The sequence below is a fragment of the Myodes glareolus genome, chromosome 21 (assembly GCF_982192425.1).
Source record: "Myodes glareolus chromosome 21, mMyoGla1.1, whole genome shotgun sequence".
In the NCBI taxonomy this organism is placed as follows: Eukaryota; Metazoa; Chordata; class Mammalia; order Rodentia; family Cricetidae; genus Myodes; species Myodes glareolus.
This window is the reverse complement of record NC_142046.1, coordinates 59,535,361-59,679,539: the sequence shown is the minus strand read 5'-3', so window position 1 is coordinate 59,679,539 and position 144,179 is coordinate 59,535,361. Positions and strand designations below refer to the sequence as shown.

Genomic DNA, 144,179 nt, shown 5'->3' with positions numbered 1-144,179 from the left:
AACGAACCAAAACTACAACATGGGCTCAGTCTGAAATGACTTTATTTTTGATCTTCAAATATTATTTCTTTTAAATGTTTGGTAATGAGAAATATTTCCTTCACCAAGGAAACTAGGGCTTTCATGTCTTATGCCTGCAACATTCAGCATTGCTCCCCACTCTTGTTGGCTGCCAGGAGTGCTTTGGAGCTGGCCAGCTGATGCAGGTTTTTCTGCAAAGCAGCTTCCTGCTGCTGTTGGCAGACCTCTTAGCGGAGATTCTGGTATCTACATTTAATTCATTGTAAGGTATTTTTCTATTTGTGTTATGTTAATATGTAACTAGACTATGCCTAGAAAGAGAGAAAAATAATACAATCATGACTTAAGGACGAATGAAACAAAGAAAATATCAAACGAATGACAATTTCAATAGGTGGAGACCACTACAGAAAATCACAACCAAGCAACAGGCAGTTTGGAGCCCACTCACAATGGATACATTTACAGACACTCCTGCATCTAAGGCTCAGGGAACACTGTGGGAGACAGAGAATCAGGGAGTTGGCTGTGAGATTGTTTCTCCTTGGAAAGTCAGAAGCTACAGCCATGAACACTCACAAACACGGCTGCCTAAGCATGAGCTGGACAAGGATGACACCAATTGTTATGTCTAACGACATGGAGAAAAGCCCAGGAAGCCTCAGCCCTATACAAAGAACCCCAGACAACGGAAGGAAGCTGGGAACAGGGGAGGAGGTCTTCCCCAAGGAGGAACACACCAACTGGTTACTTACTGGCAAATGATCAGTCCTGAAAACACACATACAAATAACCTTATTTAGACTGCAAAGGTTATGTGTAAGAGGACCGTGAATTTATTTTTTATTTTTTTTTAGAGTAAATTTTATTAAATTATAAAAGTTTCCATTTCCGCCCCTCTTCCCAACACCCTCCCACTCCCCCCACTCCCTCTCCTCCTCCCTCTTCGTCCCTTAGGGCAGTCAGGGTTTCCTGCCCTGTGGGAAGTTCAAGTTTCTTCCCCCCTCCCTCCAGGTCCAGGCAGGTGAGTATCCAAACAGACTGGATCCCCAAAATCCAATATATGCAGAGGAAACAAGTCCCAGTATCATAGTCAATGGCTTTTCAGAAAGACTTCGGGCCAGCCACATTCAGAGAATTCGGCCAAATTCCAAGAATCTGGTTAGATCATGTCCTCGTTCAGTCCCAGTCCAACTGGCCTTGGTAAACTCTCATTAGATCCGTTCCCTTGTATCAGTGGGTGATAGCATCCCTCGCAGTCCTGATTTTCTTTTTCATGTTCTTCCTCCTTCTGCTCCTCATTTGGACCTTGGGGGGCTCAGTCCGGTGCTCCAATGTGGGTATCCGTCTGTATCGCCGTCCTTCGCCAGATGAAGGATCTATGGTGATAAGCAAAATATACATCAGTATGGTTATGGGCCACGAGGACCGTGAATTTAAAGGAGATCAAGGAGCGGTATGTGGGAAGGTTTGGAGCAAGAAAAGAGAAGGGAGAAATGTTCCTATATCAATAATCTCAAATTTTAAATATCTCCACAAGGTAAGAATTAAACAGAAATCATTCCAAATAACCAGTGGAAGTGATTATTCAATTTTAATTGTTGATTTTATCAATTGTTTGGCTCAACAAACCATACTGACTTCCTAAAGCTCTCGAGGCCATTTGCCTGAGGACTGTACAGCAATGAGCCCTCTCTTGGACAACGGTGGAAGCCATGGAGGTGAGAGCCCTGATGAACTGTCTTCTCCTCCTCTGGGTGTGGCCTGAGATCAATCAACCCCAAAGGGGGCACGCCGATGCTATCTTACTCTCACTTTGAGTCAGCTCTCAAGCTTTGTCTCTTTGGAGTGGGAGTCATGTCTGTTTCATCTTTATATGTGTTCAGGACATACGTTTATCATATGCTGTATACTAGATGAAAATATATTAACTCAAATGAGATAACTTGAGACTCTAAATACACATTTCACACACACACACACACACACACACTCTTGCATGCACAGGTGTTTGTGCCACAGGTCATGTATGGAAACCAGAGAACAATGTGTGGGAGCCAGATTTCTTCTTCAACCATGTGTCCTGGAGAATGAACTCGGGTCATTAATCTATTGATAAATGCTTTCATCCCCTCCTCCAAGCCATTACCCTGGTAATAATAAATAAAACAAAAAGTTTAAAAGAATGTACAAAGCAATACAGATGTATTTTAGGGATGGTCATGCTAATGGATATTATAAGTGTATGGTGTGGAATAACTGTCTTAATATAGGGAAGAAATCTTACACTTAAAATGTATTCATGGCATCATTTTAACCTTCTCTGACAAAAAAGTGCTTTTTGAGAATTACTTTACCCTTGACTTAAATATGCACATTTGTTCCCAAATACACACAGTGGGCAAACAACCTAATGTTTTCTTGATGGTTCTATGGGTATCATAGCTATCTAACTTTCAAAGTCTGACAATGTCATGTCTTGGGAAATTCATAAGTTCAAGGCCCAATTCAGATGAGGCTTACTGATACGTGTATATTATGCACATTGAGGCTTAGCCATAATCTACAAAGATGAGGTCTTTCTATGCTCAACATTCAAAGCTAAAGATAAATACCAAACAGTTTTATAGCAAGGCACAGGATATAGTTTTCCTTGAGAATATTGAGTATAGCAGTAACTTCATCATATGGACACCCATAAAAGTTGCACCAGAATTTCATTTTCAACAATTAAGAAATCAATAAATGAGTGGAAATAAAATCAGGCTGAAATGGTAACAAAACCAGAGTGGAGCAGAAAATTCTGCGACAGCGTTAGATGGTGGAACAGACAAGTCTTATTGGGTAGACCACGAGGTGAAGGAAAGGAGAAAATAAAGATGATAGCTCCCATGCTTTACTTCATAGGTGGTTACCGATGCTGTCTATCTACTGAGATCAAGAGAACAAGAGGAAGGCACCAGGAGCTAAGAAGGAAGAAGACAGGAAAGACAGTGTCATTTGTGATGGCGCTGGGGTGTGTGTGGGCGTCTAAGTAAGGACAGACATTAAACAGGCTATCATTAATCTGGAGTGGAAATGGATGGAAAGTAATCTATCTGGAATATTAGCATATAGGAAGCCCTCGGTAGAGATCGTTCTAAAAGACAAAGTGGAGTAAGAAGAGGAAAATGCCCGAGAAAACAGTTTCCTACATCACTCAGCATGTCATTAAGAGGTATTATCTCGTTGAGACATTGTAAGCCTTCACATGTGTGCCTTGATAGCGTTGGGTGGGGGTGTTTTGACAACAGCATGCAGCTAGCATGGTTCTAATTCATTTTGCTTTCTAAACCCTTCGAACATCCTTTTGTTTCACACTGTGGTTTCCTTACACACTGTGGTTACCACACACTACCTTCTTGAGCAGATAGGGCTGGCTGGTTTCACTTTATGCCACACAAACATGCACGTGGCATGAGGTTCAGTCTTCTTAACCACACAGACCATTGCATATTCAAGTTTAGCAAAAATGTAGACTTTTAGTCAAGTAATTCAATTAGAATTATGAAACTCCATGTGTCAAGATCATGGTGGGTTCATCCACTGAGGCAGTTTACCTGAGCTAATGGGAGCTCACCAACTCCAGCTGGACTGGGAAGGAACAAGCATAGGACCAACCTAGTCTCTCTGAATGTGGTTCATGGTTGCATGGCTGGGGCAGACTGAAGGGCCACTGGCAGTGACACCAGGATTTATCCCTACTGCATGTACTGGCTTTTTGGGATCCTATTCTCTTTGGATGTATGCCTTGTTCAGCCTGGGTATAGTGGGGAGGGCCTTGGACCTTCCATAGAGCACTGTGCCTTACCCTTTCTTAGGATGGGAGGGTGGGGGGGGGGGAGTGGGAGTGGGAATTTGGATTGGTATTTAAGAATTTAATAATTTTTTTAAAAAAGGAAAAAATTAAGAAAAAAGAATTATGGAACTCATCTAATTTGTCATAGATAAAATTGTTCAGTGAATGATTAATATCTATTTTGATATTATTCATTGATCCACTTTCTGTATGGTTTTTCTGGAACAATCAGCAAAGAATAATTAATTTGAGCTTTGGCCTTTATTTTTTAATCTGTGAGGTGATGTGTGTGTGTGTGTGTTTGTGTGTGTGTGTGTGTGTGTGCAGTGTATGAGTGCACAGGAGAGCATTTTTATTATTCTCATTTTATTCTCTGTCGGCAAGATCGCTCACTGAAACTGGACCCAGGCTGGCAGTCAGCGATCCCCAGCAGCACTCCTGCATCCAGCCTTTTGTTGCTGATGTTATGGGCCCAGATGGTCACACCCAGTTTTTGCTTGGTTGTTGGGGATCTAAACTCTGGTTCTTATGCCTGAGAAGCATGCATTCGTACCCACTAAACCATTTTCCCAGCCTCCTGTATTTGATTCTAATCTTCGGTTACCAAGAACTCTGAGCACAGGAGCTCACTGACTTCCCTGTTCTCTATCTTGTCCATATCAGTTACAAAATGTGTTCGGCTGACTTTCAACTCTACCTTGAACTTTACAAAAGTAGGAACATTTCAGGCCTGTGTCGTGATGATCTTTTAAACTAAACCACTGACTCATAAACAAAACCATCCTAGCCATGCATAGTGTTATTACATATAATTTTAAACTGCTCTCTAAAGCCAAAAGTAGTATAGTTGTGGCTAAATATTGTTAAAAGTTTGGGCTGTTTTCTTTTGGTAAAATACAAAGAAAGTTTAAGAAAATAAGTTCTCTCAGATCTAATTTTTCAACCTATTCCTATTCCCAGTGACCAGAAGTAGGGGCTCTAATTTTAAGCCCTCAGTATCCTCTCAAGGCCTTCTGAGAATTTCCAGTCCAGTGCAAACCTCACATATAGAGAACTAATCTGTGTCCTCATATGTCAGGGTATTCTCTGACATTTTCGGTTATGAAATCACCGAGTTCTCCTCCTCATCTACCACACCTTAAATACCGCCACTTAACACGTGTCTGCTATGAAGTCACAATTGTTTGCTAGAGAAGAAACTGTTTAATGAGCTAATATAGATAGGATTCATGCCTATAATATATAATGCTCTATCGATGCCTGTGGGCCCAAAAGAAACTGAAATGACATGCACTCCCAGCTGTTCAAGTCAAGAGCTGAGTCTCAAAGTTTTAAACTCCTGTTACGTTTAGAAATCAAAATTGGAATTTTACTTGTAGTATCTTGTTGAACATGTTTCTAATATAAATGTGAAGATAGATAAAATGTCAGAAATTGTCTTAAATACGGAGCTATCCAGACTTGGAAACATTCTGGGAAAACAAATGCCTACTTGGGTGCAAACAAAAGGATCTAATTGCTCTTTATGCTCAAGAGAAGTACCTTTTCCATAGAAGCAAGAGAAAGCCCCTCTCTGCCCATATTCCAAGTGGTTTGGCTGATTTTATTGAGCATGGATCTTCTGTCAGGGAAGTGAACGGGGCGTGGTGAGGAACTTAGGCAGCTGTTACCGGGTCTGAGGCTCCAGGATTTTCAGCCAGGTCCGGAGGTCTGGAATTTGCCTAAATTCTCTTCAGTTCAAACAAAAGGAAATGCCCTCTCTTCCTTATGCGTAGGATGATTTTAAATTTAAAATTGTGCATACCCTTTCTACAGCTGTGCTAATCTATCATGAAGATTCAGTCCTGTGGTTGTCACGGGACCAAGGGCACTACAGTTGCGGTGGTGTGAGTTTTAAAACTCTTCTATGTTCCTGTGTGTTAGGAGCTCTGTAAGAACAAGGAAATGTGGAGAGATTAAGTCTCATGCAGCTTCCCAAACATGTAGAAAGCTACCAAGGTAACACTAGGCAAGAATAATTATTTGCAGATAAATGTGCTAAAGAAAATAGACTAAATGGCTTAAGTCAGTATAAAGTCAGAAAGTGAATTCAGAAAGAGTCTGCAAATAGGTTAGAGACTGTATGAGCAACAGTAGCAATCAGAGTTACTGCTAAATACATTATTTACAGGTCTGTGATTTGGGCATTACTTAGTTTTTAGCAACTCCATCCAGTTTCCTTTTATGTGAGAGGCAAATTATATGTGTCTCCCTTTAAGATGACATGAAGACAAAGGGAAGATGTATATAAAGTCCTTAATACAGAGTGTGCACAGTAAAGCTTCAATAAATGGAAAGAAAACACCCTTAACCTGAAATGTGATTTTTGTAGATAGTATCATTATTTCCTATTCCTTGTTATTAAAATGGGAGAATAAGCATTTTGTTTCTATGCAACACCCTGAATTATACTACCTCTTCCCCTTGATCATACTTTAGCAATGAAAGCATGCTAAAAGACATGACTCTGGGGGAATTGTTAGAACACGGTACAGCTCTCCCCGAGGACCGGAGTGTGGTTTTCAACATTCACGGCTGCCTCACGATGGCCTGTAACTCCAGTTCCTGGGAATCCAGCACTCTCTTCTGACCTCACTAGCACTGTGTGTGTGTGTGTGTGTGTGTGTGTGTGTGTGTGCGCGTGCGCGCGCACGCGTGCGTGCGTGTATGCTTTTGTAGAGGACCAGAGTTTGGTTTCTAGCACCCATGTTGAGCAGCACACAGCTCCCTGTACCTCCAGCTCCAGGGGGGCATCTCTTTCTTCCAGCCTCCATGCACGCCAGACTCACAAGCAGTGCACATCCACACAGGCTGGAGCAGAAGACTCATCCATAAAAGATAAGAATGTGTAAAATATACTAAAAGAGCCCCAGTGACAGTGTTAGAAAGAAAAGTGGCTATCGTCACCACATGAGCGTCTTCTACCACTCTGTAAATGGAAAGCGGGTTAGCGCGGCGCAGGAACAGTAAAAGCATGCTGTTTCCGAAGCTGTGAGTGAGCCGCTATAGGAAAAGAAGGCATTTTATGCCTCGAATCTCAAAAACTCCAAATTTGGCATTTGGACCAGGGAGTGAGAGACTGCACAATAATGACAAGAAATTGGAAAGGTACGAGCATGCAAAAACAGTCAGGTGGCAGTTCATACCAGAAACATGACTGTCGTTTATTACAAATAATAAAATGGGCGTGACTGGAGAACAGATGATAATAATAAAAACCAAAACAGCAAAAACTTTTCCAAAACCAAACCACTGCCTTCTTTCCTATATTTAGTTAAGCTATAACTGCCTACAATTTTAACTGCAGCAGTTTTTCGAGAACTCTATTTTTAGAAGAATCTCAGTTTACTCATTATACCATCTCCTACTATTGTTTGCTTTTTCAACTCTTTCAAATAATCATGCTGTTGCCATACAGTGTCAAGAATAACACTTTCAAATATCAGACATCCTATAGTAATCGATTTCTTAGAGGATATCTTTATTGATTTCTATTTAATAACATCCTCTTTTCTCTTGAAGTGAGCATCCTTTTCCTTTGTGCTTTGAGGCAGCACATACTAAAACACATACAATTAAGGAATACATTATTTGGAAGATTTTAGATGAACGAAGCATTACATTTTGCATCGGCCCACATTCCCTGAATCTTACCCTAGCAATATTCAGTAATCAGTGGTTTCCCTCTATAAACTGCTAATTGCTTAAAGCTCCCATTTCACTGCTAAACATAAGCAAATGATCTCGGAAATGATCCAGAAGCATCATTAAAGTTCTGCAGAAATCAATTTCTAGATTAATAGTCATCATTTTTTTGTTTTCGTGGAGCATAATTCATCACTAGTAATATGTTAGCAATTATAACCATTAGATATTTACTTTCTTTATTAATATAGTGATCTAAGGTGGAAGTAAAGTTTTAAGTCAGCTGTTATTTCTCTTCATAATTCTACAGATACATATTCACAGCCCCCATATAACAACAAATTGAAATTCCAGAACTAAACCATGGCCCTAGGATGATTTCTAAAGAATCAATGTCTTGTAACAAAGATCAAGAACAATAAGAGGCAGGAAGCGGAAAAGAAGGAGAAAGAGGAAGAGAAGGAGAAAGTGGGGGCAAGAGATGGAGGAGGGAAGGGGAGGGCAAGGGCAGTGAGAAGGATGAGCAGGAGAAGTAGCTTTAACATAGTTTTTTCTTATCTTTCCCCAGCTTAGAATAAATAAAATTTAATGTTATATAAATACAGATTGTAATAGAAAGTGTATAGAATTTTCCATCAATACACTTATGGTATTGATTTCTGCTATAGCCTAGCTTTTCTTACTCTTAAAGATCATTTTTTTTGCACAGTCTGTGGAGACAGAAGTGAAGGGAAAAGAAGAGGGAGTTGCTGTCTACTTTAAAGCACGTAAGGGGGATGACTGGTGCTCAGCATTAATCAGCGTCCATGGGAAGAAGGAAAAAATGGTATGAATAAAATTCTCCTTTTTTGGCCCCAAACTTATGATCTAATAAAGTAGAAAATAACAACAACAACAAAAATTCTATCATGGCATCTTAAACAAGTGTATATGGTTAGATGAGCCCAAATTGTTAATTAAATGACAGGGTGAGCTTGAAGGAATGAAAAAAATCTAGTTCTATTGTCTGGATCTCTAAGACCCTTTCCTGCTCACACATATTCATGCTCACGACAGGCCGTCCACACTAGCCATGTTCACACCCATAACTTTTATGGAACTCTAGTCTGCCCTCTGATCTGATCTCACACCAGAACAGAATTCCCCTTGCCCTTGGCCATGATGACTTGTTTAAGGGTAGAAATGGAACCAAAATCCATTCTTCTCAAGAGATTTTGACAAAAGTATCATCAAAGAAATTCTATTGTGATGTTTATCTAATTAATCTTTATAAGTAAAAACACAGGAGTCAGATATCAGGGTAAGAACCTGAGAGATGGTTTCAGAACTACTAAGAAACCACATAAAACTGTAAAGCTTTATAGAGCAACTCATTATAAAAGCAAACTTAAACACATACAGAGTATACCATATTTCTTCTGTGGCTAAAACATGCCAGATTGCTACTATTCTCATTTGCTTGACATTAATCTGTGCATACATTCATTTTGAGTATCCCTCATTCAAATCTGAAATGTTCAGTCTATTTGAAAAATTAAACACATAAGAACAGTTTAGATGAAACAGATGGATTGAATTTAAGTGACAAAATAAAGCTATGAAAGTAATAGACAAGTTACACGAATAAGTATCAGCTAGATCTTGAAATGAGAAGCGCTCTAGTTTGGCTCCAAAGTTTTATAAAGTATGAGCAATAAAAAGGAAATTTGACTATATTATCTACATGAAATAATGCATCAATACAAAATTTTAAAAATATTCATAGGACTCTCTCTCCCCCTACCTTTCCCAATAAACTTCCTTCCCATGTAGGAAAAGGATTCATGGAAGAAAAATATTTGCAACCTACTTTGAAGAACAGAGTTCAGAACCTACAAAGAAGCAGCACCTATGTGAAGCATGCAAACAAACCCACTGGAAGAAATGGTTATGTGGCATGGGGAGACAGTCAAAAGAAGAACAACAAATAATCATGCCAAAAATGGTCAACAAAGACGAAAGTAAATACAAGTGTGTGATGTCACTTAGGCAGACAGCAGGATGGGGGTGATTTGAAGGGGAGAAGTAGAAAAAAAGGAGTTGGGAAAAGAGAGCAATACAGAAGAAGAGGGAGGAAAAGGGAAAAAGAGCACAAAGAACATTTGATATAGACTCAAAGACTCATATTGTTTTATATTTGCCTTAAAGTATATACATAGTACATGTAAGTGTACACAAACACGCTTAATGCAATTGTTGCTTGGGTTGGCAATGCTCTCCACAGGGGTCTTATATTATCTAACAAGACTCCCAGTACAAGTCTTGAGAAACCTCTATTGAGTTTTTCATAGGGGAGTCCTGCTGACCCCCAAAATAATATAAGCTATTGCTGTTGCCCTTGGTTACTTCACCAAGGTTGCAGGTAAGTCCTGTTGCCAAAGACCTGCACACATAGGATACAGGACTTAGACTCTTTGAGGGGGATCTAACCTGAAAGCCTCTCTCCTGCAGGTTAGCTTTACTAGTACAGGAAAGTCCAATGCGAGCTGCCAAGGGAGGGAAACAATCAGTAGTTCTACCCAGCTGAGAAAGTCAAGGGGCCTGCAGTCCCCAACAGAGACAGAAGTATTGTTAAAAGCCAGAAGATTAGGCTGGCTCCTAGAAATTATAAAAGCAAGCTCTTCCATAATACCTAACATGACTGCCCGAACAAGACCTGAACAATGAGAACACCAACAGACATGCTAATGTGGAAAGGGTGATTTCTCATGGTTATTCCCCCAGATAAAACCACAGGCAACTGGGGACTGTTGAGAGAGGGAGAATTCTCTGTTCATTATAGTCCCCATAATGACTATCCAATACATAGTCAGCCCTAAAATTATATACACATAAGACACAGTAAATGGACTCAGCAAGATATATTGATACAGTTATGCATATATGCATAACAACAAAGAAAAAGAGAACATCAATTTCAGAGCAAGTTGGGGTTGGGACTAGGAGAGATTTTAGGGAAGGATCATGAAGAAAACAGTATAATACTCTATTTATTTAAAATGTAACTTAAAACCATTAGTGATGCCAGTTATTGATAAATATATAAGGGCAGAGATTTACTGTTTCTACTTTTTAGAGACAGGATCTCATTGTCTGGACCAGTTTGGCCTAGAACTCAATGAGCATCCAACACTAGGTTCAAAATCTTGACTTCCCTGTAGAGTACTTGGATTCTGTGAGAACTCAAGACTACAGCTAAGGTCACGGAATGGTTTTTCTTCTATGTTGTTGGTAGTATTGTGAGTTAATGTTGTTGGAGGACAAGACTTTCTTGAGTGAAAATTTTAAAGTATTGAAAAGCCCATAAAGAAGGAAGTAGTGAAACAAATAAAACTCTAGCAAAATGAAGACTAAATACTCATCAAAGGAGAACTTTATGGTTTTATATGAAAGATTACTTCTTTTGGAGGGATAAATTATAGAAAAAAAATATGATACTAAATATGTAGTCGAGTCATATGACAGTTATAACTTGGTGCTTATCATGTGCAAGCTTCCAATGAATGCACACACATGAGCAGGCCCACCCTCTCATACACATGCTTCCAGAGGCACAAAGCTTGCACTTTTGGGGACCAGGACCACTGGAGGAGAGAGTGGGTGGAGCAAGGGGTGGAGCAAAAAACAATCCAAGAAAGAAATGAGGGCGCTTATCACTAGACACAAACATAGCTTGAGAAAGAGGCAGCAGAACTATCATTTTTCAGGAAAACATAATAAAGATACCTTCATTTTAAAAAAAATAGAAATATGCTATGCTTTCACAACCCCGGAATACATTATTTATCATTTCACGTGGGCTACTTTATCAAATAAGAACGGGTTCCTCTTCATCTTCATATCCCATATAGTTTTTCCTCCTGACCAATGGCTATTGAATGATGGCTAAACAGAGTGACTAAGTACTTTATCCAAAACTGTTGAAGGCTGGGATACAAGATGGCTTATACTTCAGCTGTTACAGTGCAGACAACAGAATTCAAATTGTTTCCATGTTTAAAAACATACATGTCTAAAGAGCCACGAGAAATTCCTAAAAAAGGACAAAGTCACATCTTAAATTCAATTTAAGATTTGCCAAGAATAACTGCCAGAGAAGAATTTATCAGCCCAGGACTGATCTTTTTCCTTCCCATATTGTTATTGACACAAATAGAAAGCTTGTCCCATTCTATCATACAGGGCCAAATAACACAAGATGCTTTTTCTCACATCCATGGGGTTAGAACTGTTCAAATGTTAGGGCCCCAAGCTTCAAGAACCCTCCCTTCAATGTCTTTTGAAAAAAAACAGCAGCCAGGCAGTAGTGGCGCACACACCTTTAATCCCAGCACTCGGGAGGCAGAGGCAGGCAGATCTCTGTAAGTTCGAGGCCAGTCTGGTCTATAAGAGCTAGTTCCAGGACACCTAGGGCTGTTATATAGGGAAGCCCTGTCTCAAAAAAACCAAAAAGAATAAAGAAACAAGCAAACAAAAATCAGCGTATGTAAATCAGCGTGACACTAAAGTCACAGAAATATGAGAATTTGAAAAATCGCAAATATAGAAAATTAAAAGATTCAATATTTGACACCAATCCAGCCTCCAGAAAAAGTATCCTTGCTGTGGAAGTGTGTGTTAAATAACAAATAGGAATAGTTCCTCAAAGCTCCGGCAGTAAAGGGCAGTAAATTTAAAGACACAGGAGTTCGACTCAAGACAGGGCTACTTTTACAAGAGAACACTTTATTTATATGCTACAAACTGTTCATTAATTTCTGAAAGGCTGTTATTTGAATCAGAATTCATGTATTTTGTAAACAAAACAAGAAAATTGAGTCAACTGAGGCCCTTCATACTAAACCCTGCTGATTGCAAAATGAGAGAATATGAAAGACTGAATAGTTAATTACCCAGACCTCCTCCTTCCTAATGCTAGATAAGAGCAGTCAAAGGGCTGGCAATGTGCCTCAGGGGCAGGCTATTTGTCCAGCGTGCACAAGATTCTGGGCTTGATAATCATGATTGTAAACAAAGCAAAAAGCCCAAAACAAAGCAAAACTAAAAGCATACTGCTTTCGAAATGACTCCACAGACATGTAGTTTTGGTTTAATAGCTCACCTAAATGAAATGTCTGGAAGCAAAATTTCAAATATCACATCAAACATTGCCACAGCTTATAAAAGGATTATAATGTGCAAAAGGTTCAAAATGAATTAGAAACTACGTGAACTCTTTAGGCCCTGGTACTAATTTTAAAGAGACAGTCTGGGGATGGGTGAGATGGGTCAGCAGGCAAAAGTGTTTCCTGCACCATCCAGACAAGCTGAGTTCAGTCCCTGGATCCCCCAGGAGAAGAAAGGAACCAGCGGTCCCAAACTGACCTTTGACCTACACGTCCCTACAGTTGCAAACACATACACACACACACACACACACACACACACACATATCATAAACACAAACACACATATACATAAACACACATCATATACACAAACACACATATACACCAACACACACACATATACATGCACACACATCATATACACAAACACACTTACTTGTTTGGTTAATTACTCTCACATTTTATGATCTACATGCATCTGTTTATGGGAAAACTATAATTGGGCCTTAACATCAAAGTTGAGTTCAAATGCCCACCTATCAAAATCGGGCACAGGGTTGGGCAACATGACCTCAAGCCCTCAGGAGTTGTTAGTCAAACCCAGTGCCAGTGACCAAGCACTCCCAGAGACTTCAGACTTGCACTGCTCTAGTCCACCATGTAGGAATCCAGGCCAGCAGAGCTGTGTAGGCAGGGAAAAGCAGGGCAAACGCTGGCAGTGGTGAACATGTGTGGGCTGTTCTGTGGTTTTGAAAGGGGGGAGAAAAGAGCCACTTTCAAAAGGCAAAATCTCTCTTAATGTGTCTGAGAATCACCTGAGGTCTTTAAGATGCTTGTGATTATAAGTACCCAGCATTTTGTTAAGAATGGGTTCCTGGTTAAGTGTGTCCTACTCTGTTTCAGATCCAGTGGACCAAACAGAGCTACAATTTGCACACCACACAGAGTTCTAGGATGACTATGAGAACCTCATGATCGGGGAGTTCCTCAGCTTTCCAATCTTCCACCTTTACATTTTGCCGACACAGTTGGATATAGAAGCATTCAGTACTGACTGGAGGAAACAGAAGTAAGTTAGTCTTACGTTAATTACCTAAACTGAAACAATGATCTCACTCTACCACATGAATAGCTTTCCTCGTCACTCCAAAACTGCATGGCACTAGATCCAAAACCAAACAGATGGGGAGAATTAGGAGTTATACCTTGAGTATTGAGGAAGTAGCTTACCAGATAAAAGTCCCTGCTCTGAGCGCATGAGGACCTGCATTGGGAGACTCGGCATGCATATAAAAGACCAGGCACTGAGTCACACTCCAAAATCCCAGTGCTAGGGATTGGAATCCTGCAAATTCTGCCACCTCACTGCCCAGAAAGACTTATTGAGAATTCCGTCTCAAAAATGCAAGGTGGGAGGATACTAGAAAAAGACTCCCGAAGTCAACTTCAGGTCTCTACATGTGAAAATGCGAGTAAACATATCCTCATATGCATGAAAACATGCACTGCATGTGTGCACAAGCACACACACACATGCAAGCACTAATAATAATAGTAGTAGTAATGTGGAAAAGAGACAGTATCCATTGTGAGCCTGTTCAATGATGGCCGTCAGATCCTGACACCCAAGTCTGACTGCTGTGAACACGAAGGTCACTCTATGATGAGAGTCTTACCCAGAAGTCAGGCTCTTTGCAATGCTTCCCCCTTGAAAACGGATCTGACTGCGAGTAGGAGAAGACAGCCCCTCCACTTCCTGCCAAGGGTTAGCGTAAACTTGACCTCGCGTTCTCGGAACACTACCCAGCAGACAGGCACTTCTCTACAATTTTATTGAGTTCATCTTTCTACACGCTAAGAGACCACAAGGAAAAGTGACAGAAAATGCATGGGCAGATCCTCAAGGAACGAGTTGGAGTCAAGCATTCGTCAATTCTATTGTCTCCCATTTGCTCTCTGGAGTTAGGAACGGCACTCTCAGGTGCCCTCGTCCATCAAGTCATGGCACTGCAAGACCTCCAAACTGTGGGGAGAGTTTTTTAGATGGCCTGTTTCCCATTTCCTCAGAGAAGTAAAGGCAGTTCTTCAAATGTAAATCATAAAGGCTGTCAATTTGGACCACTTTTCTCAGGCTAGTTATTAGCAGGAACGAAACAACAGAAGCCGGCTTTTAACCTCGCTGTCTTTCCAGGTCCACGGCGCCTCTCTACACACGTAGCTCGGTGGGCACAGCTCCCAAGCCTCTCCAGCAGTTAGCAGTTGCTGCTGTAAAGCAAAGCTGTAAAGGTCTGAACAGGACCAGTCCAAACCACTGGCATTTTCTCAATGGGTGTCAAAGCAGCTGCAGTCTCAGTCCCCAAACTTTCAATCAAACTTTTAAGTCTTTCGAAGACAAGTTCTTCTTGATATCATACATTACCAACAACCATTTCTCATCTAATTAATCACCACTGTCTCCTAAGTGACACCAGGCCTGTCTTTGATCGAGACTCCACACAACTGCTTGAGTGCTAATTTTAAAAGACAAACCTGATCTCACTTCTCTTCCTAGAATCCTTTAGTGATACTCAAAAGATGCTCACCTTTATAGACCTGGATGGAGTGGGGGAGGACCTTGGACTTCCCATGGGGCAGGGAACCCTGACTGCTCTTAGGACAAGAAAGGGAGGGGGAGGGACAAGGGAGGCAAGGAAGAGGTGGAAATTTTTAATAAATAAATAAATTTTTAAAAAATGGAAGAAAAAAAGATGAAAAAGAAGAAACCCCAGCTGCTTAGATTTTTAGCAGAAGGTTTTATTTCATTGTATGCTTTGGGGATTATAGTTACGTCTCTTCTTTCCCTTTCCTCTCTTGGAATCCTCCATATTCCTTCATGTTCTCCTTCTATTACCCAGTTTATCTCTTTTACTAATTGCTACGAGGGCCTTTCCATATGTCTTGTATCACTATAACCCCAGCCTCTGCTCTGAGCATTCTCCTTCGCTCCTCCATGCCAGGAACTGGTAAATACACTCCGTGGGCAGTCAGCATTTGCTGTAGCGATGAAGGGGTTACTGAAGACTGAAACACAGAAAGGTTCAGAGATGTGTCAAGTAACTGACACTAGCAGGGGCGGGAGCTCTAGTTTCTAAGTCTATAACACCATGAAAGAGGCCTAAAGCTGCATTACTTTTTACAGACTACACCAGAAGTTCACAAGTCAAGAACGGTGTTTTTTTGTTTTTGTTTTTTTTAAGGAAAAATCACTTTCTCTTTTCTGTCAGAGCGACTGCAAATCCTGGTGGGAATGTGGCCAAGGTCTGGATTGGTTTACAAAGCTGATCCTATATTTGTATTCTTTGTTGATACTGCCTCCCGACTGGGCTTCCATTGCTGTGCACATATATTCAATCCGTGTGCTCTGACTCCGCTTGCGTATGCCTTCCCTCTAGACTTTCTCGTGAAAATTGTCAGCTTCCTAGTAAAGCTTGGGAGTTAAGTTGTGGGCTCCAAGCAACAGCGTTTTGCTCTACCGCGATCCCTTATGTCTTTGACAATTTGCAATTCTATAAATCACAACCTAAACATAATTCTAAAATAATTTTATTCCTAGGTTTGAACTCTCCTAGGGAGTCGTGCTGTTTAATGCATTTAATAAATCATTAAATAAACAAAACGAAGTAGACTGTGATATAAATAGACATGAAAGGCTTTCCCTGGATGGAATCTGAGTGTATAAATGAGCCGAGAGACGACTGGTGGGAAAGCAGCCTCCGCGTCTCAAGGGGAAAAGTTGTGACCTGCCAAGGGCTGCAGATGGATCAAGGTTACCGTGGCTCCTCCCTCCCTCGTCTCTACACAGCCAGTTACTCTTGCTTTCATGCACTCTTTCTAGTAGGACTTTTTCATTTCATTCCAACAGGGTCCTTATAGAGCAAGAATATTTCAGATTCCTGCAGGTTCAAAACACAGAACTATGACTCCTTTCTCAAAACTGTGGAGGTTTTATTGCTTTTCTGCTCCTGCCGGCATCTCTAATGCTTCATATCCTCATATTACAGTAAATACCGTATCTGTCCTTACTTCATGGCTGATATGTGATGGAAATCAAGCTTCTGCTGTCCTTTTAACTTCCCTCTACCCTCCAGTTCTCTGGGACTTCGAGGGTAGGAAGATATTATCAATTATATCAATCATGACAAGAGTGTTCTAAACTTCACTCTTAATCAGTATTTTTTAAAAGTATGCTTCAACAACTTTTGGTAAAATAAAGTTGAAAAGTAATTGTGAAAAAAGATAGAAATATTTTTTCTAACCATATAGATAAGTAATTATGTTCTTACATCTTTAATGGATGAAAGAAGGGGGAGGGGAAGGCAGAGGGAGGGAGAGGAGAAGAAAGACTTTCTAAGTCAATGTTTCCCCACTGCTCTTGAACACCAACTGAAATGTCCAGTGCAGGCTCAAATATAAATTTGTCCTCAGAAAGCTGCCTAATAACAACCAACGTCTTATTTGAGAACCTGGACACCGGAAAGATTGTTAGACTCTTCTATCTCTAAACGTCCCTCACCTGCAGCCTTCTTGGATTCTCATATGCTTTCTGTACAGCAAGGAGTTCTTTGACCCCCCCAGGGTGATTTCCACGCCAACCAAAGGAAATTAGGTTTTTCTATGTATGAACATCAAGAAGCACACAATCTTCTGCTCGTTCAGAAGCAAAAGCCCAGCCCTGGAGTGGCCAGACACATCACTGTCTCCTGTAAATTATCCGCACACTCATGACAACCACACCTTGAGAAGGCAGATTTGAAGCTTTCCTTTCTGCTAAGGAAGAAGACTCATTATCTAAAGAAAAAGAATTAGCTGGGTTTTTTAAGTAATGAAAATTGACTAAATTAAAATGATCAACTCTAATATTTTATAGAACTTAAAACTAAAAGGCTCAGTACTTTTAAAAATGTAATTGTTAGCCTTGTGTAGTATCTCACATCTATAATCTAAGCACTCAGTAGGCTGAAGCCTGAGGATTGCTGTCAGTATGAAGCCAGCCGGGGCTACACAGTGAGCCTCAGAGCCATGGCTACAGTGTGGGTGTCCACCATGAAAAAACAAGAACAAATACATGCTGTAAGTAACCTCCATTCCTCGACTAGGAACAAGCTCCTTCCACCTATGGATGTGATGGAACCAACGTGTCCAGAGCCTCAGAGTCCCTGCCTAAGGACAGAGTGAGCCAGATGCTCTTCATTCTGCAATGAAATCAAACTGGCTCAAATCGGTCAAGGTGCAAGAATAAGAGATAGTGGAATTCTCGGCCCTTCGAGGAACATCACACTATATTTACATCTCAAGACTCAAGGGCCATTGAGAACGGAGGCAGAGAGAGTAGAGGAATGGGTGGGAGGGTCACCGAATGAAAGGAAACAATGTCTTCTGGGAACAGTAGGGCAGCTGCATAAGAAGTCAAACAGTAGTAGCAGCATGGCCAAAGGCCCGTGCAATCCCGAGCCACATCAAATATCAAAAAAGGAGAGGGACATGGACACAAGGTTCCTCTCCTAACCCAGGAGCTGCGGGGAGCAGGTGAGTCATTTGCTCTCAGTGTATAGTGCTTGGGAAATTAACCCTTCTCTAAGGGAAGCGCACACATCCAAGAATATTTAGAAAGTACAAGCAGGACTTGATGGATTTACATTTTTTAAAAGTATTACATAAATCCAGGTGTGTGTGTGTATGTGTGTGTATATGTATGTGTATTTTGTGTCTGTATGTATGCGTGTATGTATATGTGTGTGTATATGTATGTGTGTGTGTGTTTGCACGTGTGTGTGTCATACAATCATGTGTCACAGCACATGTGTAGAAGTCAGGTGAAAGCTTGCAGGAGTTGGTTCTCCACTTCTACCACGTGGGTTTCAAATATGAAACTTAGGGCGTCAGGCTCGGTAGCAAGCACTCAGACATTTTGCCTGTCCATCAGGGGATGTGATGGGGGATGGAAGGGGGGAAAAGAGAGGCCATTAATTAGGGATGTGGGAGACAGATACATACAGGAGTAGAGTGAAGGAGGCAAAACAACAGTAAGGGTCCCTGTAAAAGTCATATCCTTGTCTCTTAAAAAAAACTATCATACATATGAGTGTCTGTATAAATATGCACATAGTTTAGACAGACTTTTACCATCTGGAGCTCCCTCCAAGAGCCAAAGATCATCTAACAAAACTCTCAGCAACCAGGCCCAACCTCTTTCGAGCTTTGGTCAGAGTTGTCCAAAGAGACTAAAATATTACGGGTTATTGCTTTTTGTCCTTGGTTGCCCCAGAGATAGAAGTATGTCCCTATCACTAAAGACACCACACACTTCAGATGCAGGGCCCAGAGGCACCTGAACTGGAACCGACCTAAATATCTTCTCCCTGAGGACTAACTTCATGGCATCAGAAGGCACCATGCAAATACCTGAAGGAAGACAGCAACCAATAGTCCTACCCAGACATGACAGCAAGATCATTTTCATTCCTTGTAGCAATCTTCTTTTAAGACTTAATTAACTTTTTACATTTCTATGTATTTATTATATGTGTTTGAGCGTTTGGCCTGCATGTATGAATCTGTGTGCCTGGTGCCAAGGAGGTCAGAAGAGGGCATTGACTTCTCTGGATCTGGACTTATGGATGGTTGTAAGTTACCATGTTGGTGCAGGGAATTAACTCTGGGTCCCCTGGAATGGCCTCTGAGCCATCTCTTTAGCCTGATGGACTTCGTCAACTCTTAATTTGGTTTGTTATTCTCTCCCTGAGTCATCTTTGACTGGATCAACATGTTGTGTACAAATCCCCATCAACATTTACAGGAGTGAATACACGTCCTCTAGGTTCTATCCAGCCATTTTTTCTGCAAATTAAATCTTTGCACCAACTACATTTACCATGTCAAAAGTCAACATCGTCTACATTTGCTGTCAAATGTCAACATCTTCATCCTCCCCAGTCACCTTAGTGACATGGGAGGCCAGCGACAGTCTTGACCTGGGCTTCCTCTTTCTTTTTTTTCTATTGAAAGTAAGCTCTTCATCTGCTAGTAATTGTTAAAAAAGAACTCATTTTAAAAAAACAATACAAAGTACAACTGATTCATAGGCTTGTGTTATTTCTGATTGTCCTTGAAACCCAGAAGTGAAAAATTATCTTAGAATACTCTCTCTCTCTCTCTCTCTCTCTCTCTCTCTCTCTCTCATGTTTTAGTAAGTCAGATGGAGAAAGGCACTTCTCTTTATCACAGGACGCAGCATGCACCTTTCTGGGGAGTCAGAATCTTGGCAGAGGCTGGAGGAGCTAGAAGCCAACTGCTGCCCCAGGACACAGGGTGGGCCAGCAGATGTTCTCCCATGGATGAGAGCAGCAACAGGGCTGTGCCCTGAGTTAACTGTTAAAGCCAAAAGTCCTTTAGTTTATAGCTTAGTAACAATCATGTGCTGTGTGTCTCTAACACCCTGCATTAATCTCAAAGCAGAAAAGTGGGGAATTTGCGGTACTGTTCTTATCAGTTTAGCTAACACAACGCACTGGAAATGCATCACACTGGCCTTTTGACATCCTCTTATGGATGAAAAACCAACCACACCTGAGTCTTCATTTCCTTCATTTAACAAGTGATCCTCGGAATTATAACAAGGAAAAAAATCATAACACAATGAAGATTCAAAATTAGTTTCTTTCTTTTCTTAACAGAACATAGTGCTTTGCGTAGCCTCTGTGTATTTCACAGCCCATAACCGGTGTGTAGCCAGATCCCTCACCATTATCCATGCTGCCGTCTCTTGGTCATCAGGTTGAGTCGTACATCGCCAGCTTTTTCATGAGTATTTACCAGCAATGCATGACACAATTCTGTGAATGTTTGTTTCCCATAGCTCTTTAAATTGTTCAAGTTGTAACGCAAGCGTTTGGTGACAAGTGACTGGAACATCTAAACAGTTGCCCAGAAGGAAACCGTCCTGCTGCAGTTGCTGTGTTGCCCTTGTTTGAAGGCATCAACGCAACACCTGCTCTGCACACGCCTCCACTAACTGCAAAGCTTTTCTCTGTTTTTAATATATGTTTTATGTAAGGAGACTTGTCTCCTTCAATGAAACCCTGCTTTCTTCAACATAGTATAATGTTTGAGAAGTCGGCTCTCATGAGAATGTTTTGAAAGCACTTAAAATATAAACATACGTTGTACACAGTTTTCGAGGAGCCGGACCCTCTGCAACCCAGCCACAGAGTCTGTGGCTGCCCAATAGACTCCCAGGGAAGACATCCTAGTCTTCTTCCTTTTGAATCTTTATTCTTCTTCACAAAACGGTTCTCAACTTCTCTGACCCTGTTTTCTCACTTGGGGTGCAGACCCTCCTTGTTCTCGTCCCCACAGGCTGGTGATGCGCTGTGAAGGCTTAGGTGTGGGTAGAGGAGCCCTAGAGCAAGGAAGGAATTTCCTTTGTAGCAACCGAGCAGGCTTGCGTTTGTACAGCTAGGTTTCCTCCACTTAAAAAGCATCCCATCTCCCAAGGACATGTTTTCCGGCTGGCCCGCATCGTAGCGGCGATTGGCTATCTACGCTGTGACGCTCGCTGTCTAGCCACGCTGTGACGCTCGCTGTCTAGCCACGCTGTGACGCTCGCTGTCTAGCCACGCTGTGACGCTCGCTGTCTAGCCACGCTGTGACGCTCGCTGTCTAGCCACGCTGTGACGCTCGCTGTCTAGCCACGCTGTGACGCTCGCTGTCTAGCCACGCTGTGACGCTCGCTGTCTAGCCACGCTGTGACGCTCGCTGTCTAGCCACGCTGTGACGCTCGCTGTCTAGCCACGCTGTGACGCTCGCTGTCTAGCCACGCTGTGACGCTCGCTGTCTAGCCACGCTGTGACGCTCGCTGTCTAGCCACGCTGTGACGCTCGCTGTCTAGCCACGCTGTGACGCTCGCTGTCTAGCCACGCTGTGACGCTCGCTGTCTAGCCACGCTGTGACGCTCGCTGTCTAGCCACGCTGTGACGCTCGCTGTCTAGCCACGCTGTGATGCTGTCCTGATCTGTGCATCTTTTTCTGGTATGAAACTGAAGGCAGCATCTGCTTTGCACGTGTTTTACATATTTGCCCTTCTCCTCATTAGGATGGTTTTTCTACTCAGATATTTCCAACTAAAAATGTTTTGAAATCATGGTCCTTAGTCTTAAAGATAGGGGAAATCTTTTAAATCAGTTTTTTTTTCCTTTCTAGTTTTTTTTTTAATTTTTTATTGAAAATGTTTTTATTCATTGTACATACCAACCACAGTTCTCCCAGTAAAATATTTAATCAGAATAAAAAAATATTTACTGGCATAGGAAAGAATAATTCTATGTACATATGTATACAAGCACATACGCGCACATACACACATGCACCTTAAAGGACGTTGTCTTGGTGAGGGGGTAGGAGACCATGGCACATTGCCACATCCAGCCCAGAAGGTCTGCCCATGTACCACAGAGGCCAGCTGGAGCACACTGCCCATCCCCCTCAAGTCCATAAGACTAGAGTCTAGCATCCCCAGGAAGAGGGTGTTGGGGGACTCTAAGGTTAGGCACTGTGGGTGGGGCCATGGGGACAGCATATTCTGATGCTATCCTTTCTCCCTGGCCTTCTCCACTTCCTTCTGCTCTCAGTCTCCAGCTGCTGAGAAGGCTGTAAAACCCCTCCTTTCAGAGGTGTTTGAACCTCTCCTCTCTCCTTCAGAAGATTCTGCTGGCTGCTTTAAGGGAGACAAGAGAGGATGTTGTGTCCTGGTGAGGCAGGGCAGATTCCCAGGGATTGACTGAGTCTCAGGAGTGCACGAGTGTGTTATGGGTGCAGGGCTATGTGAGGGTTCCTGGGGCTGCTCCCAGATTCTGAAGGACGTTTAGAGACCATTACACAACAGTCACTACCCACTAGGGTTCAAAAAACAGAATGGAACTATGCCAGAAAATTAAAGGACTCGCTCTTCTTCTGCTAGGTTACAGTGTTGAAATGTATGGCTGGTTTTTTTCTTCTTTCTTTCTTTCTTTCTTTCTTTTTTTCTTTCTTTCTCTCTTTCTTTCTTATTTAGAAAAAGCCCACGAAACAAAGATAAAAAACTCTTTTATTTTTTTTCTCTTAAAGAGGGTGATTAGAAGAGGGCCAGTTGGAAACACATAATTTAGGTGCCTCAAGCTGTCTTTCTCATAATTACTGCATGAATATGTCTCTACACCATTACATGGTAACTTAAAATATACCCACACATGCAGAACCATTCTTGTAGGATAATCTTCGATGTAAAGTAATGCTAGACGTCAGAACAAAAAGTAAACGTGTTAAATACAAGGTGAAAATTAATAAGAGACTCTCAGTGTAACCTTTTAACAAGCTCAATACAGTGCACATTTGTCGAAGTTTAATTTCACACTCGCTGCACATATAAACAGAACGATCTAATTTGGAGTTGTCTAAACAGTTTTCAAATTGTTCAATTCTTGACAAATCCAAGGAGTTTAAAATATTAATTGAATGTCATTTTAAAAAAAAAGTTGTAACTTATTAAACAACAAAACACCAACCTGTTCTTGGGTAGACAATCCTTTGTCAAGCCTCTTCCAAATTTGTCTTTTAGAATGGGCTAACGGGTTTGATAATATTTCCTTTGCAAAACAGACCGTAACTCCTGAAAACACAAAGCTTTCTAAATCTTCCTAATTATGTCTTCAATTCTATGCCCATTTATGAGAGAACTTAAAATAATTGCTGATGCTGGGGTAGTAGAGTATACAAACATATTTTTCTTTAAAAAGCATGCAGCTGTCTTTTTGAGAGTCTTCAGGAGGTAAAATTACATGACTCATCCACGTGGGACAGCCACAGAATTTAGAGCTTGCATGTGGAAATTTTCCAGGGCTTGCTCTGTACATTAGGAATGAATGGCTAAATTTGGGAATGCTGCCTTCTTACTACACATTCAAGACTCCTGTTGCATCATCAAGGTTTTTGAGACCCAGAGTACAAAGCTACATGTTTTATATATAAAAAAAGCCAATGACCCGCCTTCCAGTGATTGCACCTTCTAATACTGCAGTAAGCTCAGACATGAATAACTCTTCATCAATATCTAAGAGTTTTAGATATTGATTATGTCTTGGAGCAATAGCAAAGGATTTGAAAACATAGTGAGATGCCATCTCTACCACAAAAGAAAATATTGGCATTCAACCCAATTCCTTTGCGCAGGAAATAACGGCATTCTCACCTGACAATATAGGATGATAGGTAAGGAGATACGACAAAGATTAGGCAGCACCCGGGGATTGTAGAGGATTGGATCAGCCCTTGTTTTCCTTGGAACATTTAACTCACTCAGAGGATCCATCTCCCGCAAGCTCCATCCACAGTGACTAGCTAGGTCTCATCTATAACCTTTCAAAACAACACTTCAGCTGGGGCTCTGGGATTCAAAAACACATGAGTCTAGGGAGAACATTCCAGACACAAACAGCTTCCCAGTTCTATACCAAGAATACTTCTTCAGCAAGCCACCCACTGACTAGTCAAGCCCCGTTAAGCCTACCTGAAGAACAGGAGTTTCCAGAGATTTGCACCTTTAACTCTGCCTGGCCTGGTAAGCGTTAATGCCCCAGCTTCTCCAGGCACTGCCCAGGAAAATCTCTGCAATGTGTTCACACACCTAGAGATGGCTTTGACTCCCTAGGGCGTGGCTCAGCCTTGCACTGGCTTGACCTCCTTTCTTTCCCATTATCAATGTCTCAATTAGTGGTTCTCAACCTGTGGTCACGATCCTTGGAGAGGGTCAAGTAACCCTTTCACATGGGTTGCCTAAGACCATCAGAAAATAGATATTTACAATTCATAGCAGTAGCAAAATTAGAGTAATGAAGTTTCAACAGAAATAATATTGTGGTTGGGCATCACCACAACACAAAAAGCTGTATTAAAGGGTCATAGCATTTGGAAGGTTGAGAAACGCTGAGCTAGATCTTCCTAATTATTGTTCTTGGAGAAATTTCTCAGTAAAGTGACTTCCCATAAACTTTCACCTAAGCACCTGATTTTCGGGGCTGTAATATAAGACAATGATGGAGAAAAGGTGAGAGAAGAAAGACATAAATGATATCATATATATCATATATCAACCAAAATGGGCCTCCAATGTTCAGATGTTTGCTTAAACATGATCTCTGGATGCAATCTTAAAGATGCTTCTGGAATACTAATGTTTGAATTGGTGGACCTAGGGAAGCAGAGTGTCTCCCCACTAGGAGCATCATCTCTTGAAGGCCTGAGTATAACAGAAAGCTGGGCAACGACAAACTCTTTCTCTATGCCCAGCAATCTTTGAGATGAGTTATAGTTTAGGCTTTTTTCTGCCATTAGCTTCTGATTTGAATGGGTGTCACTAGCTCTCTTAATTTCCAGGTATATATGGACTACAGATCATTAAAATTCTCAGCTTCAACAATGTCACAAGTTAATTTCAATAAGTTGGTTTCTATCTATCTATCATCTATCTATCTATACATTTCTGTTTATCCATCCACTGTCTATTGATATATCCATCTATATTATATCCATCCACCTATCCTCACTTTAGTCTCTTTGCTACTGAGACAAAGGGCCTGATATAAACAACCTAGGTATTTGTTGTGGTTTATGTCCCAGGGTACAAATCACCATGGTCGTGCCTGCATGACAATGAACACAGCCTTACATGTGGAGACAGGTGGCCACACAATCCGGAAAGAGGGAGAAATGAATGCTGATGCTCAGCTCGCCTTGTCTTTATTTAGTCTAGCACCCCTGCTGTAGGCTTGTAATGGGTCCATCCACACTAAGGCTGAGTCCTCCTTCTGTGATTAAACTTTTCCAGATGAAAAGAATTAGGCAGGGTCTTGTGATTCAGCCAAGGATAGCTTGGCCCTCCTGATTATCCTGGCTGTCTCTCCTAAATGTTGATGGTTACAGGCATACACCACCAATCCCAGCTGTGAATATTATTATAAATGAGAAAAATATAAGAAATTATGAAGTTCAAGTCTTGACAAATATAGAGGTTCGGACTATTTTATGAGTGTCTCCACACAGCTCCCTTTCCTCACATGCTTGTTAGCATAAGCTTTCGTTAATTCTTCATAAGAGTGAAGCATCCATGTTAAAGAGCAAATAGAAAGATGGCTTAGTTTAGGCTTCTGAGGAACAAGAGCTCTAGTGTTTAATTGAGAGCAGAAAAAAAAACAGTTGTATTGATTTTTGACGTCAGAGATTTGAAATTCCAAAGTGATATGTGAAGTTGTTTTCAACATTCTGTGAGTCTTTTTTTTTTCCCCTTCTCTCTCCCTCCCTTCCTTCCTTTTTTATCTTTTTTGGCAGTCACCATGAAAGTTTTGTTTGCATGACTATATGACTGACAATTATGAAGAATACACAAAACATATCTGTTTAAGTTTTACATGTTAACAAACCAAGTAAGTTTTATTACATGTGTATATGCATTATACAAGCATGTGTGCCACAGGGCATACATGGAGGACAATGTGCAGAATTTATTTTCTCTTTCCACCATGTGGGTTTCAGAGATGAAAACTACCAACCCCAAAATACTAGAAGAAAGATTTCACATGGTTTTCTATAAAGACAGGATGAGGAAGTGGGGAGGTGGCCCAATTGGTGGAGAGAACTTGCTGTGAAATTCTGAGACCCCAAGTTTAGATTCCTAGTAGCGATGTAAAAAGTGGATCCCTAGAGCTACAGCCCGCAGGCCAGTCAGCTTAGCCAAATTAGTAAACTCCAGGCTCAGTGAGAAACCACAAATCTGAGGTAAAGGGTGACCATGAGAGACACTGCATTGTTGACCCTGAACCTCCACATGCAGACACACACATGGAGAAATGATGAGGGTTTGAGTTGATGGTTATTTTTAGCACAAATTAAGCATCACACAATGGGTATCCACAGTGAAATGTTATATGTTGTCTTTTAAATATATGTAACATTTTTTAAGTTAAAATAACATTCACCTCATAATATGAGATGATAAAGGGTAAAACTGAGTGATCAAATATTTCTGCAATATACATCAACTTACTGATTGATATAACTGGGTAAATTACTTCTGCAAAGGGGATGGATTTTACAGGGCTATTATCTAAACTTTTCGTTATGGAAACCTCCAAACACAGGACAGTAAGCACCCAGGATCTTCTGCCTTTACTCGACAAGATGGAGCACTTCTCTCATATTTCCTTCATGTCTGTGTTTGTCGTCCAAGGGCATCATTGACAAGGTTGCACAAGGTTCTCTCTGACTGTGCCAACCAAACTTCCTTAGAAAAGATGACTAGGATCGTCTAAAATATGGTATCATACACTTAGATGTGTAAAATATGCAACTTCTCTCAAAGACATTCATTGTGGAGCACCAAGAGTTTGTCTCAGAATAATGGTAATTCTATTTTCTGAAGTTCCATATGTACTGAAATACGATGTGTACTATGTGCGGAATTTACTGCTTATGCCCCATTAGCTAGTGTCTTTCCGACAGGGGCCAGCTGTTGTAACCTAAGGATACAGAGCAGCTGATAGTAAACAGGACGAACCTGCTGATTTTCCCTTGAACAGAAGCCCCTGGATGCTCACAGAAGTACAATGCTCTCCCGCTGGATGGTGGCTGAGGCATAGACGGGAGAAATAAAGAGTAGAGAGGAATAATGGTCTGGCCTTGTGTAAATGTGCTCCCTAAAAGTACATGTGCCCCAAGTTCATGCTCAGGGTATCTAGAGGATGACTCTCTGGAGAAAAGGAGGGTCAGAAGGGAATCAAGGGCGGGGCCTCCATGATGGCATCAGTGCCTTTGTCTGAAGAAGCACAGCTATGAGCTGCCATGCTCACTCTGTCTCATCATGCCATGCCCTCTGCTGCGGTATGATTTAACAAGGCGGCCCTCCCAGATGTGAGTCCAGATGGCATGGATGTGGAAATACATTATACCATGTTTTCAACTTTTCTATGAACAGGGAAAGTTTTATAACAAAAAGTCTAAAATTAAGGTATCATGTGACACTCGTATACTCAACAGAGAGGAAGCTGATGCCCAGGACAGCCCAGGACCTGACCAAGCACAGACCACTCCTCATAGCTACTTCTCAGGTCAAGGGAGGCTAACTCTCACCTCAGAGATTTGGCTTTGTTACAACAGGGAAATAAAAGGTAGACTTGCCCTTGCTTCTCACCCTACATGTAGCATCTTCTTTTCAAAACAACAGAAACATACCGAGGTTGGAGTAACAAACTAATATTTGTTTTCCAATCTTCTCTTTATGACGGCGGCTCCCTTTCATGTTTTAGGTTCTGACTCTTTATGCGACCTTGCTGATGAGTCTCTGTCCATGGGATGAACTTTCCAGACATCAGACCACAACACTACTCTAAGATCAGAGGGATTTGGAAGATATGGGCAAACAGGTGACCTATCACCTTGGTGAGCCATAAACCTGCCATTGTCTGTGATGCTTACTTAAACTTCCTTTGTTGGTGTCCGTGGGTTTAAAGACTTTCTTGCTGGGTCCTCTTCACCCCTTAATGTTTAGATACACTTACAATGGTTAAAAAATAAGGAATAACTACAAATATATTAATGCATGTTTCCTTAAACATAAAGTTTAACTCTTAATACAACTTTAAGGGGAGAAACACTCTGAAGTGAAAAATAGTATAGAAGATATGTAATTGTGTCTTTAGCTCTGATATATTCATGTTTAAAATTACTGTCATCTTCAAGTAATGCAAAGACAAAATTACCACAGGTTTTTAAATATATATTATATTATATTTCAGACCCTATAAAATGAATTTAGTGAGGAAATAAATTTTGTGTATGGGTTTATGTGTGTAGAATACGCATGCAGATGCAGGTATGTCTTCTATGGATGCCAGAGGTCTTCATAAGTCATGTTTTTTGATCAGTCTCCTCAAATGTCATGGAACTGGAGCTCACCAACTGGCAATGCCAGCTGGTTAGCAAGTTGAGGAGTCCTCCTGTTTCTGTCTCTCATCTCTGGGATCACAAGCACACACTGTCATGCCTGACATTTTAATGAGTTAAAAAGGTGATTCCAAGTCAGGCCGTGGTGGCTCACACCTTTAATCTCAGCACTCAGGAGGCAGAGGCAGGCAGATCTCTGTGAATTTGAGGCCCGCCTAGTCTACAAGAGCTAGTTCCAGGACAGGCTCTAAGCTACAGAGAAACCCTGTCTTAGAAAACCAAAGAGGGAAAAGAAAAGGTGATCCCAAATCAGCTCCTCATGTTTGACTATCAAGTAATTTATCTACTGAGCCCCAGAAAAATGTATTTCAGGAAGCTGTTTCTTATCGCTATCAGTTAGTTCTGAGCAAATCATCTGTTCACATTTCAGAAACATAGGAGGGCTCAGCTGGGAGACTACGTTCTTTGTGAGGAATCTGAGATTCAGAAAATAAGTCAGGTCTTTTCCAGGCTGCGCTGGGACTGGTCTGTACGGTGTTGTTCTTGATCCCATCATATGTTAAAGGGAAGCTTACCCAATGTCTGGAGCCCTTGGTATCCTGCAGAAGGAGGAGGACGTCCTCACATTGCTTGCTGCGGGAACCCACTTAGGTGGCACCAACCTTGACTTTCAGATGGAGCAGCCCATCTCCAGATGGAAAAGTGGTGGTGTCTGCATCATAAATCTGAAGAGGGCCTGGAAGAATCTGTTGCTGCTCACAGCTTGGGCGGTCTCTGTCACTGGGAACCCCGCTGATGTCAGCATCATCTCCAGGAACACTGGGCAGTATGGGGTGATGAGCCCTAGATTTGACAAGCACCTCTGAGACCTAGAAAAATGCAAGAACAATCTGCTCCTATCCCGTCAGTTTGGCTTCATGGTACTGACAACCTCAGCTGGCATCGTGGACCATGAAGAAGCAAAATGAAAACACACAGGAGGAAAACCCTGGGATCCTAATTCTGGAGTTGTAAAACACAAATCAAAAGTTTCCATTGGCTGTGAGAAAGAAAAGAAGTCAGTTAATAAAGATCCTGGGGGAATAACATTCAAATCATCACTCTTCAAATCTACTTTGCCTCCTATTCCTCTTCCTGGAATTTGTGACGGACGGTCTCTCTAGGTATACAGACTGGCAGCAAACGCCAAGTCCTCTTGCCTTAGCCTCCCTACGGATGAGATCGTAGGCCTCATCCATAACATTCACCATTTATATTTCTGTTTTTTAAGCATAAAATGTGAGTCTGTATTTAGAAACTCAAAAAACAAGCAAACAAAACTTCTGCCATTCATAAAGGTAAAGAATTGTCGTTAAGGAAACAGATTTTGTTTCTATAATCCAGACTGATGCCCTTTCCTAAGCATCTCACACCCTCTTTTGAATTTTACTTTAGCGGTGCAAGTATGTATCTCTAAGGTGGAACATGTGTCCAGTCTTCAGCTTTACAAGATCATTAGTGTGGAGACCTTCAAGTCGAGTGCACTAATGCCCTTTTAGAAAGGGACCTTGGAGAATTGCTAACAGGAGGGAGCAACTGAATTTATGTTTAAATGATTCATGTAATTAAAGTTTAACATAATTGGACATGAATTGTTATTGGAGTTTCATTTCTGTATCCTGAAGTACACATGGAGGGAAAGTTTTAGTCATAAAGCATTTCTCTCTCAAGGATGTAAATGGCTTTGACATTGCTGGATAGTTCTGTCACTGAGGGAATGGGCACCATCTGTCCCTGCTTAACTGTGCTCAGAGCATTGACCTGACAGCGCACAGAGAGACTGGAGAAGCCTGAAGGAGTATCACCATTCCTTTTTAACCCAGTAATGAGTTATCTGAAGTGTTAGAAAACCACGAGTTTCTCTGAAATGAAGACAGTGGAATTATTGTCAGTCTGGAAGAGATTAATTATGCGAGTTCAGAGAGAAGGAGACAGAAGCTATCTGGGTTCAGAGCCAATAACCTTTTCCAGCTGTCATACAGCAGTGGAAAGGGAGAGAGATGCTCTCTATTTGCGGGGGATTTCACAGAGACCGCCGAGATCGACAGGGGTAAGCAAACGTATTAGTCTGAACAGAGGCTAGGCAATGAGGGAGTTCAATAATCCGACGAGGGCAATGTTGTACTTCATCTAAACAAACTTAATAATTGCCGTTCGCCTTCCATCTAAACCTTCCATAGTGAGCACAAAAGAGAGATGAACCCGGATGCCAGGTCACCGGCAGAGGCTTAATTTCCTGTGACCCACACATCTAATTTCAAAAGCAGTCATTAGCCCTACCTGTATTACATATGTGTAGCTAATGAACTCATCATATTCTCCCAGAAACGCCGGCTTCCTCTTTCTCTGGTGCTCCCACTTTCTGCTCCTTGAAACAGCATCACCTGTCCAAAGCCTCAGCCTCACCGGAAGCGCTGCCCCTCCCCCTTCCAGTTATTTGCCAGCGGGTTCTACTTCCGGAATACATTCCCACCTTGTTCTGTTCCCTTTGTGTTCAATAGCACAGTCACAGTTCAAATCCTTCCTTATGGCTATGGGCATGCCTTCTACATATTACCCAGTGGGTTTCCTTATCCTCAGTCCTCTCTGGAGTCTGCTTTACCACTTGTTTCTCTGAAGAACAATTCAAATCACGATAGTCCTATGTTCTCAAGCTTTAGCTGTTCTGAAAGGATTCAGAGACTAAAGCCTAAGCACAGGCAGATACCATGATTCCACATCCAGAGACTCCATGCTTCTCATCTACCTCTGCTTTCTACCCTGAATTTTGTTGCCTAGGTGCCTAATTTATGAGGGCTCCAAGGCCTTCGTGGTCATCACTTTTTTTTTGTCCTTTAAGACTTAAGTCAAAGCTCCATAGGATTTGATACTTGATTTCTTGATTCCTAAAGCTATGACTACCACTGGTAGTTAGTAATTCCCAGGATAGGGTCAGAAAAATCCCTCTAGGAATACTAAGGGTTAAACATTCAAACTGTATACCTCTGGATAGCATACGCATTTCTTTTCAGCCCAGAGTATCTTGCTAAGAATGATTGTTAGATAGCCAGTATCAGTCTGTTGCCTAGGGAACATTCCAAAAGGACACTGAAAACGAAGACGGATAAGGCCTCTTATGATGCTTTGAAGTCTGGACCAATCCCTAATGGAAAGCACTGATGCACGTCTGGAGCGCACACACGTGCATACATGCCCACCGTGTAGTCCGAAGGAAACGTGACTGGATACTGTGGTACGATTCTCTGATAGAGTAGATAAGCATGAAAGTGAAATAAACCCAAGAGGTGAGGTTTTATATGTTGCTGATGAAGAGATGAAGGCACACCTGTCCTCCTCCCTCCATCCCCCGTCACACACGGTGCCCTTCTCAGAATCCCACACCTGCTCATTCTCTTCTTTGGACCAGATTAGAATCGTTTCTTTTTTGAAACCTCCTGAAGAGAAAAATAAATTTGCTTTCTTCTTCAATTTCTGGGCACATCCTAACTGCAGTTATGACGATCTTCATCCTGGCGTCTGGGTTATTTGGCTTGTTTGTTGTTTACACTGTGCCTATACTCACGGATAAGATCCCAGGCTGTGAAAACTGAATAATTAGCCAACTCGTGAATCACTAGGATCTAGTAGAATGCCAAGTGAGTAGGTATTTGCTTAGTAGATCTACGTGAAAGGTTGTGTGTGTATACAGCAGGCATGCAAGCTCTAAGTTTCAGAAGAAAATGAGAAAATTCAACGAACATACTAGTTAGGAACTTACGCAATCAGCCCAAGACTTCTTCCTCTCAGGACAAAGTGAACTAACTCCTCCAGCTACACCAATGCGCATAAAGTTGCTCCCTGAATTCTTGGGTATTGGAAGAAGGGCTATTCTTTAGAATTTATTTTTAAAAGCAACAATTAACTCCACACGGAAACTCAACTTTAACAGGCTTCAGGCACAATTACATTTGTTTACGTGGCACATCTCTGACAGATTGTTCAAGTCAAGCGCACCGAGATGGAAGTCGTGTTTGGGAGAGGCATATGGATCTGAAAGTCTGCTCCTTACAGGACTGTAAATCATTAAACTCCATAGACTGGGGCCTGAACCAGGGTTTGACTGAAGTGTGTTTCAGCATGAAAAAACAATGAGGAACATCTCCCCAGTGTTTCTGGTTCCATGGGACAAGGAATGCAGCCCGCTCACCATATCAACCACTATTTCAATCAGGGGAGGAGCCATGTGACTGGTTTTCAAGACAAATCGATTCTTTCAGGTTCCTTGAGGCTCTTGCAAGCAGAGGAATAGCAGTCAAATCTCGAGTCCGTACTGTAAGTGGATCAGTTAGGGATCCTGTTTCATAATTGAGTCCAGCTGTGTCTGTTTGGGACCTGGCGGTTGAACAGTTCCAAGAAACATTTCCTCTATCAGCACTATCTTTAGAAATGGCAAGGCTACTAGCAAAGATTTTTTTTTAATGGTTATGCTTATACCAGCATTGAGATAAGACCTTCTAGTTTTAACAAAGGCACAGGACATTGTTAAAAGAACCATGTGGTTCTATTTGCAGAATGTGCTCTTTTATTGTTGGAGTTGATATTCCCACGCCCGACCGCGTTGGTCATGGGGAATGGGAGGTCAGACTGTGTGGGTCATCGGTATGACGCGTTCTCATTGCTTCTTGTGCATCCCTTTTCCACACCAGTTCTAAAGACCATTTGCCATTTGCTGCGAGTGTGTGCAGAGCTGCTGAGGTGCTGTGTTATTTTGGTCAAAACTAGATTGTACGAATTCGGAACTCTAACCTGAGATCATTCAATTCCCCCAGATTGACAGATTTACATATGAAAAACTCTCGTGCTATTTTGCTTTTTACTAGCTGCAACTGAAACCAGAGTTTATGACTCCGAATCTTGAAAAATTTCTACTGGCCAAGTGCTTAAAGTCTGGTCACACTGTTGTGGAGACTCAAATCTAAAGGGGCTGGAGCTCTGTATTTCACCTTGCTCTTCCCCAAGGGATGGTTCTCACTACATTATTTAGTATGTACTCAAACACTCACAGCAAACCCAATGACATACAATAAATACAGGAGAGTACTTGTAGCCTATTGATTAAAAATGTAATCTTTGATCACTTTATAGCATTTTTATTATAACATGCACATAAAGACAAGTAAATCACAATATTCACCTCTGAATTCACCTTGCCAGCTTCCATAGTATCTATGTACTGGAAAAGAAAAGGAAAATTTTGCTTCTATGTGCATGTACCATGAGCTATTGTTTTGCATGTCATGCTTCTGAGACAGCAGGGCCTTCTGAGGGGGAAGGATGCTCAAAGGTTTGACCCATTCAAATCATGCCTCTTCCCTTGGCTATTAAGGGGGAAAGCAAGCAATGTTAGGTGATGTAATTCTCAGTTTAGTTTGGAGAGGTTTTTTTCCCATGTACATGCTTAAAGGCCAATTAAAGAGTTATTCCTGCAGCTAGTAGCTGGTTCCTTTAATTTAAAAAAAAATGCTCTTGCTTTTAGTTAGCAATAAAGCACATGGGAAAATGTTTCCCACTGCAGATCTGTTTTTAAAGGAAGGCCTCTACAACGCAAGGCTTGCTTGGGTGTTGTTTAATCAAACCCTGGAATAGAGAGTCCAGGCAGACTATATAGCTGAGCTGAGGGATACGGTCAGAGATGGAAGGAACCAAAGAAGTTCTATTTCTCAAAAAATAAACAAAAGTTTTCTTGGTAGGCCATCTAATTTTGCACATTATTTTTAAACAGCTGCTCTGTGCAGGACAGAAAGAAAGCTGCTGCCAGAAGTGTCCAGGAGTAACTCAGTCCCCGCATCTGCACCTTCTCACGGGGCTGGCACTCACAAACGGTACCAGGGAGGACGTGACTGCGATAGAAGAGGTGTAGATAAGTGCTGAGTGGCTCATGAGTTCATCCCCTGACCCAGGAAAACAGTGAAAGCTTTGTAGGCTAGATTCCCGTAAGCCAGACCTAAGAAAGGAAAGTTTTGTCAAGTTGAAGGAGGGGTATACTCTAGGCAATAAAAATTAAGACCAAGTCACAAAGATTGGGGACAATATGGGGGCAGTAATTGGCTTGATTGACTTGGGGACCTAGCAAAGAAAAGACAAGAGAGACATACCACTAAAGTCCATGCAGGGTTATATCAGAGAGAGGCTAACCGAGCTTCATGGCCATTTAAATGTTTCACTGTTTCTGTGGGCCCAGAATTCTCCAGTAGGAAATCCCAGTGAAGCCAGGTCAAACTGGCTTGACCTGGATCGACCACTCTTACCTTTTATTTTACATACGGACACCAGTTTTTTATCCTTCATTATTGGTAGCTGTTCAGACACAATGGTCTAAAGGTGAGTCTTGGAAGGGCCACTAAACCAGAGTCTCTAGAAGACAGCATTTCTGCTGTCAGAATGTACTACCAGTGGTCCATGTCCCTGTCGTTGAGACTACCAGAGTTGACCTCATGCCGTAAGGACAGGATGGGCTCTGTGGAAATGTGGGAGGGTCAAATCCTAACCCTACCACCTACCAGGGAGTTTCTGTAGCCAAAACCCCTTTGGCACCTTGACAGAGTTATAAAACACGCTTACAAAGGGTCCCTCCTTTAGGAATTGGTTCCAGAAGTTGAACAAGGCAACAATGGTGAAGCGTGTACTTAAACTTTCCTGGGGATTTAGCAAGTGCTTGCATTCAACATTAGCTGTTACTATTTCCAACCCAATGTAAACACTAAAGTCAGCCTGTTATGTTACAGCAGAAGCAAGGAGCAGAAGATGCGGCTGCATTTCCTTAGGGTACTTGCAGAGTTCCTATTTGTATCTGCCTGTCTCTGTCTTTGAGCTCTGTTCTTCATTTCTATAGAAGTAAACAGAAGTGCTAACAGTTAGTGACTTTCTAAGATTCTCCCAGAAATCCCCAGGCAGAACATCTATAATCTGAGGCTGAACCTTCCCATCCAGGGGGCCATAAATCACTCTCAAAGGACAAGATGGAGTCCAGCCAGTTACTTGCTAGCCCTTATCTTTTAGAATCTTCCCCTCACGTCGCAGAAGCTTTCGCTGCTCTGTGTAACATGGCTGAGCCATGTTCCTTATGCAGATGTCCTAGTTCGTGATGTCTAGAGATGCGGCACCCAGGGATCTTGATAAGATGCAGGAATAGAGGAGGATTAAGGCATTCAGCAGCTGGAACCTCATATTCCGCTATTTTTAGATGACCGTTAAACTCACTGCTTTGAATAGCCTTTGAAAGGTCCATTTTTCTGCCCCCCCCCAGACTGCAGTTACAGAGAGGAGGAAAATATTCAACATTTTATGTTTATCTTCGAAATTTCCCAGGAGACAGCTATTGAGACCTTAAAATACTGTACTCCATATTAGGTAACACAGAACAGGCTGACTGTAAAGGCCGCTTCCTTTTAATGAGCAAATGAGCTTCAACCCTCCCTTCCCTCAGCTGCGGGGAAAAGGGAAGAACATTTCTCAGGCCTCCTAGTCTTCTTGATGAGAGATAGGATTGACCCTTGGGAACTAATCATGAAAGATTGGAGGAGAGGCTGAGGAATCGGGTCAAGGTGTTTTTCCATTTAGCTCCTGCCTCCCAGGAAATCTTTAGCACCGCCAGTTCTCCCAGTTTACAGATGGTGGTCTCTCTATGACTTCAGCTGCTCGGCTCTGACCACGCTGCATCTCCCCTGGTCCTCCGGTATGTGAGGTTTCCTGATAAAGTTAACCTCTGGTTCCTTCGCCACCTGTTTGTTCCTTGGCCCACAAACTGTGTAAACTGCCCAGTGTGGAAGTTCCGTTGTAAGGCTCATGTTGAACATTTCCCCGCCTTGGTTTTGAACCACTGTTTAATTCACATGTGTTGGCTGGGTTTTCCTAAAGATCTTATTCCGGGAGTGAATCAGATGCCGTTTCCAAGTCTTCCCTATCCTCATCTTACTCTGTATCTATTTCAATGTTCCCTAGCGCCCCAGTGACTTGGCAGTGTCTTCGGATTTTGCAGTTACTAATGACTTACTCTCTTCTTTCTAGTCTATAACTTCTCTAAGTGCCCAGTGTCGGGGATTAGAAAGCTAACTCTTTGTCTTACTTTTAAATAAGAAGATTATCTGCTTAAAGTATCTCCTTAGTTGTATTATATACATGTATGTGTGTGTGTGTTCATGAAATGTTGGTATATATGCATACGGAGACTATTGGACAACCTTGAGTGTTGTTCAAGTTTTTTTCATCCTGTGTGTTTGGTTTTGCTGTTTGTTTATCTGAGACAGGCTCTCACTGAACTGGGGTTCATCGAGTATGCTAACTAGTCTCCCCCATTTCTGGGATTGCAAGCATTCAACTCTGCCTGTTTTTCCTAATTGGCTTCTTGGGATCAACTCAAGGATATCATGATAGCAAGGCAAGAACTTTCTGACTACATCCTAGTTATTACTATGATAATATAACACCTAAGGCTAGAGAGTTTACATTGAGCAAAAACTGATCTCTTGTAGTTAGCTCTGGAGTCTTGAAAGACCAAGATCAGGGGTCAACACCACCAATAAGTTGCACCTGATATCTGTGAAAGTGCTTGTGGCTATGACATTGTTTGGCAGAAAATAGAAAGGAAGAGGATAAGAGACCTGAACTCACCTTTTCATAACACTGTCAATCCCACATGTAAGACTATATAGTACTTAAGATGCTATAATCGTTTCTTCGGGTTTCATCTGAATACTGTTATAATAGCGGCTGAATTACAACATGAGTTTAGAGGGTACCAACTCAAATCATGGCATCCTTCATACCTGTCAATCCTTCCAGTTTCGCCAGTCTTCTTAGCAGCATTTATGCTGTCTGAATTATCTTTGCTCAAAACGTCACACAGCTGAAATCTACCCTCACCACTGTGCTGAGCAAAAAGTTGCCACCAATAGCCAATGTTCATCCTGGCTCTCATAACCACTTCCTCCCATCAACATCTCTGCCTGCCACACTCAGACCCACCTCAGCCATACCTGGATGGCAGTGCAAAGCTCACTTGACCCTGCTTGTCTGCCCCTAAGTACCCGCAGGTCTCGTCAGCCTTGTGAAAATTTACCAACCCTAGCATCTTTTTCATAGTTCTCGATCACAGCTGCCTTTTGCTGATATTGCTAATAGGACTGTTCAATTTTAATATGGCTTTCGTGGTCTCCATAGCTAAAATGTGTTCCCACTGATAATCAAACGTGTCAAACCTCTCTTCTGGTCATTCTGATGAATACGATTTAGACTCTGTGATTTACCAAAATTGACTCCCAAGGTAGATATGATAATCAACAAACAATGCAGTTGATCTTTTTTTTAAAAAAACTCACCTACGCAATCCAGTATTAGCAAGTTCTACAAATAGTCGTATGGTTCTGTATCTCTCTGAATATTTGGTGTCTTTTCCTACCTGATATTAATCTACTGGGTTCCTGCAAGACTGCACCAGGCCTCCTAAAGAAGAAGGCCTACATGTGTGAAAATTGTATTTGCATTAACTTAAATAATCTATTGGGAATATAGCAATGCTTTCTAATCTTCATGTATACATCCTTTGATTTCCATGTATAAAACAAAACCCTGGAGGCTTTGGGGACAAGATAGACAGCCCAACAACATATCACCTCCTTTGCAGAAACCCATTTTGGTCCACCCAGACCATAAAGGGCTTCATAAAGGGACTTAGATGAGATGAGGTTGCAGGGGAAACTGGGGTCTGACTGAACAGGCTCAGACACTTTTTGATCAGACTCCTAGTTCTGTTCTTAGAACCCTTCCAATGGCAGGCCCCAGGCTTACTGGCACATGCACGGACTTCCTGGGGGAGAGGCTGGCTTGGCCATGATATATACAAGACCTCTATAAAATGATCAAGATAGGAAATATGAACTTGCATAGTTTATTATTGCCAATAAATACACTACTAATTTATCTGAGCTAGTGAATGCTTCCAAACATTCCTATATCTTTTGCTGAACATCTGTACTAAATGTGGGTGGCCATGATAGCAGCAAATAAATGCAGCTTTTGTTATTTATTGGTATTAGTTAAAATGTATAATGCCATTTATTTACTAAAGACACGGTGCTGTTTGATTTGAAGAAATATATTTATTTTCTTCCTTATGGAGTTTTTCTAGTAAAAATTCAACATTCTAAAATTAGTTTACAAGATGATTTAGATGAAAAAAATCCTCCAAACCCATATAAAAAGTGAAGACGTAACTATTTGTAAGTAATGGTTGGAACAGTTAATTTTGATTTTCTTTAAGTGAAGTTAAGTGTTGGCATTCATCTTTCTTCCTTACAGGTCGGGTTAGTCTTCAGGTCTCTAACTACTAAGCCAGAGCAATGGAGGACTGAGTGTGTCAAGCAGCTCAAAAGCTCAAAGCTGGAAGATTATAAATCCCGACAGTTCTGATAAATGATCTTACCATATGCCTCCCAGTCATTAATCTCTGACCTATCTCCCTGAATTCTGGGCATCTGCAGAACTCGACAGGGAATGACAAAGGCAGTCGTTGTACCAACCCGGGATGTACAAAGACCCTACACAAGCCTGCAAAATCCAGACTCACCCCCCCCCCGAAGCCTACCACCCCCAATCACCAAAAACATGCAGTCTTCATTGTCAAGGGACATGCAGAAGACAGTTCTTCAGTGAAAAGATTATGCTGCCAGGATATGTAACATATAATATAATATAATATAATATAATATAATATAATATAATATAATATAATATATGCTCGTACATGGTCACAGAGAAAATAAATCCATGTGGTAACATGGAATTGCTTTTTTGAACTTAGGCCTGGACATGTAATAAACTGTGACACTGAAAAATCCCTGTCACTTAGGGGTTAAGTGAAGTCTGTCGTAATCAAGACATGAGAAATAGGAGTGGAGGGTGAACAAAGGGGAAGCAGGAAGCCAATCTCTGGGGTTTTAGTAGTTGTCAGAATGGCTGAAAAAGACTCAGAGCATCATCATTGTAAGAACAGAACATTCACAACTCTGAAACTGGCAAACTAGAGCCCTTGGTGTGTTACTGTAAGACTAAAAATTTATACTACAGATTTAAATAGTAGAAAGAAGAAAGGAGGCTTTGGTTCCCAACTACTTACGTGCTATGTCTTTCCCTGCCCACCCCCCCCCACACACACACAGATAAACTGTATCTCTTGATTCTGATCTGTAATTGTGAAATTGCAATTTGGCCTAAACAGAATGATAGGCAAGGGGCAGAGAGAGAGAGACAATTATTTCCATGCCCTAATTCACGAATGTTAACAAGACGACAATAATTAATTGCTTTTCTTCCAAGTCTCTTGACTTAATTTAACAAAGAAAATACTAATGGATTTTTAGAGAAACTAGAAATTATCTGTATATAGCTAATGAGGAGACTCAAAATATACTGAAAACCCCATAAAAGCACGAAGGGAAGCATCTTGAAGAGAAACAAAAACTTTGGGAAGCTAAATGTATTGTTGAACCAGGAAAAGAATTCACAGTAATGTGAGTTTAGCAGGAGTGAAGTACAGAAATAAAGACACTGACTAAATTTAATACCAAATGTCTTCAAATCCGTAAGAAAGAGATGATGGAACAAAATAGTCAGAAAAAGAGCTGGCAATAAATCTATTTCTATGTGCATGTTCACACGTGCATCTATAATTAGATTGCCATAAATGTTTCCAAGGTAAAGTCCTTAAAACCCATGAAATATGTGGGGAAAACAGAGGCAAATATAATTGTTCCTTTATGATAGGGTGGACATTTTTAGCTTTAAAAATAAGAAACCATAGAAACTGTTGAGTCACAGACTTGACATCATAATAATGTCTCCACCCCGCATCAATTTTTATTTTTGCAAAGGGGAAGTCGGTATTTACAACATACATGAAAGGTCCCAACTCTGTCTCACTTCAGAGCTCAATCTGAATGTGCTTATGTTTGTTATTTACAAAACAACATTTGGGGAACCTCAGCGAATGTAGTTTTGCCCTGCATAATCTCAGGTTTGAAGCTGCCATGAAACGCTTGTTTTTTAACTGCCAGGAAGAATGCATTCACCTAGGAGAGCAACTCACACTGGAGACTACCCAGCAGGACCAAGTTACAGCAGAATGGTGGAATCGAACCCTAGGAAAGAACAATGATGATGGTTGCCAGAGGGGGCCTAGGAAGATGTAGTAAAGTCAAGAAAAAGAGAAATCAGGAGTTAGCAGTATCCTAGCCTTTTGTTCTTGAGTAAAACCCCAGATACTAGTGGAATTCTAAGAAGGCAGAGAGGTGGAGGGTGCAGTAGAATTGTAGAACACTAGCCTGGCATCTGCAAGGCTCAGGGGGAGAGGAGGTGGTTAAAGGGTTGAGAGAAAAGCCACAGGGAGAAAGACTGTGCCCCTTTCCCAACCTGGGAACCTGGAGTGAACTGAGTACCAATGAGCATCTCAAGGGCTTAGTAAAAGATGAGACCCTGAGGGAAAGAGAGTCCTTGATTTCTTGAAGACTGAATATGATCAAGGCTTGAGGAGAGCCAGTTCAGCCACAGTAAAATGAACCACAATAGCATTCTGGCTACGATGTAACCAGAGAAGGCAAATAATTTTCCAGACTCTCAGTGTCCAGAACAACAGTGGGCATATCCTGTCAGGCAGGATCTTATTGTAGCATGTAGGGTCAAGTGCTGGGTGAGGCACTTCACTCCCAGAAGCTGGAACAGCATTTCTGGTCCTATGTAAGCAGACCAAGAGGAAGAGAGGGATTGATTTTTCTCTGCCCTACATCCAAAGTGAATGCTGTCCTCAGCAATGGAGTCGTACCATTTACTTTTGGTAGGCAATTAAAAGCAACGGCAATAGCCTGTACTATTTTGGGTATCTCTAGGGCCTCCATTGCCAATTATTTGTAGGGAGGTATTTCATGACTGGCATTAAGGTTGTCATTCAATAACCCATGTTATTTCTGGGTATTATTGTCAACCTGTGGATGGTACTCTTGGTATTATGTTAAAAGTATTTTTAAACATATATTCTAGTTTTTAACTAGCTTACAAACAAGGGGATTTTGGTAAGACAGTTCCATATATTCTTTTATAAAGTGGGCTAAAACAATACAAAAGACAAATTTAAAACTTAACGTAATAAAATAATTTGGTTCACCAAAAGTTAGTAAAGGAAAACATATGAATGAAAGCAACACACCTTTTCTTTTCAACGTGTGTATGTGTGCATGCTGGTGGTGTGTATGTGTGCCTGCTGGTGGTGTGTATGTGTGCATGCTGGTGGTGTGTATGTGTGCCTGCTGGTGGTGTGAATGTGTGCATGCTGGTGGTGTGTATGTGTGCATGCTGGTGGTGTGTATGTGTGCATGCTGGTGGTGTGTATGTGTGCATGCTGGTGGTGTGTATGTGTGCATGCTGGTGGTGTGTATGTGTGCATGCTGGTGGTGTGTATGTGTGCATGCTGGTGGTGTGTATGTGTGCATGCTGGTGGTGTGTATGTGTGCATGCTGGTGGTGTGTATGTGTGCATGCTGGTGGTGTGTATGTGTGCATGCTGGTGGTGTGTATGTGTGCATGCTGGTGGTGTGTATGTGTGCATGCTGGTGGTGTGTATGTGTGCATGCTGGTGGTATGTATGTGTGCATGCTGGTGGTGGTGAGGCACATGCTGCAGTGATACTATGGAGGTGAGAGAACAAACTCGCTCTTACAAGGTTCTCTTTTTCATTTCTGCATGAGTTCTAGGGACTGAGCTCAGGTTTTCAGGTTTTCATAGCAAGCACCTTTCCTGATGAGCCATCTCAGCAGCCCAACACACCTTTCTGTGCCTACCAAACAATTACGCATTCACTGTTATACACATGGCGCTGGAGATACTGCACAGCAGTTAAGAGCATCGGCTGCTCTTCCAGAGGACCTGGGTTCAAGTCCCAGCACACGGAGTCTCACAAACGTCTGTAACTCCTGTACCAGGAGATCTAGCACCCTCTTCTGGCTTCTGTAGGCATGGCACTCAAACGGCACACACATTCCTTCAGGCAAAACACCCATACAAATTTTTTTTAAATGAAAACATTTTTTAATGCCATGTTAGTGAGAATACATATTCTCACTATGTAACATACTTAAAGTTAGTAACATATTTAAATTTTTTTCAATTACTGCGTTAATGTTCCTTTCAAGAGAACAATCTAAGAGTTTTATGACATCATATCAAAGACACCTTCTATGAGGCAATTGGTCAAATACAAATACAGCTCCCTACAGGAAAGATGATCAATATGAAAGCGTCTGGGGCAAATAAATAGAGACAAGGAGAGAAGTTTCATGATACACTTGCAGAAAACCAGTTCTATATTAACGTGTAATTTAGAAAACATAAAAAATTATAGATGAACAGATTCAGGAAAAATCAAAGACTAGCAGTAGATTAAGGCATTTTTATATAACAGAAAAATGATATTCAAAATTTGATAGTATTTTAAAAAAATACTCATTGGTGACATTTCTCCATTATATTAGAAGGAACAACTTCTAGAATATTTTCTTAATAATCAGAATCACAGGAGTAATGGCTCAGAATAGCTGGGGAGGATCAATGCTAAATATGAATCTATGCATTCATCTCTTAGTTCCATAAGCAAACACTGATTACTGCCAGCCCTACATTATTGATAAGGAAGTTCGGTTACAGAACAGCTAAGTCAATTTCATGAGATCACCAACCTGAAACCAACAGGTTTGTGTGTGAGGGTTATGAAGCCAGGGCTGTTTACTTCACTTTGCAAATAAAAAAGATTACTGCAAGGCCAGTACCTACACGGAGAGCGGAGGATGGAGTCTGTGCGTACCATTGAGTGTGGAAAGGCCTGGCTCTGAGGTGTGCTTGATAAGCAAGGCCAGGCTCCAGCCCTTCCTGGACAAGTTCACAGAGGACTTAATGTGCTTTCTAAAAGAATAAATGATGAGACCCAATTCCCTTTAGTATCTAGACATTAAAACAGTAGATATAAAATAATATAGATGGGATGTGCTTGGAGAAGCCTGGCAGAGGCCTCCCTCCAGAAAAGTCATTGGCATCTGGAAGGCATGGATATAGCCCCATCCTGTAAGTAGCGAGCCAAGGTCCTCTCTCAAACTAAAACTGGGCTCTCAGAAAGAAGAGATTTTAAGAACATACTCATGGTCGATCCAGCCACAGACATGAACTGGAGGTAGACCTTGGAAAAAGCAAATTAATCCAGATGTGGTGATGCAGGTGTGTAAGCTCAGAACACACTCAAGACCAAAAGGCAGGGGGAGCAGAAGTTCACTGTTATCCAACTACACAGCAAGTTCAAGGTCAGCCTGGGTGGTGCGAGACCTCCCCCGCCCCCACAATGTTAAAAAAAGACAAGGAAAGCAAAGGATAAACAGAAGAAGGCATGAAAGATGGTCTATTCATTTGCCAAACTCTGCCGAGAACTCTAACGCTGGGCTCAGCAGTTCAGGAGAGGTGTGTTCATGGTTGAATCAAGTGGTGCAGACTTATCAGCTCCTGCTCTCCAGACAACCACTGCTGAGTGAGAACAGCAGGAGAAACCGGAGCATTAAAGCTTGTGTGAACTGAGCACCATAATGAAATGGACCCGAAGAGTTTCCCTTTTGCCCCACTCCAGTGAGAAGTCTTGAACTCACTCATTAATGTTGAGAGGTAAGGAAGTTCTAGGCTCTGCAGCCATAGGCATGTGGGGTCTTGGACATGCCTTGCTTTTAACACGAGAGAAAACATATTCTCACCGTGGCTTCATAGACAAGCCTATCTGAAAGTCAAGGCTATACGCTCGCCTGTGTTTTTGAGTGTCACTACTGGGGATCGCTGGGGTAAAATATAACACCCTACACAAACACCCATGCAGTAAGCACTTGGGTAGAATTCCTCATATTTTGACTGTATTTTCTGCCACCAAGTACTGAAACTTCAACAACAAAGAACTTCATCTCAGAAGAAGTAATATTGGCTAGTTCCATCTAGCACTGACCAGTTAATTTTTGCCAGGTTTTCCAACAAAAGGAGTCATTCTGTAGCCCTGATCTTAAACAGAGTGGACACATTTTCCTTTGTGCTCTGGTTAGAGGCAAAATTGCAGTAATCTTTTCTTTCTCAGCTCAGATGATGAACATCTTCATTCGGTGAACACCGTGGAGAGATGTCACAGGATCGCCTCTAAGTGGAAGATGTCTGGAGATGAGATGTAAAACACGGCGCTCACATCATCAAGGTTTCTTTCATTTGGAGCTTGGATTCCAGATTCAAACTGATGGCAAATAAATAAATAAGTCAGATTTGTGAGATGGTGTTATTAAATGCTGGGCTGCAAAATGACCCGTTGTCTTTTCAAGACACTAAGCTGTTGGCAAACAACCAAGTTCCTCTATAGGCAAAACCATGAATGTGAGTAAGAGGCTTTCCATTAGGATGCCCTTTAGAGATGAGGCCCTTCTTCCCCATTCTCAAGGTACAGTGTGAGTGGGGTCATCATAACATACCTGCAGAAAGAACTTCTGTCCTCTCTGGCTTCTCCATGGTGCCTAGAGAAAGAGAAAGCACTCCTATACCAAGGCACCTCCCTCTTTTAACTCCTTAATGCCCATCTCACACACATCAGGAAATGCTGTGTCCTGCGCAGGCAGCTGGCTGGCAGAGCCCGTCAGGAGTATGGCACACTAAGAAATGTTGGGAAGGTACCGAAGGCAAATTATGGCATTAAGAAATCGTATAACCAAAGTATGTTAAGTACCCCTGAAGGTTCATATTTGCCATGTTTCAGAACGAGAAACCATTACGTCAGCAGGCATTGGTAGCTAACGGCAGTCAGTGTCGGGACTGTAGTGTGTTCCCTCCTAAGCCAGCCAGTCACCCTCAGCCCACCCAGTATTCTGGCTGCAGGTAAACACGTTTCAACTTCTTGTGGGTGGAGGAGTTTGAAGAGTTCATTCCCCTGGACTTCACTGATAAATTTCCAAGCGTATGTTGTGCATGTTGTATAGTGTAGATGAGTAGGGGGGGACATGACATGTGTGCCCAAGTGCATAGAGAACAGAGGCTGATGTCTGCTGTCCCTGTTAACCACGCTTCACATTATTTTAGGTGACAGGATCACTCCCTGGGCTGACTGGACTGGCAGACCTAGAGCAAGCTGCAGTAATTCCCCTCTCAGATTCCCCATGGGGGTTCTAAGCGTGTGCTGTCACGCTTGGCTTTGCCTGGGTTCTGGGGTTTATATGGCAACTATTTTACTGCCATTACATACTTTTAATAATTGATTCATGTGATCATTTTTGTTTCTTCTCACAAAGGATGAACAATTTTAAGTGTGTGTTTAGACAAAGGACGACAATATACTCCAGGAAACGGCGATAGCAGCATGCGCACGAGGCTGTGTGTCTGGGGGAAGGGTTATTACAAAAGGAATTGACACACACCAGTTTGTCAGATCAAGTCCTTGGTAAAGGTGAGCAGGCTGGAGACTACGGAAGAGCTACATCCCTTGCAGGCAGCCTCCCAACAGCAACCCTTCTCGTTTAGGGAGATCAGTATGAAGAACTTCAACTGAGGGAGTAAGGCCTATCTACAAAGACGCAGGACAAACAACTCTAAATCCTGCCCTTTAAATGTGGACCTTCCCAAAGATACTTTCACAGATGCATGCAGATTAAAGTTCGGTCACATGTCTGCTCCAGCCAAGGTGTCAGAAGATTAGAGAGCATGAGCAAGGACATCAAATAGATCACGATCTCACCTCAGCCAGATTTCATCCTAACCACAGGTCTCCACCTGCGTAGCGACTGACAGCGGCTGACTGGCTGAGCTGGTCTGATTGTCCTTGCGAGCCCACTGACGTCTCAAAGGATTACACGTTCTCTTTATAAAAAGGGTTGTACAAAGTTGTAAACGTTAATGTACCGTGCTGCAAATTCCACATAAAGCAGAGACCCCTGGGAATTGCTGCCTGAAGCAACAGCACTCAAGGCTTCTCTACCCGAAGCAGCAGGAACGGGACAGAACAGTCAGGCCTCGGGTAAAACGCCTGTCCTGTCACATCACTGGGTGCTTCTTGACTCCTCAGACCTCCTGAAACTGAGCAAACCTTCAGATGGAAATGGATTGTTGAGGATGCCTGGTGCTTGGCTGCTTAGTGACCTGAAAGATGTTTGGAAATGTAAAAACAAAAAGTTAGCACTATTCAAAGTCCTGGATTAAAAAATAATAATAAAGGGATGAAGACGAGGTCAAGGAAAAGCCTTCCTTTGGAGCCTGAGTTTGCTTGCCTCCCTGGGGAGACACAGACATTCGAAAGCCCTATGCAAGGCTCCTATGAACCTCACTTAAATGGTGGACGGCACTGGATAATGTGTTCAAAGGGGTATTTATTTCTCTCCTCCAATAACATGAAGCCCGGGATTCTGACCTCGAGACCCAAGCCCTCCTGCACCAGGTCAAGTTACATTTCTCCAGAGATGAATGTACGAAACAAGCAAACCTTACTCCTATAAATGACTTCCAGCCAGTGCCAAGGAGGACCGGACTTCACTCTCTTTAACACATACGCAACAAATTATACCAGTCACTAAAATATGAACGACGCTAAACGCAAATAACCTACTAAATGATAATGTATCTCAAGACGCTGCCAGACTCTTGGAACTACTAATTAAACACAGATCAGTATCTGGTGTCACGGCCTCTCCCTGGATGTGTGGGGCATGTCAGGCCGTGGTGATGACTGAAAACTCTCTCCCAGCACAAGAGCCTTTCATCACCCCAGTCAGTGCTGTGGTGAGTCTATCAGGACCACGGCAGCATAAATGTCCTGTGATTATTTGGAGTATTAGCAGTATAATAAAATAGAGTATAATACAATATATATTCTTCCAGAATGATGTGACAAAACCACTGACTTCCTTGATGCCCCCCATGCGTTCATGAAAGGACACTTTAGGATAACTAGATGTCTTCTAAAGACCAAAGTGAAACTAAAACCAAGACTTGGAGGAAAAAGAAAGCACAAAAGAGTAGGAATGTTTCAAGGTCTCAGTTTATTAGAGGAAGATTCTTGGTAAAAGGTAATTTTTGAATAGATGATCTTTTTACACTTTTCAAAGCCAGAGGTTGTGGATAAAATAATATAGCTATTTTTATGACTTTGTGAACAGGCTCCCAGACTCAATTGTAACCTACTAGTAGGCACAATGACACAATTCATTTTTATTGGCATAAATAAACCTTATATTCCTTTTATTTTTCTTGGTCTGATATAAGTTCTCAAAAATAATATTTTCATCACTTTATTTCTGGAAATATAACCAGGATCCTAAATTAACATTTCTGATTTTAAATTAGAGTTTGTGGTCTAGTTAATACTGTGGTTTGAAAAGGTCCCCTAAAGCTCCGTGCTCAGAATCCAATCCCAGGGCAGCAATATTGAGGGGTGTGGCTCCTGAGGGGTGACTATACCTTAAGGGTTCTGCTCTCATGACAATGGGTAACTTGTTATGGGAAGTTGATTCCCCACAAAAGGGTGAGTTCAGCCCCCTGTGCCTCTTCTGTCTTGTCCTTCTGACTCCTAATACCACAGGATGAAACACCAAGAAAGCCCTCCCTAGATACAGTCTACCCAGATCATAGACTGTAAGGAAGACATTTGGGCTGTAAGTTACTGGGTCTCAAGAATCATAGTATAGTAGAAAAACAGTAAGGAAAACTGCTGGTTGTTACTCTTTGTATAGATCCGCTGACAGAAAAAGTTTTTGCTTTTTTTGTTTTTTTTTTGGGTTTTTTTTGCACAAAACTCTTTTCAGGGCTTTAGAAATGAAAATTCACATTTTCATGAATTGGGCTCCAAGGCTAAGCAGAGTACAATAAACTTTTTAAACTATTCCCTATTCAAAGAGCAGCGTCTGTTAGCACAGGCTAGCATAGCTATACAATGAAAGCTGTGCCAGGTCCCACTTTCACACACACACACACACACACACACACACACACACACACAAAACAACCTAGTTGCATGGTGCTTCTCTTTGACAGTTAATTAGAAAACAGAGATTTTAGTTTAGATAAAAACATTTAAAAGCATAAACTTAAAACTAATTTTCCAATTTCAACATCAGAAAGAGTGGTAATAATTTCTTTCCATTTTAGATGTGTATATATGGAGGTAGGTTAAGATTTCCCTTTAGCTAAAGTTATAAGAATGAATAAAAATTGACATGACTTTCTTCACCTGTTAATATTTCAAGTGGAAAAATAAGTATATCAAGTTGTATGAGAAAACCCAAGGAAAGCCTGCAAGTTCTGGCGTATAAGATCTGGCAATAGCATCGCTGAGGACTGTATAGGAAGAACGGAAAAGGATTCACTTTGTGCTTCACTGGAGTTGGTTTTGTTTGCTTGTTTGATTTTACTCTTTGAGGGCAGAGCTTTCAAATAAATACACGGAGACTTATTCTTGCATATGAATGCCTGACTTTAGCTTGCCTTGTTTCTAGCCAGCTATTCTAACTTAAATCATCCCATTTCTCTTTAACTACATTTTGCCTCTGGGATTTTTACCTTTCTTTACTCTGCATATCTTTCTTTCCTTCTTACTTCATGACTTACTGTGTGGCTGGGTAACCGGCTCCTGGCATCCTCTTCTTCTCTTGCTCCTCTCTCTCTTCCCCAGATTTCTCCTCCTGTTTATCCTCTGCCCGCCAACCCTTCCTATTTCTCTCTTCTGCCTAGTTATTGGATGTTCAGGTCTTTATCAAACCAATCAGGTATTTTAGGCAGGCAAATTAACACAGCTTTACAGAGCTAAACAAATGGAACATAAGAGAATGCAACACATCTTTGCATCACTAAACAAATATCCCAGCATAAATGAATGTAACACACCTTAAGCTAATATTCCACAACACTTACCCAAGCATACAACCTTCTTCAAACTCTACTCCTGACAACCAGACATAGAGCAGTCTCCATCTTAACAATGTCTGCTTGTAATGGCTGTCTCTTCACCTGTTTCCTCTCACCCAAGCATTCACTATCTATCTATATCTCTCTACTTATCTCTTACACACACACACACACACACACACACACACACACACACACGAGTAAGTCACCTTCAGTTCCTGGACACATGTGGTTGTTTCTCTCCCAAGATCTTGATTGGCTGCTAACCTTCATGTAACTTAGCAAGGTGAGTACCAGACTAGGATGACTCTTCAATTCACTGATGATGGTCAGACCCTGAAGTAAATAATATCTTGCCTACATTACTAGGGTAAGTTGAAAGTCAACACCATCACCCAATCTCCTGCTGTCTAATTTTCTACCAAAATGTAATTGTGTATATGAAAGGAAACATTGACTATTACTAACATTTACTGAAATCCTATGTGTACGAAGGGAAACAAATCCATTAGCACCCATATCCTCCATGTTTTACCTCAGTACTCAATTTAGTAGTGAAAAATATAACCACAAACACATTAGAGGAACTGAAGACTGGGTGGGGTCATAGGAGCCTCTCACAAGGTGTCAAGAATTATGATAGCCCAAACATCTTACCATCAACTTACAGTTTAAAACATAATAATATCAACATTTACTCCTAAACTCACTATCAAGTGATTTTTGACAAGACTTTCTTATTGGTGTCTGTTGGGTTGCTGTACCAATCAAAAGCATGTTTAGAGGAAGCTTTTATATACCAAAATACTGAAAGTCACCAGATGATATATGTTCCTAACTCCTATTGTTGGCTTAACTGCTTCCTAGACGTAGGTGGAGTATATCAACATGAAATAAGTAAGTTTTTGTTTTGTTTTTAATAATGGCCAGCATAAAAACTTGAGTAACACAGTATAAGAAGCCCTTGTATTTCAATAACATTCCTTATTGTTATTTGTGAATACTAAAAAAAAAAATAATCAACATGTATCATGGAGTTAGTTATTTTTAGGGTTAACTTTGGATTGTTAAATTGGGTAATTATATACACCTACTGTCCTTATGAGGCCAAAAGCATTTATAAGGATGATCTGGATTTTTATTTTACAAATATCATTATAAGTTGTGTTGAAATGAGCTACACTCTATAAACAAGGACACCATCGAGAAGCATCACCCACCTTTGAATTAGAAGAAAAATTGTAATCTAGACTCACAATTCTGCCCTGGTTCTAGAGAAGGATACCAGTTTGTCACTCTGATAAATAGACAGTAACATTTGTCTTTTTAAATATAGCTCAATTGAAATAGAATTGCATCGCTTTGTCGTCTGCCCTTCCTCCTCTTAGCCATTCTCAAGAACTTTCCCTGAAACTCTTCCCATATCCACCCCCCAATTCTCAAGTTGATAGCCTCCTTTTCTTTTAGTATTATTGTTATGTGTATGCAAATATAGCCAGAAGATTTTCTGAATCCTGCCCAACAGTCATTGCAGCCACTTATAAAATAATCATTTAGAAGCTTAATAGTAATTATAATTGCTTGGCCAATGGCTCAGGCTTACTACTGGCTAGCTCTTACATATAAATCAATCCATTTCAAATAATCTTTGTATTGTCATGTGGCTTCATAACATTACCTGTTCTCTAGTATACTTTGCTACTCCAGCAACTCTGGCTTCTCCCTGGACCCATCACTTCTTCACCTGTGTCTCTGCTAGGATTTCCCCTGCTTGGATATCTCTGCTTGGATTCTGCCCTGCAATAGGCCAAAGCAGCTTTATTCATCAACCAATAAAAACAACGCATATTCACAGCATAAAGAAGGGCATCCTATATCACTTCTATGTCTGGGAGTGCTTGTGTGCACATGCATGTTGTATGTGTATGTGTGTGTAATATATAAATACAACCTGCTGAGTTAATTTTTGTTGTTCATATGCATATGGTTCAGGGATGCTATCTACATTGGGAAACTAATAAAGGGCCTCATCCCTGCATTGTGTCCAGTTGTAGTTTTCTGGGATGATCTCCATTTGCTACAAAGAGAGACTTCTTGGATGAGGTAACTACATATATCTGATAATTTGGAATTAGGAACTGTAGATGAGAAAGAATATTCAGAGTTTGTCTTTCTGGGTCAGAATTACCTCATTTAACATAATATTTTCTAGGTTCATCCATTCACCTACAAACTTCATAATTTCATTTTTTTCTCTACAGCTGAATAGTGGTTCATTGTGTATATTTACCACATTTTTATTGTCCATTCAGCCTTTTAAGAACATTTAGATTGTTACTTTTTAGATTTTTGTTGTTGTTTTGTTTGTTTGTTTGTTTGTTTGAGACAGGGTTTGTAGCTTTGGAGCCTGTCCTGGAACTTGCTCTTGCAGATCAGACTAGCCTTAAACTCACTGCCTCCTGAGTGCTGGGATTAAAGGTGTGTGCCACCAGCGCCTGGCACTTTTTACCTTTTTTGAGGACACTCTATATCTGTTTCCAGAGTACATGCACCAATTTGCATCCCTACCAACAGTGAGTGAGGAGTCCTCTTTCTCCACAACCTCACCAGCCTGTGATGTCAGTTGTTTTTTATCTTAGCCATTTGATTGGTGGAAGATGCTATCTCAGTGTTGCTTTAGTTTGCATTTCTGTAATTGATAAGAATAATGAACATTTTTAGAGGCATTTCGTTGCTATTTTTTTTCTTCTATTGAGAATTCTGTTTAGATCTCTATTTCATTTTTTAATTGGGTCACTTGTTTCCTTGACTCTTTGTTTTTTGAATTTCTTGTAAATTCTGCCTATCAGTCCTCTGTTGGGTATATAGCTGGCAAAGATCCTCTCCCGTTCTGTGGGCTTTCCGTATACTCACTGTTTCTTTAACTCTTTAGTTTAATGAGGTTCCACTTGTCAATTTCTGGCCTCAATTCCTGGCCAAATGGAGTCCTATTCAGGAAGTCCTTTCCGACTCCTACATTTTGTAAGACTCCATCTATGTTGTCTTCTAGCAGTTTTAGTGTCTCGGGTTTCAAATTGAGATCTGTGGTTCATTTGTCTCTAATTTTTACACAGGAGGATATATACGTGTCTAATTGTGTTCTTCTACACATGGAGATCCAGTGTTCTCATCATCCTTCGTTGATGTCTTTTCTCCAGCGTAGGTGTTTTACCTCTTTATCAAATATCAGAGGGCTTCAATAACAAGTACTCACATTTAGGTCTCCTATTTTATTGCATTAGTCTGCATGACTGCTGCTGTGCTAGTACCGTATTGTCTCTATTACCATAGCTCTGCATGTCTGTTGCTGTGTTAGTACCATATTATCTCTACTACTATAGCTCTACCACATATCTTGAAGTCTGGAATAGCATTCTCTCCTGCGTTCTGTTTTGCTCATGATTGCTTTGGCTATTTGTGGTGTTTTCTGGTTCCTTATGGATTTTAGATTGTTTTATTTGTTTCATTTTCCTCTTCCTGTGAATAATGTATGGGTATTTGATTGGGATTGCTCTGAATCCATACATTTCTTTTGGCATCATGGTAATTTTCATATTAATTCTACTAACCTATGAACATGAAATGTTTTTCCATTTCATGGTGTCTTTTTCTATCTTTCTCTTCAGGGAACTGAAGTTTTCATTGCAGAGGTCATTTGCCTCTTTGGTTAGGTTTATTCTAAGATTTTATTGTCTTTGCTGCTACAGTAGCATTGATTGTTTTTATACATAGGTACAATGCCAGTCTTTTTACAAATTTTAGCTAACTCCCCCATTGTTGAATATGTCTTACATAGAGAGAAGTCAGAGTGGCTTGTGTGAGGTTTCTAGGAAGCGGGGCCATAGAGGTAGAGTTCAAAGCCAAATGTCCATCTCCAGAGACTCACTCTTACCTTGGTCTGGTTCCCCACCTCTCCACCTTTCTGTAGCACCCCAAAAATATTGTCTTAACAACTGGTTGAATCTCTCCTCAATTTCAGTTTAATAGTTTTCTTCTTAGCAAAGGAGTAATAAAAATGATGAAAACGTACAGCTTTATCACAGAGAGTCCTCTAAGGTAGCAAGGACTTTAAAACTCAAAGCTGGCAATTAAGCAAGTGGGGACTTCACAGGAAGTGTTTATTTGTCCCCAGGGAGTCATTACATCCCTCCTCATTTAAGTGATGCAGTGTATACTTTCGAGGGTTCGACAAAACCCATATGTCAGCTGCCCCAGCCGGCGTTTTCGAGATACCTTCATGAAACCCAGGCCCTGTGCATGGGTTTTAAAATGCACTAACAGTTGGGATATTAACAGTTGGATACTGCCAAAACTCAGGCTCCAAAGAGTTAGCCCAAACACATGGCTTTTATCAGCTTCCCAAAGCCCGAGAGAGGTTTCATCCGCCACTGATCAAAGGGAGCGGCAGGAGTGGATCCAAGCATGAGGCGGCACATGTGCAGGGTCTTCCACTCCAGCACAGCCTGGCACAGAAGCTCCCTGGGTATGGGCCCAGCACAGCGACACTGGGGTAGGGATTCCAACAAAGTGGCACCTATGGAAAGACAAGGCCCTCAGTCAGTCTTGGGTAGGATTCTGACCTTCCACAAAGATGCCCACCCTCCCCTCACCGGCTCTACACTGCTGGCAGAGACGTTTTCTCCACGTGAGGGCCGTGCCAACTTGTTTTGAATCACAAATGGGGTGAAGCACGAGAGGCACGGGTTTCTCGGGTGGGTTTAGCCCTGCACCCACGGAGCTGCTTTGTTCGGAAACACGGTGACGGAAGGAAGGCATTTGCAAGCCGCGAGGCTTCTTCAACAAATTTGTTTTCTAAGTCAAGTACTTGAGGAACTCACGGTCCTAATTAATGTGGCTTCCACAGGCAGCCTCAGAGCTAACATTCGCTTCCCTAATCCAAGCCATATGTTCCTTCCATCATGCTAATGATACAAATGGAAACCATGGGCTTTTTAATCGCTGAATGTTTCTATCATGAAGACAGATTGTTTTGTCCAGGTTGATGTTGTGTGCTATGATCAATACATGAGAAAAGTCCTTTCTAGGAGGGCAAAAAAAGCTCTCACATGTTCCTTCACTTCTAGCCTCTAGGCAGAGAGGAGGCCTTCCATGTACTCCATATTTATGGGGTCTGAACTTGAACAGAGGCAGAACTATTCACCCGAGGAAAGATAGGGACTGAGTGGTAGGATGGCTGAACCCAGCGCACAGTGATAGCATTAGCAGAGCATCCCTCAGTGGGCAAGGATGGTTCATACTTTCCTATGAGGTTTCAAAAACAGGTTGCTTTTACCTAGAGCTTATACAAATACCTTCTCTAAATACAAATGTTCATTTTAATTATTTTTTTTAACCGGGACAAATACCTTTATGTGTATGGCTATGATAAGAAAGGACCGACACACAACACTTGGGTGCGGGGAGACCGGCAGGTGTTTATACTCATGAGATAACCCCATGACTAGCGAGTCTAAGAATCCTGCCCCTGAGATCTAATAGTTCAGTTTCTCTGAGCTGGGCCTGGTAGAGCCAGCTACAATGCATTTCTAAGTGTCTGGATGATTCTCATAAGTGGGCAGGCTTAGGGCACACTGATCTTGTCCGTCTGTCTCCTGGGTAGTCAATGGCTATAGATGGTTGGGTGTGGCAGAAGGAGAGCCTAATCTCAGGCTTACACCCTCCACATCTATCTGCATGTTTCTCAACATTTTCTATAGACCTTTTAAATCCCTGCTTTGCAAAAAGTAAGATAAAATCACTAGAGCTGTCTTTCAAGAATAATCCCAGACCACGCGGCTACCGTCCATGTGCTCAGAGGCTGGATCCCGTCAGGTGTCTGTCATTCCCATCTCCCCCAAACGCCAGCTGGGTAAGTGTCACCATAGACGGCCACAGTCAACGTGGAAATATTAGCAAGACATTACAGAATTGACTAACTAGACTGAGGTGAACGGTATAAACCCCCCCCCCACCTCAAAGTGAATCTTATTTGTTCCCATGACAGCAAACTACAGCAGCCAGGTCAATGCACTGGGCAGGGACTGCACACCCCAGGGGAAAGGGATGGTTGTGCTGTGTCCCCGTAATTACCCGTAAGGTCAGTATCTTATTATGCCATTTCAAAGATGTGAAAACTGAGACTGGGTGTGGACACACACCTCTTAGCCCCAGCACTCTGCCACACAGCAAGTTTGAGGTCAACCTGGGCAACATGAAATACTTGAGAACCTTGTCTCAGAAAACGAAAAGAGGAAGTGGGTGGAGAAGAATTGTTACACTCAAATTTAAATAATTTCCTCAAGCAGAGTCCCCAAACTTAAGTCATTTTTACCTTGTTAGAGACTGTTAGTCAGGTGGTCTTCTATTACTAATATTTTAAGTGTAATTTTGAATTCATAACGTGAAAATGCCATTAAAGAGCTGCTTATTACATTTGCTCTGGATAAACTCCTATTTTCAAACATTTCTGTCTGTTTGCGAAGACACGGTATCAATCTGTAGCTCTCCCTCTGTCCCACTGTCCACTGTGTGGCCAGGCTGACCTTGAACTCATGGGAATCCTCCTGTCTTTGCTTCCAGAATGCTGAGATTATAGGTGTGTGCCTCCACACTGACTACAGATATTTTCAGAAAAAAAATATTATACTCATCTGACATCCATTCTCATGAATGGATTACAAGCTGTATTGACCTCACCATTTTGCTGGAGAAAGACCAACATCTGAGACTATTCAATACCCTCATAAGGTAAGACATGGCCACCTCTCTGAGATGATACCCAGTTCTGTGTTTATTTCCTGCATTGCTTTCCATCTGAAGACTGACTGACTGTGGCTCCGTCAGAAATTTTCTATGATCAGACCTGTCTGGAAACTACTATAAAACTGAGAACACACAGCCAAAAGCAAACGCTTGTCTCTTCAGATTAAGCTATTGATTATACAGGAATGCACGGGCACATGAAGACACAGAATAATTGCGGCAAATCTCCCACAAGACTTCCTTGTACATCCTTCTATCTTTATGCACACTGTCTGTGTTTACTGAGCTGCGGTAAAGGATGTGTGGACTATTTTTACTCGAATCCAGGCAGAAACACCAGCCAAGCAGAAGGACCCATCCATGACCAGAATGCAATGGCCTTCATTATCCCCAGCTCACTCCTAAATGACTTGCAGAGGGCTGCCAGATGGTGTTTTCCCTCACCCCTTGCCTTACACTTATTTAATTATTTTAACATAGCTTTTATTCTGCTGTCATGATACCTAACAGGCAGAGAGATGTAAGCGCTGGTTTCTTCTGCTAACACTGACCAATGTGTCTGGAAAGCCTTTAAGTTCTCCACCCAGCGAGGGTAGAGCGCAATGATGACAGAAGCGTCCGTCATTAATAACAACGCATACCGGCTCCGTACGATAGTCCAGATAACGAGCCAGCGAACTTACTCAGATCCTCCATTTAATCATTCAACAAGTCACAAATGAGGAGGCAGATGATTGCAGCGATTAAGAGACCTACCCAGGGCTTTGAGAGATTTGAGAGGTGGAGGCAGAGAACCTGAGGGGAGCCGCTACTGTCAGTCACGATGCAGTGTTCATGAGGCAGAAGTTGTACGTTCAATAAGCAGAGGTAATAAAATACAGAGAAACCTACAAAGGGAAGGTCTAACCATATGAAGAGGTAAATGTATAGGAATTAGCAGTGGTAAGACATCTGGTAGCTATGGGAAGCTCTGACTTCTCCCTCCACCAGCCACAGGAAGCTCAGATACTTCCTGCAGCCTCTGGCTCAGCCACCTTGATCATGCCTCACCCTTCCTGGGGCAGTCTGTATCCCATACCTGGGTCGCGTGTAGGCATAAAGGCCAGCCCCATGGTCTGATGGTCTCAGTGGTCTGATGGCCCATATTCTTGCTGGGTGGTCCAAGGCTTTTTTAATTATTTAGCTCAGTTTTACTCTTTCTCTGTCTGATACCACTTTTGTCCTCTGCCTTCACCTGACATCCCACATCCAGAGACCTGAGGGCACCTGGTCTGTAGCTACCTGGTCTGTCAAAGAGAAGAAACTCAACACTGATAGATTAGGAAACTTTTGAGTGTTGAGAATCCACACGCATAGATGCACCAAATAATACATTTTTGATACTAGTCTGGAGACAACCACCTACCAAATCGTCTTCGGATTAAACCAATTAAGTTATTCGGGAAAAAAAATCTGCTTTCAGTATACGACAGGACAGTGATCAATAGGCCCATGGATTCTCACTAATGAAGCCTTACAAGTCAGCACATCTTCAGAGTCTATAGCGCTTCTCCTTAACGGCGCTCTTTGCTCTCCAACTCGGCTTTATTTAAAAACAGCAAAACCTAAATTGTGTTAAGATTATTTTCCTTAATTAATAGGATATGTAAAGCCAAGAAAATGTTGCAGATCCTAAAGGACAAATCAATCATAGTGGAATTAAAGAATGCATGTTCATATTTGGGGACATTAAAACTTCCTGGTGCTATGGTCAGGTTTCTACAGGGAGCAAGCATTATGGGAGGAACAGAGCGGCCATGGCCATTCCTCTCTCAAGGGCCTCTTCTCTTCAGCAGAGGAAGGGCATGCACTGTGAGTTCAACAACTCTTGGGTGATCTTAAAAAAGCAATCACAACCAAAAAGGACTACAAGTGGCTTTCTTTTCTTATCAGTGGAAAACCCTTTACTCTGTATTAGAGCTTTAATCAATTTCAATAATATAAGCAGGGGATCCTGACTGGTGGAGGTGTGAAAGGTAGAGGAAGGCACGGAGAAAAGGAGAAGAGGTGGAGGAAAAGAAATGCTGTCTTAAAATCTTGATTCTGTAGAATTGCGGAGACTGACCATCTATGGGTGCTCTAAGCAGTAGGGAATTTTAGACAATGTGACCAAATGTTAGTGCTAAGATGGAGAGACGGAGCAGTAGCTCAAAGCATTTACTGTTCTCAACGAGGACCCTGGTTTGGTTTCCAGGACCCAGAAGGATGCTCACCACCACCCATAGGCCTTGCATATGGTGTAAATTCACATGTGCAAAGTACACACACACACACACACACACACATATATATACACATGCACACACAAATATAGTCAAATGTTTTTAAATGTATTAAATCATATATGCACATAGTTTTTAAAGAATCAATCACAGCTGGGACTAGAGAGATGACTCAGGAGTTAAGGTCACTCGCTGCTCATGCAGCGTCCCTGAGTTCAGCTTTCAGCACCTACACCTAGCAGCTCACAACAGCCTATTGCATGTGTATATAAATACATGTAAATGCAGATAATAGAAAAAAATCTAAAAATAGTTATAAATCATAGATATAGATACCCTTGAGCAATAAGAAGAGAATAAACACTTATTTGAAACTGGCGGGATTTGTTTCCCTTTCAGCACAAATCTTACACAAATTTTAAATTGTTCCAATTCTCTTCCAGACACAGAGCTTCATTTGTCTTAAATTTCCTTCCACATACCTCATTTGTGGCTTTTCCATGGAGAGGCCCCCTTGAAAAAAAATGCTATGATAACCACAGTCCCCCTAGTGAATTTTATCTACAAGATCAGTGACTGTGGTACCCAGAGTGAAATGCCAGGTGTGAGAGAACACTTGCCAGGAAGGGTGTTCTCTGCCACACCTCACGTCATAGATAAAAGCAGAAAATGGAGGCACTTCACTTAGAACTCAAAGTTACCCATCGATCCCAACTTCCCTATCACTATGGATTCTTATCATGACAAATTAGAATTTGGTTCTTCAAGTATTTGGGCCTGAATGTGGCTTGCTTGCAATGTACTATATTCTAGGTAGGTGTTTAGCTTTCTCTTGAGAATCTAGAGTCTAATAGATAAAATGCTGGGAACAGGGAACAGACCAGGAAGAGAATACAGAAATCAAAAATAGTAGACAACACTGACCAGCAAGGAACACCCCAGTATAGAGAGATGGATTGAGCCAAATTGTGCTTCCACCATCTCACTACGTTTTTATATCCACATAAATCCTTGGTCACTCCTTTAAGTGTCTTGTAAAGCATCCTTTAAGAAGGGAAAAAATATAGGACATTGGTTTAATGGTAATATAATGTATCATTAATATCATAATTCTAATAAATGGGCTATGCTGGCCATTGGGCAGGTGTCATATCTCATTCTTCACTTGTGGGTAGTTTAGTAGTTGAGACATATCACAAATAACAGATTAATAACAGGAAAGCATACAAATGTGCTAACCTAAATTTTACATGGCATGTGTGTCTTCTAAAGAATTTAAGACCCAGAAAACACCTTTGTGTTCTAATGCTTTGTCTTACTGAGAAGTAAGTAGACAGCCGCTGAGAAGCATCACTGGACAAACTGTATGATCTGATGGTGATGGAGAAAGTGACGACCTGGGAGGGCACTGATTAGCATGTCCTCTGTGTTCAGACTCTTCTCGGTGTCCACACATCTTCAGAGATGAGGACATCATTTCGTCCGAGGATAGGAGCAGTTGGAAGCGCCAAAGGTAGATGGATGTGCCCTTCCTGCCTCTACTCTCTTCTCAAATGCTTCAGTCTCCATATTTCAGGTGTCATGTCCTGCACCCCACCATTCCTGAAGTCAAATCTGAAAAGGTGACATTGCAAATTCCATTTCTCAGACTCCTTTTTTAGAACAGAGACAGAAATTTTAAGTGTTACCAACACACATTTTCTAAGTTTACTTGACGGTAATCACGTTTACTAAATGACGATACATATACAAAACACAAGTTCTTTTTTAAACACAAGTATGACGAGAAAGTTTGGGAAAGCCAATAGATGGATGAGTAGAAATAAATCAAGTAAAAAAATCCCTTATCTAACTAACCTGACCATGCAGAAGCCATTATCATCCTTCTGGGGAACGTCTAGTCAGGAAGATGACCACTTACTAGCATCCGCATGAAATGGTCTAACAGATCCTTCCACATATTCTACTGTAGCCTTGGACTCTGTTTGTGTTAAATATAATATATAAAGCCTCACCTCTGGTTATTCTGGGAGTTAGTACTATATTCTCAAGCAATATATTGGCTCCACCACTGAGACCTAAACTGGTTTAAAAAAATATTTTTTTCTTGACATTGTATGATACAGAATAAGAAAAAAGGAGGAAAAAAATCCCCTTTCATTCTACAGACAACTGATGATCTATCCAAAACCATATGTTTTAAGTATGTTAATAGTTTATACCCATCTGTGATGACTTTATGTAATTTGGAGTTTGCCAACTCACTGCTGAATCGGACGCTGCCGCGCATCTAGTTTTACTCCAAACAGCATTGCCTCCTAAGCTATCCTCTTAACTACTCAGGACATTAAAAATAGATAAAAACATCTACAGTCAGCATCTTCTTAAAACTGTGTCTGTGACAACATGCTCTAATGCTTGTAAGAGCTGTGCCAGGGGAGGAGGAGACCGTAGTCAAAGCAGATGACACCTGGATCGCAGTGTGGAAGGTGTCAGGGGACGAGGCACCATGTTACTTTCACACACTCATAACCGAAGAGTCCTACACCAGTCATGGTGGTCACCACACCCAGAACAGTGACATGTTCCCATGGTAACTGAGCTGTTTAAAAGAAACAGGAATGTTAAGGGGGGAGAAAATAAAATAGAAACTGGAAATGATTACTCTGAAAATAGGCTGGCGGCAGGAAAAAAAAACCCTCAGGACACATCAAGAGGGAGTTTTGCCACACAGAAGGTGAGATGTAGATCTTGTGTTTCTTTAGAGTAGTTTTTTAAAGTCTGAAACAAAACCAAGAATACAATATACAATAAATAAATAAATGTATTGTATTTATTATAAAATAAAATATACAATTTTATTTTATATTATAAATTATTTTATTTATATTATAAATAAAGTATACAATAAAATAATTGAGTGAGAACAAGGAGGGAAGAAAAAGAGGAGAGGAAAGGCAGCAAGAAAGTGAGGAAGACATCAACCATCAGGAATGCAACAGAGAGAAATAGCAGTGATCCCTTCATTGCTGGTTTTCAGATGTGATGACCAACTGTGAATGCCAAGAGCAAAATAAATGTCCTTGATGACAACTGTCCCCTGCAGGTGTTCACAGAGGTCCTCTTGATTCTAGCTGCCATCTATTTTAGGGTTAGGGTTCCCCCTGAAGGTGAATTATTACAGAAGTTTGAATTTAATTTATTCAGTCAGTTTTGAATTTTGAGAACAGAAAACATATGTCTTCCATTGATATTTTCCCCATTGATATTTTCCCATTTGTTTATGTAAAAAGTACTCTGCCCAGTAAACAAAAATCCAGGTTTTGAAGATGAGCCCACATAAGCATCCATGGACATGGTTCTAGGCATCTGTCTTTATGGAACCTCTGATCTGTGTTTTAGCCATTGAACTTTCTCATCTGAGTTGATCTTTCCCCCGGTTTACCATTGCACTTAAAATGTACTTAATCGTTTCATCAAAAATTAGTTCATTACACATGATTGTCGTCAACCAGCCATCAAGAAGAGATGTCCAACTTACATTGCAGAATGGAATAAACTCATAATTCGGGCTATGTCTGCAAAGCAGTTTGCCTCTGAACGCATTAGTGCTTTGTAGAACATCCCCTTGTGACAGACACATCTGGAATCACCATGCTGATCGAACAGTGAAGAGGATCTGCCCTGTGCTTCAGGCCCTCCCCTGGGCACACAGATTTTGGTTCAACGGTTCTAGAATAAGGCCTAGCGTTCTGCTTTTCAGAAGCCCATATTGAGGATTCTTTTGGTGGAATCACTGTATTTTAAGTAGAAAAGCTTTGGAGAATGACCATTTTTTGTTCAATGTTTTCCACTTTCTAATTTGTGAGCAATTCCTTTATACCCTTCACTTGGAGGCTAACAAAGGCCCCCAGCCCTTTATGCGACTTGATAGCTATAAAAGAGCTACATAAATGGATTTTCCTTAGATATTTGTAAGAATTGCTTCTTCACAGAAACGTCTGTCTGCGTGCTTTCCTGTCTGCTTTTGGTAGAAAGACACAGTTTTAGTTATCTGGAGTTTAATTCTTATAACAAGATTTACTGCCATTGTAAAACCACTGATATAAAAACATAAAAGTATAGTCATAGATTCAAAACACAGACCTGGACAGCAGTGATGTTTTTGGCAACACATAGAGGAACAGGAAATTGTAATGAGTTTCTTTTAGTCCCCCACAAAAAAAAAAAAAAAAACCCACAAACTAGATTTCATATTCTTATTGGAACAACAGAATCAACATTGTCCATATGGACCAGCTACAGAGACACCGTTAAAATGTTATTAGAAGCCATGAATTGCAAAACAGGGCAGGGGATACTAGCAGGACACAGCAGGAAGCCAGCAAACCTTCAGGGGATCGTCTATGATCTCACACACACACACGCACACACACACACACACACAATACACAGATAGATGTGGTAGTGGTTTCTTCTGCTTTTAGGTTCTAATTTTCCATTCACTACCGTGCAAATCAGGAAAATCCTCATCAATGATTTCTGAAGCTCTCTGCAGTTCTTCGTTGCAACCTTGATGCATCAAAGCATGCTAGTCCCTGCTGTGAGTTTGCTCCTGTGATGAAAGTCAGAAAATGCTCCTGTGTGTGGGCTTCGTTGGCTGTTTGCAAGAAACAGATAAACAGAAATGGAAATGGCGGGGCTCTTTCCTCCTCCGTCTTCGTCCATAAACTTTGAAGGCAATATAAATCCATTCTACCCACCCTGTTAATGTCTTATTTTTTCATGAGCTATAGATAATGAGCAGATAATTTTGTAGAGCAGAGAGTAGAAAATCAGTGTATTTTTTTTCCATACTAAACTAGCATTTCTTTCACTTACCGAGAGCTTGGGCGAGCATCCAGGTCTGACAGCAGTAGAAATTACAAGTAGGTTTTCATAATTAGATATTCATCCCCTTCCAGTGTAGACATGCTTGTATGAAAATCAACGAGGCCAAATTTTACCTTGCAAAACTAAAGAGAAGAAATAATGGCTACCAGGGGCTGAAGGAGTAGAGCAGAGATATCAGTCAGAAGTTAAGAAATTTCTGTCGCACAAAACAATTTTCAGAGTTTATCTGTGTAAGAACAGTGACTATGTTAATACTAATATGTAATATACATCAAAATTGTCAAGAGGGCTCTTAGATATTTTCAATGTACACACAAATTAAGTATGTAAGGTGATGTATTCGTCTATTTGATCTGATCACAAGGCATAAATAAATAAAAACATCACATTGTCAGCTGCACATATAGACAATCTAATAGTTAAGTTACAGAGATGTATTTAATCCTTCTCAAAATATCAGTTCAGATACATTGAACTCAGCAAATATTGCTACAAATTATCATAAATTGGAAGTCTAACTTGAATAATTTCAATACACTTCAAAATACTATATACGTATCAATGACTAGATCACAATGACTCAGAAACAGACTGACCCTGTCCTATTCAAGCAGTCATCAAATAGATATCAAGTTTCACAATTTCATCATGATGCTGAAAGGTAAATTAGTCTCTCTTCTTTTCTCTGGAGCCAAAGATAAAAGCCACATGTCTCTAATCTACAATGTTACACAACCTCTACTTTAAAGAACCAACTCCATGGAAAATTGGGAGGGAGATGTTTGTTTGCTTCTATTCTCAGTGTTTTATGTGCTCATGCCCTTATGGGAAAACCACACCCTCATTAGCAAGGCTTTCTGCAACATCCAGAACGGAACTGTAAATTTCATCAGCTCAGAGAATAGCCCGTGCAGTTTAATACTTTTGATTTTGTCTGACTCATTTGTGCTTACAAAATTCTGAAAATATAAATATACTGAATGCATTCTCAACATTAATTGTGATTCACATATTTTCTTATCGTGTAAATGACAAGAAAATGTTTACTGAATGCATGAAATGAGTCAATATTTCAAAACTCATGAGACTTCACTATATATAGATAGATATAGGTAATATAGATAAAGATATACATAGAGAGATTATATGTAATATGTATCAGCTATAAATATGACAGATCAGTTCCTGATCTGCAGTGACATCTTGCTCTTCTCAGGCAATATGCACAATAATAGGACACTACCTTTACAGTTGGCTCACATCTCAATGGTTCCTTGACAGGTTCCTATTTCTCTAATCCAGAAGACTGCAGCCAAATGGGTCAGACCCCACTCAAACGTGTACATGGCCTGGAGGGTATGGTTTTGTGTGAAGGGCCGCATCCACATGCTCCATTACAAGATGGCGCTGGCATCCGGTTTCACCGCCAGGTGAACGCACATGTGCTCGGTAACTTTCCACTGCTGTCCCCGCCTACTCCCGAGGCTTCACCTGGGCTAACGGGCAGCAGGCCAATCCAAGGGTGACACGTCCGAAGCAAGGACTGTTTCCTATATAAAGGAGGGGTTCCCTCATTTAGGGGTCCCCGGCCATGTTAGCTGATGCTCTCTCTCTCAGGATGCATTAAAGCTTTTCTGCAGAAGAATCCTAGTGTCCCGCGTGGTTCTTGCTGGCGAGACGATAGCGTGGGACAGTTTTGGTTTGGTTTGGTTTGGTTTTTTAGCTGTCTAGTGTTAGGAAGGCCTTTGTAGTTTGGTATTCTGACAGTATGTTTTCATTTTCTTTGGAATTCTGCAATTATTTTGTTATGTTCTAAAGTTTGCCATTCACCCTACTGTTTATTTAGCCTTTAGTTTTATCACCGCAGCCCCTGTACTCAATTCTCTTACCCATGTGGTTTTCGCTCTAAGCTCTACATGATGAACACTCTCTCTCTCTCTCTCTCTCTCTCTCTCTCTCTCTCTCTCACACACACACACACACACACACACACACACACATGAGCATGCAAACACACAAAAATCGACTATGACATTCCTGGATATAAGGAAAATCATCCTTCTCTTTCCCTTACACCTATATGTCTTTTCTACTTCACAGGGCAGTGAGCCACAATTCTCAGTCCTGGGGAATACTCAGCACAAACCAGTTTGGACAGCATCTCAGCAACGCTGGTGCCCCTGGGTATCCTGGACCACTGCCTCCTGATCTGTATGCTGTTCAGCTGTGGGTCTTAGCTGCCGGCAACATCATCTTATTCTGCTGCACAAAAAGCTCAAGTCTTCTCATACCCCTCTCCCCATTCTCTGCAACTCTCAGACAATGGAATTTTCTATTAAACAAGTGTGCACAGCTCTTGGAGGGAGAAAATCGGGTATTTGTTCTCCTTCTTCTGTCCACTATAATACAAAGCCCCGTCCCTCCTCTCGGGAGAACAGGAGGCTGGCTGGCAGGCAGTTTGACAGAAGGAGAGCAGTGCAGCGGAAAATTGAATAACAGGATAAAAATCTACGGGGCCACAGGAATCCCATCAAAACTGGCTCCTCCTGTCAAAACCAAGACAGAAACAAGGACGGATATAGAATGTTATTTCTATTTAAATATTTCTAATGATATCATAATTATTCCGCAGCCTCTGTTAGACAGCCATTTTCCTGTGAGCCACAATTCTGCAAACCAAATGTTGTATGTTGAAGAGAATCTACATAAGAATCAGACAGCTTCAATCAGACATCTGGAAAACCCTATAAACTCCTCAAATAGCTATTTCTAACGGGCAGGGCATAACGGCTTTTTTTTTTTTTTCAAAGACCTTTTCTCCTTAGAGCACAATAGTTAAGAAGTATAGGCTACTCCTGACTCTTCAGCATGAAAAGCCAACCTATCAAGCAGATAGCTAAAAATTAAATTTGTTATTTTGAAAAATACCCTATTTTCTTCTTTTTCTCAATGCTGGGCTATTCTGCAGTTCAAATTACTGACTGATTGTTTATATGTACTCAACTTTATACTCAATTCCTCAGACTGGGGTTTTAATTGCCTGAAGATAGAAATTTTCTTATTTACAAACTTGGACAAATATTTTGATATAGATATTCGAAATCAATATGTGTTCTAATTAATTCTGCTATTAAAATATGGCATTTTAGAGGGATTTTTTGGTTGTTTTTTGTTTTGTTTTGTTTTTAGTTTTTTTGAGACAGGATTTTTCAGTGCAACAGCTCTGGCTGTCCTGGAACTAGCTCTTGTAAACCAGGCTGGCCTTGAATTCACAGAGATCCACCTGCCTCTGCCTCCTAAGTCCTGGGATTAAAGACGTGTACCACCTCCGCCCGGCTCAGAGTATTTTTCTTAAGAGATGTACTGTAAGGGATTTCAGCATTTACAACATAATGAAATACAAAACTGAATGGACTTAGACTTAGGATGTATAATCGTAATCAAAGTCATTCAATATTGGAAAGAAATAATCGCTCAATGCGAAGTCTTGTCAACAACTGATATACATGTGTAAACAGATGTACGAATAGGTACTGTATGGTGTCAGAAAGAACAAGACAGACTGAATATTAGGGGATGAGGGAGGACCAGAGGCAGGTGGTGGAGATGTGTCCTGAAAGGGGGCATTATAGCTAATTGTTTCTCCAGCTCTAAATCTGGGAATTTGGGATCTGGTGGTGGATACGATATTGGTGGTGGATAACTGCATAATGATATTGGTGTTGGATAACTGCATACAATATATTCAATAGCAAACCCCAGGGCAACCACACAGCTTCCACATCAAGGACCTATGCTGTGTATGAGCTCATTGAGATGTATAGACTCTGGGTCTGGGTAACTTCGGTGTGTGACTTTTTTTTTATTTGCAGGGATTTTGAAATAAAGTTTATAATTCTTTAATTCCAAAATGAAAAAAGGATTTAATTCTAAAATATACTTTATGTTGCACTTCCATGGGGTTTTAATTCTAAAGTTCCTGAGGCCTTAGTGAATATCCTTTTTTTTTTTTTTTTTTTTTTTGATTTTTCGAGACAGGGTTTCTCTGTAGTTTTTGGTGCCTGTCCTGGAACTAGCTCTTGTAGACCAGGCTGGCCTCGAACTCACAGGGATTCGCCTGCCTCTGCCTTCCGAGTGCTGGGATTAAAGGCGTGCACCACCACCGCCCGGCTGTGAATATCCTTTCTTCAGCAAATATTTGGTTTTTTATAGAGGAGCAGCTATACACAAACATGTACAACAGAAAACAAGGTAGATCACTGTCAGTAGAGGATTGATTTAAGATCATTAATTTCCAGGAGGGACATATAGCCATTGAGTATAATATTCAAGACACTGTGACGAGTTCAGGTGAGACTAACATAGACGGGCCCTTCGCTCACAGCAATCGGGCATCAGAACTTCTGGCTGCAGTGCAGACACAGAGGGTGAAGCAAATGAGGATTCTCCACTGTCAAAACACCTTTGGCTCACACAGCTTCCAGCCACCTGAACCCATTTTATGGGACAAATTTAATCTCCACTTGCTGCCAGCTTGCTCCTGCTACCTTGTTCAGAAGCCTCTCTTTGGCTCACACGGCGCTGTTCTCACTTCTGCCTTCTCTTGCTCATGTCCGTTTTCTGCCTGAAATGCTTCGGGCCCCTCCCTCTTTTATCCAAAGTCTGATTCTTGAACGCATAACTGATTCATCACCTTCTCCTCAAAACTTGTTTTAATGTTTTATTTTCTTTAAAAAAAAGTCTGAGACGGGGTATCATGTCGCCTCCAGTCTGTACCCCCCAAGTGCTCAGATTACAGGGGAGTGCCACCACACCCAGCTCACGGAATGCTAGGGATCAAACCCAGAGACTTGTGAAATGCTAAGCAAACATGTTACTACTGCTACCACAACCTCCCCGGACGCTCCATTCTGACTCTACCGCAGTATTAGTTACCTTGTATGAGGTGATGTTTTAAATTATTCACGCATATGACCTTGCTTAATTTTGTAAAATTAGTGATATGTAAGACTCCATTATAAAGCAGAAAAGCCTAGAACATTAAAAAACAAAAGTTCTCATACACCTAAGATATGTATTTTCAAGCTAATAAAAATGTGAAGCTATAGATATGCTATTTGACTTGAATGCAGTAGTCATTCTACTATGAATGTGTACATAAAAATTACATTGTACAGCGAAATGAACCCATACAGTCAGTCACGCTGGGGACTTGCAATGTCCTATTACTATGGTTTTAATCTACTAGTGAAAACATCTTCAACAAATGTCCATCGTGTGTCTATCCAATGAATTCTGGAACTTGCAGGCTAGCAAATCCTATACTGAGAAGGAAATACAGAAGTCATAAGATGCTGGGTTCTTTTCTTTAATGTTTTAGATTTATGTGCATGCACACACTCATGCCATTGTCCCTATCACCACGTGTAACTGCAGCTCACAGGACAACGTGGATGGCAGTTCTCATGTTCCGCCTTCTGTGAGACAGGGTCTCTTCCACATGGCTACCTACGCCGGGATACTGTCCCAGGAGCTTCTGGGAACTCTCCTGTCTCTGGTTTATGTCTAGTTGTAGGAGTGGTGGAATAACAGACCCCTGTGACCTCATCTGTCTTTTTATGGGTGCTGAAGATCAGAACTCAGGTTCCCATACTATGCAGAAAGCGCATATCACCTACTGAGCCATCTCCCCAGTTTGGTTTCCTTCCTTCTTTCCTTCCTTCCTTCCTTCCTTCCTTCCTTCCTTCCTTCCTTCCTTCCTTCTTCCTTCTTTCTTCTCCTTTCTTTCCTTTTTGTCCTAAGGTGAGATCTTCTGAAAACTGACAAATGGAAATGTCTCTGGAGTGAGGTTACTGAGTTCACTGTTCTTTCTTTTGGAGAGAGTCAAAAGAATTTTTGAGTATAGTTAATTTAGATCAACTCTGAATGTCATTTTTATTTTGCTATTAATGTAAATTATAAATGCTCTCTCTTGTGTTTGTTTTCCTTACATGAATTTGGATACATTAGCCTCGGGTTAAGTAAATTAAATGAAAATAGCCCCCATAGTTCTAGCATCAAAACAAAATGTGGCTGCTTGGTTCTGCGACTCATTTAATAGATCACAATCAGACATCAACTAAAGGCTTGTAATTTAAATTATGAGCAGAGGGGTTCAGAGCTGTAGCTAATTCATTACCCACACAGCTCTAGTTGAAGTGGCAATTTACAGTCATGTGTGTCACATTAATTGTAATCTTGTTTCCAAATCACAAGATAAATATCTCAAGGAACATAATATATTATGGTCATAGGTCAGCCCAAATGAATGTCTAAAACAGATTAGTACTAAGTATATGCAATATGTCATGTTTATAAAGTTATAAAGGGATAAATTGTATTAACGTTTAGCAGATTATTCACTGTACATCATCAATGTTTAGCTTTAAGCAAATTAATACTCCATTTATTCATAACATTGTATGAAAATACCACACACAGAGAAACACAAAATCTCTGACGCAAAATCTAATACGTGAGCTTAAGTCGATAAGCATCCATTTTATCTTTCCCCACAAAGAGCTTGCTGCTTTGATTCACACATGTGTAAAATACGTATGTTTGGCTCCTAGTGACTCAACTAAAGGACCATTGTACAATTAACAAAATATAATGGTCACAGTGCAGGCCCTACCAATGCTTGGTAATAAGTCTGCTTATCTTCTCTCTCTCATCTGGAACTGTAGCCAAGCCTCATCTGCAGTCCTAGAACAGAAAACAAATTGTCCCCAAACACACGGCAAAGTAAGTGCAAGATAAAAATGCAGGGTATCCTTATAACTGAAGCTGCGAGTTACATTTCAGATCTGAGCAAAACTTAAGCTAACGTGCAATGTGCATGCCTGCTGGTTCTGAGATTATGGGGGGAAGGAGGTAACCAACTCTTGCTTCTACCAGGTCTCCATGTAATTGCGTGCCATTCTTAACTCAAGTCAGAATCCCTAATGGAAGAAGCTTCAGCAATTCTTTGCTTTTCCTGAAGGAATTTTCTGTATTAGGTATGCATTAATTTCTCTGATAAAAAGAAGTCAAAGTTTGTTCTGGCTCACAGTTTAAGTGTAATCTTTTAGGGTGTGGCATACATGGTCGCAGCAGCAGGGAACAGACGGTCACATTGCATCCACAGTCAGGAAGCAGAGAGCAATGCATGTCCCCTCTTTCTCCTTTTTAATTCAGCCCAAGAATTCATCTCATGGATGGTTTCACTCATATTTAGGAAGAGTATTTTTTTTCACCTTAATTCACCTAATCTATATCCCCCCGACAAAGATACCCAAAAGTTTATTTCCATGGTGATTGTAAATCTCATCAAATATACAATCAAGAGTAACCATCAGCAACGTGTTGCGAAGTCTCTTTGGGCACAGTGACGGACGGTGGAGGAAGATCAAGCCGTCTGATTCCAGCTGTCAGGAATGCGTGGCTGAGCTCTCACGGGTGCTGCCCTTTGTGTTGCTGTTTAAACTTTCATTGATTCTGCGTGTCTTTAAAGCAAGGATAGCTACCTCGAGTTGATCAAGAGCTTGTTCTGTTTCACACTTAGTCACACCGGGTCCAAAGTTTCACCGATAGTCCCTGTAGACAGTGAGGTACCACCAGTGTTCTTTGTAGACAGCAGAGAATGTCATAGAGTACCACTTCTCCTGTGAAGATGGAACCTATGTTTTGGTAAGTGAAGTTTGAATGAAGATGAAATGATCAAGGCAGCCAAGGGGGTTTCTTCAGATCTTTGCAAGGAGAGACTTTTTAAAGATAGCTTTTCAGAATAAGAGGAGAGAAACTTTGCAGGTAAACAATGAAGCCCTTACTGAAAAGCCTCAGTAAGTTTCTGCGGGGCTGTGTAAGATGGGAATCTCATCCTCTATGCAATATTTTACTGGGACAAATGTACTGCGAAGGCTGCTGTGCTCTGGAACTGTGGGAGTATTGGGTGTCCCTGTAAGACAGGATCATCCTGGACCACATTTGGATGGCACCAGCACAAAGAAGGAAATCATTGATGGAAGCTATTTTTTCCCTCTTAAGGTGTTCACTGGGAGATGTGTCTGACACAGCTGAAGATGCTGACTGCACTTGAATGGCGGCTAGGAACTGGGCTCAGACAATCTGATGCTCAGTGAGACTCCAGAGAGTAAGGAAATGACACTGTGAAAGGTGCTTCACACCTCGGCCTTTCAAACACTCCCACATCTCCGAAGTGAAACCTGTCAACCTTTGAGGAATTCAGAATGGCTCTTTTAGTCAATCTGATCTCATGACGATCAAACAACTTTTGGGACTTCCCTGAATGCTCATTGGGAAGCTAGGCCAACAATTTCAGGGATAAAGCAAGAGCAGCTTTAGAACGTCCCTGTCAGGATCCGGCTGGCTGCAACCTAGAAGACTCACAGAGAGATCTTGAATCCCATTTTTTTTTCTCTGAAGCTGTGTAAACTTAACATTTCTCTGCCTTTGATCTCTTCATCCACAGTCGCAGCTCTCAAAGACCAGGTGGAGGTGATTAGCATAATGAATACAGGGACAAACCAATAACCAAAGCAGCATGGCTCCTGCCTCCCTAGGGTGGTGTCTACAGTGAGCCACCCAAGGCTGCCACAGCAAGCCAGTGCCACAGACTGAGTAGCCTAACAACAGAAATTTATGTTTCCATAATCCTAGAAGCCAAAGATCAAGTTTTTGGCGCATCTGGCTTCTTTGGAAAGCTCTCTCCATGACTGGCAGAGGGCTATCTTCTTACTGTGTCCTATTATGGTTTTGTTCCCCCTCAGTCCATACATCTTAGGCTCCCCTTCCTCTCCCCCGAGCGAAATTGGTCATATTGGATTAAGACCCAGATTTAATGATATTTTAACTTTGCATGCATTTTAAAAGACCTGTCTTCAACACATGCCTTTGGTGCCACCAAAGCTGATGATACTAACTGCTTACTTCCCAGGGTGGCTCTGAGGATTAAAGGACGTGGCGCTTCTAAGGAATTTAGAGCAGTGGGGAACACGAAATGCTGCTGTGAAAGTGTTTATTAGTGGGTTTTAAGAATGAATTTTCTCAAATGTTCAAGGGCTGAGGAGCTATCTCTGTGATTCGAGTCTGATGACTCAAGTTCTACGCCCAGAATTCATGTAAAAGTGGAAGGAAAGAACTGAGTCTGCAAAGATTGTTCTCACATGACTAGATGCATGCACACACGCACAGACATGCTCATGCATCACACATACATTAGTCTGCAAAGATTGTCCTCACGTGACTACATGCATGCTGTGGTACACATGCACACACACGTGTGCGCGCGCACACACACACACAAACAAGTTCATGCACCACACATACATATATACACAATAATGAATAAAATGAAATAAATTTTTGAATGAGACAGGGACTCACCATGTAACTCAGAATGTCATTAAACCCACAGTACTCTTGCCTCTACCACTGGAGGAATCCAGTTAGTTGTTCACACTTAAAATTCTTCTTTTTGAAACCTGACTTAATTTATTCTTGATGAAATGAAAGGGCCTCCTTCTTCCTGACAGTCAGGAACCAGGACTGCGTGCTTATTATTTCTGCACTGCAGTGTACCTTAAAATTTAGTATATGCTTATCCGTGTCAACTTAAGGGGATTGAGAGATGCTCAGATGAGTGAAACACAGTACTGGAAATTTCCAGAGAGAATTAGCTCATGAGGACTCGGATCTAATCAATGGCATATAGCATTGATAGATTGAAAATCTGAATGGATAGCCTACTGGGAAGTGTAGAAACTGCAAGGTGGGGCCTGACTAAGGCAGTCGGTCCTTGGGAGTGCTTGTCTTAGGAGGGCATATCCTGGCTTGGCTCCTTCTATCTTCCCAACTCAGCTTTCTCAATGTCATAAGCCATCGGCTCTGCCTCACCACACTCGCCTCACCATGATGGATAGAAATCTATGAACCCATACGCTGAGGTGGATCTTTCCCCACTTCACTGCTGTGACCTGACAGAACAACAGAAGTCCAACAAACATCCCTAGCACTTAAAAAAAATGAAACCTTCTTGTTTAATACAGTTTCTACGAATCGATCAAGGCACAGCCTAGTTGGAATATTCTGGCCCAGTCCCTCATGAGACTGCAAGACATCACGGGAAAGATTGATTGGGCTAATCATACACTTCTAAGTTGGGCAAGTTGTCGATATTTGGAGGCAGTTTCAGTCCCTCATTATGTGACTTCCTTAAAGAGATACTTAAATATCCTTAAAGTCTGGCAGCTGACTTTCCCGAGAGGAAGTGATCTAAGAAAAATCAAGGCAGAAATAATAATAACTTTTATGTACTGGACTCAGAAGTTACCAGTCATGACTTACACTGCACTCTGTTGGTGGAGCAGCTCCCCTGGCACAGAGGAGGGATGTAGAAAGGAGATTGCCACACAGCAAGCATCCACCGGCGCCCTCAACTGAACAGCTACCATATCTGATCAATCAAATGCTCCTACAGGACTGTGAAACATGTTGGGTGACACGCTAACATGCTAACAATCAGATATCACAGCTCAGCACAGATGTTAAGTTGGGACAGCACCACTGGCCACATGTTGGACAAAGAAAGGACTTCCTATCTTCCATACTGTGTACATCACTGTTTTTCAATTTTTTAAATTCTTTTCATTCTCTTTTATTTCTTAATTCCTCAGTTCTGGGTCAATGCCCCTTATCTTTCACTAGTTTTTATTTTTAATATATTTTCTGGTTAGTTCCTTAGCTTGTATTGTTTGAAACCAAGAACCTTAAATGATACAATCCTTACCCTTTTTCCCCATCTTTCCTCTGCTACAGTTTGTCCCCCTCTTCTCCTAACTTCCTGTCCCAGATGCCTTGGTCTAGGAGATGTCACACTCCACGCTTCAGTGACACTTCCGAGTTCTCATTCTCCCCTCTGTTAACAAAGTATACACCACAATTACCTAGACAACTACCATTAAATGGTCAACTTCCCTCCAGTACAATTTTGCTTCCAACAATAACAAAAAAAAGTGCAGGTGTTCTGAGAATCTTGTTCATTTCATAAATCCCAAGACCCCATACAGTAGATCTTCCCCAAGAGTCAATAAAAGTGAAACATTTTTTTGTAGTTTTTCATATCTTTGTGAGAGAACTCACACCCCTTAAGTACCAGCATTGGTAAGAATAGAGTATGTGTCTCCATTTTCTGTGTTTTACACTTCCCAATGTATTGTTGCTGCGAATTTTAAATCAGCATTTTTCAAAGATGTTGGATGTCCTTACCGTTTGACACAACGGATTTCAGATAAATAGAGTCTCTTTTCAGTGACTTCTTTCCACTATGTGAAAGCCAAAACATAATTAGAAGTTTGCTTCATACGCATCACATTGGAAAAGGGAGTTATTGTTTGATTCGGTTGCTCAGTGCCATCTGGTGAAGGAGGCGTGTCTGAGGACTGAGTAGGGGTCCTCAAGCCAGCGTTCACTGGAAATGCGACCAACTACCTCCCCTCCACCAACTGCCTCAGTTACATTTTTGATATTCGACCACTTCCCAAATCCACATGTGATGATCCAAATACAGTTTGTTTTGAAGAACATTTCTCACTGAAGATCAAAGACACAAGAGAAAGGAAACAGAATTTTTTAGAAAGGCTATAAGGTTTGGGTTTTTAAAAATCAAGTGCTTAAAAAAAAAAAAAAAGACTTGCCTCACCAACCTGAGATATAATGAGATTCCTAAATACTTTTAATATTCCATTTAATTACTTAATCCCCAGGATGAACACAAAAGAAATCCAGAGGCAACTTTTTCAGGGGCAACCTCTGGAACCCCATTCCTCCTTAGCCAAACAAAGAAAACGAATGGAAGTCTGCAGAGGACAGGGTGTGGCCTCGATGGCTTCTTCAGCCTTCTTTATTTAATAGAATCAAAGCTGGAAGGATGAGGGCAGGATGGGAAGAAAACACTAGACCCTCCAGCAAGGAAGAGATCCCATTCAAGGGCCAGTTCTGCCGTCACTGCCATCCACGCCCGCTGCACCTAACTGGTCCTCTTCAGAGCATCCCTTTTGTCCAGCCTACCTAGTGCCAGTTCTTTCACTGCTTCCCAGCAGGTCACTGTCCTTTAACTGTGTGTTACGGCAGGGAGACTTTCCAGTTAGCCCGGGGCAAAGACTCCTTCTTCTTGATGTCCTATAACTCAGGAATCAACGCCTGCCTCTCCTCAGGGCATGGGCTCCTTTAGGTAAAAATCATTGAAAACCATTTTAATAAATGCAATAGTGAAGAGATTCTCTTCTCTCCTAGAAACCTCTGACAAAACACATTGACTTGTACAAACAGAAAATTTTACATGAGGAGAACAATCCCATCACAAAATACCTTAACATTTACTGTCCCTGAATCAGTAGGTCTGTCCCCCCATTTACATAATTAAAGATGGTCATCAAGCCCCTTCTCTCTCTCTAAATGATGAAAATCTGGTTCAGACAGGATCCACCTAACTAGACAAACAACTTGGTGCTAGTTGGGAATTTTCAGTTCCCTCTGGTACTATGCAAAGGTAAGCCAAGTCCATGGCTACTAAAAGATAATGTGTAAAAATGTGGAACTGGTCTGAAAGACACGATTCAGCAGATGACTGAACCAGTTCCCACAGATTGAACAGCAACCCCACTGGCCAAAGCAGGAATCCTCCTTAGACACAGCCTGATATATGGAAGGAACTCAGGCATTTGAAGGCATTTATCTCAGACCGTACCCTAGCCTGTTTGTGCACAGAGCAATTGGCTGTGGATGAACCCATGGCTCAATGTCAGCTGCAAGTACTAAGGTTTTGCTCTGACATTGAAGGGCAGAATGTTTCTCTCTTGTTAGATGAGCTGTGCAGCCATTAAACAGCCTGCCTTAAAGTGGAATCAACAGAGAGGAAGTGAAACTAGCAATAAATCCCGGCCTATGAGAGACAGAGTTCTCCACAAAATGCTGAACTTCCCTTTGAGCTGAGTTCTTTGGGAGGGTGATTTTTGTTACTCTCTACCAGAAGGTTTTTACAGTGCACGCCAGCGGGTTGTTTACCAGGAGGCTTAATCAGTGTGGTACCGCGTAGAAGGGAAGTACACTTGGTCTAAACCCCTGCCTACTGTCACCACCCTAATAACAGGAAGTAGCGTTTAATTGGAACTAGGAGACGTGGCTCTAAGAATAATCATCCAAGGCTAACCGCGTGAGTGGTTTTGATGTCAGATAAATTGGCTCTCTTGCTATAAAGTGCATCTCTCCTGATTAGTACTTGATTAAACAACAACAACAAAAATAACCTCTTCAGGCTGAAATATCAACAGCCTTCTGGGTTCCACTTTCCTCAGCAAGATAATGAGCAAAGCTCATTGCTTAGCAGATTTTAATTGGATGAATATTTGATACACAATGGTTTTTCTCTCACCTTCTGTGCTAAAAGTTCCATTACCACATGAAGAGTTTTCCTGTATTTTCTATACCTACATAGAAAGACAATTGCTGCACCTTGGTCATTTACATATTTAAGATTTCTTTTAATTTATTCGCGTTCATACAGCAGTAGTTGAAAGCTCTCTGCTTTTGACCGTAAGTTCTTCTTTCCAAAATAGACTTTTTAAGAATTAACATTTAAGTGGATTTTTGTCACACTGTTAAGTTCTAAGCAGTTACTGTGTGTTCTTTGTTCTGTAAAGAAAAAAAAAAGTGTATAACAAGCAGTCAGAAAATGCAGTCGTGGCCCCCCAGGATTTTGTAAGCTAGCTCAAGTTAACAAAATGAACAGGGTAAAGTAATTGATAAAATGAATCATTTTAGTGTCTGGAGCAAAGGACGAATCGGTGTAAAAAAAAAAAACGTAAGTGGAAAAAATAATTTGGTGGAGAGACTGTTAGAATTTATGATTTGACTCATCAGACAGGAATAGGTCAATCAAGAAAAGGTGTATCAACCTTACAAAGCCACATGCGATCCTCTTTAATTGCTGGTCTTGTAAGTCTTCGTGAACTTATTGCACTCTTGTGAGCCCCTATTGTCTGAGCCTTTTATATGAGTCTGGGTATAAACATGTAAATAAATAACACTTACTGATTCATAGTGAAGACGTATAGGAGAGAATAACTTTTGGTATACATAAAATTTCATAATTTATTAGACAGACGTAAACTAACATACTAATGAATTGGATATTCTTATTAATTTTTACATAGAAGAATTAAAATATGTGCTGAATATTTGACATTGTGTGGCACAGAGCATCTTCAACATGTTTCAGAGTTAATATTTTGATTTTATAATAATCAAACCAAGAACATCACTTTGCAAAACCACTTATTAAAATATGGCAGAAGTATGTTCATGGCCCTTTCAGAAATTTAGAATGTGCATCTCCATGTATCTTCTGACAATATCTTTAATTCTCCACTTTTGGCTCCTTAATACATTTGGTGCTGTAGCTACGGATAGATATAGACTGGCTAATACATGATTCTAACCAAAGCTGATGAGATGCAGGTGATCACTGAAGAGTTCAGAGCTCTGGAAAACTTTTCTTCTTGATGGACCACGACAGCAACTTGACAGTGGACATTAAAGGAAACCTTAGCTCCTGACTCAACTTTAAAGCCATAGGTCAGTTTGCATTAGCTCTCTCAATACCTTATGTCAACCCTGAAGCTCAGAGAATTCCAGTCACGCCAAGAACACGAAATCAGGAAAGGAAAGGACTGATCAATCTGAGACCAGGTCTCCAGGCTGGGTGGCGAGCAAGCTCATGGCCTGCAGACCAGTTGGCTGATCATAACACAGAACCCTCAAGTCACGTAGAAGCCACCCCTGCCGGTGACATCAGGATTGTCTGCACTTCAGGTCCACAGAGAAGCATGACCTACAGAAGTAGAATGGGAACACTCATTTAAGGCCGATGGACAGGAGACGTTCTTGTGGAGCATTTGGCCGAAATCTAGTGAAAGTCATTATGTTTACTTCTTAAATTTCTAAATGTGGAAACTGAAAAAAACAAAAAGTGACAAAATTAAAAAAAAATATATGTAGAGTATCTGATGGATCCTTGCAAGCAATGAGAGAACATGGGGGCATAGGGTATTGTGAAAGCAAGAGAAAACAATATCAAAATTACAAGGGTTTTAAAAGACTTTGAAAGGTAAAAGGTTTACAAGAATTTCTAATTTTTTTCAGAGATTGTAAGATCTTTTCCCTCAAATGAAAGCAAGAAATTCGGCAGGTCTTTCTCTTTAAACACTTCCTGAATACGCATAAGAGATGTCAGAAATCTCTAATACGATGGTTTTTGCTTACAAACATAAATTCTAACGCATTTTCTTCCTCAGTTTTGCAGTGTACTTGGCATAGAGGTTGTTAAGATGTACCTTTTGACAGTAGACAAATGCAAGCAAAAAAATATAGACAGTCCCCTCGTTGACAAAGTGCCAGTCTGTACAGACACACCCAGAAATCATCTCTTAAGCTCTATTGCCACACCAAGTCAAACTTTTCTACTGACATCATGGTAAGTAGATTAAGGAAAGGTACAATTCCAATACTGCATAAACTGGAGGCTTCTTCTTTTTAAAAAAGCATCAAAAAAAAGTACTGTGTGGACCACTACTTTAGTCCTATGAGTGTAAAGAACACGCCAGAGGCTTACGGAGTTAGTCACCAACCACATCACCTTTTGTGTGTGTTGCCTACTCAGCCTTCCCAGATGTCACAATCAACACACACATTTGTTAAACTGGAGAAACTCTTGGACCACAGCAAACAGATGCTACAACAGAAGGAAATTTTCTTCAGGGGCTGAAAGAAGGAAATTTCCAATTAAGAAATGCCTGGACACTTTGATCTCCCATCTAGTTGACTGAACTCTGAGATTTCCTTATGCCACACTTCAGAATAAAAAAAAAAACTTTCTATTTCTCTCCAACTATTATTTGTGTACACACGGATTAGTTTAAAATAAGCTCACTTTTGTGTCCTTTTAAAATTGCTTTGGCACCTTAGAAAAATGGAAAAAATGTGTTCTTTCATGTAGTAGTGGTTGCAGTTGCTCCTTTTATTTTTATCCATCTGGTGCCAACCTCGCCTCTTGACTTTCTCTCCATTCAGTTGTCAAGTTATACAGTAACTATCACGTGCCTAACTCTTCCATGTACCTACCAGCCGTCTATTCAGACAGAGTCGCTACAAAATGCAAAGTGAGCAGATCCCGTGTGTAAGTGCAGGACAGACATCACGACCTCAGTGCCAACCGTCCACCCGTGATCAAGTGTCACCGTGCCACCTAGGTTCTGTGGCATCTTTCCAGGTCAAGATGAGACCATCCACCCGGCAGCTGCTTCTCTGGCAGCTCTCCTCACTCTGCCCTGCGTGTTTCCAGGATCCCTGACCGCTCTACCCCATGTTCCCGGCTATCTGTTCTCCCCAAATTACCACAAGTCAGACACAGGCAGCAGACTTCGTCAGAGGCGCAAGTCCCTGGAGAGGTCCATGTGAACTCAAAAGCTAGCAGGTGTCTATCTGAAGTCATCACTTTGTTCTGCAAAGTCCTCAGCCATGGACCATTTTCTCAGATCAGTTTTAGAGACTTCCCATAGTCCCGCATCTCCATAGGCACGTGACTTCCTTCACAACCACCTTCCTGCAGCGAAGTGGCGACTGACCCAACCAATGACGTCCACATGACTCACAGTTTACATGCGAGTTGTCTTCATTCTATAAGTTTTGAATGTCCGTGTCATGGTTCCACTGCTGTAGGATCGTGCAGTGTAGTCCCCCTGCCCCCCAATTCCTTTGTGTCCATCATTCATCGCTTTTTCTTCTTCCTCCTTGTAACCATTAACCACTGGCGTTCTTCTTGTCCTTGATTATGCTCTTTGTGGATTGTTCTTCAGCGTCTGTGACACTTCACAAAAAGCAAAATCGGAGATGCTGCTTAGCACATCCACCGGAATCTTCCAGTGAACCGTGGTTTACTTATCCATGCACTTGCTAAGTATCTTAATTGCTTCCAGTTTGGGTCAATCATGGATGGTGCAGGTGTCAGTTTTCACCTGCAGATTTTTGTGTGGACACAAATTATAACTCATTTGAATAAATATCAAGGAACATTATTATGGGTTCTATAATGAGAGTACAGTTAGGTTTTTTTGTTTTGTTTTCTTTTTTTAAAGGCTGTCAAACTCCTTTCCAAAATACTAGTCCACTCCTGTTGCTCCCATATCCCCAGCATTTACAGTTAGTGTTTGGGATGCTGACTATCCTATCGGGTGTGCCAGTACCACATCACTGTTTTAATTGCCAGCCCCTTAACGGTAGTCAACACCTTTTGTAGGAGACAAGGCAGGCATGAACGGCGGTCAGCTTACCTGGCATACTTCATTCTAAATAAAAACCATGGCACGTGCTCCTGAAGGTATAATGCTTAATTCTGAAGGAGCATGAGTGGTTGGCTCATGGACAGGTCTGCACTCTCCACACCTCTAACGTGCCTCTCCCACATAGAGCCCCTGGTGGTACGTGCTAACCAATCACAGCCCATGCGCTTCCATTATGTAAATGGTTGTTCACGTTCAATAAAGCAGATGGTATTCCCTAAATCCATGGCCAGAGTGGCTTCTCTCTAAGCCCTTTACAAACCCATGGGCACGGCGGTCTTGCCAGGGAACATACACCCTGGCAACAGTGGTAATCTTTTTATAAGCTCTCAAGCTATCTCTGTACGCTATTCAGTAGGGTGTGTCTGTTCAAGTTTCTTCCACGTTCTTAACCAGCTGTTTCTTTTTCTTATGAGATTTTCCTAGTTCCTATATATTGTAGATAATGGTCCTCTCTCTGGTGCTGTCTGGAAGCTTTCTCTCTGTCTTTATCCCCTCACTCATCCTTATATCACAAGTCGCAGAGATGTTCCTCATTTCCCTCCAGTCCACTTTATCAATTCCTTCTTTCATTGGTGTCTTTGGTCCTGCATCCAAAAGATAATTGCAACAGTCAAGATCTTTTAGATGATCTCCTACCCTATTTCCTAGGACCCTCCTCATGTCATGGCTTACATTCATACCAGTGATCCATTTTGAACCAATTTTTGTACATGGTATAAGTTTAGTATTGAGATCGTTTCATTTTCTGTTTCAGTACTCAAGGCTATTTTCCTCCCAGTAACTGAGACTCTAACATCCCTGGACTCTCATAATTCCTGCTTATATTTTTAATTGTAAAATAGCTTTCCTATCTTCATCTTAAGAAGTCATTCCTTATTTTTCCAGAGGGCATCACTATCATAACCAAATTCACAGATCAAATTATACATACATATTTTTAAAAGTGCTTAGTCATGCGTCCTCTACTAGAGCATAATTGTGAACATCTCTGCAGAGGAGTGGTCATTGAATTTTCCTTTATTACAACTTCAAATAAAACACCCTGAATCCCACCATGTATGAAAAATTAATAAATCATTGCACTTGACAGCTTGCAGGGTCTCATGTCATGCCTTACAGCTTTAAGTCTGTCTTACAGCTTTCTCCTTCTCTTCCCCAATGTTTATGAAATGTAATCACACCAAAAAAAAAAGGGGGGGGGGAAAGGGCTTACTGACTAAACAATACCTGAAGGGAAAGGATTTGCTGTGTTATTTATGGTCTGTAGGCTTTACATTTAAAGATCTATTTGTCAATGTGTACACTATATCAGAATTCAAGTGTTTATCCTTTTGTCTTTCTGAACACTTCCCTAAGATTTGAAATAAGTCAATATACTACTGAAGTAGACAAACAGATCAGAAAAAAACCTCATCTTGATACCCGTTTTCTAACTTAGAGAAGGCATTGTAAAAAAATATTTAAATTTCCAATATTACTAAGATTTATTGTATCGATTGTTGATATTTGTAAAATGAAGCAGTACAGTGTCTTGTTTTAAAGGCTTAGTGTGTGTGTGTGTGTGTGTGTATCTGAGAACATGTCTTTCGGGTATATGAGGAAGCCAGATTAGGGCATCATATCCTCTGGGGATGGAATTGCAGGTCTTTCTGAGCTGCCTGGAATGGATTCTGTTATCTGAACTTCATTTCTCATGACTGCACAAGTACTCTTAACTGGTGAGACACTTGACTAACCCTAGAAAAACTTTGTAGGAAATTATGCATAACCCCTATTTTTGATGAAGACATAAAAATTATGAGGAAAGATAAACTATTAAGGGAAAGCAAAAAGCGGCTGTTGGGATATAATTGGATCCTGAGAAGTGTAAAGATGACATTAAAACAAAATGTCCATATAATTAAAGAACTCAGTATTACACCATGAACTTCATTTCTTGAAATCCCAGCAACATCAGGGCCCATTAATTTTGAGTCAATGAAGTCCCATTAGTGTTCCACTGAGTCCGGAGCTGTATGCTTCAAGAGAAATATACCTTAATTGATTTTGAAGATTTAGGGATAGTTTGCAGACACTAACTTAAGTGTAACAGGGGTGATCATCACCATCCGTTTGTGTCAGCATCGGCCGCGCAGGCTTCCCCCGCGGTTTTTATGAGCATGTATAAGGCACTTTGCTCTTGATGATAAACAGTTTCAAGTACCCAAAATCATGGGTCCTCAAATGGATTTTTGCTGAGAGCCGAAGATACGATAACCGTCAGTTCGACCTCTCTTTCCTGGAAACTCTCTTCATTGTCCAATCTTCTATCCCCATAACTGCTTTCCAATGAAGAAAAGAAGAAGAACCTACAAATGCCAGCACATTTCTTCCACTGACAATTCAAGCCGTAAGATTGACTTGATACCAATATAAATGAGTAAAACATATACCTCAGCCTCATTACAGAGTGGGGTTGGGTTATACTTTTTCTCTTAGATTCTATTTAATTCCAAGGATACCATAAATATTTTGCTATTTCCCAGTAATTCCTTTCTTTGTTTTTTCCAGGTAAAAGACACGATGACCCCATGGCTGTGGCAAAGAGAATGCTTTGCAGCAACGCTGCCATTGCTCGCGGTTAAAACCAACAAGTCTGCAGGCTGACCGGTGCCATTGCAAGCCAACAAAATAAGACCATGCTGACACTTCTGCCCAGGCCTCCATCTGGGTCTGCTTTTCAAGGCTGAGATGACACTTCCATGCCACTGAAGCAATAGATTTCCCCCTCCAAATGACTTGCATCCCTGCAGCCGTGTGGATGCTGCAGTTCGTGTGCAGAAACAACGGTCACTGAGCTGGGGAGGGGACATCAGATTCAGAGCTCTGGCTGCTTTAATGTGGAATGAGGTCTTTTTCACATTTTTTTTTTCAAGGCACACAAAGAGCCATGAGTTTTTAATAGTGATGACAAGAAACAATTATCCTGGCAAGGTGCTTTCCAAGTTGTCAGCAGAGCCAAGAAATGGGCTACTGAGAGCTGGACCGGAGACAGTGTACAGTAGTCAAAGAATGCCCATAAGAAATGTACGAAGTGACAACCCCCCTCCCCACCCTAACCCTCAGCCCCACCCCATTCCCCTTGCCGCTTTCACCAGACCCAGAGGAAACTACTGCAGGATGCTGTTCACACAGCTGGGGGGGGGGGGGGTATTGAGAAGGAACACGAAATGAACACAGGGCTCCCCTTTAGGGTCATTCACCATTTTCACAATGTTTATTGTAACCCACTGGTAGTAAGACCACGCAGTGCGGACCAATAGATCAGCATTGTTTGAGGCTGACGTAAACTACAGCGAGTTTGCTCTCTCATGTGCGTATTGAGGAAATACTTTAACAGTGATCTTCGGAAACTAATAAATGTGGAGTTTTTTTTAACCTGGCTTGTAAAACTGTAGGGATCTTATCCATAGCCTTATTGAGTAGATTTTTGTTTGAATTATACCCCCCCCAAAAAAATGTAAGGAGTCTCTAAGTAGTTTTTGATAGCCTCATGTGAATTAACAAGTAAAATTATAATTTACAAGGAATATTTTATTTTTGAATGATAGTTTGAGTAAGTTAGACTCCATTTCTCTCACATACCTCACATATGTAGGTGAATTTTCCCAAAATTATTTTAATATTATAGATGTATATTTAAAATATATTATTTATTAGTAAAACTCAATCATTATGTAAAACACAACAGTTTAAAGATAAATCCAACCGTACACCATCATTTTAGAATAGAGAAGCCTATTTATTCCCTGCTTGAATTTCAAGTATGCCAATATTTAGAAAATAAGTGTTAATAGAGTAGCCTAGAAATAGCCAATGACTATGGTCCCTCCAACCAGCCAGCGCTTCGTCAACACCTGTCGGGTATAAGAGCCCAGTCCTCCGGTGATTCATTCCTGTGGCTGCATTTAAGAATTCCTCTTTTGAGGGCCGTGATTATACGGGCTTTGGAAAGGGGAGGCATGAGGATTGTAAATTCCACACCCACCTAGACAACATAGTAAGACCCTGGTTAAAAAGCCCAGCAGGTGCCAGGCACTTCTGTGTTCTGGAACCACAAGATCCAGTGACCGCTTGAGAGAACGCGGACAGAGCCTTCTCATGTTTCCATACATTTAAAAAGAAAACTGAACACTCTTCAAAAACTGACTCTGGCCTCTAATTTGAAAATGTTCTCTCTATACAATGCAGAGCTAGGCAGCCACACGCCTGAGGGTTGGCCTGGAGACTGGACAGCAGCCCCTCTGGTGTCCAAGGGCCCTGACAGCTTGTGTGTGGATTCACAGGACTGGCAAGAGCTTTACAACAGCTCAGAGACCGAGTTATGATAACATACCAGTGAGTACTACTAGTTTGATACATTTTCAATTTTTTTTATTTTTTGCATGCATGAGTGTTTTGCATGTGTGTCTATGTGCTCCTTACATGTCTGGTGCTCACGGGGGCCATAAGAGGGCACTGGAGTCCCTGGACATGGGCTTACAGACTGTTGTCACCATGCATGGGGCTGGGAATTGAATGTGAGTCCTCTGGAAGAGCAGCGAGTGCTCATAACTGCTCAGCCAGCAATCCAGCCCTGGGTTTGGAGATTTTAAATTTACCATTATCTACCTTCTTATAAATATGTGGAAAATAAATATGAAGATTTAGTGTCTAGAGAAGTTACACAATCATTGCGTGTAGCATGTAATATTTGGGTCTGGGGTGAAGACATCTGTTGGTTCTTTAAAATTGGGACTTTTGTAATAAAAAATGTAGAACAGAATGATAATGAAATACTAACCATCAATTTTTCTTTCAAGAAACATTAATAGGGCTGGAGAAAAGAGCCAGCTTAGGAGTGCATACTACTATTCTTAGCGAGGATCCATGCTTCTGTCAGGTCTATGCCAGGTGGTCACCACGACTTCGTACCGCAGGAGTTGACACCTCTGGTCTCGGTTGGTACATTCACTCACTGCACAAACCCCAACACAGACACAGGCATATACACATAATTTGAAGTCATAAAGTAAACATTTTTAATACTTATATAGCTGGGTGGTGGTGACGTGTACATCTTAAATCCTAGAACTCTGTGAGTAGTTCAAGGCCAGCTTGGCCTACAAAATCTAGTTCCAGGACAGGCTTCAAAATTTCAGAGAAACCCAGTGTCGATAAAACAAACAAACAAACAAAAACTTATCTAGCAATTAAAAAATAGTTAATATTTTGGTATCTCCAATTTGATAATAATGTATTCTTAATTCAAGATTGAGAATTATAAATAAAATTAATATTTGAAAACCACATATATATTTCCAAGAATAGAGATAAACTAATCTTTTCATATATTTGTCTATAAGGAACTTTAATTCTCACATAACTACTCTGATGGAGCTGGGGAGATGGATTGGTTTGTAAAGTACTTTTTCCACAAGCATGATCCATGTTGAAATCTCCAGAACTCATGTAAAATGTCGAGGTGGGGTGTACCTACAATTCTAGAGCAGGGGAGGCAGAGACAAGGGACTCCTTGAAGCTCATTGGCTAGTTTTGTCAAACAGGTAAATTCTAGGTTCTGTGAGAGACCATGTCTCAACACAGAAGGTGGTGAATGATAGCAACCTAATGTCTCTCTCTGACCTCCAAAAACATGAGCGTGTGTGTCTGTGTGTGTGGACACACACATACACCCCACAAAGATAAAGATGCTAATTGACCACATTAAAATTAATCCACAACATAAGGAAATTAGAAAATGCCCCTCCAGCCTCAGAATCCCTTTGTCAATAATTTGCCAGAGTGACAAGCACATAGGGAAAGGGGGAGGGGCCTGACATATGTTCTCTCGGCCTTTTAGGGATGTTGTTCCTTTGGTCACAAGCATGTAAATGTACACAGAGTGTGATCTTGTAGACATCGAGGAAATGGGTACTGTTCAAAACAGGAAAGGCTCATGACTGTTACCACGGCAAAACTGACAGAGTTCACAACATCACCCAGCATGCCATGGGCAACATTGTAAATAAACAACTTAAGGGTAAGAGTATTAACCAGGGACTTAATGTGTGCACTGAGCCTATTAGACACTCTTCAGAGCAGAAACAAAAACAATCAGAAAAATACAGTCAAAAAGAGAAGTATGTGGAGCTTTAGCTCCAGCTAGCTGTGCCCAGGGACGTTAGTGAGGACTAAAGGGAGGGGCTGGGAGCTGCTCAGTCCTTTCCTAGTGAGTTCATGGCTTAATGTACAAAAAGAAACTTAAAACAAGTGGAAGCGTTTTCCTTCAAAAAGAGAGAAAATAGCAAAGCCAAACCACAAAAGCAATAAAAACTTGTAACATAGTTCCTCCAAGTGTCAGCATGAAATAGATACATGTGTAAATTGTAAAGAGGAATCATTTTACTGGAAAGAAATGTATTTGGCCAGTAACTAAATGGAATTGATCTACCTCTTAAAAGTGGTGTTGTAGTCTGATTGGAATAACATCTCTAAATTTCTGGAAATTAAAAAAAAAAAAACTTGAAATACAAATGGACTCCTTTTGCACGTGTATGAAATTGAATCCAGTTTTGAAGATAACGTCTTAAGTGTTGAGCCTGAAGGAGCCGCTTGCTTTCTTACGCTGGGGCTGAGCAACCCCCTTCTAGATACACACAAGGTGAGCTTTTGCACAGACCAGGAACAGGCATGAGTCCCGTCAGCACAATTCCAAGTAGCTTGTTGAACATTTCAAAGGCCCACTAACAGAAAGTCACCAAGTAAATGACAGTATGTGTTCAATAAGTACTTATGAGAGTGGATAGAACAAAACCCACTATCAAATTTTAAAATATAAGTGTATATTTATGCTTGAAACAACCAGAGAGAACATAAATGACAAATTTTTTTCTTGGGTTTGAAGGCGGGAAAGCTCCTAAGATCCATAAATATTCTAGTTACTACTGTGGTGTGCTAGTGAAGAGACACGGGCGTCTCATGGTTTGTACACGGGTGGTCTGGAAACTGCACAGAGAACGTGGAATTTAAAGTTATAGCAAATGTCAACGCAGCATCAAAGACAGAGCAAGACAAGCAAGACAGAAACAAATTCAAATCCAAACCATTTCTGAACAGGAAGAGCGACAGACTCCTTAAGGAAAAAAGCAGAAATGTCTTGAGGAGTCTTATGCAGACCCGGTGTTTACTCAAATTGGTGACGTCATCAGTGTTGACTCAAACTGGTGACGTCAGGTCCAGCTGAGGTGCACACGTGTATTTGTTCCTTCACGTGACCACTCCTAGTGTCACACTTCATGACTCATCTGACTTTAGCTCTTTCCAGCTCAAGAGGAATGAGGAAGTGCAGTAATCAGGAAAAGGAAAAGCTATACATGCCAATTTTGTACTCGTTTAATAAATATTTATATCTCTTGTACAACATGTATGGTGCTTGGTGCTGGAGGGTGACACTATGCACATTTGACAAGACTCCTGCCTTAAGGCAACTCAGTCTTAAGTGGACTGCACATCCATGGCCAGAGAACTGGATTCCTGGGTAGTGCATGGTGACAGGAATGGGTACTGCACATCCATGGCCAGAGGGATTCCTGGGTAGCGTATAGTGACAAGAGAGTCACAGAGTGCTGGAACGCTTTCAGCATCTTCACATTAAGAACACACAAACAAGGCTATAGCTGAGTTGATAAAGCCAAGAATGAGGATCTGAGCTTGATCAAAACCTACATCATAATGATGACACGGTGCCGTGAGCTTGTAATATCAGCCCCGGGGAAGCAGAAGCAGGAATCCCTGGGTTCACATGCCAGCCATTCTAGCAAAATTGGTGAGGTCCAGACCAATGACAGACCTTGTTTCAAAGGAGATAAATATTCCCGAAGGCAACATTTTAGGTTGTCCGAAATTTGCAAGCACAGACACGCAAGCACAGACATGCAAACATAGACACGTATGTACATGGGGACCCACACATGTATATTCACCCTAACATAAGAAGATTCACAGGCATGTGTTCGTACACACACACACACACAGAAAGGGGGGGGGGAGATTAGATAGATAGATAGATAGATAGATAGATAGATAGATAGATAGATAGACAGACAGACATCCACAAATATAACCCCACATCAGTGTACTTGTGCAAGGGGATTCCAAAGCTAGTGGAAGCTCTATAACTTAGTTTCTTAGGAAATGAAAACCCTAAGATTGGATTTTAAGTGAGGGCATAGCAGGCTGGTTAGAATTTGCCTGAGAAACAGTAGCTACAACAAGAAGAAATTTAAAAGGCCCTTTAAGGCTGTAAGATTTTATCTCAAGGGTTATGAGAACATTGACATGGTCAACAGCGGAAATGAAGGTCAGTCTACAGGATGCAGACGGACAGACTTGTTGATCTGCACTTGCGTCGTGAGGGACAATCAAACTGGACCGGGCTGATGGAGAGAGGAAGCAAGGTGGAAAGTTTCTTACCATGCCGCCTGGGTAGCGGTAAAGTAGGCGCTGGCTTGGACACAGAACATTTAAACATCATTCTACTTAGCTTGGACTTATAGGGGCTATGGAAATTATACTTAGATCTTTTTTCCGGCTATAAATGTGGTTGTATTTTTATACATTTGTGTATGTGTATATGAATATCTAATTATATATAATTCACCAATTCATGTCTATTCAGCATAATTCATAACAAGAGAGAATTTTACAGGGGGCTACTAGTTATAATATGATAGGAAAAGTATTAAATAGACAAAAAGATTTGGCTTTTTGTCTGTTTTTAGAGTGCAATAATTCCGTGATACAAAGTTATAATTTCAGAATTGTATTGGTACACTTTTACTTCAAAACCAGTTATAAAGTATAGGTGGTCTTCTTTTAGATGTCATAGGAATGAGTCATTCCTTGACAGATCCTTGGAACATTCTAGAACAGTGATTCTGAAGCTGGTCTGCACATTACGATCACCTGGAGAAGCGACAAATCCCAGGCCTCACTGCAGAACAATTGAAAGGATGACCTCTGTGGAAGAGATGCAAGGCAGGGACGGGTCTCTGTGTGCTTCAGGTGGCTACCACATGCAGACAAGTCTGGGAACCTGTGGTCTAGAACAGGAACACAAAAGTGAACGGAAACTTCTCTCTCTGTGTACCAGAGCTGCTCTAACTTAGGGGCCCACAGAATCGGGTGTGCAAGAAATTATTCCTTCTTCTTCAGCCCGCAGCAGTTAGTCATTTCCAACCATTTCACACACAGCACAGGAGGAATTTACTCTGGGTTCACACTGAACTTCTCTCTCTTCTCCCCTGGACTGCTTCCTAGCTGCAGCTGGATGTGCAGTCCCTTCAGTGAGGGTCCTAAAGTGTCCGTGGAGAAGAGAGAGCTTAATTGGGGCCAGCACCCACATAATGTCCAGCTGGGACCGATCCACTGCGTGCTTTCTCCTTCAACGCTTGTCTTCTATATCAGTTTCTGGGCTCACTCACGTCTCTGTCTCCTTCCATCCACATCTGATGATGCTCCTGGGCTTTCCTCTCACGTCCTCGCTGCTCGCAGCCTGCCTCCATGCCACCATGTTGCACGCTGATGACAATAGACTAAGCCTCTGAATACAGAAGCCACCTAGATTGAATGAGTTGGCTTTATAAGAGTGGCCATGGTCATTGTGTCCCTTCACAACCAAAGAAACGCTACTAAGACACACCCTGACTTGATTAGCTTTCTACCCTTTTACTTTATTGTATTCAATATTTTTAAAAAATGTTTTGTTATAGTTCCTTGATTGCCCTGCTATTGCCTTTGTAGTTCAGGCTAGTATCTGACTTACAGCTGAATGCATCATCGTTTGGTCTCCCCAATACTAAGTAGGACCAGCTCTCTATATGGCAATGGCCATCTGGTACCCTGATGCTGTTCTTGCTGGCAGTAAACTGGTGGTATGTGACCTTCTGTAACATGAGAGAATTTTTGCCGACCCAGTATAAACAGCACTGGGTTCTGAGAAGGAAGACAGGGCTGGTCTAGAGTCACCTACTTTGATAAGAAGCCAAGGGGGGGGGGGAATTTCTAAATTTAGACAAAAAAAATGTACAAATGCAGATCCCTTTGCCTTCTCATGTGCAAGAATAGAACTGTTGGGCCTCAGATACATTTAGGAGTGACTTACAAAGGCGATAGTTTCCAAAGATGATTTTACCTTAGAAATACTTTTCAAATAAGATCATATAAAGAATCAGTGTGTGAGGCAGAGCTAAGGAATAAACGGGCTATAAAAGAGATGACTCAATGTCTGTAAGATATGATATCTTGCTGAGAGATTTATGAGATACATGGTTTGAAGTAGATTGGGATAATAGTACAGTTTCAATAGGTTGGATGTGATAAGATATTTGAGGGTAATTAGGACAAGGGCCAAGGTAAAACGTCATGATGGGAAAGTACTGCATCATGTGTGAAGCAGAAAGACATTGCCGCAGACAGAGGGAATGACAGTCAGACTCTGCATGCAGTTAAGTCAACTGATGACTTATTTGGTCTGCCCAATGTTTAGTTTTTTTTCCAATTGTGGAAACAGTTTGCTTTGAATTATCAGCCAGTGTTTAAATATGGGGAGACTGTCCACACTATTTCTAAAAAGTTGACTTCCCTCGAAGAACCCAAAGTTCTGCTCATGTCAGACCTGTAGTTCCATGTCAGTAATCAGTAGTGATCATTAGAAGCAGACCACAAGGGCAGGCCACAAACTCAGCCAACTGTGGGAGCCCACGTGACTCAGTTTCCATCTGAAATCATTTGACTTAAAGAAGTCATTTGAGTTCAAGCTTGCCCACTCTGCTTTTTCCTATAACCTTGAGGGCTATGAGAGACTTCTGATTTAGCCCGTGAGAAAAGAACACTCTATCTAGTAGAAAGAATACTGCTGATGACAAACCTCAGGAACATCAAGATAGAAAGCGAGTCTGCTTCCGAGCAGCAGGCACATGTTGGAGAGGAGGCTGCTCACTCAAGGACAGGGATGGTCTTGTGGTTAGATACTGACTGACAGTCTGGGCTGTGCTTTGTTCTGTTCTTGGATATAAGCAAGTTCTGAAATAAACTCAGGGCTGTTTGGCTGTTTCAGCATGACCGGATAGACCTCCCGATTCTATTCTGTCTTCTGTTTCTCTCACCTGACTTTCCTCGAGAATCCCCTGTCCAGGAACCCTAGCTGACTTTGTAGGAGCAGGCTCTTACAGTCAACAAATGTGCTACCCAGCTCCTCTTGTTGCCTCTGCAAATGCCAGCTGCCATTTATTATGGAGACACTGACTGTATTACTGTTGTTGCTTTGTAGTGCAGAATAATGTTTTCTTTACGCCATGTTTCACGTACTTCTCAGCTCTATGGTCTCTGCATGTACTGAAGTTTTTGATCTCCACCATAAGGAAATGTCAGCGGACATTCAACCTCAGCTGGACGCATTTGTTCTTCATTTGGTGGGTGGACAATCACAAAGCTTAGAAGCAATCAGAGTACTTCGGGTGGCTGGGATGTGCTTGTAGAAAATTAACATGATAAAGGGAAGTAAAATGAATTAAAGGAGGAGGTGAGGTAGAATGCATAACTAAAATTCCTTCATCATTCAAGTAAGAGTAGAGGGTGGCAGTTAGGCTGGCATGGGTAGCAAGAGGGATAAAATGAATCAGACCCAAGATGCTAGGTGAATAGAAGCAGGGGGCTTCTAGAACTAAAAGGAGAGATGGAAAAAGAGCACCAGAGAGCATGCTCATTCTTTCCACCAGAAGAAGTGAAAGCAATAAAAATCTGGGAGAAGTGCCAGGTTTTCTTAAGGAAGAGTATCCCTTGCTTTGGGACATCTTGCTTTGAGATGCTTCCTGAACATGTGGATGGACAAATTCATCAACAGTCAAATGTATTCTCGTAGGTCAGCCTAGGCTAAAAGCTAAAAGCATAGGTTGTGGAAGTAGGCAGAACTCAAGAGTTCTGGTGTATGTAATGAAGGGATCAGTAGGTCCTACATCCTTTGAGAAAACACGCAATGCATGGTGAGTGTTCAATATAAAAAAAATGGCTCACTAGATTCACATGAAAATTTCTGGAACGCACAAATGTGGAAGAAATGACAGCCAAAAGGACTGCAAACAAAACAACAAAATAAAAATGTGGGTGCCACTCAAAAATAACTAGAAGCTTGGTGACAACTAACCTTTTGGTGATTCCTAGGTTCAAAAGAGACTAGTAGGCATTGGATTCAGAACTGAAGACTAATAGGCCCAGAGCCACAATATGCCTGCTCTAAATTCCTAGTCGGTCTCCCCTTGTGGTAGCTTGCTTTTTCTACTCCATTGTAGGTACTGCCCTGCTTACCTTCGGTGACAATGATTGACCTCAAGACACATTACTCCAGTAGATTAGATTATAAATCAGAGCAGTCTCTATGGATGAATGTGTAGATGAATAGAGAAAATATATTATCTAATCCTCTCTGAAGTTAAAATGGACTCTGTTTTAAAATCTTGTGTTGGGTTAACTAATTCAGAAGCAGAGCAATACTTCCAACATTATTACATTTGACATTTGTATTTTCTGTGTCTCAAAAAATTCAGTGATACTCAGACAAAAGAGAAAATTGGCTGGTCAACCATGCTAAGTGTCAAGATTTATATCTAAATATGTCTCTCTTGTTTTAAAGACAAACTCATCTCGGTCCCTAACCTCCCTCCCCAACATATGTAACCTCCAAACTAGAACTAGAAGGCAAGAAGCTACAGAGAGCAGTAGCTGCTGCTAAGGTCGCCATGTTTCATTTAGGAGTAACTTAGTGCTCCGGGCACAAGCGAAGCACTTCCTATAGAAGCAAGGAAAAGCAGGTGATGGACCACTCTGCTCCAGCCACAGTGAAAGTCACTCACTTAGCAATGCAGAACACTTTGTTAAACGTTGAAAAGATCATTAACATGTAGTGACTTGCACAAATCCTCTGCTTGGTGATTTAAGAATTCACAAGCTCTCATGTGTCAAGAGCCTGGGTTGTTTACAGTGCTATATTTTTACTCCATTTATTCATATCTGTGTAGATATTTCATATAGGTATGTAACAGTCTGTGTACATGTAGGCATACCAATGCCAAGGTGTATGTTTGCAGATCAAAGGACAACTTGCAGGTGTAGGTTCTTTCTGTCTACTATGTGAGTCCCAGGAATGAAACTCAGGTTTGACTACAGAAACCATTTACCCATAATCCATCTCACCAGCCCAGGGCTGCATTTTCATTGAGGTGTTGAGAAGAAAATTACTGGTCATTCAATAGGAGAAATGGACGTTTAAATCTGATGACTTTACCCATCACTCCTGTCCTTTGTCGTTTAAGTGTCTATGCGCTGAACCATCTGAGTCCCCGATTTTCTTAACACGTAAGAAATCAGGTTACAAAACTGAACCCAGTGAAATCTAGGCTGTAAGACGTTCCAGCTCTGACCACTTTTACCCTCTCTCTATTTAGACTCCACAATATGTACTGTATTACCACCCCATTCTTCTTTAACGTTGCTCTACACTGTATGCTTGAGCTTACTAAAAGCATGCCTGATGCTTTCACGGGTGATCTTGACTTTTGTTAATTTTCCCCAGTGCTGGATTTCAGAATGACTGATAAAATAAAGCCAGCGACATGAACCCTACCAGCTATAATGAGTGGCCTGGCAAGACAGGCCCCACTGGTACACTGGGCGTGCATGGTGCAGGAGTAACAAACCACTTAACAGTTGCATTTAACACTCATTCTCCACGATGGAGCGTATATACGGCACAACCATCGGGGCTATATTCCCTAGGCGAGAACCGATACTATTATTCTGCTGAGCGGATAGAGCTTTAAATAGAGTTCTGATGACTCCATGATTGGAGCAGCGCTCTCTCACAACTCACCAGAGAAGCTCCTTTTGGGAGTAGATGGTAATTAACAACACATCGCCCACAACTCGTCAGAATGCAGAGGATAAAAGACAGCAGACCGCCCTGCTCTAAAGGGACATCGCACCCCTTCTCCTTCGATTCAGGGATCATCAGAGAAGAAGAGGAAGAACAATTCTAAGTGCATGCAACAGTAGATGACTATAATGAGAGCGTGTCTTTTAGACACAAAAGGGCAATTGCACACATGAACGCGCAGTAGTTGAGAAGGCTCGAAAAGACTCATGTGCGCTCAAGTCAGACAAAATCCAAACATGGGGGGAGGAGGGGCTGGGTGTGAAGTCCCACCCCTAACTGAAGAGTTGCTGGTAATTTGTAGCTGCCAGAAGAGGGAGCGCTGGTGTTTTGAAAGGGTGTGGCCCTGGTGCTGGAGAGCTGGCTCAGCGGTTAGGAGCTCTTATTCAGGACGTGGGTTTGATTCCCAGCACCACATGTGGCTCTCACAGTCATTTGTAACTCCAATTTCAGCAGATCTGATGCTCTCTGCTGACCTGTGCAGGCACCGGGCATGCACGTGGTGCACATACATTACACGGAGCAATACATACATGCAGGCTAAATACTCAGACATAGAACAAAATAACTTCCCCCCTAAAAGAAATGTTGCCACAGACAGGTTTAAAAAAAAAATGCTCCTGGGAATGGCTTCATATCTGTGAGTGTTTGGGCAGCATGAATCAGATTTGACAGTTTTCTTTAAAAAAAAAAAGTGCCAGTTTTCTACAGTATCATCTCATTAGCACGAGGCTGGAGATCGTCTCCCAAGAACAGCACATAATTTTAAATTAACTAGCCAGGAAAATCACAGAGGAACCCGTTGAGGAGATCTGCGTATAGAACCTCTTTGCAGGCCCTTTCCACCTGCCAGTTCCTCAGCAGAAGCAGCACCAACCTTGGTTGTGATGTTTACCAAAATTCTCTCATTGGAGCAAGAGATAATGTGGCAACCTCCCTCCAAGACACTTCAACCTCACAAATAAGAAGGCCTGGGTTGGTTCTGTGGGTTGCTGTGATCCTTCACCACTTCCTCGCTGAACTAGCTTCAGGTTTAAAAGATGTAAATACAAAAATAATTATTCATTTATAGTTTTCTATCCAAAGATACATCTATTGTTCTTGTTCAAGTAAATTCTGGTCATCTGAAGATCCTGCAAAGCAGTTTATCAAAGGGAAGAAAGATGTTTTTTCAATAGTACCTTAGCTCTGACATTTTAAACGTTCAGGATCTAAAATATTATTTTGAAATACTTGGCCTGAATTAGTTCAACTATGGCATACATCCATAAGTTTAAGAGCCTCTTTGACCTCCACTACAAAAATGCACACAATTCTCTAAGCTTGAAATTGACAATCATTCAATTTTAGACACAGAAGTCTGTTCTGCTGGCTGGCTGCGACTATGAACAAAGAAATATGTTCAAAACACAAACCACTTTATGGTCCTGGAATGGGCAAGGACCCCGTGAGATATGACAAGCATGCCAAATTTATTTTAGGCAGTTAGGATCTACCACTAAGAGGTGTATTCAGAGTGTTAAGACTTCACAAGGAGATATTATTTCTGACAAAGGTATGGCATGTACCTGTCACGTCTTCCAATATTTCTCTCTTGAATACAGTCTGCACAATAAAATTGGATAATCAGAATTATTCCTAGTGTCTTTGTCTGAGTCCCATGGTACATATCTGAATTTTTGGAGTAGCACTGGAAAATATTAATGTTATTAAATATTCCATTTATAATAAGAGCTCTTTAAATTTAATATTCCATTCAAACAAAATCATTTGGAAGCCCCTTGCTTTCTCTCACAGTGAATTCTATCCCTCACCTCACTCCAGTAATGTTCTGGATGACTTGTTTCTATTCTAGGCCGCATTTAGATAAGAATGGTTTAATCATATTAATGACTGCTGACCCATCCCTGTGGCCGTGTAACTTCCATGAAGTCAGATCCCTTTCAAACTGTGCTAACCTTGTGAAAGCATGGGCTATGCACACGGGAGTCTTTGACATGAAGATGATTGCTTCTCTGTTGCTGTTATTATCTTCTTCTCGAAAGAGAAAACAGTGTGTTCCTGCCATCTTTCTAAGAGAAGAAATCTCTAGAAAATATTTAATGATCCAAATGGAAAATCTTCTAACAACGCAGTCTTTTCTGATTTTTCAATTTACTACAGGTGCAAAATCCCTGGAAAACCGAGGACAGCGAACAGATTGAATCACTTTTTAACAATTTGAGTCTTGAATGAATTCCAGAATGCTTAGAGTCAAGCTGGTTTTCCATTCCTTTAATATTGCAAGTTAAATCATTTTCTTTGAAAGTCGGCCCATAGTTTTAGTAAATTATGGGATTTGGAAAACCACATTCTTTATCAAATAAGTATTCAGGCACTGGAATTACACTGATAATTTTAATTGATGTTGCCACAAATGTGAGAGCAGGAACTGTGTCTTCCAATCTTTCTTTGTTACATATGCTGGCACTCTCTGTAAGAGACACAATTCCAAAATTTCAAAAATTAAAACATGGTTGAGATGTTTCCATCTGTAGGTATTACAATGGGGCAAGAGTAGGAGGCTTTCAACACTGGAGACACTGAGGGTGTTTTTGGACTTGTCTCCTAATAGGTGTGCTATAACTGCATTTCACAGTTCACAGTGTGAAGCTAAAATTTCCAACAGTAAAAACAAGAAGAAACTGCAGGGGACTTTAAGAGATGGTTCATAATCTACAAAGCCAAAATGTAAGCCAGCAATAGTGGCTTATTCCTATAACACTAACACTTAGGAGGTTGAGAAAGGAGGATTGGCATGAGTTCAAGGCCACGCTAGACTGTATTGGTGAGCTCTTGCCTCTAAAAGTATAAAGAAAACAATAATGCACGTAAGAAGCAAAATAAAAACTTTGTCCAGCTGGCAGACAAGCTGTAGTGAAAAGTGGTTTTACTATACCTAAAATGATTTCCCTCTTTTCGTTGACTTAGATGGGCAAATCGCTCAGGAGAGAACTATGTTGCTGATTCTGGATGCAGAGGAAGTTAGTGGTAGCAACGATGCTGAGAAGACTTCTCTGTATGAGGACAAGGTGCTCTTTCGGCCGTCTTGTGACAATGAAGTCCCTTCAGTTGAGCCATCTCACTCCACCATAGATGCCATAAACAACATCATAATCACCGAGGTAACTGAACGTTCTAGAAGTGACCTTGTGAGGTGAAATGAGCCCAGACTTTGCTCTGCTATTGGGCTGTTACGTCATCGATAAAGCGACATTCACTCACAATGACTATGAGCTACTTGGGAGAGGAAGACATACATCATAAAGATCCTTTATCTTAACAGTCGCTGTGGAATCTGAACATTTAAAAATTCAGACTTGGCACCTGTGTTGTACAAAATGCACAGCCACCTAAGAAAGTCCCATTTTTTTACGGGGGTGGTGGGAAAACACTTCTGTTTTCCCAGTGGCGCTGTCTGAAAGGGAATTTGCTTACCAGAAGGCTGCTCAGAATTATGAAACTTGAGGCACTGTATCACAAGCAAACATAAGCACTTTCGAGGAAGGCGTTAAGCAGGAGACAGGAAGCCCATGTGTGTCTGGTGTGCTCGGCGTCACAACAGCACCGATCTCCAGAAAGTAGCTGCAGGTTGTGTTCGATTCTCTCACCAGCGAGCTCCCAAAAGTCACTTGGAAGTAAGTACAGTGTAGTCCATGTTCCACGGAATGGATAAAAATAGATTTCCCCGGACCAAACATATTACATTCATGAGCTATTTTATAGGCCATAATACTTTATAAGATTTCTGAGTTTTATTGCTCTTGGGTTAGTAGCAAAGGTAAAAATGAGATAAGAGAGAATAAAGGCTTAATTTTCTGGAAAATTTTTTCTTAACAAGCTGTGGAAACTCCCTTTACTTAAACTGGAGTTTTGACTACACACACAAAGCAGGGTATTTCCCTTCCCAGGGGCTGAAATTTCTCTCTTCCTTCCTTTGGCAGGATCCTTTAACTCTTCATGGGCTCTCTCCTTCCACGTCTCTCCCTCCCCCTGACACAGAGCAGAACCAACCGAGAATGTCACCACAGATCCCAGAGCAACCCTAAAGGGCCTTCTAGCTGAACCTGCCCCAGGCTTTCCCTCTGTCTGGGGCACACTGTGTGCAGATGGCTGCATGCAGCACTGCCCTGGATTTCTCAATGTAGAATCCTTCCCAACTGCTCATTCGGTGATGGCCTCCCGAACTGCTAACAAGAGAAGAACAGCAAAAGATGGAAGGATTCTCCCGTTTCTGTAGGATTATTTAACCTTACCAGAATTTTCTTCGAAATCATTTTCTATTTCAATAACACATAATTTTCTTCCTATATTCTCATTCTCTCTCTCTCTCTCTCCTACTAAAGACCTATTGTGTCTTGATTCTCTCTCTCTCCCTCTCCCCCCCCCCCCGCCGTGTATGTAGATGTGTGTGTGTTTCTCTCTATACCTACCTACTGAAAACCTATTATGTTTTTGACACACCCTTAGGTTAAATAATCTGGTCTTCTCAGCAACTAAGTGAATATCCTAACACAGAACAGGCTAAATAATTTTCAAATCTCACTGAAAAGGATAATAGGGATCCATGGCACAAAAAGCAAGAAAAAGGTGTCACTTCCACTAAAGATTATAACTAGAATGTGAAACCTCCCTTGCCTTTCTGTTTCTCTCAGAGGATGCTCTTTACAGGGTAGGCATTTAAAGCTGTGCTCCCTTAGGCACAAAAAAGCCATCCAGTGTAGCTCCGGTGACCTGGCTGTGAGTGAACTCACTTGTGTGCCCCAACTCAGCAGGTGTCCCATCTAATCAACAGACCACACTCTGGCTGAGGGCAGCACTTCGAAGCAGACTTCTCTGCTTCTGGTGAGGCCAGCTCTAACCTGATGCAGATGAAATGCATCAAGTGGATCCCTTCTCTGGAGTGAATGAAGTGCGTGTGTGCGCTCCAAGTTAGAACAGGATCAGCAAGACCCTCCCTTGTGGTTTAAGCTCTGACCATCTGCCAGGCTTGGAGAAAACAGAACTTACCAGCCCAAAAGAAGTTGGGTCTTCAGATGGGAGTCGGCAGTGGAGGGAAAGAACCTATCTGGGCTGATGGAAGACACCAGCTTCTGTTTCATCAGCCTACCCAACTTTTCTTACATATCACTAAATCAACAAGACAATCACTCAGCAGCGTTTAGAATCGTGCCTCTGGGACCCAGCACGAGGCACTGGTCACCTTCTGCTGAGCCCAGCCTCATTCACATGACAAAGGCACCCAGGACCTACCAGTTTCTTGTCCCTAGTCTATCCCATTATCAAACCACCCTCACCACTTCTGCTCTCTTAATGGACAGTGCGGACTTTCCAGCTGTGCTACTACCGAAGGCCAGGGAAATGCGTCACTCTAGCTCCGTCTTAAGAACATGTATTTGCTGCTGTAACTACCTTACAAATGAGCAAGCTACTTCTAGGGGCACTTCTCCAAGATTTATGCTGTAGCTTTAACTCTAAAAATCACACGTTTTCAACATCTATTACCTGTGACAGGGGGCCGAGGGACCTTTCCCAAAGTAGGGGGCATCTGATGATTTTACAACTTTCACTTTTACCATTGACTTTTAGGAAAAAATAAACATATTGACTCTTTGAGCAGATGCTTATGAAACAGATATTTTCCTCTGTATTATGGTTTTTAGTAGAAAAAAATGGAAATTTTTTGTTTGGCTCTGTTTTTCAAGACAGGGTTTCTCTGTATAGCCCTGGCTGCCCTGGAACTCACTCTGTAGATCAGACTGGCCATGAATTCGGAGATTCTACCTCCAGGGTGCTGGGGTTAAAGGCCTGTGCCAACACTGCCTGGAAATTTTTTTAAATTATTTTATGTATATGGATATCTTGCCTGTACGTGTGTCAATGTACCATTTGCATGTCTGTAACTCGCTGAAGTCAGAAGAGGGTGTTGGATCTCCTCAAACACAATGTATAGACAATTGTGAACTGCCACGTGGGTACGGAGAGTTGAGCCGAGGTCCTCTACAAGAACAGCCATTTCTCCTAAATACTGGGCTAACTTTCCAGTTCTGTGAATGCAAATCTTATTTAGAAAAATGGAAGTCTGCTCACCGGAAGCCATCATTAATTCATCAATTGTGTGTATGTTATAATGTTTCCACTATTTTTCCATTCACTTATGCCTTATAAATAATAAATATCTGAAAGTAATCTTATTCTTATAATAATGAAATTCATTGTAAGTTCAACCTCAATTCTCTTGAAATGGACACATATTTTAATGTATGGTAACATATTTTAGGTAAACTTAAAATACAATCACATTACTAAAAATTTGGAATATAAGGGAAAATTAACATGTCAGTTTTAATCTTACCACACTGATACAACTGCAGTATTTTCCTTCTAAATTCATTAGATAATAACAATATGCAATCATACTGTTATTGACTTGTTTAAAACAATACCGAAATCTAAAACCAATGAGGGAAAGACTCCATATATAATTTTGGCAAGTCAGAGATATGGTCTAACTCCCTTTCAAGGTTTCCTTCAAGTAAAAAGCAAAATTATAGCTTCTTCTCTTGAAGAAAATATCAAAAAGGAAAAGAAAATTTTTAAATCTTCCAAAGCTCACAGAAGCATCAATGAATTCTATGCTATATTAAAACAGTTTTAAAATTTAGGGTCTATTTACATTTCAGTGTGAAAAAAAATCTCTAAATTTCTTGAGATATACAGGAATATATACAAAAATGTTATAAAATGTAAGCCATGTTGAATATGCTGATCCGGAAGTTTATACATACAATAGCTTATACCTACATCTGGTATTAAAATGAACTCACAGTTTAGGGCAAGAGATACAGTTCAATGGTGGGCTCTTTGCCTAGAATGCCCAAGGCCTTAGGTTTAGTCCTTAACACTACAATGGAATAAAGGTATGTGGTGAAAGGAATATCATTTGATGCCAAATAGCTATTTCATAAGTCATCATATTTTAGACCTGCTATCCTTATTAATGTCTATATGGTTAGGTCAGAAAATGATATTGGTCAGACTGACATGTCTAGGGGGTCCTTTAAGAAACCATCACGTCTTACCTTCATGGTTGTGACTGGCCTGAATCCTATCACGTAGACCAGGCTGGCCTTGAACTTGCAACAATTCTCCTGCCTCTGCTTCCTAGAACTAGATTTGCAAACCCATACAAACTTCCTAAACAGAAAAACCACCGTTGGTCATCTCATAACGTCCCTAGGCTTTCTTTCATTTATTCTTTCCCGGTAAAATATAGTGTAGTCTCTTTGTATTACAGTAAAGTACTGTAAAATATTGAAAAAGAAGAATAATGCATTCCATTTCTCTTACAGTACTTAGAAGTATCTTAATCAAGAGATGCCTTTTAAAGTTTGACCTCAGTAGACTGTGAAATGTCTCATTAACTGTGTTATGAAGTTCGCATTGATCAATACAAACTCTCATGTAGTCTTTTAGGGGGACCAGTCAGAAAGACAGGCCAAGGTCAAGGAATGAGGACTGTCAAAACAACTAATGGGATTTATTAATACTTAAACATGAAGCTGTTGCCTGGTAAACCAGAATTTTCTTTTTTGAGTTCTCAGTTAATAAAATAATTCCAAAACAAACACAGAAGAAAGCTCAGGGGCAGCTTTTGAGTTTGGGAGATAGAAATCTTGGCAGCCTCTGTGCCTAAGGAGACGGAAAAAAAGAGAGAAGGTCAGGGTCCAAAATCACTATTCATGTCCAGCAAGGCAGGTCAGTTAGCAGTTGTGTGGCTTTAGGACAGTATCTGCGAGGGAGGGAGGGAAGGAGGGAGGGAGGGAGGGAGGGAGGGAGGAAGGAAGGAAGGAAGGAAGGAAGGAAGATAGTGGGGGAAAGGAGGGAGGAAGGGAGGGAGAGGAGCTAAAATTCAGAGGAAGAAGGATAGACTTCCTGTCAGGAAATTGAAAGGGCTGGTTGCATGAACTTGCAAGGTAAATTCCTATTTTCTGTTCTCAAAGTGTTAGGTTCATGTTCCAATTATTAGCAGGAAGATTTCAGTGTTATGTAGCCTTTTCAAAGACCCCTCACAGGAACACTACAGAGATGAGTTTCTAAAAACTTAGTCCATTGTCATCTCTATAAACAAGGATTTAAATCCATTCTTCCACAATAAAGTTACCGTTCTGTTAAACTGCATACATATGCCTTCACGTCTTCACAAATATTGATGCCATATCTTTGTGTCCATGTTAATTCTGTTACTCTTATTCAAGGACGGTTGGAAATTATCAACATTTTTGTTTGCTTTGATTCCTTTAGATTCGGATTGTTCAGTTTTTCAAATGCTCACCGGAAGTGAAAGCTGAGTAACACACTCATCCCCAAACCTTAACCATAATCTCACAAAGGTTTCCGTGGCAGTTTGTTTACCTGAGACCTCATGTTAAGCTGTCTTACAAAGGCCCCCTGAACAAGTCAACAGCATGCAAACCTCGAAACAAATGCTCTTCAGGAAAGGAAAACACAAACCACATGTCAGCCCTGAACTGCAGCTTTAAAGGCAGGGTGGGTCCTACAGGGAGCACAATGTTTACAAAATAAAGCACTGCAAAGAAGTTAAAGCAGAAGACGGGGGGGGGGGGGGGGGGGGGGGGAGATGCTGAGAGGCCTCTGTGCTCCCAGTGCTGGGCTGGGTCCTCACAGAGGATACATGAGACCACACACAAACACACACACACATTTGAAGGCAATCAGGAGTCAGGAGTCAATTATGAGGGGAATAAAATCATTTAATAGGACAGAAAAACAAATCATCTCGTTGCTATTGGATTATTTGTTTACATACTATTTTTTCCTCTCAATCTAACAAACGGTTTATCTTGCTACTGAATTACTAAAAGACATCGGAAACAAACATGTAGTTTAGTAGAAAACTCCAACTTCTTAGCTATCAGTTTACTAACAAAAGCAAGTCAGACAGTAAAAGATCCCAAGTAATCCATGTCACAGATGGTCAGATTTCCAATATGTGCTACCAACAACGTTAATCTGGCAAATGAAGAATGATGCAGGATCTGCTTGGTTAACTCATCCGCAGCCGTGAAGTTTACAGAAGCTGGCCTTCACCTTCACCTTCCAGTGCCACCACCAGCTCTGACCTGCTATTGGCCATTCGATTTTGAAAACAGCTCAGAGAGGAGGAGGTAAAACAACGCACAAGAAAGTCTGGGGATTCTTGCCAACCAACTTCTCCTCACCCAAGGTCCAGGGACGCCCAGAACCAAAATTGTGCTAAATCCTGGGCTAGCTTGGAGACTCTGAGAAGCTTCTGTCGACTTTGGCTGTGCAGGTCCCACGATGCCCAAACAAAAGTAACCATTGTATTATTTTGCCGCATTTCTGATCATTTTATCTCCTTCCTTAGAGAATCTGATTTCACTCGCCTTCTCTGGATCCATTTGCTTAAATAATCTTTTAGGCATATGCTTTAGACATTTTATTTTCTAGACACTGCAAAATATACTTAACTGAAGAACAACATGAAGGCTGAAGTTTAGTTTTCTAGTATACAGTTCCCTTTACATTAAACTGTGATATTTTTAAAATTATTAAACATACTGCCTCCATCAGCATGCCTGAGCTCCCTGGCTGTTTCTATGCATATTTCCATCTCAGCTATGACAGCTGCAAATAGTCTCTTATATTTGGCAACAGGGTGTAAGTTACACCTGTGTATAGTCTGCAAAACATTTAGCAAACCCTCCCAGCTCTACCATTGAAAAGGTCCATCTAATCTCACTAATGAATCCTTAGGACATGCAGTAGACATAAGAACTGGTAGACGAGAGGCAAGTCTGATTTGGTGGTGATTACATGGACAGAATCAGGGGTGGGCCTTGGGTCTGCTCATCAGGCAGTGGAACTAAGAATAGTCCCCTAGCCTCCTTCTTCTTAGTGTTCTCTCTCTCTCTCTCTCTCTCTCTCTCTCTCTCTCTCTCTCTCTCCATCTCTCTCTCTTTCTCTCTCTCTCCCTCCCCCCCCAGCAAATTTTGGGTGTGTTTTGTTGTTTGCAGACAGGGTCTCACTATGTAGACCAGGCTACTCTTAAATGCTGGAATGGAATTCAGCTTGAGCTTCTGAGCCTTGGGGTTGGTTTGAATGACTATATACATGTGGATGTATGTGTGAGTGGGTGTTTATGTGTGTGTGAACATGTGCATGTGGGTGTGCTTGCATGTGTGAGCATGTGCATGTGGGTGTGCTTGCACGTGTGAGCATGTGCATGTGGGTGTGCTTGCATGTGTGAGCATGTGCATGTGTGGGCTGTTAGAGCACTGGGGTTCTTGGTACATATAAACAGGTCCTGCAAACATTGTTCTGTCTGTCTTCTGAGACAGTTCTGATTCTGTAAACCAAGCTATGGAGAGACTCCTCCTGTAACCAAGGCCAGTGTCAAGTCTCCGACCTCACCTCCCCAGAGCTAAGATTACGAGGCTGCCTAGAAGTTTTGCTTCTAATTTAAACTATTATAAACACTCCAAATAACAAGTAATTCAGATTTATAATTAATATCAAATACAAAGTAATGATACAAATTCCTGTAATACTTTGGAAACTTTGCTTGATTTTCATAACATTTAAAGGGCATTTTATAATTGTATGATGAAAAGAAAAAGGCCAATGTCCTTTCAGTCTGTTGTTGACTTCTTAAGACAAGGTCTTCACATTCTGCAGCCCCGGCTAGCTTTAAAATGTCAGTCACCCTTCCAAATAGGCTTTCCAAGGGCTGGAATTACAGGCATGAGCCACTGTATCTGATTTTCAAGATACTTAATAAAGAACAGAAAGTCTCATTGTAATTGAAAAAAGTAAGACTGTATACTAAATAACATCAACATAGTATTCACTTAAAGCTACTTCAGTAATCCGTGAATCATTACCATTTTCAGCATTGACTTGGATCTTGTAGGGTCTACCAAACAATAATTAAGTTCAGTTGAACTACACACAGCATTGAATCAATAATCATGGAGCAGTAATATTTACATTTATGTGACACTCAGTGATGGGGCTGTGTGTTCTGAGAATCATCTTCAGCTGGTGTAATCATTATGAAGCTATTATGGAGTGTATTTATACCAACCTGTAATTAGAGTCAGTCATTCAATGTGACCGTGTTACAATTAAGAGCAATTGTAAAGACAAGATGTCTGGACTCCAGGGTATGTATGTGAAGCTTTTCTGCAGTGAACATGCTTTTATAAGTAGAAAAGGCAAAATTATACCATATACATTTATATGCTATTACTGTTAATTTTCACCCAAGTTTGCGGGCTGTACTGTCTGTAATTTCATGAGCTAGGCACACTATGACTGGTAGCATAGGAGGTTTCTGTTTTGTTTTGCTTTGTTTTTTGTTGTCTTTCTTCTCCAGGAACATCACCTCAAATACTTTAATAATGTATTACAGCACAGTGATGCCATGACTATGACGTCACTGCACAACAGGAATTTTTCAGCTACCCTACCTTTTTACGTAGAACCTTTTTATGGAAAGTTGTATGTTGGCGAGGCCTGGTGATACTTGTGGAGTGTAAAAGCACGTGTGATATACGACACTTGAAGATACATGCCAACTGGAAATTTCATATATTGATACCTGCAAGAGCCTTGCCATAAACATTTTTCTTAATGTTCCAGGTAGGACAGTGGAACTACCTGCAAAACTGATTTGTTCTAATCAAGCATAACTCTTGCTATGGGACATTGCAATGTAGATCAGTATCCAGGGAAAACCAGAAAGCAATCTGAAGCTAACACAGTCCTCCCACCCCATCTTTGTTCATAATGCTTCTCTTTAGCCCCCATAGTACTTGAGGTAAAATCCAGTATTATGACTCCATATGGCAATTCATTGTAACTGAGATTAGCATTCTGCCTTCATCTCTCATTGTCCCTCATTTACAATCTAAAACCCAGATAAAATGTGTGCTGACATACATATTTCCCACTAGTAAAAATTAAATTTAATAACTTTTCACCAACAATTGGAAACCATATTTCTCAGAAAAAAGGATGAAACAATGTGACTTAGTAAATACCTCCCTTCCCCTCCCCAATCTCCTTCCTACCCTCCCTCCACTCCATAGACAATAAGGCCTTCCTTGGGGAGTCAAGAAAGCCTGGCATATCAACTTGAGGCAGGACCAAGCTTCTCCCTGCTGCATCAAGGCTGAGCAAGGCATCCCTCCATAGGGAGTGGGTTCCAAAAAGCCAGCTCATGTGCCAGGGACAGATCCCAGTCTCACTGCTAGGGTCCCCACAAACAGATCAGGCCACACAGCCGCCACCACATGCAGAGGGCCTGGGCTGATCCCATGCAGGCTCCCCAGCCGCCAGTGCAGAGTCCATGAGCTCCCATAAACTTGGGTCAGCTGCCTCTGTGGGTTCCCCTAGCAAGATCTTGACCTCCTCCTCCCTCTCTTTGACTGGACTCCAGTTTGGCTCAGTGCTTGGCTGTGGATCTCTGCATCTGGTAAAGCACACGTCTACAGATGTGTCTGTGAGGTGCCCAAAGAGAAGACTAACGTGTGGAATGGCAATCAAGGAAGAAACACCCACCCTGAATTTTTGCAGCACCATCCAACTGACTGCATAGTCAAAAAAGGAAGTCAATGCATAAAAGCGCCTTTCTTCCTAAGCAAGCATATGTATAGCTGTAGCTATCACCCTTGCCCAGGGCCGCCAAATTCCAGTTTCTTTGGCTTCTTGGTGCAGAATCATCCAGGGATTTTTCCAGGCCTTCAACTTCCCACTGGGGCTTCATCATTAGTCTCCTTCGTTCTGAGGCCTCCAGCTTCTGGTACTTAAACAGTTGCCAGGTTTCTAGGTCTTTACGATGCAGAGGATCATGTGAACTCCAACCATCAGACAATGATGAGTCCACATACACATACATATTTACAGATCTCTCTCTGTCTCTCTCTCTCTCTCTCTCTCTCTCTCTCTCTCTCTCTCTCTCACACACACACACACACACACACACACACACACACACACACACGGGGTGCATGCATGAATGTGCATGCATTTCCTTGGTTCCATTCCCCTAAAGAACCCTGGCACAGCTGTGTTTGTGAACAGAGCTGATAATGTCTTCATCATCAGATGTAGCTCCAGTCCCGGGATCCCATTCACTCTGTCCCTATAGACCCTCTTCATCTGGTCCAAACAGATGGGCCTTAAGGGCAGTCACCATCCGAAGTGTGCAATTTCCGTGTAAAAATTCACTGGGATCACATTGTTATTAATCTATAAAAAAATAATTCCCAGCATTTTTCTCTTTAATGCCTAATAATGTTACCAACTCCTGTTCTATATTTTCCCAAATGTATAATCAAAGTGCAATAAATAAAAGACAACATCTGTGAATGCATTTAACTTTGTGGGTAGCTTATCACTGTTGGCTGAGTCTTGAACACCCATATTATCAGGAGACCATACACTATTGCTTGGCATATAGCAAACGTGTTTGTCCAAATCACAAAGATTCACATTCCCACAGTGGCAGCAATTTTTCCTGGATTCTAGGCTAAGTCAAGGCCAAAAGCAAGATTTTGAAGTATCATCTTTGCTCACCCCCCCTTCTTCCCACGACAACAGAGGCTAACATGCCATCACTTCCTACTGTCATTTCTTTGAAAATCACTTGGAGTCTGAAGTTACACTGGAAGAGAGCAATCCCCAGGCAAAACTATTTACTGCCTAAGCTAGAAAAAGTAAATCATGCTAGAAATCTAGCCCTTAAGATATGGAGTCAGTAACACAGTAAACCGTGGAGGCAGCAACTTGGCCAGGCTCGTATGTCCTTATGACTGATACACTCAGTTCAGAACCCTTGCTTTTGTTGACACATACAAGAGGTCCCTCCTGACAAGTGGTTCCTCTGCTCTGGAACTGCCTTTGTAGACTCGCTAGCTCCATGGTTGTTATGTGGGTGGAGTTTTCAACTTCCTGGGTCCTCCAAAGTAAAGCATGAAGAATCTCGAGGATAGGCTACAGCAGCCCTCCGCTGCAGCATAGACCATCCCTGCAGGACAGCAAACGCTTTCTAATGTCACATCCCCCACAAAACCGCCACCAAAGAACTCAAGAACACTAAGAAACTAAGAACATCACAGACTCAGATGGACTTTGAGAAATCACTACAGTTTCTTGCTTTAAAGTTGTATTACATGTAACCCACATCAGAAACTGTCCTATATTCTGTGACGATCACAGAAATACTTTCCAGTCTTCTGGAGTATCTTATAACAAACTATAGTATGATCCTTTTGCACACAAGAAAGGCATTTTTTTCTTTTCCCTTAAATTTCCTATTAAGCTTGTATCCTAAGCAGTTTTTTTCTATTCTAATCATTTTGTTAGCTTATTAGCTCTCCTGTAAATGTGCCTTGCTTTACCGAGGTCGCCAAAACCGCCTTTCCAGTTCCCAGTGTTCTTACTCACGAGCATCTTTTTCCCCCATAACTATTAATCCTTGATGAAATGAAAATGCTACATGTTTAATGCCCAATTTGTGTTTCAGGTACTCAATAAGAGTCCTTAAATTCTGCCTTCAATGTCTGGATGTGGGCCCAAGAACGCCAACTGACTTCTATGTTTAGGATCACAGTGAGCAGCGTGTCTTCCCCACTGTTGTCCAGAGAGTCTCTACCAGAGAGACACGTGGAGAATCCTGTCCTGACTGGTGAGGTCTCAGGCATCGTTTGAGGCGCTTTGGCTTTCTGGCATGGTTTACAAACCCACCCCTTTGGTTACATTGTTACTGGCATGGTCCATACCACACAGGGAAGTAGCTTGTGTCCCTGGTGATTGGTTGCTGCCTGCACTACATTAGGTATTCAATATTTTATACTAACCCGAGTTACATAAATATATATGGCTTGATCTATCCTGTGATTGTATTAAAATAGAGACTACGAGCCTTTAATAAGTAACCTTCACACTCCTAATTCTATGTATTATCAACATTTGGCCTATAAATCGAAGCGTATAGTTTCTTCATGGACCATTTAATTTGTTTTCAGAGCAAATGACCTTAACTTAATACTTTGCCTGGATAAGCTTGCTTCTGATGAGTTACCGTGGAGAGTGTAAGTGCTGAGAAGGAAGTTCATGGCTAGAGCATTTGCCTGGCAAGCACAAGACCCTGGATTCAATGTCCAACATCACAAATACAAAACATATAAAGATAAAAATATAGAAATAAACCAATAAACAATGTTCTTAAAATATACAGTCTGAGAGCTAGGGAGATGAGTTAGTGGATAATGGTTTGCTACAGAAGCATGAGCCCTGAGTTAAAATCCCCAGTTGGACACATTTGTAAACACAGCATTGGAGGATGGTGGTCGGGGCTGCGGGTAGATTCCTGGAGTTTGCGGGCCAGTTACATTAGTCAAATAAATGCGCTCTGTAGGATAGCCTATGTTATAAGAATAATAAGGTAGATATATGCCCAAGAGTGGTATATTCTAGTAGATCAATTTCCAACTTTCTGAGAAACTGTCATATTGATTTCCATAGTGGTTGTACACATTTGCACTCACATCAGCAATGGATGAGTGTTTCCTTTATTCTACTCTTGAGCATATATCCAAAGGATGCTGCCACAAGAACACTTGTTCAACCATGTTCATTGCCGTCCTATTCATAATAGCCAGAACCTGGAAACAACCTAGATGTCCCTCAAGAGAAAAATGGATTTTTTTAAAAATATGATGCCTGTACATGAAGGAGTTGTTACTCAGGCCTTTAAAAAATGACATCATGAAATTTTCAGGCAAATGGATAGGACTAGAAAAAAAATCATCCTGAGTGAAAAAACCCAGACCCAGAAAGCCAAATATAGTATTGCACGTTAGTCATTGCTATTGCTTTGAAGAGATGTCATATGGAAGTTCCTATAGAGGAAAGCATGTAATTGGGGCTGGTTTACAGTGTCAGAGGTTTAGTGGATTGCCAGCATGGCAGGAAGCAGGGCATCACAGGCAGACATGGTGCTGGAGGATCCGAGAGTTCTACGTCTAGATCTGAAGGAAGAAGGAAGAAAAGCGAGAGCCACCAGGCCTGGCTTCGGCTTCTGAAACCCTAAAGCCTGACCCCAGGAACACACTTTCTCCAACAAGGCCACACCTACTCCAACAAGGCTACATCTCCTAATCCCTGTCAAATAGCAGCACTCCCTAATGACCAAGTATTTAAATATGAGTCTACAAGGATCGTTCCTATTCAAGCCACCATAGTATATATTCACATATCTGTGGATATTAACCATGAAATAAATAATAACCAAGAGTGGCTAGCTATAGCGGAAGGGACTAGTGGTGACACATGGTTCTCCCCAGGAAGGAAGAGAAAATAAAATAGATGTTGTGGGTAGACAGAGGGTTGGGGGTTGGGAACAGGAGGATCAAGAATGGAGGGAAAAAGAAAATAGGGTCAAGGAAGGGAATTTTGGGAGAAACAATTGGAATTGAGGGACATTTGAGGGATGGTATGGAAACCTAGTGCGGTGGAAATTTTCTAGAAATACATGAAGGACATCATAACGAGGTCTACTAACATCGGGGGAGATAAAGCCCCAACTGGCCCTCTATATCAAATGAGGCTTCCAACCTGTGTAGCATTCAATTGAGTTGTTGGTCAAGGGGTCCCAAGGAAATCCCCACCCAAACCAGGCTGTTGCCAAGATGATTGGTTGCTCTCTGCAAATTGAGGGCAAGGCCCACTGCTGAGGACAAGCCCTAAACAACAATTCATTGAACATAGAGAAGTTGAGCTGGTACATACATGAAGCCTTCACCTTTACATTCTAGTGTCTGGTATGGGATGATAATCTGCAGGCTACCAAAAGAAACATAAATATCAACCCAGTCACAAAACCTTTGACCTACAGTCTGTTCTGCCTGCAGGATACACTAGGGTAATGGAGGTGCAGAACTTGTGGGAGCAGTCAGCCAACGTCTGATTTGAATTAAAGTCTACTCTACTAGATCTAGGAGCACAAGCCCAACATTTCTTGGGTGACTCAGAACCAGAGACTAGATAACCCAGAGATCAAGCATCAGTGGCCTTAATTAAAGAAACAGGTAGCAATAAAATTACACCTGATGATACGCTATATTCATAGATGAGCGCCTTATCCAGCTGCTGTATATGGGAACGGATATTTAGACCCACAGCCAGACAGACAGACACACACACACACACACACACACACACACACACACACACAGAGAGAGCGTTCTCAGAACTCATAACTTTAAATTGATATCCCCATCACATACTTCCCCTCAGAGCTCAGGGAACACCTCAGATGAGGTGGAAAGAGTGTAAGAGCCAGAGAATGGAGGACACTAGGAGAACAAGTTCCTCCAAATGAACTGAGCAAGCCTCGAATGAGCTCACACAGACTGAAGCAGCACACAGGACCAACACAGGTCTACACCAGGTCCTCTGTGTGTTTATTACAGTTTTCAGCTTAGTATCTTTATAGGACTTCTGCATGCGTTAACAAGGAGTTCTCTGATTCTCTTGCCTGCTCTTGAGCCCTTTTCCCTTCTGTTGGGTTGCCTTTCCCACCTTGGTGTGATGGGTTTTGTTTTACCTTATTTTATGTTGTCATGTTTGGTTGTTATCTCTTAGAAGCCTGTTTTTTCCTAATGAGAGACAGAAAGGGAGTGGCTTCAGAGGGGAGGGGAGGTGGGAAGAAACTACGAGAAGTAGAGGGAGGGGAAACTGTAATCAAGATATATTGTATGAGAAAAGAATCTATTTTCAACAAAAGAAAAAACAAGACTAAGAAAACCACTTAGCGCTGACCTCTGGTCTCCACATGCACCCTCATGTACATATAAACACACTCATGAACTTGACACAATACACACATACATACACAGACACACACACAGTGCATAGTCTAATGAAATGTTATATTGAAATAAGGAAGACTGGAAGAACTTGTTAAGAGAAACATTTTGCTATCAGCATAAATCTATAACCCCACCACCCTGGGGCTGAAAGGATCACCGTGAATTCCAGACTAGCCTGGGCTATGCAGCACGTCCCTCTCATGGGAGGGAGGAAGGAAGGAGGGAGGGAGGGAGGGAGGGAGGGAGGGAGGGAGGGAGGGAGGGAGGGAGGGAGGGAGGGAGGAAGAAACCAAGAAAGAAAAACATTTTAAGGATTAAAATATTTCTTTAAGAGTTGAATGAGGCATGCACCAACACATTTGTGTTTGATAAATCTGTCTTTATTTTCTACAACGAATTAAAGATACAGAATTGATAGCTTGAAATGGCCACTGCATAAGCTGCTGCATCGATACTTCTCTTTAAGCTGAGAATGAGCACAACTTTCCAGAAACGAGCCCTATTTTTCTTATCTGTATCATTCCTCTATAGTCTGGTATGTCTAGCAGCAATTTCAAACAGAGACGTCATTGTTTTTTGCATGGCTTTTGGCAGAGCGGCAGTTTCACTGGGCCAACCAACAAGTGATACAGGGCGAAGAGGCTAAGAAAAGAAAACTAAAGAGCTCAGGCAGATGCAAAGACAATTTTGAAACCAAAATTGGTTTCAAATTAACAGTGGGTGACAAAAAAATATGTATATAGCTCGAGGGTAGGCATGGGAAAATATGCAGCTTGCTAATAGGTGTGACTGTAACATAAATACTTGAAAAAAAAGGTGTAAAGTAAGATGAAAGATAAATTAGTCACATGTTCACAGCTGCAGCTCCTGAAAGGACTTGGTGAGAGTCTCACCAAGAAGACTAAGTACAAAAATAGCACACCCCAAAACAGAAGAATTTCCACATAGTTAAAAGCAATTAAAGTCCCTAAGATGTCAAGACCTACAGGTCCCTGTTGGATTATGGCAGAGGACAACTCAGGATTCACGTTAAGCAGTTATAGTCACTTAGAATTCTGCTCTGTTTGACTAAGAGTTGAGCCAAGAAGAATGAGAGTGTGCCTTTCACTCCCAAGAGCTCACTTAGACACACTGTGCAGCTCTTGGGAATGAAAGGCACCCTGTCTCGACAGTATGTCTAAGAGAGAAGGGTGACTGAGCATAATCTGACCTCTGAAAGTAATGTGGGTTGCAGGGGGAAAGTTGATGGTGAATACTTCAAATGTTTGAGGATTTTCTTCTCCCTTGTTTAGAAGCGCCCGGCAATTTTCATTATTAACCAAGTTCTCATACAGTTGCTCATTGTTTTAGCTGAGAGATGGCTTGCTATCGTTTATTAGACTCTTCCATCTTTCATTCCCCCATCTGTATAGTTATCTCTTCTCTACTTCACAGTAGCTGCTGTAATAGTAATAATCTGATCATCATAAATAACTTCTGACGAAGAGTAAAACCACCAAATCGATTTCCTTAATGATCTGCAAATGAGTTCCTTGAACCAAACATTTGCTTACTCGGAAGCCCTTGGTGATATCCCAATAGCCGTGAGCACTCTGTGCCTGCCTGCTCAGCACAACTGCCATGCTTCTTGGTGGAGCTCTTGGGAGAACACTCATTGCTCTTCTTCTCCAGGAAACCATCCATTCATTTCCCCTCTTCAATTCCTCTTCCTGTGGAGATCAGAATTACTACACCTTCCCATTACTTTTCTGAAAATCTGTAAGGAAACTCTAGAATATCATAAAACATAACTTAGGTTTAAGGTTAAGGTTCCATTTCTTTCCATTTCATACACCATGAAAATAGGAGGAAGACTTTTGTAAAAGTGAAAATTGAAAATTGGAAATTTCCATATGATTTTGTTCTCTTCAGAATAAAGCCCAAATTTCCCCTACCGAGCTGTGCTCTGACTATTGCCTTCCTTGCTCAGGCTTTCTGAGCAGCAAGAGCAGCCTGGGGGGCTCGCTGCTCAGACAGTGAGACCTGAGTCTCTCCTCACAGCCTCTACTCTACCAAACACCTCATAGACATGCAATTCAGGGCCCGCTCCCCAGGACCCCTTTCTGATTCTATGCCTTCCTCTCAAGTCAGCGGAGTGGGTAGGGACAGGAGGTGACTGCTTTACCTGCTCCTCAGATGTCCATCACCTGAGCATAACACCACCTTCATTATTTGCATACACATAAGTCCTCAGAACTGCATCATGACTAGGAATGCATGGACTTCCACAACCTCTTTTTGTTAGGTCCACAGCTGTAGCAACTAGACTACCGGATAGCATACAATGACTATTTCCTCAATGACAAATGCAGTATATTGTATGTAGGCTTAGATAAAGCATCCAGATTCGAACTGTAATTCACTTTTGCTAAGGGCATCTCCATATATCTGTGCTCTTCTGAGTCTCACAGTTTCTTTGTCTGAACTTCTATGGCCCTGTTGTTATGAGGAGCTGTTCTGTTTTGCTTGTTTTTGTATCTTGTTTTGCTTCTGTTTAGGGCTTTTTGCTGCCCTTATCTTTTGAATTTCACTCAAACCTTGTTTATTTATACTTTTATTATGGCCTCTCTGAATCTTATATAGATATAATATGATTAGTTAATAAAATGTAGACTAATTAGCAATAACCTTGGTTTTAGAATAAGGTGATCGATGGAGTTTCAAATGCCTGTACTTTTCAGGCTAAGTGCTTGCCAACTTCTTTCCCTCAACCACAAATGTCCCTGTCTTTTTCTCCTGAAATGAAGGTACAGGGACAAATAGCACACTCAGTGTAAGGACCTTTTGAGTGTTTATAAAGTACTTCACTACATGTCACTTGCTCTAGTTATAGGATTAACGTGAAAGATGGTTGTCTGTAGGGTAGATGTAAATATCTCAGAGTATGGCCCTTCACTCGCCAAAGGCTCAAGGCAAAGACCATGTATAAAGTAGACTTTAAGGCAAAACCAGCACACGAATCAAGTGGAAAAAAGCATTGAGGCAAATAATATAGTCATGTGATATCTTTGTAGTGTGAGTGTGTGGGGACGTGAGTGTGTGAGTGTGTGAATATTTGTGTGAGTGTGGGGGGAATGTGTGAGGGTGGGGGTGAGTATGAGGGAAGAGTGTGTGGAAGGAGTGACTGTGAGTAGGTGTGAGTGTGATACCTTTTGTCTCTGTGTGTATGTGTTACATCTTTGTGTGTGTGTGTGTGCACATGAGAGAGAAAGAGAGAGAGAGTTTGCAAATGGACTTTCTAGAAGTCCTCTTATCCTAAGCCAGCAAAGGGAGCAGTTTGCCTTCAGTTTCCCCAGACTCTGCTGAAAACAGATGTTCATTTGCTCTCTTATAACATTCATTAAATTTAAAAACCAGTTTTGTAAATTTTTTTAATTATGTATGACTGAATTTGAATTTGATCACTTATTCATTCAAGAGTATATTCCCCTGTTCTACTTGATGGAGACCAAATGAATATAAATGATTCTTTTATAATTAGTTGGTGTGTGTGTGTGCGTGTGTGTGTGTGTAAGGTTTTGCTGTGACTCCCAGACTGGCCTTGAACTCACTATGTTGTCCAGACTGACCTTGAATTCCCTGCCATCCTCCCTCCTACCTTGGCACCGTCAGTGCTGGGATGACAGGTGTAAGCTACATGTCCACGGATAAATGATAATTCTGATCACACCTAAACACGGTACAGTCATAAAGAAGTAGTACAAACCCAACACACCTGGATTGCACTGCGAGGAGAAAGTCCCGCGAGCGCGGCCGCTCTCTCCCACCGTCTCCCAGAGCACAGTGACCCTCTTACTCGGCTGGAGTCACTCTGTCCGGAGAAGCCCCAGTCTGTCTGCTCTAGCCCTACATTTCCTTTGTCTGTATGCCTTTACACAGAGATACAGTGTAATTGCCCAGACGGAGTTTAAACATTTTACCTTTAGATATTCTCTGTTTTGTTCTCTCCACTTAAATCCTTGCAAATTTAGACAGTATAGAAAACTATTATTTGCCTCATAATGGCCTCTTCAGTGTGCTTCACAGTCTTTTGTAGAAAATAATGACATAATGATAGTGTACTCAGACCTATATTTTCTACTTGATAAACTAGCAATTATATGATTAAAGCATTTTTTAGAAGCCCACATTAAGTATATGATACTCTAGAAATCGGTCCATCATGTAATTACACAGTCAGGAGAGAAATAATTTACATGACTGAAAATCAGCGGAAACAGTGTCTGTGACCAGTGTGTGACTTTTTAAATGGGCAAAGAATTAAGAAATAGCAAATGGTTCTATATTTAATGTGCTTTTAATGTTAGGACTATAACTTCCATATTTTTTTTAAATTAGGTTTCAAATTTTATTTTCTGTCATTAGTAACAGGAAGCTATATCAAACTCTGCTGGAAACATGTTGGGTACATTAGGACAAAGCACATAAGTCTGATGATTTCTCCCCCAAAAAAAACCAAGCAGTTACAAAGAACAGAGACAAGCAGATGAGGCCTGGTTTCTGTGACACCTACCCGTTTTTCAGTGACTTTTCTTCGATATGTCATAAAGTCTAGCCACTTGGTTTGATGAACAGGGCTTCACAATTTTCTTAAAAGTCAAGTCATAAATCAGAGCACCAACACTGTGGTCGGTTAGAAGAGATAGAAACACATCCGCACACATCATCTTTAGAAAACAGAATGCACATTAGTAGGATGTGCAAGGGGTTCTATCAGGAAACAGGCTGAGGACCCATCTTCAAGACGGAAACATACTGCTATAGACCCTTAATCAACCTGTTCAACTCTTTAAAACCAATTACCTTGCTTCCCACATGGTTCTTTGAGGAAGACTCGAGAAACATTCAGAAATCTTGACCTTAGAATTTATCCTTCGAAGGAATAATCCCACAAAGTCCTATGGACTAGTATTGCCCAAAAAGGAAGCTTGGTTATATTAAGACGCGCTATTCAGTGCACCAATCCATGCTTGCTATTTTACCATTTCTGGGGATTTTGAAGAATAAAACACGGATGCACTCAGACTGGGATGCAGTTATAAAACAGAAATCTCTTTAAGCAGACAGGGGAGAGGCTGGAGATGTACCTCAATGTAAAAGGACACTTAACTTTGGTTCCCAACACCCCTATTGGGCCACACACACCCATCTAGAACTGCTGTTACAGGAAGTCAGATGCCCTCTCCTGGCCTCTGCAGGGCCCGCACACATCTGTGCACACACTCTCACAGGCACATACACATAAGCATCAATAGTTTGTTTTTTGCTTTTTATGAACACATAGGAAACCTATAAGAAGGGTCCCTCTTTGGCCAGGGCAGTAAAGGAGATGTTTATGGAGCTCTATATGCTTCCCGGTTAGTGAGTCATTTGCATGCTCTACTGAAGTACTATGTCATCTTTAAATGCAAGGAAAAGGAAGATAGAGTCAGTGTTCTTAGTCCCGAAGAACTTTAAGGATAAAATTCACCCCCAGGTTCAAACCTCCAGAACCACAAAGCAATAGGAAGAGGAAAAGCTACCAATCATCTAGGCCTCTTGTTACAGGCTCGCTCCATCCTGCCACCGCCTCTCCAGTGCCATTGGCTTCTGTGCTTTCTATCTCAAAACACGTTAGAAAGCACAACGCATCTTCTATTACAGTAATGGGATCACTACAGAAGGAAGCCAGCATGGGACACTCGGGTGGTGGTGCCTAGCGATAAGAATGATAGTAAACACATCCCACTCTTTCTGAGAAATCGTGAGAGAAAGCAAGTCATCCCCATGCTCAAAGTAAACCTTATCTTAGTCTCAGCGATGTCCCTTCAGGACACACTTCCTCCAAAGTCCTGGATTCAAGCGCTAGAAAGGAAGGTAGAAGTACACCCACCCATACCATAAAAACAAAACTGATATGAACAAAGGCATCTGTTGTCATCCGGTCCTTCTCCATTGACACTACCCGGGTTCTTTCATATTGGACTAAAGAATCACTCAATTCATCAGTAAGAAAACAATACAGGAACTGGTTGACCTATCAATCCCTATATAAAGAATAAAGGTGATGGAGGTCCTGGGACCCCTGCTAAGCTCACAGACCACCATCCCACACAGGACAACAATGAGAAGCAGGTGGACAGAATAATCCACATCTTCTCATCAGTCAAGAGGGAAAGGCCTTCTTGGAGGTGATCAGCACTTCATCTCAGGTCTTGTGGGCTTGGGTCATTTGTTATAGACCAGAGTTTTGGTTTCCTCCTCACACACGCAGTAGAGGCTTCTCCGACTGTGCTGCCAATTCCACACCAGAAGACAGCATAAGCTACTTTGGTAGAGAATAATTTTATCCACACTGAGGAAGTACAGGCAAGCAGCAAGTATGCTTGTAAGTTTTTGTATGGAAGTGTGTGTATTATTTGCTTCTTTATTTTTGTCTATGATGAAAATTTAAAGGTCAAGATCGTTAAAAGGAAGAACTACCACATTTTACAAAATGATACATAAACATTTATTGCAACTTTTGAGTATCCATCCCAGAGAGCATGAACATGATCTTCTGGAATTTAGGTCTTAGCCAACCGAAATTCCCAACATGACCCGGGCTGATCTCGTCAGTTTACATTTGGAATAACAGAATTAAAAGTATCGATTTTCCCCCTATAACTGCTTTACCCAACCATATATTTCCCATCGTCCTAACTTTGATGGAGGCGATATGTTTGCATATCAGTAAGAACACTGTAGAAAAAAAAAATGTAAAGCAGACAGGGGCTACGAAGCATACTGCACCTTTGCCTACTCAACTAGGGGAACAAGGGAGTCTTCTCTGATGGCAACTTCCAACACAGGTCAACACTAGGGCCTTCAAAGTGAAAATGGGTTGTCCTGAAGTCACTTATTTCCTATGTAATAAAACTCCATCGTTTCTGCCATACCCATCATAATGATGCTGTTTTAATTATTTTGCCATGTATATAAATGCTCTGCATTTATTGTTGCTCCCAACAGCTAAATTCCGAACACTGCAGCATTAAACTCTGTTTGAGATCATATTTCTTTCTTTACTAGACAATGTGCTCTGAAGAAAACATCCTTGGTTAGCCTTAAAGTAATGGGCCATTGCTGACATAAAACTATAAATTGATATACATACATGTGTGTATATCTTGGTGTATGAGTTACCTTAAATAACCATCATTTAATTGTTATATTTCTTATTTTTGAAATTACAATATATTCATACATTTCTGCCTTTCCTTTTCTCCTTTGAAAGCCTCCCATATACTCATGCCTGCCTTTTTATATTCATGACCCCTTTTTATATTGTTATTACATATATAGATAGCTATAGATAGATAGATAGCTATAGATAGATAGATAGATAGATATGGATATACAAACATATTCTTAAACATATCTTGTCAATCTAGTATTATTTGTATGAATGTTTTCTGGGCTGACTGTTCGGCACTGGACAAGCAATTGGTGTGTTGCTCCTCAGGGAAGACCACCTCTCCTGCTCCTGGTGCTCCTCGGTTGTCTACAGCTCTTCGTGTAAGATTGAGGCCCACGAGCTAGTCCCTAGACAACTAGCATGCTCATTGGCGTCATCACTTTCCAGCCTGGGTTTAGATAGTCACGTTGGTAAGACTTTGTTGGCATCATTTCTTACATTACTAGGAGAGACACTCCTTGTTCATTGAATTTCCCTAAAATGTCATAGTAAAGTTTGCTGAAACAGAGCACACTGAAACAAAGTTCTTCAGCGTATAGCGAACAGAGCTCAGACTCTGCTCACAAGTGTGCAACCAGACCCTCCTTACTGTAGTGAATGCAGTCACTCTGCTCACAAGCGTGCAACCAGACCCTCCTTACTGTAGTGAACGCAGTCAGACTCTGCTCACAAGCGTGCGACCAGACCCTCCTTACTGTAGTGAATGCAGTCAGACTCTGCTCACAAGCGTGCAACCAGAACCTCCTTACCGTTGTGCACACTAGAGCAGACTGCTCCACAGTTGTATGTAAATGAGAGGCGCTAAAATGAAGCAGGCAGTATACAGCCAGAGAAGCTGGAGTCTGTTCCTGCCTTAGTGATCTGCTCCATGGCTGAGAGGGCTTCTGCCACCTTCACGATTGTAGCATGGAAACCACGATTCCTGCCTTACAGGGCATTCAGGAGAATTAAATTCTGCCTGCAAGCAAAAGCAGCCAAGGATTCTATGTAAATATAAGGGACCCATTCTATAATTACGAGTGTTGAAACCATAGTGACAAGCGTGATGCTCACGCAGTGCTCAGTTCCTAGTCTTCCATACTGGACACAGTGGCAGGTCTGCGGTGCAAATCATTGGGGAACTCAAGCCGGGGAATCACCGATTCAAGTCCAGTCTTGGAGACAGAGTAAGACCATGACTCAGGCAGAGGGGAGCAAGGGCAGGAGGGTGTGGTAGAGAGAAAGGAGGTGGGGAAAGGAGAGGGGGGAATCAGAGAACCCAAACTTTAAAGGCAATACATGAACAAGATACTATGTCATTATATTGTTACAAGCGTTCATCTTCAGCTCCTGCTTGCTAGACAGAATACAAAGATGTCAATGACTTTCTTAAGAACAAAACAGAAAAGAAACACAATACAGTAGAGTTGTTTTTTTTTAAGCCCAAACAAGTTGTCCAATCTCTCTCCCAGTTTCTTCATTAGAAATAGGGATGGGACAAGTGCCAACCTCTCAGAAGACAGGTAGGGATGATTCATGGGTTAGTATAGGCTTAGCGTTAATGCAATGTGTTAAGCCACCACAGACATGGCGGACAATTCCCTGACTTGTAAAGTCCAAATGATCAGAGTTCACCTCAGATTCACCTTCTTTCACAAACTGTGATTTACACTTGCTTTTGAACTCTGAGTGACCCTGTATTCAAGTCCACTTTGGTCACCAAAACATCTGATCCTAGCTAGCTGGCCTTATCACAATTATAATAGTGATTTCAATCTAAATTCTTGTCATGAGACATGATTGCTTCATTTATCTTGAGAAGAAATGGTATTTTTAAATCTATCACATACTGAGCATCACATTAAGCTGTACAGTGGAAGGTGTCATCTTTGCCTTCCCATGGGAAAGAAAAATGAAGCATATCTAAAGTTAATACAGAAAAAAAGTTAAAATGTAAAGAAAAATTGTGACCTCAAGAAGGAAAGAAACAAAACAAAACAAACAAAAAACCAGAACTGTGTAGTAAGGAGGCCGCTTAGCCCCGAAATAACCACACAGAAACTGTATTAATTAAATCACTGCTTGGCCCATTAGCTCTAGCTTCTTATTGGTTAACTCTTACATATTAATTTAACCCATTTCTATTAATCTGTGTATTGCCACGTGACTGTGGCTTACCGGCTAAAGTTCCGTCTGGTTCTGGCAGGGCTACGTGACTTCTGACTCCACCCCCTTTCTCCCAGCATTACGTTTAGTTTTCCCTGCCTAGCTCTGCTCCGCTATAGCTCTGCTATAGGTCTAAAGCAGTTCCTGTATTAACCAATGATATTCACAGTATATAGAGGGGAATCCCACATCAGAGCTGTGAGTCTGTAACTGTAAGAGGGAAAAACATCAAATAATGATGCTGAGGCAAAGTGTGAGGGATGGATGACCTTCCTAAAGGTACAAATTCCTAAACACAAACAGGAAGATGAAAGGAGGGAACATGAAGCCTTGACAGGAGTGAAAGATTGCAGGCAAGACTGATGCCTGGGAAGAGATCATGGACCGAGTGTCAGGAGGCTGGAGAGGAAGCCACGCCCCCTACCAGGTGAGAGAGAGCCGGAAGTAGTGGAACCTTGAGCGCCTGCCAAGTTCTGAGAACAAGGGCCCCTATGATAAACGGCCTGGGAAACACAGCTTGGAGTGGGAAAGCTGGTTAAGAGGAACCCGGGCTTCCATACGCGTGGGACTGCACTGTGGAGCAGGGCAGCTGAGCCAGAGGTTTTGCGGGTGCTGGAGAAACAGCTTGGATCTCATAAAACACACCCTTTCCCCCTTTGTTGCCCAGCACTCCATTCGCATACAGGCATTTTCCTTTTGGAAGATTCTAAAGAGCCCCAGTAAAGGTTAATGGGGGGTAAAATGGTGGATTCCACACACATTTAAATTCATGAGGGAACAATCAAAACGCCAATTCCTAAAATAATTGGTATTCTTCTCCTCTAGGTGAAAGTCCTTGTTTGGTACTGCTATAACACACGACTGGGAAAAAAACTCTACTGAAACACATTTTAACTAGGAAAATGGTAGAGATAAACCTTTATAAGAAGTTATATTAAAAAGTGTCAAAATCGTAGAGCTCAGGCTAAAAGAAAATACACAATGAGCTTCAGATGGTGATCGTCAACACATCCAATAATAATTCTAAAATCAGTAAAGACCTTGCCTTTAAAATCTGCCAGACAAGAGTCACTGCCTTGGGGACATTGACTCCCATGCAACTGTGGGTTTATGTCTAATGGCCAAGGCACTACCCCATAATTTCATAGCAACTGAACAATTAATTGTATGTGCATGCACACACAGGCAGATACCAACAGCCCCCAAAAGACAGACCACACATCTCACAGAACTAGGCAGAAACACAAAAGAAATGCCTCCTGTCACAAACAGGCACACAAGACATCCCTTAGAATTTTCTCTAAGATAAATCTTCCTCTCCTAAAAGGAAAAAAAAATTAAATCATTGGCGGCCTGACTCTCCCTCAGTAGAAGTGAGACATTAATTTCAATCACACACATTGAGAAGTTATTGCACGGCAGGGATTTCCAATTACATCACGCAGAACCAGAACTCCGCCGTGTCACTTGGCTGCCAGCATCCATGGGTGAGCTGTGTAACACTCTTCTGTCATGTGGCTCATGTGAGAAGAGAATTCTGCTGTTCCAAGAAATGGCACTCATTTTGGAGACCTTCCCAGTTACACAAAAGAGCATAATTTCCACATTATCCCCGGGCACACTGTCTGAGATGATAAATGCGCGATAGAATTATGTGGAAATTATAGATGCCATGCTACCCAGGAAAGGCACCAACCGACTGCTCTTGGGTGGTAGCAGTGCAAAGAAACAAAATGAATGTGTTCTTTGATTTTTAGGAAAAGATAGCTAAGCCCTCCTATGATAATCGTCAGACACTTGAGGGTTAGATGGTAGATAAGGCAATTGCATGGTGATTATTATCTACAGAGCAAGACAAGAGCTGGAAGGCTGTGTGGAGCTGATGCAGGCTTCGTAACTAACTTGACACAGACTAGCTCATTATTGAATCTTAAGTTCTTCACAGTTTAAACCTATCATTTATCTGTTTTTCCTTGGGGACTGTATGTACTATATGCAAATAGTACACACACACACACTTACACTTTTGAATGAGAGAGGGAGTAAAGGATGTATCTTCCCTATTTGGTGGCAAAAGTCCATATATAAAGTTTACTGTGTGCCAGACATGGGGTTAAGCTTTGAGAAAATCTTGTGTGCTTTCCCCTTGCAAGCTCATAAGTCTTTTTGTAAGAGTCAAAACTGTGTCTCTATCACACTGGCTTCAGTATCATTTGGGGGATTTCTCCTTAGTTGGTTAAGTTCAACCATACTTTAAACAAAAACAAAAAAAAGAGGAAAATAGAAAACAAAGGCAGGTAGAAAGATTTTTATTTCTCGAGCATTTACTTTATTCAAGTATTACTCATATCCAACGCTATGATAATTTAGTCTCTATATTTCTGTCTTGACTGTAAAAGAAGCTACCTGGAGCCCCTGGGACAGACCATACACGTGAAGAAAGGGACTCTTGCCTCCGTCCCTACCTCCAAGCATATTTGGTGTCCATAAGGCAATAATGAGACAGTTTAGACTGATTCAGAGTACTGGGAAGGTAGAGCCCAGACCAAGTAGAGATGGAGTGTCTGGAGAGAAAGGCAAGGGTCGCCAGCCTAGACCATTGTCTGAGTCTAAGTGAGATTTGAGCTACCCAAGCCCTCCAGCCCAGAGTCCACAAAACATCTTCTGAGGTACAAATTTTGCGTTTAGAAATATCTACTTTACAGTGGGTCTGGCATGACACACATCTAGTAGAAATCATGCTCCAGATTCTGAAAGTCAATCTCTTCTGGTTGCATGAGATACGATATAATAAACACACATGCACACTCATGCACACACGCATGCACACACACACTTATACATATCACCAAGGCAATCCTTTAAAATCTGTCACATAACGACACTTAAAACTTTCTAACACACTTGTTTTAAGTAGCTTTATATCAACTTGACACAAGGTAGAGGCGTTTTGGACAAAGGAACCTCAGTTGAGAAGATGACCCCCACCAGGTTGCCTGTGGGAAAGTCTGTGGTGCTTTTCCTTGATTAATGGTTGATATGGGAAGGCAGTGCCACCCCTGGGCTGGTGGTCCTGGGTGTTAAAGAAGGCAGGTTGGAGCAAGCCATGAGGATCAAGTCAGTGAGCAACACTCCTCCATGGGCCTCTGCATTAACCCCTGCCTCTGGATTCCTGCCCTGCTTGAGTTCCTTCCATGGCTCCCTTCTGCAATGGACTGTGTTATGGAACTGTATGGGAAAATAAATCCTTTCCTCCCTAAGTTGAGCCAGTCATGCCGTTTTTTTTTCAATAGAAACCCTACTGAGACAACAACTTAAGTCAAAGAGCAAAAGCCCTAGTATGTACGATGCTGTAAACCCTGCACCACGACGTCAACTGGTATTTTTCTCTTTAACTTCTAAATGTAAATCCATGAACACATCACTTATCATGTTTAGCTCACTACTCCATCCCTATCACGAGGTCAGCACTGGGTGTTCATAGCTGCAGAAAACTCCATGGGAAAGCAGTAAGCTGAGGTAGCACAAGCAACAGCCAGAACCTGATGGACAGTGCGGTAGAGAAGAGGAAAAGGAAGCCGCACTGTGCGCTGTGCAGCTGCCTCGCCTATCAATTTCTCAGTAAGGCTCATCTGATTCAAGATGGCTGGTTGAAACTACCACAGCTGAAGTTAATAAGGAAAAGTCTCTCGTTACCTAGGGCAATCCCATCTACTGAAAGAAGGGGCCAAGAACTTAGATCATAAACTTTGGCAAGCATAGACGTTCAAACACCAAATTTTGTCCAGCATTTTTTTGTGTAATACTTTTAGGAGAGTTACTGTCTAAATCTAGATCTCAAGGCAGGTGACCATAGAGCAAGAACCAAAGAGTCAGCACAAAGGGTTCAGATTAGCTTAAAGTTGTGCTTTTATCAACTCTAAATATTACATAGGAACTGAATAATACTGTTTGCTAAATGTTTGGCAAGTCCCAGAATCTTAACTTTTATTAAAAGACAAAATGATGTCTTCGTATATATTTATTTGCAAATATCTATAGGCTGCAGTATGATAAATTCATTACATGTACAATGAACAAGTCAAGTGTCTTGGGAGCCCCTTCTCCAACTTTCCATTGTCTCTCCACTACTCACCCTCCCCAGCTTCTATTAATGACTATCAAACATGTTGAGTGAATTTTTCCACATCCACATAGGAGAAAGAACATTTTGTAGCTGTCTTTCTGTGTCCATTTGTTTCATTTACCATAATGTCTGCTAGTTCCACCCATTTTGCTGCAAATGATAGCATAACATTGTGTTATCTATCTCTCTCTTCCTACTTTTCTTTTGAGACAGAGCCTTACTGATGCAGCCTAGACTGGCCACAGGACGTCTGTCTCCCTGCACACGCCGCCTGAGTGATAGGTATACACTGCTGCGTATGTTTTAGCAGCCACTTACTATTTCATTCTGTTCTTTTTCATTATTTTATGCTCTCTCCATCCATCTTTAGATTCCTTATCTTCAACACCGTCACTAGCACAGCCATAGCCAAGAGCATGCTGGTGTTTCTCTAATGTGCTACAGCTATTTAAGATACTACCTTGCTATGATTTTGATTTATTTTAAAGAGATTGGATTATGTAGGGGTTTGTAACTGGGCTTTTTAAAGTTCCCGGGTATAATATCAGTTGATATTAGATATCAGTTGCCTGAACAGCTTGTGGGTTTTTTTCATTGTGAAAATTTTTCTGTTTCTTTCCCTGAAGTGATGCATCATAGTTTGAAATTATTTTTTGTCAATTTCTACTTTTGTTTCCAGTACACCTTCGGGGGGGGGGAGTCTCTTAAAAAAAGTTGTTGCCTATATTGGCATCTTGAATATTATTGTGCACTTTTTAATTTTACTAATTTCATAGTTTAAAGTATTTAGATATATTTATTTTGATTTGCTTTTACATGTGAGAGATGGGAACAAATATCAATTATCTGCAGATGTGTATATGAATACAAGTTTGCTTAGCACTACTTATTGAAGAGACTACACTCTCATGCTCTGTCTCTCCAGTGTGGGCTCTTTGGAGGGAGGCACCTTTTTCAAGAGTAAGTCAGCAGTAAACATACAGGGATATTTCTGGACACTCTGTCCTGTTACAGTGGTTTCTGTGTGTGTCTGTTCTTATGCTAATATTGCTAAGTTTGGACAACTTTGCCTTTGTAGTGTATTTTGAAACTTCCTCAAAAATGAAAGTTAAAAATTCTAAGTTTTCTCCAGGTAATACCTCTTAAAACAGATATATTTATTCTCTAATCATGGAGGTTTTGCATTTATAAAAAAGTAACAATGGAATTTTCTAGCCCTAGAAAATCATACCAAATGCGATTTTATTTTAATCTTTATTACATTCGTGTGTGCATGTGTATGCATACCACCATAGGCACGCAGAAGCCAAGCACCAGAAGTTGGTTCACGGTTTCCTACTTCCCCCACGTACGATGCGGGTCATGAAGTTTTGTGGCAAACACTCCTGGAGCCACCTCGCTGGGCACAGAAGCGATTTTAACTCAAACGGATCCTTCTTTTGTGTGGCAGAGCACTGAATATCTGTATGAAGCAGGAGCCTCAAATGCTAGGCAAACAGTAGTGAGTAAGACCTATAGAGGCCAGCGCACAACAGTCTAGAAGAGCTCAAAGACTGCACAACGAAGCTGCAGAGTGATTTGTTCCCATGCACAGAACACGCAGGCCGTGTGAGAGTGACTGACACGAAAGGCTTAGGACAATGGGACAGCGACAGCGAGTGAGGGGCCTTCTTGGGGTTTAGGCCAAGATTTAAAAGGCAAGAGAGGTTGGGCTGCAGCACAAATGGAGAAAGAACATTTTCTGTGGCGACAAGCTTTAATGCTGGAAAGAGTTTGATATTTCCCCTAGGAAATATTGACACCAGGGCAAGAGGATCATAATTAAAAAAAATAGGTAAATTGCCCAAGATATGGGTTATCAGTTGTCTCATATTTGTAAGACGTTGTAAGGTGTTCAGATATTATTTTTATTTGAAACAGGGAGTAATTTTTTTTTAAAGACTTTCAGGAAAGCCTGGTTTGGCTCGCTTTCCACATTTGGGTGCTCACAGGTGCTCGATTTGATGGGTGCTGCAGTCGGGTGCAAGAGGAAACAAGGGAAAAAGAGAGGAAATAATTAGATTATTGTAATCATTTCAGTAAACAAGGACTGGTCTCTTGGTGGATTAAGATCACAGAAATAAGATGAAACAAAGGAAATGGATTGAAGATTTAACCTTCTATTGAAACAAAGACAGGTTTTAGATCTTGATGGAGAAGGAAGGAAAAATTAAAAGGTACTTCTAGATGCTAAGTTTAAGTATGTGGTTAGCAATGTCATACAGGGAGAGGGTGAAGGAAAGAGAAAAGTGCCCAGAGGGGAAGTTAGAGTTCTATCACCGTCAACTTGGAGGTTGGCTCTGAGTCACCAAATGGAGATTTCCCAAGACAAACTAGAGAAAATTAGTTCACAGCCCTCAAAAGAGGCTCCACGGGGTAGCACAGGGAAGGGGAAGTTTCTAGGTACTCTGGGTTGAAGAGTAGATAAGTGCTAGCATCAAGGTTGATTAAGAAGCCCATGCCGGGCTGCAGCTCAGTTGGTGAAATTGTTGCCTAGCATTCACCACGTCTCAGGCTCCATCCCCAGGACTACATAAAGCAGGCACCGGAGCACACGTGGGGAGTATGAGCTACTTGGGAAGTAGCTCAAGGCTATCATTGGCTATAGAATGAGTCCCAGGCCAGCTTGGGATTCATCAGAACATGTTTCAGAAAATATGACGGAATGGTGTTGGGGAATCAAGAGTTTTCCAGGTCAGTGCGAAGATTCGGTCTTCAGGACCCATGGAGAAGCTGGGCAGATGCAGAAGCTACCTACAGTCACAGCACTCAGGAGGCAGAATCCTCAGGGAACTTGGGCAAGCTGACTAACCAGACCAGGCAATCAGTAGGCGCAGGGTTCAGTTAAGGGACTCTGACACAACTAAGGGAGAGAACTGAGGACAACACCCAGTGTCAACTTCCGGCCTCTGCATATGTGCATGTGCTGGTACACATGTATGTAAACATGCATATACACACATACAGGCATAAATAAAAGCAAGGTGGCTGTAGATCACAGGAAAACAAAGAAAGGAAAAGAATGTATGGGAGTCATTTTGAGTCAACAGAAGTCTGAAGAAAGCCCTGCTTTACTACTGAGATTGCATGGATAATCACATGCACCTCAGGAAAAAAAATCTGTAGAAATTAGAGAGACTTGTTCTTGAAAACCACACAGACTCAGATCGTCCTGTTTGCTCCAGCTAGACAGCAAAACCCCCATTACCTAGAACTCTTAGCAAGTATTCTCAAGAACCTTACCTTAGGACTAGGAACTGTCCTGGGCTGACACTACAGTGAGGCAACCTAAAACTTGAAAATAGGATCTGAAGGGATCACATGCTTTTCAACAACTCCCTCCCAGAATGAGGCTACTGAAGTAGCCATATGAACAAAAATCTTCTCAGTAGGGCAAAATTTATGACCTCGGCCATCTAGTCAAAATTATAAGATATATGAATGGGGAAAACATGACTCAAAGAAAGAGAAAATAAAATGAATCAACTGACAGCAATCAGATGAGAGCAGTGTTGGAGCGGGGACACGCGGGTAACCCCACGTTCTGATTCCCTGAGACAGGAGAGATGCAAAACCCACAGCACAGAACTATCGTGGTTGCGAGCGTCAAGTCCAAGTTAGGCGAGTAACACGTTGGATATTTTTCTAAAAACAAAGATCCAGCGGACTAGAGAACACAGCACAAGAACTGTCAGATGTAAACCTGGAGAGACGATGATTGAAATGTAAATGGTTCTTCACTGAGATCATTTAAACCTTGCCATGGGAAGGATGCAAAGGTTGAAAGCAATCGAAACAGCTTACAAAAACTGAAGGTGGGCACTGCCTCATTTCTAAATAGACACTGCCAAGGAGATGGGCTTGGGCATAAACATCGACAGGTGACCAGAGCAGAACGCAGGGAGGGCATAAATATCCACCTGTCCGCAGAGACAAGTGTCCTTTCCATCAGTGAGAAGATTCACTTCAACCGAGAACTCTGTCAAAAAATTACATATTTTAAAATATTAATATAAGAGACAAAATGACCCATCTCAAAACGACAGAATATTTGAAGAAATGCTTCCCTTAAAATGAATACAGGCAAAATTTCCATCATTTGTTTCTGGCATATTTAAGTCAGAACCACTGCATATAGCAATACACACAGATTTTAATTAAAATGCTGATCATGGTAAGAATTTGCAGGATGGGGAACAAGGAGTTTTCCTATAGAGCTGGCAGGAATGAAAAATGGTACAGCTACAACTAGAAAAAAGATGTTTGGGAAACTCCTAGAAATTAAAACTTAATGAGTTAAGGCTGCTATCTGAGGCAGCCCTCCCATTCCTAGGTCTTTGCCTAGGACAGATCTGAACGTATAGCCACAGAAGAGTTTGTCCAACAGTGACCATAACAGCTGTATGTATCACAGTTCCCAACTAGAAACGGCGCAAATGTCACCCAGCTGGTGAGGAGATCTCTGAGGTGTAATGGAGTCTTATCACTCAGCAGTCACCGCGATGAATTGTGGGGGATGCAGCAACACGAAGACACAAAGTAACTATGCTGCTTTCCAAAAAAGAAAAGCCAGGGAAGAGTGAATGTGTTGGTGGTGGGGAAGTGGGAAGAAGGAAACGACAGGTGTGAGGAGACTTTCGCTGTCCATCACATTCGCTGGTCTTCTTGGGGTGATAGTCTCGCTTGTGAGCATATATTTCAAAGCGTACCAAAGTGCGCGTTCTAAATACGCACAGCACATTATAGGTCTATTATCCTTTACTCCGCTTTGTTAGAAATAAAATAAAGAGGAGAATCGGGATGAGGAGACTGAAGCAAACACATGGTTTTGTTTTAACTTATTGATTCTTCATGAATTTCACATCAGGCATCCCAATTCCACTCATCAGCCCTCTGCCCTTGCAATCTCCCCACCCCCCAAAAACATTTTAAAGTAAAAACAGCAACAAATAGAATCTCAGCATGGACGCTGTAGTCACTGGAATGAGTCGTTGGTATAGTTCCAGGCCTCTGGCTTCTGCTGCACTATTAACACTGGGCCCTGACTGGGACTCCTCTTGGATTTCCTATTGTTGCCTTGTGTTGTATTGTGTCATGAGATCTTACAGTTTTGGATCTTCACATCCAGCCCCTTCACATGCTCTAGCAGTTCATAGATGAGGTGGGTGGATGGAAGTGGGGGTTGGGAACCTCGTAGTCCTGGTTCTGGGCCTGGGTGGTAGCTGGGTTGGTCAGCCCACCGGCAGGGCTAGCTCTCCAGCACTGCCCAGGCTAGCTCACTCAATGAAACACACAGCAAGGAGCAGGCCCAGCTCTCCTGCTCTCGCACCCTTGAGTCTGGCTCACGTGCTGCACTCATGCCACCAGGGCCAGCAGTACTGTTTTGCTCCGGCAAGGGGCAGGGACTAATCTCTGGATTGCTATACTTGGTGAGGGGCAGGGCCAGTTCTCCCTAGCACTGCAGCCAATGAGGAGTGGAGCCAACTTTAGGCAGCCCTAACATTGCTGCTTGACAACACAGACCGAGGCTGCAGCAGGGCAATGGACCTAGCAATGGCCCCTGGCAGCCGCTCAGGTCCTGAGGACCACGGGTCTCCGTAGCAGCTCAGGCTACTACAATCTGCATTGCCCCTGCAGTCTCAACCCTCAGACACTAACCAGGCCCTAGGTGGCAGTCTAGGCTCCAGATATCCACGTGACCCTTTATTGGTGCTATAAACCTGACCATCATCCTCATAAAAGAGGGTACTTTGAACTTGGAAAGTGAGTAAAGTCAACTGGAGAAAGGTTAGCATAAAGGGATGAACGAACATCTGGAGAGGACCTAAATCAACACCAAAACGAGCCTTAAAATGAAGTCAGTTGCTCAAAGCAGTATGGTTTCTACATGTGCCTTAAATTTAAAATCAAATCCGGAGCACTTGATGATGAGTATGCAAAATCGTTCAAGATCATTTGTAACTGATTTTTTTATATTTGTTTCTAGCTGTAAATACATTGTTGCTGATTCTAACTTACAAATGCTGTCTTCTTTCCATGTTAATATTTATGAAAACCCCATTCAAACTGGTCTGTCACAGTGAAAAGATGCCTTGTGTGTTGTGAAGCTATAATGCGTGCCAACTTACCTGCCAGGGAAACTGGCTGCATTGCGCATGCTGTGTGTCATCAGTTGAGCGCGGAATACAAATTAGCCACAGAAAGGAGAATGCAAAACCTTTCATTTGAACAGGTGTTTGAGAGATACATCAGCCTATATCCTAGGTTAAACAAATTAAAGCTCAAAATCAAATTTTTGCCTTCAAGCTTAAGGTAAATTATTTCAAGTGACTGCATTAATTCTGTGAGTATTTCAGATAATTTTCTCTGCTTATTTGTTGTTTGCCTATGTAAATCCATAGCCAAGAAACCTTGTAAATATTAACAGAATCATTTCAGGTAAAATCTCTGTGTTTGCAAAACAGTGTTTTACTAGAAGGATAGGATGTGTCTCTTCCCTTACTCAAATTACCCACTCTACCCCCACCCAGCCCTTGGCCAAATGCTCGCACAGTGTGGTCAGTATTCCCTCCTCCTCTTTCAGCTCCCAAACGCGCTACCTTCCCAAAGGCTCCCCTAATGCCCACTGTGAAATCCCAGAGATCCCACTTTCTGTGATCAGTTTGTTCAGCATTTGGGGCTGCCTAGCGTTTGATTTTTTTCCAATAACCCCTCCCATATTTCTCTCTTTTCTTCCTTCCTTTTTTTTTTTTTTCGTTCTCTTTGTTTCTCTTGGATAGAATAGAAATGCTAGATAGGATCCTATCTCCTCTTGCTTGCTGACCATGCAAGCAAGTTATGAATTTGCAAGTTTCTTTTTGCCACTTCCTTCTTTCTCAAATCACTTCCTGGACTTCAAATCACTTCACCACCCATGTTTTCGGCTCAAGCTTCCTTAGCTAACTGTATTTATATGAAACAAATACTCCTGGGAGCGAACCACACTGTCTACATGCCTAGCTCCATTTATTTGCTAGTTTCTGTGGGACCTGGGATAGCTAGGGTCATCTCTGAATCTTAGAAGGCATGTTTGTTCAACAAACTCACAGACTAGGTAGAAACCTTCCAGATAGTCACGGCATAATGATCCCTGCTCGAGTTTGTAGCAAATTTATTTGAGGAACACTTTTCATAAAAACATACGTCAGCTTGTGGTTGTCAGTCATGGGCCAGTGTAGAAAAGGTGGGAGCAGTGACATTTGAGAACAGAATCTCAGCAAGGATGAATTCACTTGGTCTGAAGTCAGGGCTTCAACATTCATGCCATATTAACTTCCTGCACAGCTTAAAGCACACCAATGTAAATTAAAATAAAATGTGCGGCCAACATCACAGATGGATGTGGAAGTCTAGAGAAACTCTGTCCTGTATGTCTGTGGCACTTCACTATTGCCGAGGAAACCAGGTTCAAATTCCAACCCTTACATTACAGATTTCCTGGGCAAGAGCAAAGGTTTAGCTACAGTTAGGTTCATTTTTGTGACTGAGAATTAGAAATGCTTTGTCCATGTAGATTCTGCTTATGGAAAAATAAGTCTTTTTTCTCAGAGCACCAAAATTATTCACTCAAAGTTCTTTATCTAGATCAAAATTTGTAACTAATATGTGTTACTTAGAGCCATGCGTTACATAAGTTTATAACTAATAAACACGTATCATCTATAGCCATGCATAAGTTTATAACTGATAAACATGAATCATCTGTAGCCATGTATTACATGTTTATAACTGATAAATATGTATCATCTGTAGCCATGCATTACATGTTTATAACGGATAAATATGTATCATCTGTAGCCATGCATTACATGTTTATAACGGATAAATACGTATCATCTGTAGCCATGCATTACATGTTTAGCCTTCACAGGGCAACTGTGAAGAAAAGCTTTCTTTGCACTTTCTACAGAACATGTTAGCACATGCAGCTGTAGTGGTCAGAAACTGTATGTGAGCCTCGATTTCTAAATTTCTCCTGAGATCTTCCATGCTTGCCTTGATCAAAGAAAAGGGTAGATTTGAATGTGACAGAGATAGAAAATGGCGAACGAAACAGGGATTAAGTGATGGTAGAGAACTGTTTTCCAGACTACTTTATCATATTAGATAATGAATACACGGGTCACACTGTAAAACAGCAAAAGGTTTTCTACATGCAGATTTCAAGAGATGCATTTTTAAATGTTTCATTTTCAAAGATTTCTGCACTCAATTGTAAAGAGCGTTTCCGGTAACATGCATGTTTGTCTTAACTTTTGAGTTTGGTGATGCTTTTCATAACTGAACTCACTTGGCGGGCGCTCTCAGTGAAACTGGCCTCCTGGCCCTCTTGTTATAACTCTTGGCACCTGTTCCTAGTTGTCAACCAGCAGATACCATCAGTACACAGAGGCACAGTTCACGGAGAAACTCATTCTCTTCCGTCTTCGATAAAGCCTGCTTAAACGGAATCCGCATTCGCGGAGTTCTATCACACGAAGAGAAAATGATAAATCCCAGGGGAGTGACTGTAAGGTTGTAGGTCAGCAGCATCTCTAAAGAGCAGTGTCTTAGCCTGCTGTCCATCAGTGAGTTCTGAGCACACTGTGTGGCGGGAACGCTTGAACACAACAAGAAAGGGCCCTTACAGTCTTTATCTCGGTTACTGGAAGTCCCTAGCTGGACCTGAAGCAGACATGATGCAAGTTCACTGTCATCACTCAGTAGATTTTCCTAACACTGACTTTCTCTGCTAATAAGATTGAAGTACATGATCCGTGTTTAAACTTCGAAGATACTGCGAAAGAGTAAATGTATTAGATTTTGCGACTAAGCAAAACACTAGGGTGTTGAAGCAAAACCCTAGACTCTAAAATTTTTAATTAACTTTTTAAAAAGAAGTCTCTTCAAAAGTTAGAGTTGAGATCTGATATCAGAAGTACTGACTTCAGAACACACTCAAATTACAATCGCAAATTCATAACGAAAGCAAGTTTCACCTTTGCTCACCGGGCGCGAACTTTCCCCTTGAGTCTAATCTGTAGGTTTTCAGCATGCTGACATAATTTCTGAAGTCTGAGTTTGGAACAATACTGCTACCACAAGCATACAACACAACCATTCTGCCTCCGAAGGCAGAGGACGCAGGGCAAAGCACCAGCCTGTGGAAGGGCCGCCATGATCAGATGCTGCCTGAGTCTTTCTCTCCAATTTAAAACGAATTAAAGGACTAAGAAGGATTCTTCTATTCACGTTTCTCGAGCTGCCCCAGTTCACATAATCAAAAGACGACACCCTAAATAAATGATTGTCAAAGCCCAGCATTTACCATGAAAGGAAACAATTAGGATTTGGTGCTGCTTAACAATTAGAACATATGCGTGTTACAAATACAAAATCCTGTTGTTATTTTAATTTGTAACTCCCACCCCATTTTTCTTGTGTATGTGTATTTTTGAGAAAATGATAAAATTTGGATTTGTAATTGTTTTGATAAGGGAAATTATTTTTTAAAAAATTAAATCTCAGAAAATGAACTCCAAATTATTTTGTACAATTTCAGGACTCAAACAACTTTTTTTCTCTTCTAGAAAAAAATAATACTAAACTAATTTTATAATGTCCCAAATGAGTCAGGATACGAACAGCTCTATTTTACTCTTCTTTTCCAAATCAGGCCATTTATAGTCTCCTTTTAAATAGTAGTAAGCTGGAAATCCTATAACATCTGCATTGTAGCAAAACTGGTGCATTTTCTCAAATCAAAACCACTATGACATGTGATTTTCAGGAAACTTAAAGGTAGAAGTAGCTTTCTAAATTATTCTATTTAATGTGTAGATGTCTGCCAAAGCATCATCATCCATTGTCAGTGAAGAGCTGGTGCAGACTGCAACCACGACAAAAGAATGTGGAAATTCAGGTCGTCGGAAGCTCTGATAAAGGGGACACTCTCGTACCATGAAATATGGGTTTTCTGCCTACAAGTTATATTCCTAATTGCTCAAATCATTTATTTTGCCTCATTCTTTTCACGTGTTTAAGACAGTGCCGATTTCGTTTCAGAAGTTTGTGGAGCACAGTACCATTGACTCAGTGCTATCTTCCTCTCAGAACACTTCCTGAGCTCCAGATTGCCTTGTGTAGGATGACTGCCAGTCTCAGATGCCCCAGGAAGAGCAGGTGACGGCTGTAACAGCACTAAGGACTCGTGACATCAGAGTAAGGATAAAGCACATCAGTAAATAACAAGGGTCCCCCCCTCCCTCCCTAGGGAATTCAGAGAGATTCCAAATGATAAATGGACAACACTGAACACGCCGTCGTGATTCACCACAGCAGAGGTTCTCATGGAACCCCAGAGACAAATTTATAGTGAGCCGAAGCTCAGCAGGTCAGAGCTGAACACACCAGTCACAGAAACAGTGGGGATGGAGGACTGTCAGCCTAAAACTGCTATCAAGTTCTGCGTTGTCCAGACCTATTATACCCACTTCTGCATCCCTGCTTCTTCCTCACGAAGCTTTGGAGATGCCCAATTAATAACGGGTCATCATATCCTTCTCAACTGCATATGCTCATGTCGTTGGTAGACAAACTTCACCCTAAGTATCCTTGTATAGCCAATACTGGTTCTCTCTCTCCCTCCCTTTTCCCTCTCCCTCCCCTCTTCTCTTTCTCTTCCTGTTCTCTCCCCCCTTCTCTTTCTCTTCTCTCTGTCCCCTCCTCTCTCCTCTTTCTGTTTTTTCTCCTTTCTCCTTTCCTTCTTCTTCGTTTTATTTAGCTTTGTTTTTTGCTGCTGCCGTTCATTTGCTACTAAAAACATGCCTGTGTTTAATGTTCTTTTCTTGCATGTTTAACTCCTGGTCAGCACAAAGTCCCTATACTTTTTAGATCCTAGTGGATGGGACAGGTACCATTCTAATAAGCTACAGGATGATAAATTTTTATGAAGCTAAAGGAGAGGATGGAAAGTTACAAGAAAGTTGTTACAATAGACGGTGTGATAAAGAAAGTTGTGTTTGATAAAATATGAGATCAGAAGCCTGAAAAACTCGAGAAATAAAAGCCACAAGATGTTCCACAGGGTTGATAAAACGGTTTGAAAAGCGGGCATATACAGGGTGAGAATAATGAGTGGAGTCGCCATTGTGAGTGATGTGCCTCGAGACAGAGGCTGAGAAGGTGTCAGTCTGACTTTAGTCAGTGACGCAGCTTGGTAAGTGCTTTAGAAATTGCTGCAGCAACATTCGCAGGTATTGCTAGGTCAGTCTCCCAAAGGGGATCTCACTCACCAGCCTTCAGTCCATGAAAGCAGGCTGAGTGGCTATGCCCAGCTGGGTTGAGCATCTACAAAGCTGTCTGCCAGCCATTTGAGTTTGTTTTTGAAAATCTACTCATACCTTGGATACCATTATAAAAGCTGTATGAATGCAAACATTTCCTAGAGTCTGCTGTGTTTGTTAAGCTCAGCATATCTGGATATTAGATCCACCGGCAGGAAGCAGGACAGTCTCACAAGCTGAGAAATTCTAGTATAATCTCAAATCCAGTAACCCCTGGAATAGTAATTGCCAAGGCTAAAACAGGAACTACAGATTAGTTTGGCCAACAAAAAGCTATTGGACAGAATACATTGCTGACAGTTCCAATGTAAATCAGTGAGACAAAATTTTCTAGGTTTATGTTAGAGGGAAAAGGTCTTACAAATAACTTATGTTCCTCAGTTTACAATGGAGTTACTTCCTCATGAACCATGTTCAAAAAATTGAATTATTTATGGGAATGCTTGGAGGGAGGAAAGGGAGTGGTAAATAATATAACATCAAAAACCTAAAAATATTGACTATATTTGACATAGTTACTTATATACAATGCATACAATATATTTAAGAAGCCTCTCAGCTTATTGTATGCATATTGGAAATGTATTTAGTTTATATAACTACCCCTTCAAGCACCTCAAGCTTAACAACACAGTGCTTTCTTTGGACCAATGCATGCCTCATCGTCTTCATCTGATGGCCATTTCCGGTAGCTCCAGCCACTACCGGCGCCATGAGCATCCTGCCATGGGTCACTATGCTGAGAAATGCAAAACGGTCACGATCCTAAGCACGCTTCTACTCAATGGGCGCTGCTTTTATAAGCCTTCCTGCTAAATTGTTGGACTTCAACTATAACCGTTATAAAGCATTTTAAATCAATAAATGCGCCCACAATGAGGAAAAGAAGGAGTTTGTGTTCATAGTGGCCATGAAAACTTGCTTCCAACCCAGAGGAACTTCCTCCAGTCTAGACAAGAGAGCCTGCTCCCATCTCTCATGGGATACTTCGGAACCCCAGAGCCTGCTCCCATCTCGCATGGGATACTTCAGAACCCCCGGATCTGCCCCACGTCACGCACACCCTACGGGATGCGACATAAGCCAGACTGGCATGTCCCTTCCGCACCCCACAGAGGGCCCCTGCAAGGCTTTTCCGATCCGTGAGCCAATGCCTTCACCAGATCCCACTTGAAGATACCTCCGCCCTGCTTCCTTTTCACTTACCCTTGTGAGGTCTCATCATCCCCGTGACCCTGGCAGTGGCTTTGGGTGTTGGCTGGAGAGAGCGCAGCAGCAGTTAGGAGGTGATTTCCTGTAAAGCGAGCAATTAAACACAGCTCCGTGGTTCAGGTCACCTCATACTCAAACTGAGAAGTCACCGGCAGGGCAAGTCAGGCTGACAAACTTTTTCGCCGAGTTACACCTGCAGTGGAATCTTTGACTGGTTCCTTCCTAGTCCCTTTTCAAACCCTGTTTTCCAATTGCAAATCTTTTCTGAGAGCCTGTTCTCTGTCCGTTACCCAGAAATCGCTACTTGTGCCGCTTGCAACAGAACGGACATTTTAGCGAAAGGATGGTTTTAACTATGAAACATAACGGATGGGTTTTGGCCTGGAGACTTCAAAAATACCCTGGGGGCTAGGAAAAGGTGGGGACATTCTTTGGTTCTTACTTGTGCTTGCTCATTAGATGAAGGGAGGGGTGCCATTTACCTTATTCAGATGAGGAAAATATGCTGAGCTTAGTGAGTTTGAAAAAGGCATTCAGTTTCAAACTTCTCTGTGCCAATCTTGTTGACCGTCGGGATTTGGGGCACTTAAGTTTAGGTTTTCAGTCCTTTGTAGAATCACACTAAAATCTAAACAAGTCACCTTAGGCTTCAGCACCCTGCCGATTGAGCATGGTAGTCCAGAGAAAAGAGAAATGGATGTAGTCTAACGTGTGGGTTTGGATTTGTCAGGACAGGAGCCCCAAAGCAATTCTACTGCAGGGGATTCATTTGAAATTCGGAAGTGTCTGTGTCACTTGTTAAAAAGTTCTATCTAGTCAGACTGGATGAAGACATGTCCAATCCCATTTCAGCTTTATATAGGATACATTTGTACATAGGATTCCAGAACACTGAGTTACAAATAAGCATTTGAAACAAAACCTGATTCACTAAAGAAGGCTTGTAGCCACTGTATCTAGCAAGTTCAATGCTTTTTTGACTTGTTTGTACTTGTGGGTACATTTTCAAATGTAGGTTTTGAATGTATCTCTAGCCTAATTTTCATGAGTCCCACAATGCAGCGCACAACGCCTGTCTGCGCTCTATGCGCTACCATAAAGTTCCCGAGCCTCGGGCAAGGAGCTGGAGGTTGAAGCATACAGAGACACACAGAGAGAGACATGGACCGCTAGTCACTGGTAAGAAGCCCTTTATTCAGTAGCATCATGGAGGCTTATAGACCCAACAGTGAAGTGGGCCAACAGGTGAAAACCTTATCCTCTGATCCTCAAGGCCAAGGCAACACGTGCTCGTGAAGCAGAGCTGGTAAACAACTTCGACACAGCTTTCAGTAACTCAGATCAGAAGGAAAATAAAGATCGCTAGCAGGGAAGAGCAGCTGGAGGCCAGGACTCCAAATGGTCCCAACACCACAAGAAATAACAGAGTTTGATTCAAAACTCTGTATCAGGTCAAAAGTTCTCTAGGAAATGTTTTATTTTCTTAGAAAAAAAGTAAATTGGAGTACATCTAAGCCTATCTTATGCCTGACACAAGTCCCACACCGAGAGGTGACACATCTGGATCTTTGAGTATTCTTTGCAATGTCAGCCTCATTTATGTTCATTTCTGAATTGACGTTAAAAACTCCCCGCTTAGTTCACCGTGAACTGAATCACCGCATCTTGAAACAGTACTGCAAGTTTTTAATGTTTAGCACTTTATTCCTAGCTATAATTATCTGTTTTCTGAACTTTCCCAGGGAAGAAGCAAACAGATCCCTACTCACGACACATAAGGGCACTGAGGACAGACCACAGTCCAGCAAGGCAAACCAGTGAGCTTAGTGGACTTACTTATGGAAGAGGACATGTCAGGTTGCTTACAGGAGCATGAGTAACCCCGAAGCACTCCAGCTACACTAAAAGGCTCCACCTTTTGGCCTAGAAACTGAGCACAAGGCTCGAGTGCTCCCTCTACTCTTTATTTATAACCCACCCTCTATGTGTGTCGGTGCTAGAACTATTATTCAAACCCATTTAATGAAAATCTGTATATCGTTTCTGTTTAGACAGTGTGTTGGCAAATAGAATCATATTAAACACAGAAAACAAAGAAGAAAAGGTTTGTGGTTCAGTTTGACTGTAATAAAATCTTAACCCAAAGTATTCTAATTTCTTTGTTTCAAGCAAAGAAAGATTTAGTTTTCAAACAGGAAATAAAGTCCTTTTTCCAGGGTGGTAGTTAAAGACAATGGCTAATTAAAAACTAAAATAATAACAATGAAGGTAGAACCAGATGAACACACAGTGATTTATTTCTAACCCAGATCACAGCTACTCCATCTTAGTGGGGGAAGATAATGGAGTGTACACCCTTCTGAATTTCTCTTCATCACTGGCCGAGTGAATGGGAACAGAAGCCCTTCAGCCTTCTTGCTTGCTCTTCCCGCTGGCCCTGCTCAGACACAGTTCGTGTAGAATACTAGGTAAGGCAGAGAGTGGGTGGCTTGCCAATCACATTTTTCTATGGAAACAGTAGATGTTGCCACATTTTTTGGCCTCTTCTGGCAGTGCTGTGAAGAATTAAACAATGACATTAACGGACCACAATTAGACTAGGGATACCCTAGTCACCAGTTCAGGCTCCCATCCTCCAAAACGTGGCAGGTAGAGATGCCCCAGGCACTGCTAATGGCCTGAGTGAGCTGGAGGCTCTGGCCGGTAGACCAGCATTTACAGGGCTTTTGTTTTTTCTTTAATTCGCCAGGCCATATGCTGCCAGGCTTTTATGCAAATAGATAAAATTATAAATAATAAAAAAGAACCAACTGTTTTAGTGGTCAGCTGTTTTCTGTCCTCATTGTCATCCATGTGAGAGGCCAGTTAACGAACGAGGGGTCTTGGACTTCCAGGACACCCACCTAAAGGGATAAATGCTTCAAAAGCCAAGCCTCATTCACAGCACGTTAAACCTCTGCCCTGGAGTACAACCATGCCAAGTGTCTATTTGGCTGGGAAGCAAAGATCCCGGCCCTCCAGCTGGCCTGGACACTGGGCACTAGGCTTAAATGCTCCCTGCAGCTGAGGCCCATTGTCCACTGATGTGGGAAGAGAGAAGAGGTTAAGTTTCCTTTAGGCAGGGTTAAGTTGAGGCTCATGGGTTTATCAGACGCATGTATTTCAAATAATCGTGTTTAGAAACTGGAAGGATTAGTCAATTCCATTTCCAGTTCTAAAACTACAAGAAAATTAGCAATTATGGACTTTAGAAATCTCTAACTCTTTCGTAGCAAAGTCTGCAAGAAAATCTCTCCAAGCAGACTCTAAACCCTTTCCTGAAATACTTGCATTTAAAACTAAAATGTTGTTATACTTTTGAATAATTTCTGCTATCTCTCTCCTTATTACCGCGTCTCCCAGTCTGTACAAATGGAGAGTTTCACACCCTTGATAGAATTCACACATTTGTTTCCCATTTTAAAGCAGTAGACCTCCAACCGAAGGGGAAAAAAAAAGCGGACCAACTAAATTCCTATCTATGTGTGTTTATTTAAAACAGAGCCATTCTAGAGATGTTATGCTAATGTTCATTTACACCTCTACCGGGTCACTTTGAGACAACAATTTACACCTTTTAAAAGATGATCCAAAGCCAGTTGTAGTCAATTAGTGTACAACATGTTGCAGTTCGAGGATTGTCAAAATAAAGGGATCACAGAAATACATTCAGATGCACGTGTGTCTCCTGCAGCAAAGAGAGGGTATGCCTCAGAGAGCCCTGGCCTGCAGAAGCCAAGGCAGACAAATGTCTTGCAGGCATGCAGTGGCCATGTGTTCTCTACACTCTCTACTGTACCATGCCATCTTGGTGCCTTCTCAGGTTTGATTTGCTCTACTGGCTGACTGTCATCTAGCCAGGAAGGTCAACTGAGCTTTGCTCTGTTGCCAAGAATGGTGACTAAGTCCACCAGGCACATACCATCATAGGTGACTAGAACTTTTCATTCACACACCCACCAAAATGATTTCAATGAAGAAAATCCATTAGTACATAGAAGTTAACATTCCCAAGGGAAACTAACCCACACTGGAGATAAAGGAGGAGCAGAATAAATTTCCAAGAAACTGTCTTAGAGACTCCCATAACTGGAAGTATCTTCCACTGTTACTGACACTCATGATCCTGCTTTCCTCATTGAGAATTTCTCCCAATGTTCAAGGGCTTGCTGAGCTGGGAAAGGGGGCTCCTCCATGATGCCTGCATATGGTCTTACAACAGAATGCCCCAACTCTCTGGTTCAAAGTTGAGAAAAACAGAACCCAAATTGACTCCAACTCGAGTGGATGTGAAAGTCAGAAGTATTATCATAGTTCCCAAGGATAAGACAAAAATTTCAGACATTTTTATGTTATGGGAAACCATGCAAGCGAGGCGTGGGAGACAAGACAGACGGTGAACCCCTGTGGCACTGGGGCACTTCAAAGTCTAGTACTTTTGACACGCGGAACTTAAAATCTGCTTTTAAAAGGGGTAAAAGTCCTTCTGTTATAGGACAATCCATGTCAGTAATAGGCAAGTTTATTTACATGGTGTAAACTAGATACTACTGTCTACTCAAGTACAACGGTACTCACACATGAACACATGAGTGTTGTGTGATGCTTTACTCTTTTGGTTTTTTGAGGGGCCTACCACCCAGCTCCCAAATAAATCCCACGCAGAGGCTTATTCTTAGTTATGAATGCCTGGACTTAGCTTGCTTGTTTCTTGCCAGCTATTCTTAAATTATCCCAACTACCTGTTGACTCTGGGGTTTTATATTTCTCTATTTCTAATATTTTTAAATATTTCTATTTATATTTCTCTATTTTATCTTTCTCCTTTCTTAACTTCTTTCTCTGTGGTTTGCTGGCCCCTGACAACCTCCTCTCCTTGTTCTCTCCCTCATTTCTCCTTCTAATTATCCTCTCTGGCTGCCAGCCCTGCCTATCCTTG

General features: G+C 41.5%; 1 long non-coding RNA gene across 3 annotated transcripts; it reads right to left on the bottom strand.

Annotated features, from left to right (window-relative positions):
- Positions 1–68,367: 68,367 nt before the first annotated feature.
- Positions 68,368–139,587, bottom strand: LOC125394816 (uncharacterized). Of its 3 annotated transcripts, none has more exons than XR_014998780.2 (5): positions 139,196–139,586; positions 79,392–81,680; positions 77,130–78,587; positions 75,767–75,923; positions 68,368–75,289 (listed from the first exon to the last, which is right to left on the bottom strand). It is a non-coding gene; the product is annotated as an uncharacterized LOC125394816 (long non-coding RNA). The 3 variants fall into 3 exon arrangements; XR_014998779.2 differs by having other exon boundaries at positions 77,130–79,516; positions 80,150–81,680; XR_014998778.2 differs by having other exon boundaries at positions 77,130–81,680; positions 139,196–139,587.
- Positions 139,588–144,179: the final 4,592 nt, after the last annotated feature.